General features: G+C 44.1%; 4 protein-coding genes across 5 annotated transcripts; 1 reads left to right on the forward strand and 3 right to left on the reverse strand.

The window, feature by feature from the left end:
- Positions 1-12,081: 12,081 nt before the first annotated feature.
- On the reverse strand, positions 12,082-13,585 carry LOC307236043 (growth arrest and DNA damage-inducible protein GADD45 beta-like). The gene is made up of 4 exons (XM_080008316.1): positions 13,460-13,585; positions 13,247-13,345; positions 12,918-13,143; positions 12,082-12,826 (listed from the first exon to the last, which is right to left on the reverse strand). Exons 1-4 carry the CDS (start codon positions 13,501-13,503, stop codon positions 12,713-12,715), a joined length of 483 nt encoding a protein of 160 aa, XP_079864442.1. The 5' UTR covers positions 13,504-13,585; the 3' UTR covers positions 12,082-12,712.
- Positions 13,586-34,042: 20,457 nt separating this feature from the next.
- Positions 34,043-43,721, reverse strand: LOC307238141 (multiple PDZ domain protein-like). Of its 2 annotated transcripts, none has more exons than XM_080011017.1 (17): positions 43,586-43,721; positions 43,327-43,407; positions 42,690-42,752; positions 42,165-42,200; positions 40,511-40,598; positions 40,253-40,359; positions 40,090-40,173; positions 39,739-39,932; positions 39,428-39,575; positions 38,921-38,995; positions 38,542-38,749; positions 37,277-37,314; positions 37,073-37,195; positions 36,163-36,267; positions 35,345-35,436; positions 35,017-35,140; positions 34,043-34,895 (listed from the first exon to the last, which is right to left on the reverse strand). In XM_080011017.1, exons 1-17 carry the CDS (start codon positions 43,634-43,636, stop codon positions 34,749-34,751), a joined length of 1,764 nt encoding a protein of 587 aa, XP_079867143.1. In that variant the 5' UTR covers positions 43,637-43,721; the 3' UTR covers positions 34,043-34,748. The 2 variants fall into 2 exon arrangements, with proteins under 2 accessions (XP_079867143.1, XP_079867142.1); XM_080011016.1 differs by having other exon boundaries at positions 42,690-42,758.
- A 2,116-nt stretch (positions 43,722-45,837) lies between these two features.
- Positions 45,838-118,344, reverse strand: LOC307247944 (inaD-like protein). The gene is made up of 31 exons (XM_080024102.1): positions 118,328-118,344; positions 117,755-117,814; positions 116,886-116,953; positions 112,518-112,696; positions 108,940-109,122; positions 108,716-108,855; positions 107,031-107,226; positions 92,523-92,651; positions 90,961-91,245; positions 90,613-90,715; positions 90,383-90,471; positions 89,857-89,986; positions 88,565-88,687; positions 84,354-84,427; positions 84,180-84,236; positions 83,738-83,872; positions 83,384-83,524; positions 81,918-81,956; positions 81,497-81,610; positions 78,983-79,192; positions 78,470-78,571; positions 75,696-75,857; positions 73,672-73,747; positions 72,127-72,193; positions 71,332-71,412; positions 71,078-71,149; positions 70,329-70,506; positions 69,853-69,963; positions 67,674-67,767; positions 46,835-47,031; positions 45,838-46,510 (listed from the first exon to the last, which is right to left on the reverse strand). Exons 3-31 carry the CDS (start codon positions 116,905-116,907, stop codon positions 46,415-46,417), a joined length of 3,585 nt encoding a protein of 1,194 aa, XP_079880228.1. The 5' UTR covers positions 116,908-116,953; positions 117,755-117,814; positions 118,328-118,344; the 3' UTR covers positions 45,838-46,414.
- A 444-nt stretch (positions 118,345-118,788) lies between these two features.
- tm2d1 (TM2 domain containing 1) lies at positions 118,789-121,458 on the forward strand. Its single transcript, XM_080001491.1, has 7 exons — positions 118,789-118,918; positions 119,483-119,556; positions 119,714-119,822; positions 120,445-120,536; positions 120,627-120,700; positions 121,119-121,230; positions 121,303-121,458. The coding sequence occupies exons 1-6, from the start codon at positions 118,797-118,799 to the stop codon at positions 121,227-121,229; spliced, it is 582 nt and encodes a 193-aa protein (XP_079857617.1). The 5' UTR covers positions 118,789-118,796; the 3' UTR covers position 121,230; positions 121,303-121,458.
- The last annotated feature ends 9,352 nt before the right edge of the window (positions 121,459-130,810 follow it).

A 130,810-nucleotide genomic window follows, 5' to 3' on the forward strand; every position in this document is an offset into this window, starting at 1 on the left:
CCTCCCAGTGCACCCAGACGTAGTGTTTGAGACATATTTGGTTTATTTGCTCGGAGGGAGTCACTCTGTCTGTCTGTCTTAGTTAACAGTGTTTCAGCGACAGAATAGAACCTTTCAACCGCCGGCGGAGGAAAACACTGTCTGGACTCTCTGTCTGGAGTCTCTCTCTCTCTCCCTGTCTGTCTGAGTGTGTCTCTCTCCCCTCACTCATCCTGTTCAGACTGTCTAGGAACAGTGCTCTCCTGGCAGACAGATCTGGGTTTTACTTAATGACTCAGTCTTACGCCACTCTGCCTCTCTCTCTCTCTGTCTCCATGTCTTGCACTCTTTCCCTGCCCCCCCCCCACCCCACCCCCCACCCCCCCCTCAGTTCTCCACCTCTGCTTGTTGACTGCAGACAGGAAAACAATGTGTGCAGCCACAACGCCAAGTAGGTGACGAAGAAAGAAAGAAAAAGAAAGGAAGACAGGAGTGGAGAGAGACTAAATTCCAGAGTGAGAGATAAAGAAAGAGAGGGAGAGCGAGAGAGTGTTAATTGTTATGCAAATCTATGCAAACGTTATGCAAATTAAGGTGTATCCATCTAGCTTTAGGAGCTTTAAGAGCCACAGTTAGGTGTTTTTGGATTTTCCAGTGGGAATTCAGGGGCATTTATCCATGTGGCAAAATAAGGGCAATTTTTTTGTCGGACCACGAAAATGCTCTGATCAGTTATATGCTCCACTGATCAGAATCCTGATAAGTGGACGTACGGCGAGACCTTGTTACGCGGGGAGAATTGTCCGAGGTCTTTTTTTTTAACCTAATTCTAGTATGTGCAAAAAGCCCAGGCGCACCGAGACAGTATTTGCGTGACAGTGCAGTTAGGGGTGGTTTGGGAATCACACGGTTGCTTTTTGTGTTATTTGCGCAAGTTTAGCATCCGCGAAAGCCGTGCAATTCTTTGTGAATTCGCCCCTCAGTGTCGTTCCTATAAAACAGTTTTCCAGACACGGCGTTCAGACTGATCTCTCGCTCCTGCAGAGCTTTCTGGGTGTTGCAGCGTTGCATTCCTCTGCTGGAATGCAGGGAATGCAGCAGCCATGTGACTGACAGTACAGCCAGCGTTGCTCAGACCTTTCCTCATCCATTGAGTCCATGACCGTCTGCAGCGAGCGCAGTTGATCCTCCAGACCTGACGTTTCTGTCTGCCTGTCTGTCTGTCGGTCCGTCGGTCTGTCTGTCTGTCTGTCTGTCTGTCTGTCTGTCTGTCTCTCTAGCCTGTCTGTCTGTGGCTCTGTGGCTCTGTGTGTCTGTGGTTGTGGCTGAGCAGATTAAACGGAGTGCTGCCTCTCTGGAACCCAAAGGGAGGAGCGCTGCGGACACACCCAGGAACCTGAGCTCTGTCTGGGCCTCGAGCTCCATGGAGCCGCCCAGTACAACCAGTCTGCTTCTGGTGAGACTGGGAGCCTCCTTGAATGATCACTGTTGAGTAGGCAAGATGGGGGGACTGAGGTTGCCAAACAGTCACCACAAAGAACCAGGTCACCCCTCCTCACTACCCCTCACCCTCACCTCACCCCTCCTCACCCACCACCTTAACCTGCCGTGTGCTATGCCTTGTCGGGCTGGGTGAGGAGTTGCAAAGGAACCTCCAACCCTGGTAGCGTCAGCCCGTGATGTTATCTGCCGTCTGTCTGTACAGTCGTCTGTCTATCTCTTTGTGTGCCTGTCTGGGTGCCTGTCTCTGTGCCTGTCTCTGTGCCTGTCTGTGTGCCAATATGTGTGCCTGTCTGTCTGCCTGTCTCTGTGCCTGTCTGTCTTCCAGGCGGTAACATCATGCCACATCCAACTCTATACCCCTCTCCCCCTTGGAGGGCAGGAATGAGGCTCCGTGTGGCTTTTTGGGGCGTCAGGGTAACAACCACAGGGCAGAGGGTGGAGGCAAGTGGAAGTCTGAGGGTCTGGGGGGTCAGGCGTGCCCCCTCCACCACCACCACCACCCTCACACAACCACCAGAGAATGGGAGACCACCATGAAATGTTGTACTTTCATTTCTATAAAGTCATGGAATCTGTCTGTCTGCTTTTCTTTCTGCCTGTCTGTCTGCCTGTCTGTCCCTGTGTCAGTCTGTCTGTCTGTCTGTCTGTCTATTTGTCTGTCTCTCTGTCTGTGCGTCTGTCCATCTGTCCATCTGTCCATCTGTCAGTCAGTCAGTCAGTCTGTCTGTCTATCTGTCTGTCTGTCTGTCTGTGTCCCATTTCAATTTCATACAGTTCAAAGCTTTATTAAAATGATGAGAAACATACGTTTAAGTTGCCAAAACAAATGGAAAAGTATTTAAAAAATGTAACAGAAAAATGTAAATGTTATGGTCCGCCGGCTGTACCGCAGTGCGGAGCTTGAGCGAGCGAGTGGACAGGGAGAGGTTCAGAGAGGCATAGATTGTAGGACAGGTTGAAAATGATCACACTGATTTAATAACTTTGGGTTATTGAGTCCGGGGACGGGGGATTTGTCAGTGGAGGGAACCAAGCCCGTATGGGACGGGGCGGGGGAGACAGGGAGGGAATCGCTGATCAAAAAACAAAACCAAATCTGTTGCCTAGTCTCATGTGATATTAGACACCTCTTGTGTGAGCATTACGTACTGTATCCTTAACAATCACAACAGTCATCTATGTGGGAACAGACTCCACACAGAACTTTTCCATAAAGGAGGCCAATGTTTGAATGACTACCTGCTGCCTTTGCTGGATATTTTTTATCCAGCAACGGATTCCATGTGGGAAAGGGGAGGCGGCATAAGTTCACAGTTTCTCAAACAGGTTTAGTGGAAGATCTGCTGCTGAACTCACTTCAGAAGCAGATCTTCCACTAAACGGGTTAGCCTACATGTAATCTACAAGCAGTGTATAATAATTTATTAATAATAAATCATATACATCCTGGATTCAGGGATGCTGTGGGTCCTCTCAAGGTTTTCACAGTTTTGACACTTTGCATTGTGGGGGTTTGGAAGGAATCTGTGTTGATCTGTATTGTGCATGTTGTGGCGGGGAGGGAGTGGGTCCAGGGGGAGGTTGAGGATCTGGTTTCAGGTGTTCGGGGAGGAGGGGTGAATGCGAAGGGTTTTGGAAGTTAGCGCTTATGCTTAACGGTCACCGTGGCAATATGTTATTATGTAGGCGGCTCCAAATTGTCAGTCAAACCCAGTGTGAGGGGACTCACTTGTCTTGGTAACCGTGAAAGCAGTCTGCAGCTTGTTATCTTAGTCTTGAGTAATAAACTTGAGTAATAAACACAACACACTATACACTACTACACTCTACAGTATGACACACTGTCACACTACACAGCATGTTGTGTTGTGTTTCATAAATTAATTAACTTGTGTTTTTTCCTCCATTAATTTATGTACTACGTTTTACTGGTTGAGTTTGGATTCATACTGTTTGATTGTATTTTTTGGACAGATCTTCAGCTGCAAAACTTCTCTGCAGCTCATTGGAATCTGGAAGCCAATGACTGACTGTTTAACATACAGTATAAAGAGCCTCTGTCCTGCCTATTTCCAGCCTCTGTTCTACCGCAGTGCTGTGTTGAGCCTCCTGCAGAGTCACAGCTCGCTGCAGATTTACAACACAGCAGCATCACAGTCAGCTGCTTAATTACTCTAGTTACACACACACACACACACACACACACACACACACACACACACACACACACACACACACACACACACACAATACAAAAACTTAAATGTGGGACTCTTCTGATGTTACTGGTTCTAATTGAAGAAAGATTGACAGATAGATTTTTTTTAATATTTGCATTGCCTCAGGTAGCATTGCAGCTCCAGATGACCCAGTCAGCCTGCTCCCCGCTGGGCTTTAACCAGAGAATTGGGCGTGCACACTCCTCCCATGCAGCTGAGTGGGACCTTGCAGAGGTCCGCTGTTGTCAGGTGAGCTGTGTTTTCGCAGGCCTGTGGGGCTTCCTGCACTGAGCTCCATTCGGCGCTAATTAGGATCGTAACTCAGCTGGGCACCTCAGATCTGAACCATGGGGAGGTCCGAGCATGACGCCTCCAAGAGGCTCAGGCTGGTCCTGAGCCTCTTGTCAGCTGATCACCTAAGATTACAGCAATTATTTAAACGTTCCACCTTTAAGTAAACAGAGGTCCAAATGGAGAATTATTAATTATTATTCAAGATTTCAAGATGTTTATTCATCACATGCCTACATATATACAGGCATACATATAAGCATTGAAATGATATTGCAACGCATCCAGAGGTTATGCACAAAAAAACCTATAGCTAAGTAATAAAGAAATGAACTAACTAACTAAGCTAACCGAACTAATAAGTAATTAATCGACTGTACTACACTGATTCCTAAAATGTAATTCCGTTTATAAATAGAATAAAATAAGCATTAAAAGGTAATATACTGAACGGGTATGCATAATAGAAATAAGAGGAATAGACTATTACGTATACACAAATATGTACAGCAAAGTGGCATGTGAATAAAGTGAGGTAATGTGTGTTGAGATATACAGTAACAGTACAGTATGCAGTACAATGTGCAACATACATTTCAATAATGCAGTGGGGACTTATGTAGGTGTCTCAGTGAGGACCCCTGGTAAGTTCAGCATTGACAGTCCTTATAGCTTGCGGGAAGAAACTCTGTCTCAGTCTCTATGTCTTCGCTGCGTGACTGCGGAGGCTCTTGCCCGACCGCTGCAGCTGGAACAGTCCGTTGTGGGGGTGGTGAGGATCCTTCATGATCCTGCGGCCTCTGCTACTACACCTCCTGGTGTATAAGTCCTGCAGGGAGGGGAGGGTAGTTCCGGTGGTACATTGGGCCGAACGCACCACCCTCTGCAGAGCCGAGGGTGAGCAGTGCAGTTCCCAAAGCAGGCAGTGATGTTGCCTATCAGGATGCTCTAAGTGTAGAAAGACTTGAGGATCCTCACCAAGACCCTGAATTTCTTCAGCTGCCTGAGGTGGTAAAGACACTGCCTTGCCTTTCTGTGTGGAAAGAATATGTTAAGTCCACCGTGATGTGGACTCCCAGGTACTTCAAGCTGCCCACCCTGTCAACAGAAGTCCCATTATTTACCAGCTGTGCATGCGTCCTCGGTTGTAATCCTCTCCTAAAGTCCACAATCACACTCCTTGGTTTTGCTGACGTTCAGGAGGAGGCTGTTGTCCTGGCACCAGAGTGACAGGGGAGCCACCTCCTCGCGGTAGGCCTTCTCGTCGTCGTCAGTGATCAGGCCCACCACAACGGTGTCGTTAGCAAACCTGATGATGGTGTTGGAGCTGGACCTGGCCATACAGTCATGTGTGTACAGGGAGTACAGTAGGAGGCTGAGGACACTGCCTTGGGGGGATCCTGTATTCCGGGTGAGGGAGCTCTACATGTGCCTGTGAGGAAGTTCATGATCCAGGCACATAGCGGAGTGTTCAGTCCCAGCTCCTGCAGCTTGACAGCCAGTCTGGTGTGCACTATGGTATTGAAAGCTGAACTGTAGTTGATGAACAGCAATCTCACATATCTCCCTTCCGGCCATCAAGGTTTGTGAGCGTGGTATGCAGTACCTGAAAGACCGCGTCATCCGTGGATCTGTTCGGCCGGTACGTGAACTGCAGCGGGTCAATGGTGTGGGGGAAGGAGGCGCTGATGTAATTCTTAAAGGTATTATTATCAATCAAATATTAGGATGCAGCATGACTTGGCTTTGGGAGCGATGGTTCATGTGACCGTCCTGCAGGAGGAAACTTCCCAGAATTCCACAGACAATCAAAAGACTGGAAACAGAAGCAAATCATTACTTAGTCAAGTCAGCAGAAGACAAGCAGACACTGCGAGCTACCCAGTACAACCAGTCTGCCACTGATGGTCAGTGTCATATTGAAAGTGAGGGTAATATAGAGTTTGAGATGGACAAACAGATGGTGCAACATCTGCAGTCATGCAGCACCATCATGGTGAAGAGAGGGCTTATACAAGAGGCAAAGCTTCAATTAACTGCAATCTTCATTTCAGCCTTCACCTGGTCACGAGCATTGAGCATGAGAAGAATGAAGCCGAAAGAATAAGGTACCGGTTGCTCCACCTCCAATAAGGTTCCCACACTGGGTTCCTGAGCCCATCCTTAGAGATAGGGGGAGCTTGCGGTGAGATTGAAGTCAGAAGCCTTAGAGGAAGCGTAAGGAGCCTTATAAATGGGGTGAGGAGCCTTACAGAAGGCGTGAGGAGCCTTATAGATGGGGTGAGGAGCTTGTCAATCTGGGAGGATCGGATGGAGGAGATTGAGGCCAGTTGAGATGGTTCCTCTAGTCAGGAAACCCTTCAGGGCCAACCCAGGACCTGCTGGAGGGATTCTATCTCTGTTACCATTGAAACACCTTAGAATCCCGCAGGAAAAGATGGAGGAAGCTGTGTGAAGCTGCTGTGAGCAGGACATCTGGACACTCTGCTAAGATACTGCCTCCGCGATCCAGACCCGGATAAGCATAAAGAGGATCGATGGGACACTGCTGTGCGACCCCATTCTGCTGAATGTGACACTGTTTGTTGCATGCAAAGAGGGTTGAAATGCTCCTCCTTTGCTTGTGTGATGACCCGCAGCCTCCCCAGGACCTAATAGTAACCCTAACACTAACCCCAGGGCTTACCTGGACGTGTGGATGTGACGCCCTGCAGCTGCGAACAGACAAAGGAGCTCCTTAATAGGCCATCAGCATGTCTCAGGTTCCACTCTTTTCTTTCAGAGACAATTTAACAGCCGCTTGCTGATTGTAACATGCAGATAGAACACAAGCCTCCTCAGACTACTAACGGCTAATGTTATCTGCAGATAACTGACACTTTACCAGACCAGCACAGTAGCGGGACTTCAGACAGTACTAACATAATAGAGGTGGAGTATAATAGAGGCACACTAGAGGTAGAGTAGTGTAATGTAGAGGGAGGTAGAGGATGGGTAGAGTAGAATAGCAGTAGAGTAGATTAGAGATAGAGTACAGGTAGAGCAGTGTAGTGTAGAGGGAGGAGGGAGGTAAGGTAGAGGTAGAGGAAGAGTAGAGGTAGAGTAGAAATATGCTGCTTTCACACATGCACTGCAGCCCTGAAATTCTCCGGAGGAGCTGTATTGGTGAACGCTGGGACATTTGGACCGGACATTGATCGGACTTTACCCAGCTAGCACCCTAGTACAAAGTCTGCGTAATGTCCTATTAAGCGGTATGTTTGAACAGAGCAGGTGATTGTACGGAGAATTCAGAGCGAGCGAGTGGACGTGTCACCAGTTGTTGATGTCTCTATCATGCGGCAGTTATTTACCTTCCTGCAGATCTTTGTGCATGGAGCATAGCTGCTGCTACTCCTTTCTTCTTTCCTTTATATTCCTTTCCATTCTTTCGTTTATATTGCGGATACGTCCAAATACATGGAGTGTCAATGCCAAAAAAGACAAGTCGGAAGCCTCGTTTGCCATCTTGGGTGTGCTAAAACGCTGCAGCATCATTGCGTCATGCATTATTGCAACCCATCCTACCTCCTGCATGCTCTACCTAGGCTCTGTCCCTTGCTTAAACTAAACAGACTATTTCCACTCCGGTTGTGTGCTACATGTGTTAAAGAGGAACAATGTCCAGCAGCTGTGGTATAGAGCTTGTGAGTGGAGGTGGAGGTAGAGTAGAGGTAGAGGCAGGTAGAGGTAGAATAGAGGTAGAGGCAGGTAGAGGTAGAGTAGTGTAGAGGTAGAGTTGAGGTAGAGTAGCAGTGGGGGTTGGGGCGTCCTGGGTGGGGCACATGGTGGAGGGTTCCTGGTGGTGGTGGTTGTGGGGTCCTGCTGGTGCACGTGGTGGCGTCTCATCAGAGTCCGGGGGGCTCTGGATTCAAGATCAAGGGCATTTTGAGGTGGGTGGGGTTGGAGGGTGGGGTGGGGCAGGGTCTATAATTGTGGCCTCCACCACACTATTCTTGTACCCACAATTCATCACTGTGAGGGCACATACACACACACACACACACAGCTTCATTACACTGTGGTGGGGGGCGTTATTATATTTATTTTATTTGTTCTGATGAGCGCCTGCAAAGCGGAGCGGGGGCTGGTTTAAATATAGCTCCAGCACTAAATTTAACCCAGCGGGAGCAAGCTATTTATGGCGGGTAACCATCCCGTCAGTAACACACACACACACACACACACACACACACACACACACACACACACACACACACACACACACGCATGCACGCGCACACACACAAACATACACACAGTCCACAGAACATACTTTCTGCTGCTGTTATTACTCTCTCTCCCTCTCCCTCTCTCTCTCTCTCTCTCTCTCTCTCTCTCTCTCTCTCTCTCTCTCTCTCTCTCTCTCTCTCTCTCCCCTCTCCCTCTCTTTCTCTCTGTGTGTCTCTCTCCCATGAAGCCAGCCAGTGTTCTTTCTTCCAGTTTTTCTTTGTGGCGATTCTATGTTTTTTTTGTTGAAACCTGGTTGGTGGAAACACACAGGGACAGTGTGGAAACACAGAGAGATGGATTGTCTCCATCGCGGCCGCTGTTCCTGATCCAAGACGCTGTTTCAGTTTCCACGTCTGAGTATTTCACAGTCTGATGGGCCTGGGGGTGGAGCTGGGCCTGGTGGTGGAGCTGGGGTTGGTGGTTGAGTAGGAGCTGGTGGTGAAGCTGGGCCTGGGTGTTGAACTGGACCTGATGGTGGAGCTGGGACTGGTGGTGGAGCTGGACCTGGTGGTGGACCTGGGGTTGGGGGTGGAGTAGGAGTTGGCGGTAAAGCTGGGCCTGGGTGTTGAACTGGACCTGGTGTTGAACTGGACCTGGTGGTGGAGCTGGACCTGGTTGTGGAGCTGGGCCTGGTGGTGAAGCTGGAGCTGGTGGTGAAGCTGGGCTAGGGGTGGAGCTGGGCCTGGTGGAGCTGGGGCTGGTGGTGGAGCTGGAGCTGGTGGTGGAGCTGGGCCTGGGTGTTGAACTGGACCTGATGGTGGAGCTGGGGCTGGTGGTGGAGCTGGACCTGGTGGTGGAGCTGGGGTTGGGGGTGGAGTAGGAGCTGGCGGTAAAGCTGGGCCTGGGTGTTGAACTGGACCTGGTGTTGAACTGGACCTGGTGGTGGAGCTGGAGCTGGTGGTGGAGCTGGACCTGGTTGTGGAGCTGGGCCTGGAGGTGAAGCTGGAGCTGGTGGTGAAGCTGGGCTGGGGGTGGAGCTGGGCCTGGTGGTGGAGCTGGGGCTCGTGGTGGAGCTGGAGCTGGTGGTGGAGCTGGACCTGGGAGTGGAGCTGGGCCTGGTGATGGAGCTGGGGCTGGTGGTGGAGCTGGAGCTGGTGGTGGAGCTGGGCCTGGGAGTGGAGCTGGGCCTGGTGATGGAGCTGGGGCTGGTGGTGGAGCTGGGGCTGATTGTGGAGCTGGCCCTGGTGGTGGAGCTGGACCTGGTGGTGGAGCTTGGGCTAGGGAGGGAGATGGGCCTGGTGGTGGAGAATAACCTAGGTCTGCAGGTTGTGTGGAGCTGGGCCCAGTGGTGGAGGAAGAGTTGGTGGTGGAGCCGAGAAGATCATTACCAGGAGCTGATTGAAGGACTGATCTGTCAATCTGTATGATATTGAGTTGGTTTTGGAATAAACCTTTCAGTATTTAGGTATAAACTATTTAGTATTTTGTGGAGATGATACCAAATTTGCCAACATTAAATTACAGAAGTAAATTACACTATTTTAGCAGTCGATTCAGAGATGGATAAAGGTTTCTTGTGTGTGTGCGTGTGTGTATGTGTGTGTGTGTGTGTGTGTGTGTGTGTGTGTGTGTGTGTGTGTGTGTACGTGCATGCGTGCCTGCGTGTTTGCGTGTGTGTGTGTTGTAAATGTAAATAAGGTGTTTGAAAAGAAAAACAATCCCTCCGCATGCTCTAAATTTCAGTGGCACGAAGGGAAATAACTGACTGAGACAGATACTAAACTAGACTAAACTATATTGGACTAAACTAAACTAGACTATTTCAAAATTATGACATAATCTTGAGTAAATTGAAATAATGACATATTAATGTTTTTAATTTTTTTAATAATAGTGTCTCAGCTAGGGTGACCAGATGCCAACAATCCAAATGTGGGACAAAGAGTGGGCCTATGTTAGTGTGGGACAATGTGGGAGACGTTACCAATGCTGAGATGCAGTCAAAACTTTTTGATTTGATGTCCATCTCAACTTAAAAAATAAACTTAGCAGCCGTCCCTGCTTTCTTCACAACTATTGGATAAAAGACATATTTTAGAAAAGCATCTGTCCTGCAGTGGTTTGACTTTTGAAAACTAGAACCACTCAAAATGTGGGACGTGAACTCGAGTATGGGGGTCAAGGTAGGAAACGGTGTGCAGTACAACATGAGGAGGGACGCCTGGTCACCTTCACCCTATTTAGAATGTGTATTACAGTATATATATATATATATATAGTATGTTATCCTATTTCATCTCAGTCATATTTTGTTCTGAACTTGACTCACAGTGACTCAGTCGCTGTCTGATGTTCGAACCTTATTTGGTCAATGACGCTGCCGCAGAACACCCGAACGTCTGCATGTCACCACGCAGGATACTCTTACGTCATTACGTTTCCACGCAGGGTACTCATACGTCCCCACGCACCCCTCAGCAGCGTGCTGTGATTGGTGCAGCCACTGTCCGTTGGAACACCCGGAAGTCGGAGCCGCCAAACGTCCCGGGTCCCGCCATGGAGTACGCTCGTTTCCATGGCGACGTGACGCACGCCGCACTGAGCCGCGCGCGCCGGGGCGGGTTAGAAATAGCTCTCCGCACCGCACGAGGGCGAGGACAAAAAAAATCCCGAGAGCTGGTCCCGATCCGAACAGACACGGAATCTGACCACGTTCTGCTACAGACCACACTGCCTTTATATTAATATTCATGTCGACACCTCATCTTTATCTTCTCACATAGTGCACTCATCCTGCACACCCCCACCCGTTTGACACTGTACACACATCATACACAGCAACGCATATAGTAAGGCACTAACACAGCAGGGTTAGAGGTTCTTGTTCCTCTGTGGCTCATTGGGTGGAGCAAGGCACTAACATTGCATGGCAGGGGGGTTCAATTCCCTACGTGGCTCATTGGGTAGCGCAAGGCGCTAATACTGTACGGTTAGAGGTTATATTCCCTATCTGGCTCATTGGATGGAACATGGGCACTAAAACTGCAGTGTTGGGGGTTCTATTCTCTGTGTAGCTCAATGAGTGGAGTAAGGCACTAACACTGCATGATTGGGGGTTAAATTCTCTATGTGGCTCATTGGGTAGCGCAAGGCACTAATACTGCAGGGTTACATTACATTAAGCAGACACTTTTATCCAAAGCGACTTACAATTGTTCAAACACTGACGGACGCAGCCATCAGGAGCAATTAGGGGTTAAGTGTCTTGCTCAAGGACACTACAGCATGCGCCTGGGATCGAACCAGCAACCTTTGGATCACTAGACCACCAGCTCTACCTCCTTAGCTACCATCCCCTGGGTAGGGTTAGGGGTTCTATTCCCTGTGTGGCTCAGTGGGTGAAGCAAGGCGCTAACAGTGCATGGTTGGGGGTTCTATTCCGTGGGTGGAGCAAGGCACCAACACCGACTGCATGGTTGGGGGGCTGCTAACAGTCAAATTCTCCATAAGTTTCAGAAGCTGATCATCCAAGACCTGAGGTTCTGACCGGATGTGGCGTCAGTGTTTCCTGCTGCCGCCAACCCTGTTTATACAGGGGAGCGGATGTCAACATGAATAATGAACATGTTCATCTCCCAGCATGCACCTCTGCAGGATTCTACTGTACATAAACACGCACACCATGAAGGTTCACAAAAGGCACTAACACTGCAGTGTTTGGGTTCTATTCCCTGTGTAGTGCAGTGGGTGGAGCAAGGCACTAACACTGCAGTTCTGGTGTCACTGTTTCCATATTTCCCCGTCATTATTGAGTGGTACGAACCCCCAGCCCCAGCACCCCGAGCCCCTTTGCATGAATCACTCAAGGATTTCAATACTGTGTTCAATCATTTATTCAAAGTAAATAACTCAACATTGTTATATTACTCCATTCAAATAAATAACGGCACAAATGTTCAGAATCCTGTTCAGGAGCAGGTCACTGTATTGCAATACATTCTGCAACATTTATTGTTTTTCTCCCTGAAAAGGGCTGCAGGTTTGATGGTTTGATATGGTTTCCATGGTCACCAACTCAGCAGCACAACATCAGTCCAGAAGCATCTCACGTTGAGCATGCTCGGAAGTCATTAGGATCCATCCACCAGCATAGCGTCCAACAGGTGACAGTTCACGTTTCACCCCCGCCCCATCATCGTGAAGGAATAGCCGTGGGAACTCGTCCCTGCTCCTCCACCCCGGTGACTCCTCCGCGTTCCGCGGGGGACGGCATCGATCTACCCGAATGCGTCATGGCGCATCGTGACGCCTCCACCTTCAGCAGAAGCGCCGGGACAGACGGCAAACAGGCTCCGGGCAGCCTGCAAACAGGCTCCGGAGAGGCTCCGGGATAGCCGGCAAACAGGCTCCGGACAGCCGGCAATGAGGCTAGCAGACAGGCCGGGCAGGCCCGCTGAAAAGCCGCAGTCCTCTTGCAGGAGGACGCTTCATCTCCACCACTGCGCTCCTCAGCGCTCCTGCAGCGCCACGGTGGGCAGCCACTGGCTCCGGCAGCGGCTCTCCTCGCAGTAGCTGCTGACGTGCTGCAGAGCCGGGCAGCTGAAGGTCCGGACATTTGGGCTCTGCGGGGAGAGGAGACACGTTAGACTCCACACAACACCGGGGAAACACCGGTAAAATTAAATGAGATTAAACTGAAGCAGCGGTACTTACAGTGACCAGGAGGCAGTGCAGGTCCCGGGGCTCGTTGCCGTTGCTGTCCGCGGTACTGGGCTCCCCCAGGACCTGGCCCAGGCGCCACAGGCCCGAGACCCGTAGGATGTCGATGGCGTTGTCGCAACAGAACGCCTGGATAAGGGTGAAGTGGATCTGAAGGGCGATGTCATCTTCGTCCTCCTCGTCCATGGCCAGGACGCACAGAACCACGCTGTCCGGGTCCCTGTGAGGGAGAGGGGAGGGTGAGCTCCACAGACCAGACCGCAGACACGGTGCGCAGTGTACGCGTAGCTGCAGAGTACAGGAGCGCAGAGAGGAGTACTCACACATTCATGAGCTTGGCGGACTCGTACACTCCCACCGTGAGACAGTCTTGTCTCTGAGCCGCGACCAGGAGCTCCTCCAGAGCCTCCACTGTCTCCATCCTGAGGAGACGGAGATCTGTTAGAAACATGGACAACCTCCGACACCTCCACCTGAACACCCCCCACACCTCCACCTGAACACCTCCACCTCCGCGCTGCAGGGTAGGTACTTACTTTTTGTCAGCCATGTTGCATCCAACCATTTCTTCGAGCGTCATGGTAAGGTCAGTTCAGTCTCACGGCAGCTCCCAGGTAAGGATCTTCCAGAGGGTCGGTGCTGTTAGTCCTGCGGTGCAGCTCTGCTTCTGGCTCCTGCTCCGCAGACTGCGCCTTATATGCGCGCCGGGAGGGAGCGGGGCATCGCGCGTGTGCACTTCTCTGATTGGCCCGGAGCCGGGCGCGGAGACCCGCACCGCTGCGCGGATTGGCTGCGATGGGAGAGTTTCAGCCGGGAGCCACGTGGGTGCGTTTCGGAGAAACCCCCTCCGCCCCCCCCCCCCCCCCCCCCCCCCCCCCGCTGGCGCTCTGTTTACTCGGATGGAGTTTCCACTCTGCTGCTGTTGCGTCTTATTTCTTCATGGGAGAAAGTAACTGCAAAACAACATTTTAATAGCAAACATCAGAATATTGACCCCGAACTAGTAAGTAAGCAACTAGACAGACAGACAGACAGACAGACAGACAGACAGACAGACAGACAGACAGACAGACAGACAGACTGACAGTTAGATAAAACGATAGATAGACAGATGGATAGACAGACAGACAGATAGCTAGCTAGATAGATAGATAGACAGACAGATAGATAGACAGACAGTTATATAGACAGACGGACAGAGAGACAGACAGACAGATAGATAGATAGATAGATAGATAGATAGATAGATAGATAGATAGATAGATAGATAGATAGATAGATAGATAGATAGATAGATAGATAGATAGATAGATAGATAGATAGATAGATTGATAGGTGATCGGTAAAGATATTAAATAAATAAATAAATAAATAAACAAACAAATACACAAATAAATACACAAATAAATACACAAATAAATACACAAATAAATAAATAAATAAATAAATAGATAAATAAATAAATATAAATATAGCTGCAGTAAACTAATGTTCCACCAGAAACTTGTGAAATTCAACTGCGTAGTGACGAAGAGTTTTATTTAATATCCAGGATCAAATACATGAAAACATTTAAATTACAAGGGCATGGACAGAAGATATATATTTATAATTACTATTTCTTCATGCGAGAAAGTAACTGCGAAACAACATTTTAATAGCAAACATCAGAATATTGACCCCGAACTAGTAAGTAAGCAACTAGATAGACAGACAGACAGACAGGCAGACAGACAGACAGACAGACAGAAAGACAGACAGACAGACAGACAGACAGACAGACAGACAGTTAGATAAAACGATAGATAGACAGATGGATAGACACACAGACAGATAGCTAGATAGATAGATAGACAGACGGACAGACAGACAGACAGACAGACAGACAGACAGACAGACAGACAGACAGACAGACAGTTAGATAAAACGATAGATAGACAGATGGATAGACACACAGACAGATAGCTAGATAGATAGATAGACAGACGGACAGACAGACAGACAGACAGACAGACAGACAGACAGACAGACAGACAGACAGACAGACAGACAGACAGACAGACAGACAGACAGACAGACAGACAGACAGACAGACAGACAGACAGACAGACAGACAGACAGACAGACAGACAGACAGACAGATAGATAGATAGATAGATAGATAGATAGATAGATAGATAGATAGATAGACAGGCAGTTAGATAGACAGACAGACAGACAGACAGACAGACAGACAGACAGACAGATAGATAAATAGATCCCCAGAGGGAATTGCGAATTCGGAAAAGTTTGGTTTACTGGTTGCAAGTGTCAATAAACTAGAGGTGCATGGTTTGCAAGAGATGCTTTAATAAAGATGAATTTATGAATATAATAAACAATAACAAACTCTTTCTCACAACGTCCTGCTGTAGCAGTTTGCAGAACGCGCAGCCTGATGCAGCAGTTTCACAGTAGGGCTGTGCGTGTTTCGCCACCTAGTGGTTCCAATGTGACACTGCAGCGAAACCGCAGGACATGTTTCAACATGACCCCCCCCCTCCCGCACATACACACACCAGACCTGCTTATCACGTCTTTTAATATGATGAAACTATCTGTCTGTCTGTCTGTCTGTCTGATATATAAATACAAAATAGGATAGACAAATATAAAACGTATATAAATACACATCGGTAAAGATATAGATAGCATTTTATATAACTTGCATTTGCCTCTGATGTTTGGAACTTTAAAGTGGAAATATGTTCTGTGATGAGACGAGACAAGAGAGTACTTTAGTAATGTGCTTCCACCACCTAGCGGAGAAGAGGACTATAGTTTTATATTTTCCATGAATTCTGTTTTATTTCATTTTCATACGTTAAATATAAATGTAGAGAAAACATGTTGCTTGCTGTGAAAATAAGTAATAGTGTAGCAGTAAAGGTCCAGTAGGTGTTAATGTGGATGAGACAACAGTTAATAAGATCAAACTGCTAATCCCTCTCATCGATACTTCAACTAGTAATGACAGCTGAACACATGGTTTTAATCATCGCTCATGTTATAAATGGTAATATGGTGATCTTATCTATAATTCGTCATTGATCACCGTGATGCTCAATAAGGGATTCAAGAATTTCAATTTGATCAAAGTAAAGACTTTACGAGAAACACTTGACACGAAATTCAAACTATTCCCGTGATGATCATAAAAATAAAGTGGCGACACGATGATGCCGTGGACCTTTTAAATATAAGTATTCATCTTAAACAGTGGTATTCTATTAAAGCATGGTAACAATGGTAAATAATGGGTTATTTGAAAATATTAAACCGACAGGAAAGCGAAAATGGAGTTGCACCTTTATACAGGAGGAAGACAAAAACTTATATTGTACTTGTTTCACTTGTTTTGTTTTAAAATGACATTTCCTTACTCAAATGCAAACTTAAATGCAACATTTAACTAAACCACCATATAAGGATCAAATCCCAGACCATATATAAATATATTACCTACCAAGCATATATATATATATATATATATATATATATATATATATATATATATATATATATATATATATATATATATATATATATATATACACACACACACACACACACACACACACACACACACACACACACACACACACACACACACACACACACACACACACACATCAAAAACAGCTATTTTCAATATAGATAGTGAAAATAAATTATTTGAGATCGTGTATGTCACATTTGGATTAAGGAGAAAACAATTTGTGGCTTTTTTTGAATACACTGTAAAAAGATGTAACTTCAATTTCGCTTTCCTGTGGGTGATAGACCTAGACAGAGATAGAAAGAGAGAGAAAAGGAGCCTCCTGACAACTCTGACAAGACGATTTTGGGGCACTGTAAAAAGTTGGTTTCTGGTTCATTGTCAGACGGCTCTGTTCCTCTCTTTTTATCTCTTACAGTGTGTATACAAACAAATCCCCAAACTGGTTGAAATGTTTCCCCCTTGCCCCAAATGTTCCGAAGGCTAAATGATCTCAATTCATTTAGCTTGAGATTCATTTTGAAAATAGCTGTTTTGATTGTATTGAATATTTTGAATAGTTTGTGATTTATAAGAATGCTTGACGGGCAATATATTTATATATTAACTGGGTTAGGGTTAGATCATGGGATCTATGAATGGAATTTATCATAATATGGTGATATAGTTGCCGTGATTATAAAACAATGCTTGGAAAGGAGTTCTTGTCCTAAATAGGGCTGTTATTTGGCCTGATGTTATTCTATTTCACCCAAGTTGTTCAAGTTTAATTCAAGAGATTAATTGTCACATACATATACATACGGTCATACATATGCAGTGGCAACTGATATTCAGATAAAATAAATAAATAAATAATAGTCCGCTCTGCCTTTGCGCTCTCGAGAGCCTGCATTTGGACAGAAAGACGAGAAGCTTAGTAAGACTCAAAGTCGACATCCACAGAAATGTGGTCTGTGATAACAATACCATCATGCTACCAGGTCACCTTGACGAACCACCCTGGTCTCTGGACGCTTTTCAACACATCCTTCGGATGCCACCTTTCAAAAGCTCACTCAGCATCCAATCCTCAGGTCCTCCTTCAGTGGCCTCTCTTTGAACCACCAAGGAGGGTTGATTCCTCTGGTCATCTTGCTGAGTGCTTGGAAAACATTATAAATTGCCCTCTAATGTGCCTTTATGATACAAGACTCTCAGATCTTATACCGCTGTTATAAGTGTCCTCTTATAGATTTTCACCCCTGCCCCTAATGCTCCGTGCACACCACTGCACTAGGTTCATGTCTGGGTTATACTTTTACTTCATTAAAAGGTATACATACTTCTTGCACCACTGATAGATTGATCAATAGACAGACGGACATACAGACAGACAGACAGGCAGGCAGGCAGGCAGGCAGGCAGGCAGGCAGGCAGGCAGCAGGCAGGTAGGCAGACAGACAGACAGACAGACAGACAGACAGACAGACAGACAGACAGACAGACAGACAGACAGACAGATAGATAGATAGATAGATAGATAGATAGATAGATAGATAGATAGATAGATAGATAGATAGATAGATAGATAGATAGATAGATAGATAGATAGATAAATAGATCCCCAGAGGGAAATTGCGGATTTGGAAATGTTTGGTTTACTGGTTGCAAGTGTCAATAAACTAGAGATGCATGGTTTGCAAGAGATGCTTTAATAAAGATGAATTTATGAATATAATAAACAATAACAAACTCTTTCTCACAACGTCCTGCTGTAGCAGTTTGCAGAACGCACAGCCTAATGCAGCAGTTTCACAGTAGGGCTGTGCGTGTTTCGCCACCTAGTGGTTCCAATGTGACACTGCAGCGAAACCGCAGGACATGTTTCAACATGAGCCCTCCTCCCCATCTAGATAGATAGATAGATAGATAGATAGATAGATAGATAGATTGATTGATAGGTGATCGGTATAGATATTAAAAAAAAATAATAATAATAATAAATAAATAAATAAATAAATAAATAAATAAATAAATATATATATATATATATATATATATATATATATATATATATATATATATATATAGCTGCAGTAAACTAATGTTCCACCAGAAACTTGTGAAATTCAACTGCGTAGTGAGGAAGAGTTTTATTTAATATCCAGGATCAAATACATGAAAACATTTAAATTACAAGGGCATGGACAGAAGATATATATTTATAAAAAGACGATAAAAGTTTCCTGGTGTTCCCATTGCACAGTGAACCTGAAAGCAAAACTGAAAATAAAACTGTAAATGTCAATTCTGCAGAATGTTATAAAACAACATAAATAATACTCATCTAACAGTCCAAATGAGTTTATATCATCAGACAGCCCACGCAATGAGCATCTTTCAACTCATCAGTGCAGCATGATTAAAATGCAGTAAACCCATGATTTAATACCAGTTCTGTTTCACTACAGCTCAGGCAGTGGAGGGTTGGAGAGTTTGTCTCTTTTTGGAGATTCGGCACTTTACGAGTTTCAATTCTCTCCGTTTGGTTTGATTCAGTTTCATGGGTCAGAAGATTCAGTTCAGCTGAGTGTGAAAGGATTCTCACAGGAATCACTTAATTCTGTCAAAATGATTTATGGAGGAAGAATGCAAAGTGTCACATTCACAACAGCCACATTCTGTATGAATTATGACAAATGCCTCATGTTCCGTACTCCGAGGTTCCTGAATCTGCGTTCTGCGTTTATTGTCTTAGACTTGCGGCTATTTTTCAGCGTCTGGAACAATAACAAAAAGAAACTTTGCAATTTACTTTGCACAACAATAATAATAAATACATGTTATTTTACAAACATAATTAATAAATGTTAGTTTTAATTAGTACTTCATTGTATTTTTTCTGTTAATAATCTACAATTCGAAAATTCAGTTTAATCGATTACTTGTCTATAATGTAAAGTAGACAACATTTATGGAACTTCGACATTAATTTTGCATTAGAATTATTATGGAAGAACTTGTCAATACTTAACACTCTCTGTCTTTTCATTTAAATCTGCTACGTTTAGCTGTAGGAAACTGTTTATACATGACGTTTCTTAAAAACAACAGTTTACTTTTTGGGGTTTATGTTTTTTTAGTTTTAAACGAAACCTTGTCTTTGTTATAACTTACCTTGTTGTGTAAGTACATGTGCAGTCTCAGTGACGGCAGATGATGTTTGGTCTTGGGTGCGTCAAGTATGACGTATTTACGCAGGTTTACATATTTATGGAGGTTTACAAAGGTAGTCGAACTTGCATAATTGTAATGGTGACTTCCTTCCTTGGATTAAATCTTCAAGAAGTTAAGTTTCCATGAAATACGACAAACTTTGTTGTATTTCTGTGAGTAATAACCATATCACAGCTTCTATTTTTCCAAAGCCTTCCTGGATCTTGAACGCATCACTCACTCATACAGTGAAGTGGACTCGACTCGACGTGGTCACATGTTTTGTGGACCAAAGGGACACAATATCAATCAAACAGATCCACAGACATCTACCAGGGAATAAGATATGTAAACACATACACAACCTAGTTTGTAATCTCTAACCACTACAGAGCGACAGAGTCTACACCGCACACTGGACACGGTGCCAATGTACATTCTGAATCAGAACCTGCACATTCATAATAAATAGTACGATGACATCATAAAGTGCCTTATTGGAAATCTCATCTTGTTCCATTAGTTTTTGAATGTTGGTGTGTCGGTGACAGGTGACCGGCCAGCTACTGTGGGTCAAAATTGGTCGGTTTTTCACCGACCACTAATACCTGCTCCTTATGTGGATCGATTTGGATGAAACTTAACCCACAAAGATGTTTGTGACATACCGGTTCAAACGACACCTCAATTGTGTTCATAACTGTCAGTTGTCATTGTTGTGTTCTAGATAGTTTTAGCCCTGTTGTAGATACTTCGGCATTCGATGACTTACACCGTGTCTGTGATTTTGGTCAAAATTTGGTCGGTTTTTCACAAATTTCTGCCCCATATGAGGATTGATCGTGATGAAAGTTGAACCACGAGATGTTTGTGACATACCTGTTGAAACGAGACGCAACCGTGTTCGTAACTTCTGCCGCTGTTCTGTTTCAAATAATTGTAGCCTGAAAAATTCAGAGAAATTTTCCCAAGCAATTACAATAGGGGACCCCTAAAAAAAATAATAATAATAATAAAGATCGCCATTATGGTATGAAATTATGGACATTTGGTGAACAGAATACAGTAAATCCAGATTTTATGAATTAAACTCTTTTTTGTTTCAGTTTGCCTCCAGATTTCATCGATCGATATATAGAAGAAGGAATGAAGGTGGAGCTTAGGGCTTCGCACGCCACGACAAGCGGCGGAAGCGCAGCGTCGTGCCGTGGGGAAGGGGCGCGCTATGGCCCACAGGAAGGCACGACGCGCTGGAGTTAACACACGCACACACACACACACACACACACACACACACACACACACACACACACACACACACACACACATATATATATATTTTTATACTTTTATATATATATATTTATATATATATTTATATTTATATATATATACACACACATTCGGTCTACAGAGAAAACAAAGATTTTACTTGGAGGTTATTAAAAACCAAACCAAATAAATACTATTTGTAGAGAAGCCAACTAAACCATGTTTTTCCAAGGCCACAGAAAAATGTGTCATGATAAAGAAACAAAATTAAACTTTCTTTCCTCGTTTCTTATCTTTGTGGAAATAGGAATCCTTGTTTCTCTGTTTCCTAACACTCTCCTGGAATCATTCCATAAAAAGTATTGAAATAATTATAGTAATTAAACATTATGATGGTTATTGTTATTACAGTTCACAACGTCCCTTCTAGTTTTACGGACATAAAAGTGTCCATTTTATAAAGAGCTTTTATAACATATTTTATTTTCTGAAACACATTTTAATATTGTGAATTTATGTGGGCTTTTTTAAAATTTGTTGACAAAAAGTCAACAAGTAGCAGAATGAATTTAAGCATTTATATACATTTTTATGCATTTTATTGTATTTTTTGTCATTCTTTATTTATTTGTTTTTACGCAGAATTACTTGCTTTGTCTGTCTCATGTTGCGTTATGCCATGGAGGGGCAATGGTTACCATGGAAACGGCTTCCACCGAGTAGCCGAGCGCCAATTGGTCCGCAGTGTTTTGGGGGCGGGGCCGGGCGGCGCTTTAAAGCGCCGCGGCGTCTTGCAGCACGCGGAACGTGCGCGTCAAGAGTGCAGCTCCGCAACGTCCAGAGACAGATGGTGTGGCGGAGTCCGCCACCAGCAGCCATGGTGTATGAGAACAGGTTATTATCTAATTGAATATGATCTACTTCATGTCGTTAATTTCTAATTGAATATGATCTACTTCATGTCGTTAATTTCTAATTGAATATGATCAACTTCATATTGTTAATTTCTAATTTATTATGATCTACCTCCTGTCATTCATTTTTAATTTAATATCTACTTCATGTTGTTATTATGGGATGTGGACTTAAATATATAAATGTGAGATATGGATAAAGAATCAATGTATTTCCAAGTTCCTGCAGGCTGTTCTGTCTATAGAGGTCCTCATCTTATCTTATCTTATCTTATCTTATCTTACCTTATCTTACCTTATCTTATCTTATCTTATAATATCTTACCTTATTTTCCATTCTCCATCTGTGTTCCTCTGTTCAGGCTCAGGAGACCTGGAGCCCTCGAGCTGGAAACCTTCCATGGTGCGTTCAGCTGCAAAGTGCAAAAATGTATTTTAATGTTCTGAATGAATGTGGGATTTTTTTCATTTATCATTTTAACATTTAGAAACAGAACGTTAGAATTAAGTCTCAGCTGTTTTCCATATGATCAGAGATTATTGTGGAACTTTCAGAGAATTTAGCTCATGGTTTGAAGAAACAGTTTTATTTTCTATGTTTTCTCTGCATCTGCCCCATAATTAGTTCTGTGAGAGATTTTTTACAATAAATGCTGATTATTAGCAGTTGACTTTCAGTACCCAAAGCAACCTCTAGATTCGATTTTTTATTTTTTTTGTTTAAATGACGGTGTTTTCCCCTCCAGCCCCCCAGAAGGTGGTGGGCCGTGTCTACACCGCCACCAGGGAGCGCTGGCGGCAGCACAACGTGAACGGGGCGTTCTCCGCGCTGCGGCGGCTCATCCCCACGCACCCCCCTGACAGGAAGCTGAGCAAGAACGAGATCCTGCGCTTCGCCATGAGGTACATCGACTTCCTGTCCACGCTGAGGAGTGACCAGGAGGCCCGTGGCAGGTTGGGGGGTCTCAGCACGCCGCATGAGGGGTCCAGTCTGCCACAAAGGGGGTCCAGCCCGCCACATCTGGGGCTCAGCTCGTCGCAGTGGTGGTCCAGCCCGCCACAAGAAGGAATCAGCGCAACAGAGTGGGGGTCCAGCCCACCACAGTGGGGGTCCAGCCCACCACAAGGGGGGTGGAGTTACCAGGAAGACCTGTCATCCCGGTCGAGCTGTGGCAGCCTGCCGGAGGGCGACGCCAGCCCGGACCTGCATCGCTGCGGAGCTCACGCAGGGGGACGTTGCTACAGATGATTGGCCATGTTGGCTCCATGGGGGGGGGGTGGATTCATCAAGTCTTATCTTTTCTGTGCCTGCTGCTGTTCTAAGCAGCTGATGTAGCGACGGCCTGCATGTCAGGGCCGTCAGACGTGAAAAACCCTGTAAACAGGAAGTGCGATGCTTCTGCTTCCTACTACGGCAACTGTCCTCTTTAACTCATCCACTGAAATGTGAAGAACAGCTGACAAAATATCAGCTCAGAGTTGGAGTTTGCTTGTTAATGTGATATTCACATACAACAATGTTGTAATAACAATGTAGTAATAACAGTCTATCAATGTAGTAACAATGTAATATGTAGTAATAACAATGTAGTAATAACAATGTATTGTGTAGTAATAATGTAATAATTTTGTAATAGCAATGTAGTAATAACAATGTAATAATAAAATTTCTATGAATATTAGTTCACTGCTCACATCTTCAAAGAAAACTCCAGTTTTTGGAGTTTCTTATCCATGATCTGACCAGAAGGTCGACACCAGTTTCCTCCCAGTGTGTCCAGTACAAGGATAGTGATGGGCTGCATGCTAACTGTGCTAGCTCAATGCATGGCTGCAGATGGGATCAGCTAGCCTAGCTCCTGTGGCTTTAAGATGCTGCACAGATCAGGGAGTGAGTCCTGAAGGTTCAGCAGCTCAGAGGTTCTGTCATTGTGTTGTTGTCTTAATGTTCTTGTTGTAAGATTATCAGGAATCTGAGGATTGGAATTACATTAAAAGATATTTTGTAAAACAAACTGTGATGAATAAATAAATGCATAAGAACTCTGAATTACGCTTCTCCATTTGTTCATCAATCACTAAATTGCACATCATCAACACCAGAAATTGTTTTACACCGTGAAACCACACCGACACACGACCACGGAAAGATTCAACCACAGCTGGTTAGTAGCATATAGGCAAGGCAAGTTTATTTAAATAATACATTTCAACAACAAGGCAATTCAAAGTGCTTTTCATAAAGCATTAAAAGCATTAAGATAAAGTGCAAAAGAAACACATTATAAAAGGACATAGAATGTATAAAGTTAATAAATAGAATCCATAAAATCCATAAAAGTTACAGTGCAGTGCAAGAAATGAATCAAAGAAACCTTGTTTAACTCTTTGTTAACAATTATTTGCCTATTCCCCGAATAACGTTTTTATATATAAATGAATCTTGAGGATATGAGGAGGTGGGATATTTTTTGTTCTTTTTTTTCTGAATGTTCATCCATATGGACAGTTTACTGACGACAATGAGCGAGGCTGAAAAATTCTCTTATTGTGGTGACGGAGCCTGGCACCATCGATGGAAATAAATAGAAGCGCACACGCAGAATGGAAATACATTTTATGACATTTGTGACAGCTAAATGAATGTGGGATGAATATCAGATATGATATATCCTAAATATAATAATTTACAGACTACCACTATAATAAGTGCACCAAAAGATGGATTTTATGCTGCATATCTCATTCCAGAGAGAAATCACTTAACGCCCCTCCAGCTCCCAGGGGGGCTCTGAACCCTGGGACCCCCGCTCTCTAGGGGGCCCTGAACCCTCAGACCCCCATCTCTCCAGTGCCTCGGACCTCAGTGCTGACTCTGTTCCCACCACTCTGATAATAACACTGATCCTATCTGCACCGAGGGGGCGTGGTCATGGGCAGGGCCTGTCAATCTAATAAGCCAATGATGAGTGGCCATTGTGCTGATGACTGATAAGAATCTGAACCAATCAGAGGAGGCGGTCCCTCAGGACCAGTGGGCTGTATGTGTGAGATGCTGGCTCCTCATTTTTCCCAGTGCTGTCCAGCTGTTTATCACTGAGCTACAAGTCACACTGATGATAATAACAATTCATAATAATAATTCAGAATAATAATTAGGATAAAATAACCTTTATTTTATCGCAGCTTTTATACAAAACATAATGTACACCCAAAGTTAATTTATATAAGAAAATAAATAGCAATAATAATAAATATAGCTGCAAGCAACAATACACAGGGCCACGTGTATTTGTTTCAGGGAAGTATTACAGTTTTCTTGATGATTTTGTGCAATGCATCACAATTTATTTAATGTACAAACATCAAAGATCGTGGAGTTATGTGTAGTTACAAACATGGAATCTTTTTTTTTTTTTATTTTGTAACTGACCTTCAGACTGACCTGGACATGTAATCATACAGTAATGTAGTTCAACCCCATTTTATAAATCGAATGGGCAATGTAATCTAATTACATTTTATAAATACATTAAATGTTAGTTTCAGTAAATACTCCATTGTTTTTTCTTGCTGTTAATAATTGACAATTGGAAAATTCAGTTTTATAGATTACTTGTCTATATTGTAATGAAAACAACATTTAAGGAACTTTAACCTTAACTTGGCATGAGAATTATGGAAGAACTTGTCAATACTTACTTTCTGCCTTTCCATTTAAGTTTGCTACTTGTAGCTGTAGGAAACGGTTTGACGTTTCTTTAAAACTGCTGTTTATTTTTTACCTTATACCAAACCTTGTCATTGTTTTAACGTCCGACCCCTCACTGGATCTTGAACCACTGACTCTTACAGTCGAGTGGTTCAAGATCCAGTGAATTGTCGCGAGTTGACCAGTTGGAATTAGCCAGGAGCAGATCGTACATGTCATGACAGGGCTGGAAAAGTGGGGATGGTTGTTTTACCTGCCGCTTGTTGGACCAATCAACGAGCAACAGTTATGTGGCCACTCTGACCCAATCACCAAGATCCAGGTCAGGTGTGGCTGCTCAACCAGACCGTCGCCATACCACAGCGTCTTACTCGAAATCTCATCTCTTTCATTTTCTTCATCCTTCTTTCATTTTTCAGGAGGTAGAGCTGGTGGTCTAGTGATCTAAAGGTTGCTGGTTCGAGCCCAGGCTCCTCCTGCTAGCATGCTGTAGTGTCCTTGAGCAAGACACTTAACCCCTAATTGCTCCTGATGGCTGCGTCCGTCGGTGTTTGAATAATTGTAAGTCGCTTTGGATAAAAGCGTCCGCTAAATGCAAAATGCAATGTAATTTCTGCTCTGTATCAATCGATTTGGAGGAAAGTTGAACAACAAAATTTTTGAGACATACCTGTTCAAACGAAACTTAACTGTGTTCGTAGCTTCTGCCGTTTTTCTGTTTCAAATAGTTTTAACTTGAAAAATTCTGGGAATTTTCCCCAAGTAATTACATAGTCCCTGCGGGCTGGACCCCTCATAATAATAATAATTAAAAAAAAAAAAAAAAAAAAATTATATATATATATATATATATATATATATATATATATAAAAATAATAATAATAATAATAATAATAATAATAATAATAATAAATATAGCTGCAGGCAGAAATGCAAGGGGTCCAGTTTAGTCATGTTAGGTGCGTTTGCAGAACGAGTTACAATTTTCGGAGTTTGCATTGAATGTTACATTGAACGAACAAACGTAAATACTACGTGAAGCAACCAGGTCTACACAGCGCAAATCTCCAAATGCTAATAAGCACCCAGAGACGAAGCCTGGACGTGTATAACATGGGTTCATGATGTCACAAAGCTCCCTGCTCCACAAACGAATCAAGGTGCGCCAACATTCTTCAACTTCCAGTATATTTGCAATGGTTTTTCACTAGTTCCTGCAACAAATGTAGATTGATGTGGATAAAACTGGCACCACAAGATGTTTGAAATACCCTGGTTCCAACTAGACCTCAACCATGCCCGTGGGTTCGACGATTGTCGTGACACCTTTAGCCCGAAAAATGCCAATAAGATTGATAGAAATAGTTAGTATAGCAGGCAGCAATACAGTGGTCAGTGGTCCAGTTTAGTCGTGTTAGGTACGTATTACAGAATTCTGAACACACCATAAATTCATATGGACAGTTTTCAGGATTCTGTGAAACGCAGCACGAGTTACAATTTTCCGAGTGTACATTGAATGCGGCATTGGTTCCTCTAGTCTGCCGTCTGAACAAGCATAAATACTATGCGCGGCAACCGGGTCTACACAGTGAGACTCTCCGAATGCGAACGAGCACCCAGAGGACCGGACTTATATAACATCAGATGATGATGTCACTAAGCGCCCAGCTCCTCAAACTAATCAAGGTGCGCCAATGTTCTTCAACTTCCGGTAAATTTGCAACGGTTTTTCACAAATTTCTGCTCCAAATGTATATCGATATTGGTCAAACTTGAACCACAAGATGTTTGAAATGCCCCAGTTCCAACAAGACCTCAACCATGTGTGTGGGTTTGCTGTTTGGCAATTGCGGGCTAGACCCCTAAAAATAATAACAAAATACAACCAAGGAAAAGGAATTTAATATTTTTTTTGGTTTATTATGATTGATTCAGCTGTTGGTCAAGTTAGACGTTGAAGGATCATAATCATTTATCAGTGAATTATATATTCAAGATTCGAGAGGAGATTCAGTTATTATTTCTTAATCTGAAAAGTCCAAATAATCATCACAATTAAACCAGTTCAGAGCCTGAACTGAACTGGGATGACACACACACACACACACACACACACACACACACACACACACACACACACACACACACACACACACACACACACACACACACACACACACACACAAAAGGAAGCCTCTCACGGGGGACAAATAAATTATTATTTTACTGTGTGTGTGTGTGTGAGAGAGAGAGTATCGTTCAGCTGCAGCTCTCACTGCTCCCTGGGGGCCAAGGTGGGCGTGGCTTCTGGCATTCAGCACTGATTACACCCTGTTCCCACTCCTCTCTCTTTCTCTGCCCCCCTCTTGTCCTATTGGACTTAACACAGTGACAAGACGCAGGTAAGCATCACTGTATTGTAATGTATTAACATTAATACAGTAATGTATTAATACTGTATTAAGTTCTTCCAGCACAAAACCAAGCCCTCTTCATCTTAAACCAAGTAAACAGTAGAGCCCCTGGTGGAACTGCACCTCTTCCTTGTTCTTCACATTAGAATCAGTACTCACTGATCACCCCCGTGATCTTCCATACAACTTGATTTTGATTGTTTTTAAATCTTTTTTTATTTGAGAGGTACTGGTGGTATCGTTTTCAGGCCTGATTTTCAGTCAGTTTCATGATGATTTAGGATAGTTAGAGACAAGGACAGGGTCCGACGCCTTTACTTTATTAACGCCATTAACTTTTGTTTGTCTTTTTGTTCTTTTTTGCGAGGCACTCCAATATCATGGTGTTTGGTTACTGAAGTCAACTACGGGACTCTTGGTTATGGTTAGATTGACAGCCACATGCTGCATCAGCTCTAGATTTCTTCCATGTAAAGGAACAAGTTCCTTGGAGGTGTACTACAACTGGGGTATATAAACCTTGTCAGTCTAAGGATCTTTGGGCTTCTCATCATTTGGCTGGGGATCTTCTGACCGACAGGCTCGTTAAAGATTTGAACTTTAAAGACTTGTTCTCTTTCTTTTCCTCTGTCATTGTTGTTTCCTCTCTTCTCTTTTATGTCTTTTTTTTTTTTGCTTATGTTTAGTTTTCTGTTACTCTTAATTCTTGTGGTTTACATTTTCTTTAGGATTTTCCACTAAGTAATGCTATTTTACACCACCTTACATGTTTTTGCATTGTTTATTTATTCTATCATTTGATAATGCTATTATTGCTATTGCCATTGCTGTTGTAAATGAAAAACTGACGTCAGTATGTATGTCAAGGATCCGTGTATTCGGGGCAGTCCCGACTACTGTCGTCCAAGTTTGATCCAGCTCGGTCCATTATTGTGGAATCATTTCATAAAAAAACATATCTTTTTATCATTGCCACAATGTGCGTGCCGATGTAACTGACATCAGAACTTTATGGATGTTATGGATCCAACAAACCCACATACAATCTGAATAACATTTGTATTTGGGATCCAACATGGAGTAGTTTGACTTTCATCCAGATCGGTTCAGTATTGTGGAAGAAGTTTGTGATCAAAAATCCCAACCTCACCAAGATGGTGCCACACACAGATGTCTGCTGCAACTAAATCTTTGCGCCATACTCAAGTTGATGGGGTACACAGATCACTAAGCACAGATAAAGTCGCGATTGGACTTAAACTAAAGGAATATAAGATACAAACGTAAGCCCTTATCCCTTAACCACACAAGGTTACAAAGTGAAAGGTATTATTTAATTACTGTTAACCTTTATTATGTTCGATTTTTTTTTAGTTCAAGTATTACCAGAAGACATTGTATTAAACAAAGCGCAGTGTATTAAATGTCATAAATATATACGCTTCTGAGGACAACTGACATGCACCAGAGGAAGTTCTCCAAAATAAAAATCTGATAGCATAACTGTCATAATTTATAGACATTCCAGGTGACAAATGACATAATACAAGGAACATGTATTTATTGTATATGTGTTTTGAAAAATGTTCATTCTTTTTCCATTTTGAAGGCAACATACCTTCTGGAAGACAACATTTGCATTAACGTATGATAAAGTGGTGACTGGCTGTATTAGTGTTGACAATTATGACTTAGCATTACGGAATATAGACATTCAAATTGATTAAGCCATTCACAGATCACTGGTAAATCATGACACATGCTTATTAACAATTACTGGCAATACAGTGCAATAAATAATCGTGCTTACAATATCGACTAAAATAATCATGATTATCATTTCAGCCATAATCATGCAGCCCTACTTCAGAAAGATAACCACCGTTAGCTGTGGCGTAGGAAACACACCCTCAGCCGCAAACATCACCTGATCATAGAGCTACACTGTAACCAGGCTGGAACGAATGAACTTCTGCAGTCACCAAACGCACTGGAACAGAGAGCCAACGGTGCCCACGTCCATTGAACTTTAACCAACTTTAACCCTGCACCCCGCTTATTGCTGCCTGCAGCTATATTTTAGGATTTGCTATTATTTCATTTGTGTTCTATAATATTTAATATCTGTTTGTGCATTTGGACTGTGAATTTCATAATTTCATCATGCATATATTCTTGAGTATAATTGGCAATATTAAATATTATTTTTAATCAAGTGTGGTTCAATTCTCCCCATCAATTTCCATGAAAATAAACATATATAACAACAACTTTATAGTTCCGTAAAGAACGATAAAAACATAAAGATATCCAGAAACTCCAGTTTCCTCGTGGTGAGTCAGTTCTTCAGGTTAATGATTATCTGCAGAATCGACCGAGTTCTAGCGTCAACAACGCAGAGCTTCTGCTCACATTCAGTTTCAGACGCTTCAGAACGAGGAGAACGTTTCTCCCCGCGATCACATGTATCGATCGGTTCTGATCATGGAGAAGCTGTATGTGCTGTGCTGCGTCTTCCTGCTCGTCTCAGCGCAGAGAGGTAGGACACGGTGCATGGTGGTGTCACTACTACAGTGGTACTACTACGGTGCTCACACAGTGCCAAAGTAGTACTCACACACTGTGTACTCTGAGGCGTCTGGGCTCCAGCAGAACCTTCCGTCCTGCTTCAGAGCTCCGTTTAAGTTCAGTTCCAGGTGGAGAACTCCAGGTCCAGGAAGCAGAAATCCAGGTTCCAGGTTTTGGCTGCTCCCCACCGATCTCCGGCTTCATGCTTCTTAGTGAACCCACATGGTTGACTCTAAAGACCGACGTGGAGTTTCGCTCTCTGTACCTGGAAGTTTCACCTGGGTCTGCAGGATTCTTCTGTTTTGTCCTGGAAAGTTCGAGTTCCAGTTCCCTCTGACGGAACGTGTAGGATCCAGTTTGTAGGACCACCGTCATCTATCGGTTAATTTGTGTGTGTTCTCCTCCAGACCAGCTGCAGCAGCCCAGCGCTCTGCCTCAGTGGCTCAACGGCCTCATCGCTGTCGCTGTTTTCCTCTTTTTGGCTTTTGTGGCGTTTCTGGTCAACAAGGTTTGGTGTGAGAGTGCACGGTGAGCACACGCAATTTCTTGGCACGTATCAAAATAACTTTTGTACAGGTACATAGCAGTAACATCAGCATTATTATAATAATAATATTAATTATTATAAAATCATGTGCACTAAAAAATTGTTTGATCAATTTTATGTAATGTTTTAAAAGTAAAGCAATTGAAGAATTGCTTTACTTTTAAAACGTTATTTTTGGGATTTTCTCAGTTTAAAATGTGAATCTTCACCTCGACACCTCAAAATATATAGATTTCACCAATTCAAATTTTTTTTTAAAGCCGATCCAATGACATTTCTTTCAGTGTAAATATGATAAGTGAAGATAAACGGGGATTATTACAGATTGTTTAATCCCAAATCTGTGTAACGTTCTGCTCTGGGTTCAGATCCTTGAGGCTCAGCGGCTCAGACCAGAACCACACTGACCGGGTCAGGTGAGGGGACACACACACACACACACACACACTTCCCAGTAAGCGACTGAACCAGTGGAGGTCAGAGGGTTTTACTTAGAGTTCAGAGGTGTCTGCTGGTCATCTCTCCACCCACCTCTCCTCTGTTCATCTCTCCAACTCTCTCTCCATCCGTCCATCTCTCGGCTGTTCATCCCTCCATCCATCTTTGTTGTCTTTAATCGACTCTTCGTTGTGACTGCAGACGAACATCTTTTTAAAATATTAAATATAAATCACATCACAATGAAGAGCAGATTTTCACCTTTCCATAAAATATGTATTTTATTCATCAACAACAGAAAGTGTCCAACCTGCAAATTGTCAGGTAAAGTTAAATTAAAAAATATGACAGAAATGTGTTAAAACCTTTTAGACACCAAACCGTAAAAAAGAAACAAAATGTTTAATTTTTTTCTTTATTCCTGCCCTGCAGCCGTCTGTCCTTTATCAATTCCCATGATGAAGGGATGAGTCCGGTTGGAAGTTAGAATGTTAACGCTGCTTGTTCAATGCTGCTGCACCCACATGGTGATATCGACACAACCTGAAATTGTGTGTGTGTGTGTGTGTGTGTGTGTGTCCAACAGCAGCATGGATCATCAAAACACCAACGAGAGCTTTGCTGTGGACGAGACTGGAGACATTGTCACTGTCATGTGATCACACACACACACACACACACACACACACACACACACACACACACACACACACACACACACACACACACACACACACACACACACACCTATATCATCCTAAATGAATTAATTCAGTAGAAATTGAATAAATTAAATCTTAGATCAACTAAATTATATTGTAGATTACGGCACCACATGCACACTCCTGTACATTCCTCAACATTCCTCTTTATTTATTTAGTTTAATGTTTGATATGGACTTGAGATATTATTTCATTTTGGCCACACCCCATCTGGAATAATGAAAGTTCAGAGTGTGAAACAACTTGTTTCACTAGAAAAGTTTAGAGTAGAGTTCTGAGGTATCATCCTGGAAATGTACATATACAGGCACATGCACGTATATGAATCAAAATAAATCAAAATGTCGAACCATTTCATCTCTCACTGTCCATTGTTGGGAATATAAAAAATTACTTTTAATGCTCTGGAGTCGGTGTGTTTCGTCCTTTTCGTTTTCATTGTTTTGCAATTTAATAACCTAAACAATAAAGACTGAAGCACGGAAGCAAGCATCGCTAAATCTGATTCAGTCGTCACTTAATATCTTCAGTCTGAACTTTTTACCGATTATTTTTCTGATGGTTTTCAAAATACATCTTTCACACAACAACTACACAACCACCATGTTACAACTACACTACCATCACTACTGCACTACCATGGCACAACTTCTACACTACAAGCACACTACAACGACTACTACACTACCACGGCACGACTACTAAACTACAAATACACTACCACTACACTATCACGGCACAACTACTATACTACTTCACTACAATTACACTGCAATGACTTCTACACTACAATGACATTACCGCTGCACTACAAATATCACGACACTACAACTACATCTACACAACCATGACACGACTACCACACTACAATAACACTACCACTACACTACAACTACCATGGCATGACTACTACACTTCAATGACACTACCACTACACTACAACTACCATGGCAGGACTACTACACTTCAATGACACTACCACTACACTACAACGACTACTACACTACCACGCCACAACCACTACATTACAACTACACTACACTACCATGGCATGGCTACTACACTACAACTATGCTCCAATGACACTGCCATTACACTACAACTACACCACCATGACTGCTACACTACCACGGCACGACTACTACACTACAATGACACTACCACTAATCGACCATGACTACTACACTTCCACGGCACGACTACTACGCTACCATGACACTACCATGACACTACCACTACACTACAACTACACTACCACGGCACGATTACAACACTAGAACTACACTACAATGACAACTACACTACCACGGTATGACTAGGACACTACCACTACAACTACCATGACTACTACACTACCACAACACAAGTACTACACTATAACTACACAACAAATGCACTACCACTGCACTACAAATACACTACAACACCACTACCACTGTCGTGTAGTTGTATTGGTAGTGCCACGACACTACCAATACTACTACAACTACACTACCATGAACACAATACCATGACATACTTTTAGTTCAGCTGTTCAGGGGCCATTCATATTGAAACCATAAACCTGTTTTAACGCAGCAGCTACAGTGCTAAAACACCGCCACACATCAATTTGAGGTTCAGCCAAAGCAACAGTCTGATGACCTTTTACCTCCGGGCAAGAAAGAATAACAGAGTTGGATTGTGCTCATTTTAGATTTTAATAAAACACAAATCATCTCAAATCAATCTGCATCTATGAAAACAACTATGAAACTGATCAGGAGCATGTAGCAGACCCCTGTGGCACACATTCACTTTTAAAGAACAGACAGCGACCCACAAAATGGACCAATCAGAAGGCAGAACAAGTGGGAGGAGAGAGAGAGAGAGAGAGAGAGAGAGAGAGAAAAGGAGAGAGAGGGGGGAACAGGAAACAACAGTGGAATGAAAGACAAGACTCAGAGTCAAACTTTGGGGTTATTTGTTTTCTTTTAAAGGGCTTCGAATCAGTGCGAGCAGTGCTAACTGCTGACAGCTAACAACTAGTCAGTGAAACCATTTAGTAGTCATTCTGGCTCCCTGAGGAGTCCCCCAGGCTGTGACATCACTTCCTGTGTCACAGTGACTCGGGTGCGGGGGGGGGGGGGGGGGGGGGTCTCCTGATCATAACATTTACAAACAAAAAATAAATGTATGTTAATCTTCAAGATGATCAGAAATAAATTAATTGACTCAGTTTGTCTACAAACAAAGTGTTGATCGTTAATACTGTGATCAGATAAAGGCTGATTGTTGATCGGAAAGTGATCAGTAGTCAGAATTCACCTGATGACAGGACAACACCACCGTCTCCATGGAGACTAGCTGGTGTGTATGTGTGTGTGTGTGTGTGTGTGTCTGTTTTAGTTCATATTGTATGTGACACATGTTTGTCTCTGTGTGTGTGATAACTGATCTAATCATATATTCAATGCGTTTTAGTGTGTGTCTCAGTGTGTGTCTCAGTGTGTGCGCGCTAGGACAGCACGTGCAGAGCCACGCTGCCTGTCTGTCTCTTGAGCAGAGCTACTGCCTGCTCGTGCGTCACTCCGTCCAGACTCTCTCCGTTCACCGAGACAATCTGATCCCCTCGTTTGAGACGCCCGTCCTCCGCCGCTGCACCCTGGGGGAGAGGGAGGGGGAGGAGGGGGCGGATAGTCATTGATCCATGGATCCGAGCTACAGCGCTTGTTTTCATCCAGGTCCCTCAGCCTCGGCAGGCAGGCAGACAGACAGATAGCTACCTTGCTGAAGACAGTCTTAACGTAGATGGGCAGGTCTCCATGTGGGCTCCCGAACCCCCCCACGATGCTGAAGCCTAACCCCTCAGAGCCTTTCTGCAGGTGGACTAACCTGGGAGCTGGACCCCTAGAGGGGACAACACAGCCAGGGTCCGTCACAAAACAACACATATTACATTTCTAATATTAGGTTATTAATAATACACTATTATTGGGAGGATCTGGGGAGCACCGGGACACAGATCAGTTCTGGTCTGGACTCAGGTCTATGTATGTGTTCAGCGTGATTGGGCTCACTTTGCTCCATCAGTGTGTGTGTGTGCGCACTCACTCCACTCCAGCAGTTTGTGTGTCCGTCTGCAGACTGGGAGACAGATTCTCCACCTGACTGGCAATAGCACTGATGTTGGTGTCTGCAACCACCTAGAGAGAAGCACACACACACACACACACACACACACACACACACACACACACACACACACACACACACACACACACACACACACACACACACACACACACACACACACACACACACAATGGTTTGGGACAAAGTTTAAATAAGGATTTGGATGAATAAATCTGTGTGTGTCTCTATGTGTGTATGTCAGCTGATAAAGGCTCATTAACATAAAGTCCTGTCTATCAAGATCCCAGAATTCACCAGCTGGGCCAGACTGATAACACGCACGCACGCACACGCACACACACAGCTGATGCTACGCTGTGTAAGAATACATATATTATTTATATTAATAACAAATGATGAATAAATATTCATTTTCTAAAGAACATATTTTCATATTTTATGTTAAAATGTCATAATAAATACAAAGTGTAAATATGATTAAAAATAAATAAATATTTATTTTAATTCAAACTGTTTCAGTGTCCTTCCAAATCGTCCGGTGTGTGTTGCATATTATGCGACACAGTGTGTGTTGTACAGTATTGTGTGCGTGTTGTGCAGTGTGATTTACAGTGTGTGTGCTGTACAGTGTGTGTGTGTGTTAGTGTTGTACGGTATTGTGTGCGTGTTGTACAGTGTGTGTGTTGGTGTTGTAGAGTGTGTGTGTTAGTGTTGTACAGTGTGTGTGTTGTACAGTGTCTTTTGGAGTGTGTGTTGCACAGTGTATGTGTGTGTACCTGCAGGGTGATGTCATTGTAGCAGGTCTTCAGGATGTTGACGACGTCAGCGTGAGGCAAACTGTCGACAGAGCGACCATTCACACTGAGCAGCCTGTCGCCCACCTGGACACACACACCCACACACCCAAACACCCACACACACACACACACACACACACACACACACAGTGAAAGGCTACAGCAGTTTTTCCTTTTTTCTGCCACAGCACTTTCTACAATAAAGTAATCCACTATCACCACCATCATGTAAAAACACTACAAACATTGAGAACTGTGCTCACTATTATCTACTAATAGTGATAGCAAACATCTTGTAAATTACTCAATACTCAATAGTTTTGAGAAAAAATAAATGATTCCTGTGAGAATTGCATTCACATCAGAGTGACCGACTCTTGTCGTTCAGGAAGTACTTCCTCCCTCACCGTCGTTTCACCAACTGAACTAAACTGAACAATTCTGATCGCTCTGACTTTCAGAGTGAAACTTGTTCTGATGAATACAGAGCTGCTGTTCTGCAGAAACTCATGATAAGATGACTTGCAATTTTGATCTTACAACGCAAGATCTAGTTTCCATTATTTATTTTGAGTGGAATGTGAGATAGACCACGAAGCAGAGGTCACATGAGTCTCAAGATCCAGAGAATAAAGAATAGAATAAAGCTCCTTATGCAACATGGAGATGTGTTTGTACAAAAGTAAACTATTTGAAGACAAAAATATATAAAGATTAAACACCTTAAAAAAGTACAGTTTGCTCCAAGCTGAGACGACTCCCGGGGGCTTTTCTTAAAATTTGTGGCAAAGAACCGGAAAAATGTATAAAAATGAATAAAACTTTTCAAATGCGATTAATTTTATTACTGTACCACAGACGACACACTCTCCCCCTCCCCCCCTCCCACCTTCAGCTGCTGGCTCTTGGCTGCCACCCCGTTGGCCTGGATCATCGCGATGAAGACAGGCGTGTCTCCGATGGGACTGCCCAGCCCCCCTGCAATGCTGACGCCCAGAGACTCAGAGGGACCCTGAGAGGGGGGGGGGGGTTGTCACTCTGTGTGTGTTCCAGTGAAAACGAGTAAAAACTGCAGCAAATCACATGAACGTACCCTGACAAGCTGCACGGTGCGGACCCCAGCATCTGGACCTACACACACCCACACACACACACACACACACACACACACACACACACACACACACACGTTTGTCCATTGTATCTGTTTGTTTTAATGGAGGACGGCAACTTTAGCCCTTTCCAGGCGGCAGTAATTAGGGTTCCCATCTGAAGGGCGGGAACACTATTGTACTATATTAGTATGGATTTTTATTATTATTCTCCTAGCCATTATCACCGGTCAAGGTGTCACTCAGAAAAAGTTGAACCCGGGACACAATGAATGATAGTTGTATTCGGGGCAGTCCAGACATGCTGTGGTCCAAGTTTGACCCACATCGGACTATATCTGTAGGAGTAGTCCGTAAAAAAAGCACTCCTTGTCCAGGTGCTTGTCAACTCACGACTAGACTACTGCAACGCACTACCGCCTGATCTACCAGCAGATTATTCATAATGCAGCAGTGCGCCTGGTTTTCAACCAGCCAAAGCGTGCACATGTCACACCTCTCTTCATCCCTCTCCACTGGCTCCCTGTAGCTGCCCGCATCAAGTTCAAATCCTAGATGCTGGCCTTCAGGGCAGTTACTGGATCTGCACCCACATACACTGCATCACTTATCAGGCCACACACCCCAACCCGCTCTCTGAGGTCCGCAAATGAGCGGTGGCGGGTGGTGCCTCCACTGCATGGAATGAGTTCTCAATCCAGGCTCTTCTCATGCACGGTGCCCCAGTGGAGGAACAAGCTACCCAGCTTGTTATGCTCTGCAGAGACACTCACAACCTTCAAGAAACACCTGAAGACCCTGCTCTTTCAGCAATGCCTGATCCTCTCTTAGCTATGACTAACAAGAACTATTCTTGTTTCTGTTGAAGTTGACCAACCTTAAGTTGTTATACTGCAAATACACTAACACATGAATTGTTGATGTTGACTAGCTGTTAAGTTGTTATTAGACATAATGCACTAACATGAAAAAAAAAATGCACTGACATAAAAAATATTTTTATTCTGATTACTTACAGCATCTTGCAATTGTATCTGGTTGAATTTAGAAACCAGAGATCATGCAATGAAGTTTGATGTTACTCCAATGGTTGATGCTATGATTGTTTCTAGCCTCCCATCTAAGTCGCTATGGACCAAAGCGTCTGCTAAATGAATAAATGTAAATGTAAATGTAGTAGTAGTAGTAGTAGTATTAGTAGTGTAGTAGCAGCAGTAGTAGTAGAAGTATATCATTTTGATCCTACCTGTATTATTGTTGTTGGAGAAAGTGACATCGCCAGCACTGCTAACACTAACACTGCTAACGCTGGGGTCAGAGGTCAACTCGGGGCCAGAGGTCACCTTGGGGCCGAGGCTGGGAGAGGGGGCGGGGCTAGGAGAGCGGGAGGAGCTGGGGGGTGAGGAGGGGGGAGGAAGGGCCAAGGAACTGGAACCATCAGTCACATTATTCATCTGAGAGAGGGAGGAACAGAAATTGTATTTTAAAAATCCCCTGATTAAAAACACATAAATTCCATGCAGGTGCAGATGAAAACGCTTTATCAGACAAAAGGAAATGACATAAACTCACTGAAATAAAAATAAAATAAAGCGTAAAACATTATCTTGTTGGACTGCACGCACCTGGCCGTCTGGCCTGCAGACCCATGATGCTGGCTTCAGTCGACCCAGCTCCAGCAGCACAGTGCCTCTGGTGCACTGCCAGTACACAGGAAACAACACATCAACACAGTACTATGTACTGAGGTACAAAGTATTAATACAAGCAGCTTTAACTTTACTAATCCCTCCCTGTCAGTGGCTCTGCTGTGGTTTAACTAGTTTCAGTGTTCAGTAGCTTCATTAACTTTAAGCGGTTTAACTGCTCAACACTGAGGCTGAGCAGCCCTGCCGGTTGACAGCGCCCCCTGCTGTTCAGATCAGGCACTACAGTCCTGCTGTGTTACTGAACAGCGTTCCAACACCTTTTCATATTCAAATATTAGATTAAAATACAATATAATAAAATATAAAAATACAATCCCTGAAAATTACATTTCAGAGTTTTCCATAAAATTAAAGCACGGATTGAACCCTTTTCTGAACACACACTGTGTGTAATGTGTGTATAGTGTGTAGTACTTTGTGTACCTTGAGCATGGCGGCCACGTTCTCCTGTGCAGCCTGTCTCACATCCTCCGAGTTGACAGACAGGATCTGGTCTCCCTGCATCAACCTGCCGTCCAGCTCAGCAGCGCCCCCTCTGACCAGCTCAGAGACAAACACCCCGCTGCCGCTCCTGCACACAGTACACTTATATAGTACACAGAGTACACACAGTACATAAAATATACACACACACGCCATTGTTTCAGTACTGATACTTCTGTATCATGACTCTGCGATAGCAATGTATAGTATTACTATGTAGTAGTAATATGTAGTACAACAGTACTGGGTACCTCTTCCCTGCGATGCTGAGACCCAGCCCCCGCCCGCTGCGGCGCTGCAGCTCCACCCTGAACACCTCCAGCTTCTCCTCATCCTCCTCGCTGCCTTCGTCCCTCAGCACCGTCAGACGCACTCTGGACGGAGTGTGACGCAGAGCGCTGATCGCCTCGGCGTGTGTGGCCCCCCGCAGGTCAACGCCATTCACCTGCACACACACACACACACACACACACACACACACACACACACACACACACACACACACTTTTTATTGTGAGTACTTGGCAGTTGCTGTTCTAATGTGGAACACCACCTAAACCTCTTCAGCAGCTACACACCCACACACACACACACTAATTCACCTGCAGGATCTGGTCTCCTGCCCAGAGTCGACCATCTCCAGCAGCAGCTCCTTCTTCATATACTTCATGTATTACTATGGCATCCTGAGAGAGATGGGGGGGGGGGGGTTATCAGTGTGTGAATCTAATATGTTTAGTGTAAACTAATGTGTGTGTGTGTTACCAGCTGGGTGTCTCGCCCCCCCACGATGCTCAGTCCCAGTCCAGATCTTCCTTTATAGATCTCGATCAGAGTGTCCTGACCAGGAATGACTGGGCAGGAGGCGGGGTCTGGGGTCACATGACACCTCTGATCAACAATTATCCAAATTTAATTAAACTTTTCACCAAGTTCCTACGGTGGTTCAAAGGGACAGCCCTAGTACACAGTATGCACTAGGTGTACTGTGTGTACTTTGGGTACAGCATGTACTGTGTGTACCTGTGCTGTGGGACTGGAGGTCAGGGCTGAGTGGGGGTGGCGGTGGAGAGACAGAACCTGCTGTCTGTTTAGTGGACAACCTGGACGACTGACACACACATGAAATAGAACATATACACAACACACACACAATGGGTGACAGCACTGACAGGGCACATTACTGCACCTGGCTTAATTCCATATTTATCACTCTGCTCTGTAGAATGCTGGATTCTGATTGGTCAGTAGCAGCATCCAGTGGTCACTTATTTATGAATAATGACCAATTCCATGACAACCACTTCTCTTGGTTTCACATCCCTCTATCACTCCACCTACATGCTAATGCTATCACTAGCTAGTGGAAATACAGTACATAAGAACTACAATGGAAAGAGAGGCAGGCAGCAATACACTGGGTCCAGTTTAGTCATGTTACATACGTATTACAGGTCCAAGGTTCTGTAATTCGAGGTTCCCGAATCTGCGCTCTGTGATTATATGCGGGGACGTTTTGAGCAGACCACGGGATTCTCTCTGACCGTGTCAGACCAGACATCGAAATACACACAAGACACCGAAAATTGCGGCTTCTTTCCTTAATCGCTTTCGTTTCGCGGGAATGAGGGACGCGCCAGGCTCGGGTTGGGAGGAGGACAAGTTCCAGTCAAAATTGGCATTTAAGGAATACCCGTTGCATCAGCAACGGGGGGCGTCATCACCGCTGCGCGCTGTTGGCCGTAGAGCACCACAGCCGGGGAGAGAGCGGAGGAAGCAATGGCGCACCTAATGTAGGATTGGCTGTTTGTGTCGTGTCTTTGTAGGTAGAGGAAAACGGACACTGTATCAAAAATGAATCTCATAAATTTTTCAGCGTTATCGTGGAAGATTTTATGGTGAATAATTATTGTGATCATTTTATTGCCCAGCCCTAGTTCCTCCATAGGTTCTTAGTACTTCCTGCGGTCCGAAGATGCCTTCTGTGAACGATTACAGTTTTCAGGGTTTTGTAAAATGCAGCACAGGTTACAATTTTCAGAGTTTCCTTTAAACACAGCATTGGCTCAAGTTGTCTGCAAGGTGTTGCACTCGCAACTGGCTGGATGCGAATGAGTTCCGAGAGAGGAAGCTTGGAGTTATATAACTTCGGTTGATGATGTCACAAAGCAGCCTGCTCCTGAAACTCATCAAATCGCCTCAAAATCTCTCCTACTTCAGGTAAAATTACGTGTTTTTCACAATTCTTTTGCCACAAATGTAGATCTATATTGATCAAACACGAAGGACAAGACGTCTGGAAACATCCCAGTTCTAACGAGACCTCAACCATGTCTCTGCGTACTGCCGTTTTCAGATACTTTTAGCCTGAAAAACACCCAATAAAAACACTTCCAACGCGAAAAACACCAAGATTAAATAACCTAGTTCAGTACGTCACCGTGACTCCATGGAAGCTCTTAAACTAGACATTTTTGTTATAAAACTAGTCATAGTAATTATAACTCTAGACATAGTAGTTATTCAATTAGACATACCAGTTATTTAACCTGACATAGTTGTACTACTACTAAATGAGACCTACTAGCTAAAAAAGAATTTTAAATCAGTAAGTAGTGTGTAATAAGCAGAATATGTGCAGCCAGATGGTCATTACCACAATGACATGTTCACTCACCTGTTGTGGCGGTAGAACTTCTACACATTTCTGCTTCTAGAGGATGGATACAGATACACACACACACACACACACACACACACACACACACACACACACACACACACACACACACACACACACACACACACACACACTATTCAGTGCGTCTTCGTATCGGTAGCTCCAATTCCTCACATAAAAATAAATAAATAAATAAAAAATAAATAAATATATATATATATATATATATATAAAATGAAAAAAATATATATTACTAATGACATCTTGCATCGATGACATCTATCTTACACTTGTATCTGGTTGAATTTAGAAACAAATGCTCAGGCACTTTAGTTCCAGGTTGCTCCAATGGTCGATGTAGGCTTTGATTGCTTCTAGCCTTTCATGTACATTAAGTTGCTTTGGCAAAAGCGCCTGATCAATGAATAATTGTACAAAACGGTGAAAAACATGTCAGATATGATATTAATGTGTGCACGTCTGACTGGTTTCCTCCCAGCAGAACTGGTTCTGGTTCTGTACCTTGGACTCTGTCTCACTCTTTGCAGCGCTGGATCTGCTGTTCTGTTGTGCAGCCGGTCCAGCCTGTTCCTTGAAATCAGTTAAACAAAGTTTACACTAGTTCAAACCAGTTTATTCCAGTTCAGTTCAGACCAGTTAACACACTGGAAGCTTATATACTTGATTGTTCTTGTACTGCTGCTGCTGTTCCCACATCTACCACTAGAGGGGGTCAGAGGCTAAGACAGTAGAAGAAGAGCTGTTTGGAGTTCTCCAACACTGCGTCCAATATGTAGTGACTTGTGAGTAGTATGTAATGAGTAATATATAGGGAGTAGTCTGTAGTGTGTAGTACGCAGTGTAGAGTAAGTAGTATGTAACATGCACTGTGTGGTGAGTATTATGTAGTGAGTAGTGTGTAGTACGCAGTGTGTAGTGTTTAATATATATGGTGTAATACCAAGTGCATGAGTGCAGTTGTCTCACCTTATAGTTGCCAACCCTAACCCAATGCATGTTGTCTGACATGATGTGAACTCTATATCCATTACAACAAACAATCTTAGCTGTTTATATTTTAAATGTAATGTGATTGCTCGACTTTGTGTGTGTGAGAATCTATGAGTGTGGGTGTGTGTGGTTGTGAGCGTGCACTGACCTTGATGCTGGACTGGATCTCTTGGTGGAGCAGACTTTCTGGAGCGGGGGGCAACACACTGTCTGGAGATGGAGATCTGGGCTGCGCACACACACACACACACACACACACACACACACACACACACACACACACACACACACACACACACACACACACACACACACACACACACACACACACACACACACACAATTGAAGGACTACATTAATCTGGGTGTGAGTGTGTGTGTGTGTCTGGGTGTGTGTGAGGTCTAACCTCTGGGCTGAGGAGGGGAGGCGGAGGGTTGGGAAACGGACGAACTGCCATCTGGTTTATAGCATCTTCATTTCTATGGAGAGAGAGAGAGAGAGATATTAATGTATCACTTCATCAGAGTGCTCCCTGGTCCTACTGTCCTCAGGTCCACAGAGGCTTTGCAGAGCTCCTCAGTGTCACTCAATGTTTCTAAACCTATTAAGGGAACCAGACACAGCCTCTGACGGCCGCTGGTTCCACCTCCCACTGGTTCCACCTCCCGCTGGTTCCACCTCCCGCTGGTTCCACCTCCCGCTGGTTCCACCTCCCGCTTGTTCCACCTCCCGCTGGTTCCACCTGCTGCTGGTCGCACCTGCCGCTGCTTCTACCTGCTGCTGGTTCCACCTTCAGCTGGTCGCACCTGCTGCTGCTGCTCCTACCTGCTGCTGGTTCCACCTTCAGCTGGTCGCACCTGCTGCTGCTGCTTCTACCTGCTGCTGGTTCAACCTTCTGATGGTTCCATCTTCTGCTGCTTCTACCTGTGGCTGCTTCCACCTGTGGCTGCTTCCACCTGCTGCTGCCACCACCTGCCGCTGGTTTCACCTTCTGCTGGTTCCACTTTCAGCTGCTTCTACCTGATGCTGCTTCTACCAGCTTCTGCCGCTTGGCTGTAGAAGCCCAGAATCCCTTTCACCACCCCCCAACTAAGCTAACGTTAGCTAAAAGCAACAGGCCATGCACCCAAACCCCAGAGACCAACTGCAGAGGGAGCGTGCGCGCGCACACACACACACACACACACACACACACACACACACACACACACACACACACACACACACACACACACACACACACACACACACACACACACACACACTCCATTCTCCTCTCAGCATATCACTAATAGCCTCACCCCCCCATCTAACTGTATGTAGCTCCCTAACTCTCCTCCTTCCTCTCTCTCCTACACCATCTGATGGATGGTGATACAACAAGGCTTCAACCTCAGTGAGTTTACAATGAAAATGATCCAGACCCCGACCCACACCACTGGACTGCTGCACCACCACTGGATTGCACCACCAGTTCCGTGTGTAAATGTAGTTGGATTTTCAATCACATTTAATCTTTAAGCTCTTTCTAAACACAGTTTGGGCCTAAATGCTTTAGTAGAAACATGTGACCTGTTGTGTTTGCCAAAAACTGATTTCTCATGAGAGGATCTTTAACTGACATTGACAAATTACTGTCATCGTCCCTGGAACCTAACCTGTTTCCAATCACCATTAAACCATTAAAGTGCATCTTAAGTCCTTCGTCAAGGTGAAAAAAGCAGGATGCAGCGTAGCTGGGTGGGTGGGGGCTGAGGAGGGAGACCGACACGTGTACTCTCTCACACGTGAGAATGTGTGTGTTGAGCGTGGTGTGAATGCATGTGGAGGTTCAGGCCCCATTGACCACAGAGTGACAGTTAACCTTCGGTGTTTCCATGGTGATGGGCCAAGGGACTTTCATTCATCACCGTGGTGACGGCTGGTAATGTATGTTTCAGGAGTGACCTGTTGGGGTCTCGAGGTCGAGATCTGCTGGAGGCCGATGTAACACGTTGTGAACGCACGCTGAACAGATGCATGATGGGAGAATCAGGCATGGAGCTGCTGCTTCAAATCAGATCAAAATACTCTGATGTCGCCAAATGGCTCCTGCCCGTCGGCCATTTTTGTTTTGGAGAGTTTGATCAAGCTGAGAAACAGAATAAATACCAGAGTGTGCACAGTGACGAGCCCTTCACGTAGTCTCTTCATGTCATGTGAGGTTGCAAACCGTAGGGGGCGTCAGTGTCCACTTGGAAGTGCACTGCAAAGGGAAAGGGGGAGTGTCCATCCCACAGACTGCCCAGAGACAGTTTACCAACGATGCATTGCAAGTTTTATTAATCTTTGTTTAGTTAATTGGAGGATCTACAAACTAAAAGCAGGTGCATAGTGCCAGCCACTGCTTTTATTTGTGTACATCAATGAGAGAGCTAAAGTTAAATCCAGTCCGATTTAGTCACTTTATGCTCCAGTTACAGTCATCCACAGTTTCTTATAGATGCATCATTTGATTCACTCAATGCAGTAGTTTATATTTATGTATATTTCAGATTACAGCAGTCAGCTCTGTATTCACTCACAAATTGCTTAGCTGACAAAAATGTTGTGCATAGCTTCAGCCTCAGAGTACAGTGGTGTAGTCCTGGGTGTTGACCTCTGTCACGCTGAGCTAGACATCACTTGACATCTGACCAGCGAGGTTCAAACCCACTGAACAACTGTTCGATTCAAGCAAAGAGCGGGCACTCCTGAGAAATCGTTCAGCTACTTCAACTTAAATTCAGATTCATACTTTCATTGCTCACCTTGAGAACCATTCAGATGAACGACAGAACCAGATGACAGGATGTGATATACTCGGTGGAGCAGCTTTAATAAGATCATCTAAACAAGCTGTTGGAGCTGACGTCCCACAATGGCGTTGTGATTATGGCCCATCACTCAGACTGATACCCCCCGCCAGATTGCAGCTCAGAGAAGATCTGCTGGATACCAGGACCAGCACCAAAACAGGTTCCAGTACTGGTCCTTCGCTGAAAGAACTGGAGTACTGGAGCATAATCATGAGCTCATAGGGAGGTACATTGTCGGAGAAGATTCACTTTGATTTATCCTCTGCATTTCCACTGCATTTCAACGATGGAGGAAAACCTTTCAGAAACTCTTCTTCCAGATGATGAACTTGTTTCACTCAGAGAAGTAGAAGCGGATGAGGGTGAAGGGAAGGTTTTTACCCAGAATGCTCTCTGTCTCACCTGAGTAGGATGAGCTTGACTTTGGGGGCGGAGCTTTTAATGATGGCTGAGGCATTCTGGTGACTCCGCCCATACAGCACCTGGCTGTTAATCTGACAGAGACAGACAGAAAATTTTAAAATGAAAAGGAAGACATTTTAAGAATGAAGTATTCACAGTGACGATTAAAACATAATGCATGATGCAGCCCCCCACCTCCGCTCCCACACATTGCTGTGCTGGTAGAATTTTCACTCACTGCTGCTCAGTGAGTTAGATGTTACCAATATATGTAAATGTTACATCAATAACTCATTAGCAGGATGCGCACACACCCCCACACCCACAATAAGCTTAAGATGTTAAACTTGAAACAGCGCTTCACCTCCCTCCATCCTGCCCTCCCTCTCTCTCTCTCTCCCTCCATTCCTCCTCACCTCGAGCAGTTCGTCTCCCACCCGGATGCGTCCATCGCGGGCTGCTGCGCCCCCTGGGTGCAGCCCCACCACATAGATGCTGGTCCTAGCCCGGTCCCGGTTCCCCGCCAGGCTCAGACCCAGACCCTGACGCTCCTTCTCCAGCTCCACACTGAGCAGATCCCCACACAGATCCCCATACTGCTGCAGCACCCGCTCTGAGGGGGAGGAGAAAGGGTGGGTGGGGGGGGGGGGGGGGGGGGGGGTTGCATGCTCAGCAGGTGAATTCAACAATCTAAACAGAGAAGCCCAGGGAACCCTATTGTTTTTGTTCAGATTTTCATTATTCTCCGAGCCATTATTGCTGGCCGAAGTGCCTGCCACTCATAAACCATCAAATTAATACAGACACAAATTAATACAGTTTGTATAACGGGCAGTCCACACAAGCTATGGTCCAAGTTTGATCGACATCGGACTATATCTGTAGGAGTTAGTAAAAAAATGTTTTTTTGAAGGAAAGAACCAGAAGTAGCGAGCCGACGTACTGGAAGTGGCAGGGCGAAGGGATCGGACGCGGTGGAGCGGGGTGCTTTGTGATATCATCATCCAACATGGTATATATGTGCAGGGTATGACTCTGAAGGGGCTTTTGCATACGACGCGGTGCACACTGCTCGGGATTGGTGTCATTCTACTGCAAGCCAACTCACTCGTGATCAGATGCTGGATGTGGAGAGAAAGCACTTGGACTCCCTAGTTATCGTCCTCGGGGTATCGGGAACTTTGACAAAGGGAATTTAAGACACTTACTCCCGAAATACAAGCAGTTTTATTAACTGTCCGACCAGAGATGGGAGAACACAGTGGATCACTGCTACACCACCGTCCACAACACACATCACGTCGTTCTCCGCACTGCGCTGGGAAACCCCAACCCCGTCTTGGTCCACCTGATCCCCACATACAGGCATCAAGTCGAACTGTCTAAACCTACTACGAGGAGAACCAAGAAGTGGAGCAGCAAAACAGAGGGGGACCAGCCTGAGTACCTGGACCACACAGACTGGGAGATGTTCAGAACCACCAATCAGTCTGGATGAATACACAGATGCTGTGATGTCATATCAGCTTCTGAGAGGACAGGTTATACAGACATGCACCAGGGTGAGTTATAACAATGACAAGCCCTGGTTAACAGCTAAACTCAGACATTTGAAAAAGTAGAAGGCATTTAAGAGTGTTTGGAACTTGGATAATGTAGCATAGCCTTAATTATGTTTCAAAAGTATTAGGTTCGTTTAACAGGAAATCGGGAAAACTGTAATTAATGTAATTGGTGCAATTGCTGCTACTAACCTGGACCCAGTGCATTGCTGCCTGAAGCTATATTTAGGAGTCTACTATTGTTTTTGTTAAAAAAAAAATTAATGTCACTCTTCACGGAAACGATGAATGAGTTATGTATTCAGGGCAGTTTTGGCACACCGTTGTCCGAGTATGATCCAAATCGGTTCATTTTTGTCAAAATGCTGCGTTTCTCATCTCCGCAATGCTCAGGTGATAGCACTGCAGACTTTTGATTGGTCACAGACCAGTGTGTCATTATGTCACTGGTCATGTGTAATCACTACACGTATGTGCAAGATGGCGGCGTGCAACGACTGCCTGACATTAGACCTGGAATTTGTGAATACCCCAGATACATAATTTCGCCCACTGGACTATTCGATTGGACTTTAACTAAAGGAATATAAGACACAAACTCTGACAGACTGTACATACCCAGAAGCACAGAAACGCAGAGATAACCGCCGTTAAACACAAGGTTGGTGTTGCGTTTGGAACGCGGATAATCTAATATAATCTTTTCACTTTATTACTTATCCGACATGCACCAGGGTGAGTTACAATTATTCACATGCACTTTACTGCAGATATCTGTATATACAAATAACCTATCCCATAAACATAACAATTCCTTTCACTTTTTTTTTTTTTTTTCCATTTTGTACCCCCACTCTATATTATCTTTCGAGTCTTATTTTATTTTTAATTTAATTATATTATTCTATTCGCTAACTGCATTATGTTTTAGGAATCAGTTTCAGTTAGTTAGCTAGGTAGGAATTGGGTTAGCTATTTTGTTCGGTTTACTAACTATTTTGCATAATCTCCGGGTGCTTATTTCACTGCATATATGTATGAACGTATGTATATGTTTGTGACAAATAAACCTCTTGAATCTTGAATAAAAATGTTTTTTTTTTTAAACATTGCCTTCAGGATTTAAAGAAATTCCACAGATCTATATTTTTACAGTCTTCCTGAATTGTAGTCAGTTGTAACAAGAACCATACAAAATTACACAATGACAGGTATAACTTTATAACTATTAACCTTAATTATGTGTGAAAAGAATTAGGTTAAAGTAATACCAGAAGACAATTGGAATAAACAAAGCGCAGCTTATTAGACGTCATAAACATATATGTTTCTGAGGACAACTGACATACGCCAGAGTAAGTTGTACAAAACACCCAAAAACCCAATAACATCACTGTCAGATCTTATAGACAATCCAGAGATCAATGTATTAAATCTTCCTGAATTATCATTACTGGTAACAATAACCATAAGCAATTAAAAAATACAAGGAACGTGTATTTATTTTGTATATGTGTATTGAAATATTTTAATTGTTTTGTGTTCCCTTCCAGATGTCTCATAGAAGCCAAAATTCCAAGGCAGCAAAGAAAGATTTAGAGGTCAGCCAACCTACTCTTCAAAAATAAAAAGATATATTCTTTCTGAAACCTCTGAACAAAACTCTGAACATAACTCTAAAGTAAGGACTACAAACAACTCAGAAAGAACGACTAGAAAACGCCTACAGAAGTTGCTGCAAAATCTCTGACAACATTTAATACAGGTTTAAAGTTCCTTTAAATATACCTGTTGATACTCCACACATCTTGGTGTTAAGAGTCTCATTTCATCAGGGTAATGCACGGTTTGGAGACTCCAGGAACAAGTAATGTGCAGCTATTAGTTTGACAGCAGTACAGACCCAAAATGTTTTGACAACAAGTGACCTAGATGATGTTTTGATAAAAGGAACTAGCCTTTATCAAAACATAAAAACGTCTGCTCAAATAAAAGAAAATATTTTAGTAAGAGATTAATTGCAATATCAGAATAGCCAAGGGAAGATACGTTCTGTAAGACAGTTTTTGCATTAACGTATGCTGAAGGGGTTACTGGCCGCATTGGTATTGAAAACTGTGACTTTGCATTATGGAATATAACCATGCCAATTGTGAAGCCATTCAGAGATCACTGGTAAATAATGACGCATGCTTATTAACAATTACTGGCAATACATGTACAATTATTAAGTAGGGATCATATTATGCAGTTGTAGAGTCACATTCCCACAGCACAGTTGGACATTTGCAGTATGACTCCAGCAGCTTTGCAGAGAGCCAAAGCACACTCGTCTATTGAACTTTAATGAAGGGCCGACTACCCTGGACCCGTGTATTGCTGCCTGCAGCCAAGTTCGATTTTTAAGGGCCCAACCCCTATTGAAATCGCTTGTGAAAATTCTGTGAATTTTTTAGGCTAAAACTATTTGAAAGAGAACAATGGCAGAAATTACGCACACGGTTGACATTTCATTTGAATCAGTATGTCACAAACATCTTGTAGTTCAACTTTCATCCAAATCAGCCCACATAGGGAGAAGAAATGAGCGAAAAACCTACCAAATTTGATCGATATCACAGACGCAATGCATTTCACGCTGAATTATCCAACCCGGCTAAAAGTATCTGGAACACAATAATGACAGAATCTACGAACACCCTTAAGGTGTCGTTTAAACTGGTTTTGTCACAAGGATCTGGTGGTATAAAATTTCATCCAAATCGATCCACATACGGAGCGGATATTAGTGAAAAACAACAACTTTGATCTCAAATATTCAGCTGGGCTTGCTTAACTGACATGGCACTATTCATAAACAAAATGAACAAGATGAGATTTACAGTAAGACGCTTCATGACATCATCATACTATTTAATATAAATGTACAGATTCAGATTGAGAATGTCCATTGCACCCTGTCCAGAGTACAGTGTAGACTCCGTCACTATGTAGTGGTTCGACGTTACCAACTATGTATTCACGTGTGTATTGATGTACCTTCTTACCTGATAGATATCAGTAGATCTGTTTCAATTTATATATTATCGCTTTGGTACCCATTACTTTGCTGGATTAATGAAAATATAAAAAACAGTCCACAAAGACTTGTAACCACTTTGAGATGAATCCACTGAAATATACGACTGAGTGATGCGTTCAAGATCCAGCGAGGCGTCGGAAAAATAGATGCCGTGCAATGGTAATTACTCACAGAAATAGCAAAACATTTTTCGTATATCATGCAATTCATGCATTACAGCCAATTGTACAGAGCAGAGAAACAACATGACACAAACAGCCAAGCGTACAGCAGGAGCGCTGGTGCTACCTTCGCTCGGCAGCACGCAGCGGGGATGAGACCCTCCGGAGCTGATGCAGCGGGTCTTCCTCAAACTACAACTTAAAATTGAACTTGCACCCCCCCCCCCCCCCAACCCGAGCCCAGAGTGGCTCCAGCAATAGATCAATTAAATAAACAATCAGTGATTTTCAGTGACGGTCAGGAGGAGTCCCTCGGCCAGCTTCAAACGTCCCCCCGCATATAATCAGAGCGCAGATTCGACAACTTTTCAGACTGTTCTCAGATGACAATGATGTTTATAATATATATAAAAAATGTGAAAAAAACCACTTATGGAAAGACTTTCATTGTAAGTGTTCCCCATACGTATCGGTGTTAAAAGGCTCATTTCACCAGCATGATTTACAATTTCGAAACTCCAGAAATAAAGAGTGTGCAGCTATGAGTTGAACAGAATAGTTTAGTTCTTCAAAACCAGATTCAGAATGATTGCACATGGACACAAAATTACCAAGATAATGTTTTGATTAAAGTAAATAATCTTTACCAGGATATGAAAAAGCCTGGTAGAATAAATTATAATGTTCCAGGAAGAGAGTATATTTCAATGACAGAAATGGCAAAAAGAACCATGTTTAATACAACATTCCAAATAAGGTTTATACCCGTTTACTGGCTGCATTGGTGTAGATCACTATGACTGTGTTTAATATAGCTAGGCCAATTAATAGAGCACTTAAGAAATCCCTGTCAAATAATAATGATGCATGTATATTAACTATTTTGGGTAATACATGTGCAATTATCAAGCAGGGTTCATGGTATGCATTTGTTGATTCAAACGCAAGGAAAACATAGGGCTAAATGAGTATGACTCACTGAGTAGTTCTGTAGCTTACTACAACAACATTGATTCTGTCAGTCGTCATTTTTGAAAATTGTAATAATTAATTCTGCCAAACTCAACCGATATTTAAAATTGTTGACGTCTGGTTGAAATGGAAATGCTTCATACGAAAAGCCATGAAAGTTTGATTTGTGGAATTACATGGACGTAACTACATTATGTTTATAAGTTCAGTAGATTTTGCTGCATTACACAAAAAAAAAAAAAAAGTAACACATGCCTTAAATAAATAAACTGGACTGCGTGTATTGCTGCCTGCAGCTATATTTATTATTATTATTCTTCTAGCCATCCTCCTGCTGAAAGTGCCTCGTGCTCAGAAACCGTGGAACCCACAGATGTACAGGATCTGCGCTGAGCAAAGTGGTGCCGTGCAAAAGTTGTGTGTTTACAAAAGGTGTGTGCTCTTGCCCACACAGTCAAAAGTTAAGAAAGCACTCCAAGTTTGTCTCGAGTTGAGATGAGACAGCAGGAAGTGATGCTGCGTTCCACGGGAACTCAGAAAACTTCAATTTATGTCAGTCAGAAATTATGCTACATTCCACAGGAACTCGGAAAACTGTAATTGGTGTCGGTAGTCTCGAGGTCTGTTACCTTTGTAAACTCCCCGCCGCCACCCCGGTGAAGCTGTGAAATGTTCAAGAATTTGAGTAGGTGAACATATTATTTGTGGTTAATGGCGGAGGGGTTTCCAGTTAACGTTATGTAGTAGTACATTAGTTATTGTTTATTTCAGTTTTTTGGCTTGTTTTCACATTGGTGTAATTGCTGCAACTAACCTGGACCCTGTGCATTGCTGCCAGCAGCTATATTTACTATTATTAAGGCTCTTATTTTTCTCCTTGGCATTTTGCCGGCTGAAAGTGTCTGGAGCACAGCAACCGCCGAACCCACGGACATAAACGAAGTGTTGGATTCGATGCATTCTAACGATTTTATGGTCCATGTTTGATTCACATTGATCTATATTTGGAGCAGTAATTAGTGAAAAACAGTTGTTGACATACCTGGGTTGGTGGAGCGGGGTGCTTTGTGACATCACAATTCAATTTGTTATATATGTGCAGGGTGTGTCTCTGTGGGGGCTTTTGCATGGGGTGAAGTCTGCCCCATCTAGACTCCATTAGTGTGTATTGGTTGCTTTGCGCAGGATCTGTGCCGGGTCGAGACGAGAGACAGCAGCAGCCGCTTGCATTCAAGTCAAGGCCAGATTTCTTGCCATTATAAAATAAGATTGTATTCCATTACAGAAAATGAATTTGGCTGTATGTCATTTTGAATAGTAGCGATAACATACTTTACATTCTAACATTAATTTTTATATATTCTAGTTAAAGTATTCGTCATTATGTGGAGTCATTACTTTGTCGGGAAATGCCACAGCATATACCATCACAGATGCTGCAACAAAACAATCGCCCTAAAAATTCCAGACATATCCAGATGTGGACAAATTTGTTGGTACCCTTACATTACAGCTCATTGAATCGATGCCTCATTCCTCCTGAAAAGTGATGAAATTAAAAGCCATTTTGTCATGTATACCTGCATCAGACTTTGCTTTTGATTTTTGATTCAACAGAATATTTAACATAATAAAACAAATGAAAATGACGTGGACAAAAATGATCGGACCCTTAACCCTTAATATTTTGTTGCACAACCTTTAGAGGCAGTCACTGCACTCAAGCGATTTCTGTAGCTCTCAATGAGACTTCCGCACCTGTCAACAGGTAGTTTGGCCCACTCTTCCTGAGTGCCTTGTCAAACTGCATGTTTCAGCTCTTTCCATAGATGTTCAACTTCAGAATAGTCCAATGTCCAACAGAGCTTCCCAACACTGGGCAGTACGTTTCGCTCCAGAATGCCTTGATAGTCAAGAGATTTCATTGTGCCCTGCAGATTCAAGGCACCCCATGCCAGATGCAGCAACGCATCCCCAAAACATAACCGAGCCTCCTCCATGTGTCACAGTAGGTATGGTGTTCTTTTCTTTGAAAGCTTCATTTTTTCATCTGTGAACATAGAGCTGATGTGACTTGCCAAAAAGCTCCAGTTTTGACTCATCTGTCCAAAGGACATTCTCCCAGAAGCATTGTGGCTTGTCAATATGCATTTTAGCTAATTCCAGTCTGACTATTTTATGTTTTTCTTTCAAAAGTGGAGTCCTCCTGGGTCTTTTTCCATGGAGCCCACTGTCACTCAAAAAGTGACGGATGGCGTGATCAGACACTGATGTACCTTGACCTTGGAGTTCAGCTTGTACCTCTTTGGAAGTTGTGCTTGGCTCTTTTTCTACCATTCGCACTATGCTTCTGTTCAATCTGGGTTGGTTTTCCCCTTGCAGCCATGTCCAGGGAGGTTGGGTACAGTCCCATTTAACTTCTTAATAATATTTGCAACTGTAGTCACAGAACATCAAGCTGCTTGGAGATGGTCTTATAGCCTTTACCTGTAACATGCTTGTCTATAATTTTCTTTCTGATCTCCTCAGACAACTCTACCCTTTGCTTTCTCTGGTCTTTGTTCAGTGTGGTGCACACGATGATACCAAACAGCAAAGTGACTACTTTTCTCCATTAAAATAGGCTGAATGACTGATTATAGGATTGAAGACATGTGTGATACTAATTAAAGAAAAAGGTTTGATTGAAATATCACTATAATCCAATTATTTATAATCTTTTATAAGGGGTACCAACAAATCTGTCCAGGCCATTTTAGAATATAATTGATCTCTTTTGCAATAATTTATATTTTTTTCACAGTTTCTTTGCTTTACTCTATGACATACCAAAGGCATGCAAGTATACATGACAAAATTAGCTTTTAATTTCATCACTTTTCAGGAGGAATGAAGCATTGCTTCAATGAGCTGTAAGGGTATCAACAAATTTGTCCACATCTGAATATTTCTACAGATACTTATGTCTATAATTTCCTGCATCTCCAGCATATTGTGTTAATCCGTAGACATTAAGTCAAATTCCAAAATGAAAGGTAATCTAATATAAATGTTATACTTCACAGTAAAAAAATCTGATGTTATCATTGTTACCTTAGGGTGTATTCCATTATAGATACTTAATTTGGTAATTTGTCTTCCTGAATTGTAGTGAGTTATACAATTACTAAATTAAACAGTGAAGGTAACATGTATTTATTGTGTCTGTGTTGTGAAATACTTGCATTGTTTGTGTGTTTTCGTGTTCTAGATGCCAAAGAGAAGCCCAAAGTCTAAGACAATAAAGAAGCAGTGGAAGAACATGCACCCTTAGGTCAGTCACTCTCTCTCCTCTTTTAAAGTGAAGACTAAGCAAAACTGAAGAGCACATTGAAAAAAGCTATGAAACAACTGAAAAAAACAAAAAGTAAAAAAAAAGTTGCACCAACATCTCTTACACAAGTTAATGCAGATGAAGTGCCTTTAAATACAACTGTTTATTCCCCATACATATGGGTATTTAGAGGCCCATTTCATCAGGGTGATGCACAGTTTGGAGACTCCAGGAACAAGCAGTGTGCAGCTGTCGGTTTAATGGCAGTACCGAAGAGCAAAATCCAGAATGTTTGCACATTGACAAGAAGTGCCCTAGTTGTTGATGCTTTGGTTAAAATTGATTTACTTACCTTAAATAAGTAATTTGTTAACCTTTGAAAAGACAGCGCTGTTTTTGTAATAAAAATATATTAAATGCCAGGCTTTCTTTATAAACATTAACTTTCTGAAAATGGCCTTAAATATGGTAATAAATACTGGGAAATTTTGTTTTGTCCAAATATTTTGGCAAACTTTTCTATAAAACACTTCTGATGTGTCATAATGTTTTCCACCATTGTGAATCTGCCCTATTTGTGAAACTAACCACTGATCAAAATACCTTCAATTAGTCTACTATTTGGCATTGGTTGAATTAGTTAGAATTTATTTTTCATTGTGTTTCACAAAATGTCAGACAACTTTCGTTTGTGTAATTAGTACAATTGCTACAACTAAACTGAACCCCATGCATTGCTGCCTGCAGCTTTATTAAGGCGTCCAGCCTGGAGTGCTATAACCCATTGTTTTTGCTCAGATTTTATTACTTTGAATCTTTTTGGTGTTTTTCGGGCTAGAAGTATCTGAAACACAGCAACCGCAGTATGCAGAGACATCGTTGAGGTCTCGTTGGAACCGGGACATTTCAGACATGTTGTAGCTTGCGTTTGATCAATATCGACGTACATTTGAAGCAGAAATTTGTGAAAAACTGTTGCAATTTTACCGTAAGGAGAAGAACATTGGCGCGACTTGATTAGTTTGAGGAGCAGGGCGCTTTGTGACATCATCATCTGGACGCAATGACCCAAAAATCTGAAATGGTTTAGTTTTATCCTGGCCCTCAGAGACCAGTGCTTCGGTATCCACCTCCCTGCCCCTCCCGGACGGACTCGGTTCTCTACGCTGACAGAGTGGCGTCAGAGCGCCCCCCCCCCCGGACACAATAACCCTAGCCCAATGATATAAAATCAGTGTGATTATTTTCAACCTGTCCTACACTCTGTGCCTCCCGAGAAGGAATGTTCTCCACCTGTTCTACCTCTCCCTGTCCACCCACTCCCTCTGGCTCCGCACCGCAGTACAACTGGTGGAGACATCGGGCACAAGCGCTTCACTTGCCTGCCGGCTGCAGAACGGAACATTGCCAGTCGATTTACGGCTTTCAGTGCAAGTGGGGCTACAGTATAGTCTGCAGTATTCAAAACTGAACTTCCTATTAGACACAGCAACCTAGAATAGCTTTGCGAGAGTGCATTTATAGAGATCTGTTTCCATGTAGTTATCAATGATCTGTTAACTGAGTGATCAATCACTGATCATCTGGTTTCTACTGGTAATTGTATTATCAATTATTCAAATTTAATTATATTATTACCGTATATGAGTAATAACCTGGAGCCGCACTTTGTCACCGGACCAACCATGTCACATAAGACCACCGTGTCCAAATCCTCCAACAGTCTCTATGCAATTATTAAAGTAAAATTAATTAGTGAAAGTAATTTTTGTTAATGTGGCTGCAGAGATGGGAAAGGTTGAATACCACTGGTGTAGACAGAAAACCTGGACCGATGCTGCATTTAATGGAAACTCAGAAAACTGTAACTCGTGCTGTGTTCCACAAAAACCCGATAACTATAATCGGTCACAGAAGGTGCTTCCGCACCACAGAAAGTCCTAAGAACCTTGAGAGGAACCGTCCCTTTTGTGTCCGCACTGCATGATTCAGGAAAGATTGTTATTGTTAAAACACCGTTCTTGAGGGACATCAGTGATGAAAGTGCATGGTGATTGGTCCAGACATAAGGTGATTGGTCAGACACGAGCTATAGCGGTTTTTGACGGTAACAATAACCGTCAAAAATAAGATGCTTCATTTAAAGTAAACATGTGTTTCTTTATGCACAATTTATTTATTTCCAAGACATTAGATCTACGTTAATAAAACAGCGTCCCTCCGCCCAACGTGTGGACAGGGCAGACTCGGAGTGACACTCAATCACGACAGGTTTTCCTCAGTGCGATGGAACCTCAGAAACCTGTAATATGTACCAAACAAGACTAAATTGGACCAGCAAAATATGTATTCTATTGTCATTGAGGCATGTCATTTTCTTATGTTTAAATTATTTTGTTTATTCTATCATTCACTTATTTCATCTTAAATTCTAATCTCTTTCTACATCATTGTTTGTTTATTCTTAATTTTTTTTCTTATTTTTCTACGCTTTGGTGATATTGTTCTTGTGACTTTCATGGCAAAATAATAATAATGATAAATATAGCTGCAGGCAGCAATAGACAAGCTCCAGTTTAGTCGTGTTAGGTACATATTATAGTTCCGTGTTCTGTGAAATGCAAAGCAAGTTACAATTTTCCGAGTTTACAGTGAATGCCGCATCGGCTCTGGGCTGTCGCCTGAACAAGCATTAACACTACGCAACGCAACCAGGTCTACACAGCGCAATTCTCAACCAGGTCTACACAGTGCAATTCTCTGAATGTGAATGAGCACCCAGAGACGAAGCTTGGACTTATATAACATTGTTTCATGACGTCCCAAAGTGCCCCACTCCACAAACTAATAAAGGTATACCAACATTCTTCAACTTCCAGTAAATCTGGAAAACGTTTTTTCACAAATCCCTGCTACAAATGCAGATCTAAGTGGATAAAACTTGCACCACGAGATGCCTGAAACGCCCCAGTTCCTCAACCATGTCTGTGGGTTTGGCAGTTGTCGGGTTCCGACCAGTTTAACCTGAAAAATGCCATCATACATTAATAACTAATACAATTTAAATATATACATCGATCAGCCACATCATTAAAACCACTGACAGTGAAATTGAGTGAAGTGAACACTGCTCACCTCGTTTTAATGTTACCCGTCAAGGGTTGGGATATATTAGGCAGCAAGTGAACAGTCAGTTCTTGAAGTTAGTGTGTTGGAAGCAGAAAGAACGGGCAAGTGTAAGGATCTGAGCGACTTTGACAAGGGCCAAATTGTGATGGCTGGACGACTGGGTCAGAGCATCTCCAAAACAGCAGGTCTTGTAGGATGTTCCTGGTATGCAGTGGTTAGTACCTACCAAACGTGGTCCAAGGAAGGACAACCATTGAACCGGCGACAGGGTCATGGGCGCCCAAGGCTCATTGATGTGAGTGGGGAGCGGAGGCTAGCCCTTTTTGTCTGATCCCACAGAAGAGCTACTCTAGCACAAATTACTGAAAAAGTTCATGCTGATAGAAAGGTGTCAGAACGACAGTGCTTTACAGCTTGCTGTGTATGGGGCTGTGTAGCCTTAGACCGGTCAGAGTGCCATGCTGACCCCTGTTCACCGCTGAAATCATGTGGATGGCTGGGTGCATGTGCGTCGATAACCTGGGGAAAAGATGGTACCAGGGTGAACTATTGGAAGAAGGCAAGACGATGGAGGCAGTGTGATGCTCTGGGCAATGTTCTGCTGGGAAACCTTGGATCCTGGCAATAATGTGGATGTTACTTTGACACGTACCACGTGTTTACTACCTAAACATTGTTGCAGACCAAGTACAACCTTCGCAACGCTATTGCCTGATGGCAGTGGCAGGATTTCAGCAGGATAATGCGCTCTGTAACACTGCAAAAAATGTTCAGCAATGGTTTGAGGAACATGACCTTGGCTTCTAAATTCCCCAGATCTCAATCTGATAGAACATCTGCGGGACGTGCTGGAACAACAAGGCTGATCCACGGGGACTCACAACTCGCAACTTACAGGCTTCAAAGGACCCGCTGTTAACGTCTTGGTGCAAGATACCACAGGACACCTTCAGAGGTCTTGTAGAGTCCATGCCTTGATGGGTCAGAGCTGTTTTGGCTGCACAAGGGGGGCATACACAATATTTGGCAGGTGGTTTCAATGTTGTGGCTGATCGGTGTATATAATAATATTAAATATATTTTGAATTAACTCGCACCAGTGGAAAACAAACAATATCTCAGTTCCGTTGCTGCGCAATCCATTCTGCTGTGATCCCACTGAGACAGTGCCACCTACAGGTGAAATACTGCTTGGTGCGGCTGGTGCGTCAGAAGAAATGTTTGAGGAACAGGCAGCGTTACTATGGCAACTTAGGCGACGACGGTTATTATGAGGTTATTGAATTATTAACTTGGTTATGAATAACAGAGTCTAACTCTGGTAAGAACGTGAAACAAAGAGTCCTACACATGTAGAGTGAGAGAGCGAGAACTGAATCTCCCAGTGAATAATGTACAGATTGTGTGTATTTATGGTGTTGCTATTTTATGTTGTTGGTGTTTTTCTTATTTTTGCATTTTTGGCTGCAGTGTTTTGTTAAATAGATTTAACTTTGGTTTTGTCTGGCTTACCCTCATCGGTAAGATAAAAAAAAAAAAAAATCATAAAGTACAAATACGAAGAAACTTCTGGGATGTATTTTGACAGGACGCAATGCTCACTATGCTAACGATGCAAACTATGCTAACGATGCTAACTTGAACACCTGGAAAGTGGACGCTTTGTTACATTACGTCATGATCGGATTTTGTCCAAAGCGACTTCCAATCATCTGTAACAGAAGACTGTTGACTATAAAGGGGACACGCTTCCTTCCTACCTTTCGTCTGAACTCTTGTGAGGTCGCAGGACATTAAGACAACAGACGTCAAAGATCAAGACATTTACCAGGCGACGCAGAGAAAAGATAGGAGCAGACAAAATCAACTCTTCTTTGTTCACTGTTGCGGAACAGCAGGAATCTGCAAATGGCCGGCTCATTGACTAAGGGCCATTTGCACAAGAAGGCTCTCATTCTGACAGTGTTTCCCTAAGAACAAGATTGGACTGAACTAAATGTAAAAATGTTTTCCCTGAGGTAATTTTGTGAAGAACGATACTATTTTCGACTTTGAGTGAGCTGGACTCCCCCTAGCATCCACAGACAGGACCTGTCCAACCTGTTTTTATAATGTGTGTTATTGCCCGGGACTCAGAAAATTACATTATGTATCACCCGTTTCCATTCCATTCAGCAGCCCTTTGCATGTTATACCCGCATATCATCTTCACTCCAGTAAGAATAATCCACATGCTGTTTAACGCCTATGGAGTCCACCAATTGCTCCAATATGAAATGAATGCTGTGGGCGCTTGATAACATGACATGGACTTCCTTCCATTATGTCAAGATTTATTTTTGTTGGTTTTCTCTTCTTTTATTTCAAGATTTATTTGACCAACACAAATGTACTACTGGTATTAAATGACTGAACGAGGCAGATTGCAAGATTCATATTAGAGATAAGGATTTGAACGCATCAACATAAAAGAGGAATGCCTTCCCTCGACAACATTCCTCGTTGTAGAGGGAAGCTCTCGATAACTCCTCGACCAATGGCCGTCGAAGGTGGTCACTTCCGGTTCCGCCCCCTTGAGGGACAAAACATTGAGACGCCATTGTCTCCCCAGTCCTTTCCTCCCAGGAGACGGCACTCTCTCACAACCACCCTTTTTACTTTACGGCGCGTGCCATGCAGCCTTTCTTTGTCTTTGTACTTTTTAAAAAGCACGTTTTTCGCACTGTGACTATGCAGAGTCAGAGAGATCCTTGGGTACACTTTCATATCTTTAAAACCTCCCGCCTTCTCACTCAACCGGTGCTGAGCAGTCCGCACCACGGACCTTCCGTTAAGCCTTCCTGATAAACCCCTAGCTTTTAATAATACCTCTTTTTGGCGTGTGGCCGGTAATAGAAATATTTTTGGACGAGCCCCTAACCCTGTGTTTGAACGAGCGCGCAGGATTCTCTGAAGCTGCGGATGAGTCATCAACCTACCACATGCCGAGCACCGGAAGAAACTCAGTCGAACAGCCATCACAGCTTCTCACCGTCACGGACCCAATCGTACGTGGGGATCCACAATATTATTCAGCGCCCAAGACAAAACTACACCCATCGGGAACCAAAATAACGGTGACCCAGGGAACCGCGATTCAATAAGCTTGGGCTCCGGTAAGCGCATGGCGAAGTGATGTTGGTGTGGGCATGGCGATTTCTTTATTTTTATTATTCAGTTTAGAGTGAGTTAGCTGCGTCCTTTGTGTGCATTCAAATGCAATTCCTCCAAGCTACAGTTAACACTCACCACTCCCAAACACAACCTCTTCACTTCCCCTTGCTTAAATTCCTTGCTTGAATATTATCAAATAATTTTATTACAAATAAACATTAATTCTCTGATTAATAAGTAGTTGGGTAGTTATCTGATAGTCCATGTGAGAACTTCTGAACGAAGAAAACATGACCCTGAAGAGTAAGGACCTCTATTGCCACCGTGCGGCCATAAACTGACTTGAATTTATTATAAAATTGGTGGCAACCAACTAAACTAAACTATAAATATTAATTATAGGTCCTCATCAGGCTACACATCATATCGCATGATCATGATCACAGTATCAAACCACTAATATTCATAACAATTAATAAAATGTCAGTCACAACCAAACCTCTATTAATAAGAAGCACTAGTTGAGGTTTTTAATCAGGGAAGTATGTCAGAAAGTAAAGTATTAGTAGTGTCCAGCTTCGTGGAAAGACAGACCTGAAGGTCTTCATCATCATCATCACAGTAACACAGATGAACTGCAGGTCACTGATTTACAGTAGATCCAGGATCCCAGAGGGTAGAGGAGAGAAGGAGAGGAGGAGGAGGAGGAGAGATGGGGAGGAGAGGGAAGAAGAGAGGAGGAAAAGGAGGGGTAGACAGGAGAGGAGGAAAAGGGGGGGAGGAGAGGAAAAGAGAGCAGGAGTGGCAAAGGAGAAGAGGAGAGGGGTCGTGCAAAGAGGAGGAGAGGTCAGCGTTGAAGCTGTTTGTGTGTGTGCGCGTGGGTGTTTAAATGGACGGCTGGAGGTAATAAAAGTTAATCATCAATGTCAAGGACACTGGACACACATACGCACACAATGAATTATTAGTTAATTGACATTTTAAGAGTAATTCAGAGTAAATGTCTCTCTCTTCACCTCTTCCTCAATCCATCATTGTAGCCATCATTATCAGTCTCCTCCATTCAACAGACACACACACACGCACACAAGTGTCTGCTAATTAATGGAAAGGGGCGGAGCTACCTGCTGAGCCAAGGTGAGCCAAGGAGAACCCTAATGAAGCCACACGCACGCACACACACACACACACACACACACACACACACACACACACACCAGCTGTTTCCAGTTGCGCTTCTGACCACCAGTCTGCAGTCTGTGGAAGAAACCACACCACTGCAAAGAGATGCAGGAGATGGATTGTGGTTGTGTCCAAATTAACTTCTTGGTCACAACCAAAGAAGGTGAGCAAACAGGTAAAGCAACTGCAGAGAAGAAGCAGGGGGTTTACCCATGATACTTCGGGGTTGTGTAAAAGGAAGGGATTCCATCAAATAAAGAGAATATAGAGGACAAGCATGTTGTAGTCTGAAGGCGAACAGAGGTTGGGTTTTCCATCTATCTGTCTACTATCTATCTACCTATCCATCGACCTACCTACCTGGTTCTGGAATCCCCAATTTCCCCAAATCATCCTGCAGGTGGCATTGGACCCCCCTACGTCCTGAATCTGGCCCCCCTGGTCTAATGTCTTCACAGCCGCCATGTTGGATCATTGTGCTGTGTGTGTGTGCACGTTACAAGCAGCAATGATGCTTATTTGTTTGTTAGGTAAAGCTGAAGGGCACAAGCAACTTTACCCTGTGTGTTAACAGAACAACTAGAGCAGCATTATTCATATAGAACATTCTACAAGGCTCTAGAGAGCAGGGGGGCGGGGGGGGTGTTGCTGCTGCAGAGCCACTGGGTCGCTGCAATACAACAGTAACACACACACACACACACTGGTGTGTGGACTGAAACCTGGGTGAAACTGGATTGGAGCCAATGTGAAACTAGACCGGAGTCAGCATTATACTCGACCAGTCAAGAGTTATAATGGACCAGAACCAGCATGAAACTGGATTGGAACCAGAGTGAAACTAGAGCAGAACTAGTGTGAAACAGGACCAGAATCAAGGTTAAACTGGATTGGAGCCAATGTGAAACTGGGCCGGAACCAGCATTAAACTGGACTTTTCTGCTGTTTCGAAGTGATATTCTTAAAACTCCATAACTACTGCTATCAGACAGACAGACAGACAGACACACAGACAGAGAGAGAGGCGGGTGACCTCTGCTTTGACTGAATAGATTGATGACATGGATATTATACTGACTGCATTGCACGCACGCACACACACGCACGCGCACCCACACACACACACACACACACACACACACACACACACACACACACACACTGACCTGACAACATAGTCCATTCTTCAGTCTCCACCAAACAGAAATCCACGTGCACTGCTTCCTTGCGCAGCGAGCATTCACATGTGTGGGTGTACGCGTCTTCTTGCCGTCAAGGCTTACAGTAATGCTCGGTGTGTATTTCCAGAAAGAGATTTACAGCAAATGAGAGAACAGACGAAATACGAAGCGAGTAAGAGAGAGGGAGAGAATGGAAAGGAACAGAGGGAGAGAGAGTGAGGTAGAGAGAGATGCATCTGTCTCTGAGCCGCTGTGCTTCTGAAGAACAGCAACGTCTCTCTTTGCCCCGATTATTTCTCCTCCCCTCTCTTCCCCCGCCCCCGTCTCTCTCTCTCTCCCCCACCCCCCATCTCTCTCCCCCCAGTTATCTCTACCCTACATGGGAAGAGGAGGCTAGGCAGTACGACGAGTCTGCTACTGGTGGCACGGGGATAAACCGAAGGATGACACCTCGTGAAGGACAACATATGTAGGTTGCACCAGAGGGTGAGAGTGTGTGTGTGTGTGTGTGTGTGTGTGTGTGTGTGTGTGTGTGTGTGTGTGTAAATTAAAAGACATGCTGGTCAGTTCCATTTCTTGTGACACAGTCCTCTACCTGACCTGGTTCCCTGCTGGTGCGCGCACACACACACACACACACACACACACACACACACCATACACACACATCATGTGGTCTCTAAAAAGCAGAGTATTCTCCGTATTAGAGTCTATTTGAAAGATGCACGAGTGAACAGTGTTTATTTTAATCTAACTGTGCAGTCTGCACCACACTGCCCCCTGGTGGATAGGTATTGCCTCACACATTAAACATGGGTATGGGATGTAAATAAATCCAAAATCTTTCCTTCTCTTCTGTATGTCTGCGTGCCTGTCTCGGTCTGTCTCTCTCTCTGCTGGTCAGAGTGGCTAACTGGTCTGGGATCTGTTGTCAGGTCTTGAAGCTGTTTCCTGTTGCACAGTGCTGCTCCCTACAGTCTGTCCGCTGTGATGCAAGCTGGCTATTTCTGGTTACTCAGTCACTGCTCACTACAACAGGAAACTAAGTAGGAAGAACGACAGAACAGAAAAAAATCAGAACTGTGACCTAAACACGCTTTCAACTTGAATTTTATATTTGCAGTTGGCATTGACACAATGATCTGTTTTGATTTATTTTGTAAATGAAACATACTTGTTATTATTATTAGTGGTATAAGTTATTGCTGGGATTTTCTTATTTATTATTTTATGATTTTCTGACTAAAAGTATCTGGAACGCGACAATTGCAGTATGCAGAGACATGGTTGAGGTGGCGTTAGAACTCGGATGTTTCAGACGTCTTGTCGTTCGAGATTGATCAATATCTTGCAGAAATTTGGAGCAGAAATTAAAGAAAAACTGTTGCAATTTTACTGGAAGTAAAATAATGTTGAGACGATTTGATAAGTTTTAGGAGCAGACCGCTTTGTGACATCATAATCCAATGTAATGTAAGTCTGGTTTCCGTCTCTGGGTGCTAATTTGCATTCGGAGGGTTGGGCTGTGTGTACCACATAGTGGTTGCTCCGCGAGACAAGCAACTTAGAGATGACAGACCAGGGAAGGTACCTAACACGACTAAACTGGACCCGTGTATTGCAGCTTTATTTATTATTATTATTATTATTATTATTATTATTATTATTATTATTATACGGGAGCAGCCAAAAGAAGAAGAAGATGATTATTATTGTTATTATTATTATATTTTTTTGACATTATAATTACATACAAAGATTGCTATCATTTAACTTAAATGATAGCAATCTTTGAGGAAAATTTCACATTTTAGTTCTTTTAATAAATGACAAAACAAATAATCACACAATGGTAATAAAGTTATTTTAATAAACATACATGAAAGAGTCAAATGACACGTCAGAGTGTGTCTGACTGACACAGTGACAGTGGAATTGTGGGTAAAATCTGCATGAATTAAATGATAATGTGTGAAGTTAAACTTGTCCGATCAATTGTGTACAGAAGGTTATTTCTTAACCATTATTATATGATATTATGTCATATAGTCCATTTGTCTTAATAGATATTAATTTAATTTCTAAACTTTCGTATAAACTAAATGTTAAAACCAAGCTTAATTTGTTGCATCATAAAGTTAGTGACTAATATTATCTCCAGATACCTGCAGAAAATAACAAAATAACGAGTTTCACTAAAGAAAAGAAAGAAAAGAAAGACTAAAGAAAACTCCACGAAAACACCCCGACCAAGAGAGAGAGGGGGGGTGGGGGGCAGGGAAGAAGGGATAGAGAGGTATAGTCCTGTACCTCAGGCCAGCGGATCACACACACGGAGAGAGGAGAGGGGGGAGCAGGCAGGGGGAGACAGACCAGGATAACAAGTGAAGAAAGAGGAGAAATCAGCTGAATGTGCACACACGCACATGCACGCACTCACGCACGCACGCACACACACACTCTAATCAAATCTATTGCAATCTTCAATGTATTTTAACCTAAATATTAAAATGCCAGAGTTCAAAACCCAGAACCAGAACCAGCAGACAGACCAGGTACGACCAGTAGCACCTCATCATCCCAGTTTAGACTAAACCACTAACAGCAGACAGCGCCATCTAGCGGCAGACTACTGCCACACCCAGCGCACCAGAGAGAGACAGCCCACACTGGAGGAGGTACCGGGGGACTAGTAATAGTACTACCTCTAGTAATACCAGTTGAACTACTAGTAGTAAAACAGAACAAAATGGCCACCAACAAGCCGACAGACGGACACACAGCTGTCCTCCTACGGGGGGCACTACATCTCTGGGTCAAACTAGAAGTCAGGCCACAGCCCCTGGAACACAGAGACATACACACATTAAACACACACTCATGTTAAACACAAACACACACTACAAATCCACTATTGAAACATTCTGATACCTCATTCCAAAGACCAGATATAGTCAGTCAGACAGACATTGTTCCAGTCTAAACTGACGACGCGTCGCTGCGGGAGTGAAAGTTTAATGCGCTACGTTTCAAAACACTGTCCCATAATTTTAGGGTTTCAGGATTTATACATATTTATTTTTATATATTTTTGAATCAAAGAGTGGATCTATCAAACTGCTGATCTAGGATTGATTGCTGATTGATTGTTGATTCATTAGGTCCGTGTTCTTTATTAAAATTACACAGTTTGACTTCATCTGTTCCGTTTTATTGTAAATTCTAATCAGGATCTGCAGGAACAAGGGTCAGTCCTTTATGAAGTACGGACTAAGGACTGTTATATCAGGGCACTGGGTAGACACACAAACACACACACTATTATCCAGGAAACAATAAACAGAGCATATTTAAACCCAAGTAGATACATGTTTTATCTAGTTTGCACTGTGTGTGTCGAGCATGCGTGCGTGCGTGCATGTGGTGAAAATTTGGCTTGTGTTTCACTGTTAGTGTACACGCACACACACAAATGAGTCAACATGCTAGATTCTAAATAGTATGTGTGTGTGCTGCTAACCTCGGGCTTGCTGCAGGTCTGGATCAGAGTCCTGCTCTGATTGGCTGGGGGGCCGGTATGGGGGTGGCAGCCTCACTGGGGTCAGGGCTGCTTTCTGGGGATCAAATCAATCAATCACTGAATCAGTAAATCAAAGCCATGTTGCTTTGTAAATGGAAAACAAACACTTTTATTTCTGTGCTCTGCCATCAGGGGGTGCTGTACTTCCTGCTGGGCCAGCGGCTCTAGGATTAGGTCAGTTTAGGGTCAGGGCTAATCTGGGTTAGTCTCTGTTGGTCAGTCAGACCCACCACCCAGTCTGTCACTCCCAGACAGACCAGTGCCCCCAGTCAGACCAGTGCTCTCAGACCAGTTGACTTACCGGCATGATGCTCCGCTTTGCCCTGTGTTTGCTGTAACTGGGTGCCATTACTGACAGAGGCTGAGAGACCAACACACATGCACACACACATGCGCAAGGACAAACAAGGACACACACACACACACACACACACACACACACACACACACAGGGAATGAAACTGAACATTTTACTCAGAGAAAGAAACGGGGCCTACAGCAAAGAGACGATCCACAGTTCTTAAACAGGATATGACATCACCCCATCACCCCCTGCTACTGTCTACCCCTTCCTGCATCTGCTGAAGACAGACAGACAGCTGCAATGTATAGTCAGAAGTCACTTGGATCAAATACTGTATGAGACACTGTGTGTGTGTGTGTGTGTGTGTGTGTGTGTGTGTGTGTGTGTACATGCAGTGTGTGTTTGTATGGGTTCATAAGGACTCGACTGGACACCACCATAACACCAACAGGCAGAACTGTAGAACTACACTCATCGCTGCAGAGCTTCTAGATGAGGGGTCAGCAGGGAGGAAGGTGGATCCTTCTGGAGGAAGCTTCCAGGAGGCAGCACATGCCGGGAGTGGGCCTGGCAATAAAACACTGCCTCTCCAAACCTCACAGAAACACCAACCTGGATAAGTCCCTTCACCAAGCCCCCAAGAAGGAAAGAACTCTGCTGAGGGATTTCCATGCAGGTCTAGGGTGGGGTCACTGGAAAGCATGGTGTTAGAGATGTTGATGCAAATGGTCTGAGGCGGAGCAGTCACCATTAGAAAGACAAGGTTAAAATAAAATAAAAAAATCAGAGGATCCTGGATGCATCCACAGTCTAAACACTGACACATGACAGTGATGAGCTGTGGTTTCAACTGGAGTACGTCAACCTTCGCCTGGATGTGGGAGGGACCTCACTATGCACATCACTCTCAGGAGGAAATCTGTCTGACTTAACAAAACACACCAGGCTCAGAAAGCCACACCAGTAATCTAAACTCTGAATCGCTCAAGCAGACATTAAAAATGTCACCTGCAGAATGAGACATCTCAGTCCTGGAAGAGCTTCCCATCCTGCCACTGAGCAGGATCTGGATCTGCCACCAACCTTCTGAGATCCATTCTGTCATCAGATCCCTGAAAAGCAATAAAATTCCCAGACCTTATCCATAGCTACAGAGATCTTTAAACAGGGGGGTCCACCTGAGCACTACAGTTGTCCATCTGTTCATGTGGAGGTAGAGAGCCTCCCTCAACAGTGGAGAGATGCAAACGTCATCACCCTCTATAAATACCAGGGTGATAGGTCCATCTGTGGAGCAGCAGGGGCAGAGCTCTCTTTACAGAGCCTCAGTGTGACTTATGGAAAAACAGATGCAGTAAACCATAGACTTCTTTGGAACGTCTTCCTGCAGGATGGCTGCCCAAGGCTGAACTTCCTGGGTCAATTTCAACAGGAGACGACGGCCAAGGTCACTGTATGGCAGAAGGACGTCCCAACACTCCTGCATAAAGCCATGGAGGGAGAGGGTGGAGGGACCCTGGACTTCAGGCTTGATGGGAATGGCTTGAAGAGCTGCAGTTTGCTGATGACTGCGTTCTTGTGGAACAAAACCCAGAGACTCTGCAAGCCCCGCGCACAGCAGAATAGGACTGGCTGTGAAACATATCCAAGCCAGAGAGAACTGCCACTGCATCGGGCTGTTCAGTGATCAAACTCACAAGCAGTAGAGGACATCAGCCAATGGACAACATTAAACAAATGTGTATGCCTACGTGTGTGTGTGTGCCCATGTGTGTGCGCGTGTGTGTGTGTGTGTGTGTGTGTGTGTGTGTCTACCCTGGGAGCAGCAGACAGGCTCTGCACAGTGAAGATCACTGGACTTGAAGCAGACTTTATGGCCTCAACCGCTTCTTCATGACTGGCGCTCTGCAGGTCCACCCCCGAAACCTACGGACACACACACACACACACACACACACACACACACACACACACACACACACACACACACACACACACACACACACACACACACACACACATATACACACACATATACACACAATATATGTCATGCAAAAGCATAGAAAATCTGTATAACACAAATGCAAAGAAAGAAAAATAGATCCTGGTGTTGCAGCAGCAAAGTTTACAGAACAGTGCAAGTCACAATAGAGATAACATTTTAATAAGAAGAAGAAGAAGAAGAATTAAATAAACTCCATGTACACATGTAAAGAGAAGCTGGCTAGTTAGCACTTAGGGTACCCCCCCTCCTGGTACCCCCCCACAACAGCAGGATCTCCCCCCACCTGCAAGATCTTGTCCCCGGGGTGCAGCTCCTTGCTCCTGGCTGCAGGACTTGCTGCTAGAACTTGTTTGATGAAGATCCCTCGCAGCTCTTCTCCATTCCGCAGCCGCTTGATGACGTGCTGCCCCCCCACGATGCTGATCCCCAGGGACTGCCCCGCCCCCAGCAGCACTTCCACCCTGAGAGAAGGTGAGATAAGGTAAGACTTCACAAACCCCTGGACTCAGTAAATTACTACATTATTAGGGGACTTTTCCTTTGAAAAAAAAAAATAGATTTTCCTGTATACATTTGAAAAGGGCCACTTTTATTTTTTAGGTTATATTTTGTTGTTTATCATTAGGTTTATTGTATATTTCCAAAATATTCCATATATTAGCATTTTCATTTTTATTCCATTTCTTTATTATTAATATTTTTTGACATGAGCTTCTCCCTCCGGGAATGGTTAAAGTATCTATTTATCTATAAGTGTACAAATAAAATGTATTATAACTGTCGTTATTAGAAGTGGTAATATAGTAGTAGTAGCATTACAGCAATACATCTAGCAGCAAAGCCCTTGTCTGATATTATTAGCTTTGCTCAACAACAATTTATTATAATAAACAAAAAAATATAATTTACATTAATGATGTTTCTCAGTAACAGTATGTCATACTCTACACAAATATACTTCAAACAAAACACAGTACATTAGTACTAGTGTGTATATTGTAAACAGTATACTGCAGTATATTAGCACCGTACCGTCTGGGAGGCCCCCAGTGGCTGAAGACCGGAGCCTCCTCCCCCTCTGCCTGCTCCCGCTCTGGGAGGTCCCTGCGTGCGCGCGCACACACACACACACACACACACACACACACACACACACACACACACACACACACACACACACACACACACACACACACACACACACACACACACACACACACACACACTCTTATTACTGTGAGCCTGCGTCCCATTGGCTGCTGTTTCAGGGGCCGTTGCATCCTCACCCGCGGCCTCTTCTGATTAGCGGAGCTGAGCCCCCCTGGCCCCGCCTCCTCCTCCGCAGAACATCCACCTTCCGGACGGACCTACAAGTTAAACAAACTGTATAAGTATATACTACTTCCTGTTAGCCCCTTCCTGTTATCTACTTCCTCTTTAGACTCTTTATCTGAATATCTCTGTCCACTGGAGGAAGTTTAAGGTAAAGAGATCTGATTTCTTTCACCCTCTGAACAGAAGGTACGTTACCCATGTCAGCCAGCAGAGGGAGACACAGACCACTACAACAGTGGGAGGCACAATTCAATACAGCGTGGAGGTGAAAGGCAGCCTCAGTCCCAAGTAGGACATCATTTTTAATATGAAATTATATTAAGATGTTATTAAATTCTCATAATGCGTCTTTCATTAAGATCGTCTGGTCGTTGAAAAAAAAAGAAGTTTAGTTTCCCAATTCTTTGCTGGGTTCTGTGATAAGATTTAGAGTAAAGATGCATGTCATTTTAATATTACCTTTGATTTTTTTCAATGACATTTAACATTTAATTAACACAAATTTGCGAGTAGAAAGTACAAAATCCGAAAATAAGTTTCTAAAATACAGAACATAACACCTAAACTGAACTGAACTAAACTGAAGAACGAGAATGTGGAAAATGGGCTTCTGTAAATGTGTTGATTGTTTACGTGTGGGAAGGGTCTCAGTAAAGTGGGAGGGTGTTGTAAAAGTGGTTATGGAAAACTGGCAGTGGTTACGCTGACATGGGAGGGGTCATTTTGAAGTGGGAGGAGTTACTGACTCGGTGTCTGTGTCCGTCAGAGTGAGTTCTGAATCTGCTTCACTGTCTCTGGAAAGCAGCGACACACCTGAAACACATCAAACACCTGGACATCAGATAATACTATAATAAAAAAAAGAATAATGCGATTATAATACGATAAATATAGCTTCAGGCAGCAATAAACAGGGTCCAGTATCGACACCAATTAAAAATTTTTGAGTTCCCATGGAACGTAGCATCAGTTCTTGCTGTAGCTTGTCTTTACATCAGCATTACTACTAAAACCAGTTAACATTTTCTGAGTTTTCGTTGAACGCAGCATCGGCTAATGTAATGACGCAAGTTTTCCGACTCCTGGCGACACGCTGAATTACTACTACAAGACGATACACTTGTTGCGTGTTATTATTTTATCATAAAAATTAGAAGGTGACTGTCTTCTACCTGTAGTCCACAGAGTCCTGCCTCACGGTGGAAGGAAATCCCTCCGCATGGAAGTTTACAACAACACGGTTCCATTCAAACAGACTGAATACTGCATGTCCCTCAGAAAATGTCCCTTCAAAAAACTTTTGGGACTAAAATAAAATGGACACGCTTCAGACCTACCGCTCTGCAGCTGCAGGCTAACTCAATGTGTGAGGACACAAACACGGAATATGTCTTCCACTGTTATCGACTCCTATAGTTTGTGTGTTACAACTGGCTCGAATGCCGCAAAATAAGGAGGGACATGGCACCGGGTTAAATACGAACAGAACGCGTTTATTTACAAAAAGGGCAAAAGAGATAAAACACCGCACACCCACCCACGCACGCACGCGGTTTGCAACCACTACAGAGTGATGCAGTCTACACCACGCAGCTCGCACAATGCAAATGAGCGTCGGGAACCACAACCTGCACATACATAGCGATTTGGATGATGATGTCACAAAGCGTCCTACTCAACAAATTTGTCTTGCTCCACCACCTGACCAGAAGTTTTAGAACAATGGTATATCGGCGATGCACGATGAACGTTTTGCCATTTGCGGTAAAATTTAATCGGTTTTTCACAAATTCCTGTAGATATATGTAGATCGATATATATGAAACTTGAACCATGAGATGTCTGAGACATCCTGGTTCTAACGAGACCTCAACCATGTCCGTTAGTCCAGCAGTTGTCGTGGGCCAGATACTTTTAGCCCGAAAAATGCCAAGGAGAATAATAATAAAAATCTGAACAATAACAATATTGCGCCCCAATCGCTCCCTCTCCAAGCATAATGCGTAATTTGTGCCCCTGTCTCCCTCTTCATTTTTCCGGTGGGTGGTCGGGCCCAGAGGCACCCATGGGATCGGTGCCTATGGGTGTAATGAGGGGGCAGCTTTTCATCAGTTTCAGGCTCAAAGCAGCCATTTTTCTGCTGCTATCATATACTGTGTGTGTGTGTGTGTGTGTGTGTATATAGATATATATATATCATAAAACTGAGTGATCTGTCCTGAGTGAACGACGTGTGAGTTTCTATATCAAAACTATATTACACACTGTACAAATAATACACACATACTGACCTTGAGCCAGCTGTCCCACATGCAGCGTCTCTTCCGGCTGAACCGCTTGTTTCTTCATCACCTGCTGCTCCTCTCCCTCCATGCCGCACGTGCGCAAACACACACGTACACACACACACACACACACACACACACACACACACACACACACACACACACACACACACACACACACACACACACACACACACACACACACACACACACACACACACACACACACACACACACGTCTGTTTCAGCTCTATTCAGCTCGGACTGATTAAATTAGCATCGCTAACCCTCAACACTTTGATTCTTCAATTCCAAATGAATAATACAATTATAGAAAATAATAAAGGAGTTAATAGAATTAATAGATAGAAAGAATTAAACTCATCAGGGGACTGACATTGATGACACATTGACTGACATGATTTATTCTTTATCTATTTATGTACAGTATATATATATATATATATATATACACACATACACACACTACTCACAAAAAGTTAGGGATATTCGGCTTTCCGGTGAAATTTCAGGATGAACCTAAAATGCACTATAACCTTTACAGGTGAACTTAATTTGACCTTCTCTAAACTTTTGAATGCACATGTCCAACTGTTCAATGTTTCAGTTCTTTTTGTACAACTTGCTGTTCTCTAACAAGGAGCTGAACGGCAAAATTCACAACAGGTGTTTGATCCATGAATCAACAAATACATTTCCTGGTTCAATTAGAGTTGGTATTTAAACAGTTCTCTTCATCATGCTGTTCACATTTTGACATCATGAGACAAAGACGACACCTAACAACTGATCAACAGTACCTCGCCATTGTGAGGCTTCAAACAGGATGTTCTCAGAGGGAAGTGGCCACTGAGCTTAGAGTGTCACAGAGTGTCATCAGCAGGTTGCAACACAGATACAGAGACACTGGAAGAGTCACAGAAAGGCATAGAAGTGGACGTCCTTTGGCCACATCCCACACTGATGACGCTTCATTGTGAACAGTGCCCTGCGGAACCGGATGATGAATGCAATTCAACTCCAGGCACATTTAAGGGAGGTGAGAGGCAAACAAGTGTCATATCAGACCATTCAAAACCGTTTCCATCAGCGTGGTCTGCGTGCTAGACGACCTGCAAGGATACCTGACCACACCACCAGGCACAGGCATCAGCGTCTTGCACGGGCCAGGGAGCATATACGCTGGACAAGGGACCAGTGGCCTCAGTGCTGTTCTCTGATGAAAGTTGATTCACGTTGAGCAGAAATGATGGCCGCCAATGATGTTGGACACGTCAAGGAGAGCGCTATGCATCAGCCACTGTTGTCACCAGACGAGCCTTTGGTGGTGGTGGTGTTACAGTGTGGGCAGGTGTGTCTAGTCAATACAGAACTGCCCTACACTTTGTGAATGGTATAGTGACAAGCCCATACTACCTGAATAACATCATTAATCCAGTCATTGTGCCCCTGCATGAACAACACAGGCCTAATTTCATCTTCATGGAGGACAATGCTCCAGCTCCTCAAGGTCGCATCATTAGGGAACGGCTGCTGGAGACTGGGGTACCTCAAATGGAGTGGCCTGCACTTTCTCCAGACCTGAATCCCATAGAAAACCTATGGGATGAGCTGAGTCGCCGATGAAGAGGCTCGTAACTCTGTACCCCAGAACCTCAATGACCTGAGGGCCGCCCTTCAAGAAGAGTGGGGGGCCATGCCTCAGCAGACAATAAGTCGACTTGTGAACAGCATGAGACGTCGTTATCAATCTGTAATTGATACTCAAGGGCACATGACAAGTTATTGAGACATTGACATTTTTTGTTGTGGTAAACCCACCACTGTTGTTGCCTTTTGTTTCAATAAATTGTTTGAGATGAGGAAATCACCATTGCATGCTTCTACTTAAATGCTCTACTTTCATGATATAATATCACTGTAGCGTGAACCTTTTACATTTTCCATAAATTTCACCCTAACTTTTTGTGAGTAGTGTATATATATGTATAAAATCCCCCCCCCCTTACCTCATCTATGGGGGGGGTGAGACAAAGCCCCTCCCTCTCCTCCTCATCCACCGCCATCTCTCTCTCTTGCCGCTCGGCGCTCCAAGGCGGGGCGTAGCGAGGTAAACCCCCATCCAGGATTAGTTCCTGCTCTTCATCATCCTCCTCCTCCTCACCGCCGCCCTGACGACGCCCCCCCCCACACACACACACACACACACACACACACACACACACAGTTTTGTTTTATTAATGTCATCTCTACAGTTCATCGATGAGCTTCAGATGTATTCTACAGGCTGGTCTACAGTTGTACGCCAGTTGGCCGCCAGTTCAGCGGGCTGACACTTTTGCAGCCCACAGCGTGCACAACCCGCCAGCAATCCGTGTCAGGGTGCCCTCTACTGGCCTGGTGCTTCTTTAACACTTTCAAACTGCTCAAACTTGTGTCGTCCACTGCACTTCACTCTTCTCTTCAACCTTTTACAGCTGCGGCAGGAAGATAACTTTTTTTTTAACTTTAACACTTACACTGTAATTTATGGCCACACTTAGGTTAATTTCTCTGGCCGCGGCCCTCATCGGGCCCCGCGTGGGGTTTAATTTGGAGCTGGGAGAGAGCCCAGTGCAGCGATAATGAGGCTGCGCCGCAGACGGCAGCAGAGTGCTCATAACACCGGGTCGCCCTCAGCACAGCCTCATATTCCTGAGATATGAGACAGCTGACATCATCTCATAACCACCATTAGAGGATGAGGACACAGAGAGCTTCTGGAGGTCTGCTGCCTCCTTCCGCTGCCTCTGTCCGCTGCACGGGAGCAAACCCTGGGAAAGTTTCATCAGCTAACCTGAACCAGCATGCCTGCTGCCCAGACTCTGGACACTGTTTAGAATTAGGGTTTAGACCAGTGGTTCTCAATATGGAGTGCAGGGTTCCAGCCGACCATCAACGTGAGTTCCAGTGACCCCCGGGGGTCCTTCCGGAGATTCCAGCCGGTCTGTGGTCTGATGAGGATCAAACTGAGGGTCCGTGATATGGAAAAGGCTGAGAATCACTTGTTTAAATAAATGGAAAATGGAGAGATGGAGAAGAAGCAAAATAACAGTGAAGACGGTTTTCCTAACAGGTCGTTTTGGTCCCATCAGCCTGGGCCTGTTGGGACTCTCTGCACCAGTTGCAAAGCAAAGTGAAACCTGGTAAAACAAGAAAGACCAAACTAATCTATCCTAGAGTCACTGCTTATAGTTTTGATGCAATAAGAGGCCAGTTTAGTAAACTGACGGTCGGACTCGGGCCTCTGTACGACCTCTGAAGATTAATGAGGAATGGATCTGTGTGGGGGCATCCTGCTCTTTATGGGGGGCCATTGGAGCCTCGTGAGCTGTGAAGAACTATCCAAACCAAATGGTCCAGAGGCTGCATTAAACAGCGACCCAAAGAAGAGGACAGTACAGTACACAGTTCAACATGGTACTGACAGTACAGTACAGTCTACACAATACAAACTAATATAAGTGTTAAATATTTTTTCTTTGTCTAAAATGATAAAACTTAAGTTCTACACAATGTACTGTATATACGGTATGTTGTTCTATGCTGTGAAAATTAGGAGGATGGACGCAGTTAGAGGTTCCATTCTCCCTCTGTCTAAAGGGTTTAGCAAGGTGGTATGGGGGGGGCAGCTCCTTCAGTGTCCTTACAGACCCCGACCTCCCACCCCCGCCCCCCTCGGATACACTTAAGAGAGCTGAGAGGGCACTTTATCCAATCATACTGCTGACTCAGCAAGTCAGCACTGAGAGAGAGAAAGAGAGAAAGAGAGAGAGAGAGACAGAGACACTACCTTCTGGTGAAAGATGTCCGGCAGGGTGAAGCTTAATGGTCCAGTCAGTGTGGTTCTGGTTCTGGTAGATTTACTGCTGAGCCTCATCTCAGTTCAGAACCAGAACATTCTGTTCCACCCACAAGCTCCAATCTGACCATCTGAACCCAGACCAACAACACGGAAAAGACGAGGCCACTCTCCAAAACTCTGAACAACTGAACTATGGGGGGGGTGTCTCCAAGGCCTACAGTCTGCTGGGCATCAGCGCTGCTCACAGGAAGAAGCCATCAGATCAATCTACGTTCTCTAATTATGTGGATCCAGAGAACGACCCATGGACCACAGGTAGGGCTGGATGATATGGCCAAAATTTTAATTATGATACGTTTTTTTAATATTGATCGATGGCAATAATTATCACTATATAGGTAATAATAATGCTCAATTTACACTTTTAAGTGTATTGTCGTGGCTTATGTCAAACACTGAATAAATAAAATAATAAATATGCAAACAAATAAAGGGATAAATAAACGGGGGAGATAGAGCGGAGGAAGCCCCGGCGCACCTGGACCCCAACACTGGTCAGATGATTGTCACATCTGGCTGTTCGTGTCACATTGTGTTTCCAGTGTACGATTGGTTGTTTGTGTCATGTCTTTGTTGGAAGAGGGAAATGGACTCAAAAAACGATCTCATAAATGTATCATTGTTATCGTGTACGATTTTATCGTGAACATTTTCAAGATTGTTTTATTGTCCAGCCCAAACCACAACTGCTACTTAGGCACAAGTTGGTACCTGTTCCACCCCAGTTGGGTCTTTGGGCAGGAAGAACCCAATGACCCCAGGTCACATGAAGAGATGGATTTATCTGACATTTAATGTAAACAATATCACAATTTCAGCCTTAGATGAATTGTTCATACGTTACTTCCTGTACAGTCTGTCAGAGTGTGAGTGTGTTACCTGGGGAGACAGTGGTGTACTGGTGAGATGGACAGGCAGTTTGTCATTGCCATCCTCTGTCAGTATGTCTGTCTGGTTTCTGTAGCCCTCTGCTTCTGTACCCTGCACACACACACACACACACACACACACACACACACACACACACACACACACACACACACACACACACACACACACACACACACACACACACACACACACACACACACACACACACAGTGTGTACGCTGTATCGCTGTATTTAGTATTAGATGGACAATCAAATAAGCCAAGCCATTTATCTATTCAATATCAGACTGACCCCTTAGAACCAGGCTGACCTCCTGAGAAGCAGACTGATCTGAGAACTCCTTATAACTAGACTGACCAGAGTTCTCTGGTCCTCCTCCTTAAACCAGACTGACCTGAGAACCAGATTGACCTCCTTCAAACTAGACTGACCATTGAACCAGACTACTACTCTAGATCCAGACTGACCCTAGAACCAGACTATTACTAGGACGGGCCTACCACCAGCGGTTTGCGGACCCCCAGGCAGATGGTCCCGGACGGGGCAGCCTTCAGGACCTGCACAGCCTGGTCCAGTGTCAGGCCGTCCAGCTGGGCCTGGTTCACAGAGACCAGCTGGTCTCCAGGAAGAAGTCCACCATGACGCTCTGCTGGTCCACCAGGAACCAGGGAGCGGATGACCATCACACAGCGAGATGGATCCAGGGGGTCCTTGGAGGGAGGAGGGGGGACATGCAGGGGGAGACAGAGACCAGGATAACAAGTCGAGAAAAGAAGAGATATCAGCTAAATGTGCGCACACACACACACACACACACACACACACACACACACACACACACACACACACACACACACACACACACACACACACACACACACACACACACACACACACCAAGAGATATCACGAACAGCATTTTAAGAGTAACCAAAGAGTTCAGAGATAGATTCTGAGAGATGCACCCCCCACACACCACACACACACACACACACACACACACACACACACACACACACACACACACACACACACAATAAGGAGATCTGCAAATCTTTCCCACAGTCAATTGGGTTAGGTTGTTGTGGAAACAAACTCATTAAACAACACCGCTAATAGACAGGAAATGCATGACTCTACTAGAATAGTATTACTCCATGAGAAAATTACTCTTTTGGAATATTGCTCTATTGGAATATTACTCAATAAAACATTACTCTATTAGGTTATTACTCTATTGAATATTACTTTATTATAATATTACTTTATTAGAATATTACTATATTTAATCTTTATCGTGGCTGCAGTTTGGCGTCCTACATCATGTGACACTCAGGAAACAGGAACCCCAAAACACAAATTCATGAATTAAAGTAGTATTTGTCAAATTTCTTTAAACATCGTAGAGCAAACAGTAAATCTCCCATGAAGGACCAAAACGTCCTGACCATGTGACGTTGCGTGGCTTAAAACAGGAAGCTGCTCTGAAATCAAAGGAAGCTGATTGGCTCCCAGCATGCAGATACAAAGGCATTGCAACGTCCCCAGAGCCGCCGGGTGCAACCACAACCGGTTTTAACTGGCCTGACGGGGATTCAGCTCGCCTCCCGTGTCTATTTTTTGAAGGTCAGGACTCCAACGCTGCTACAATTCCAGGAACTAAAAGATTGCTGTGTATTTTTAGACTACGAGAGGAGTCAAAGCTCTCCACCTCCACTCTCAAACCCTCCTGGAGGAAGATCAACCTGTGACTACAACACTGCCGTAGCTTGGAGAGATGAGCCAAAAAACAGGTTTTCTCACAAGGAGCAGCTCCTGTTTGGTGTTGGAGGCACTACAGTAGAGTTTCACTGAGGAGCTCAAGTACAGGACCCAGGACCCACAGACACAGGACCCAGGACACAGAACCCAGGACCTAGAACACAGGCCCTAGAATGCCAGGCCCTATAACCCAGGACCCAGATCACGTGACCAAAGATGCAAAACCCAGAACCCAGGACCCACAGCCTAGAACGCAGAACCCAGGATCAAGGACCCACAACCCAGGACCTGCTAAGGACATCTTTTCTCCATAACTGAGACTGAAAGATTAACTCTATTATTTCTATGAACTCATTTTCAGGACAGTACAATACATTTTTGGGTATTGTTCACTTTGATTAAAAGTGTGTGTGTATTAGGATCCTGATTGGCCTTCACTTCACATTTGATGTGTAAATCAACATGCTCCTGCTCTGGGAGGTCCGCACGCACACGCACACACACACACACACACACACACACACACACACACACACACACACACACACGATTGACAGTTACTGTGTCTTCATCAGACTGTGATGAAGGCGACAGTTGCCCCACCAGCTGGGTGTGGCAATGTGAAGTAGCAGTGTATAAGTGCTGTAGTAGTAGTGTAGTACTTGCACCCTAAACACTGGAGTCCCTTAGGGTTCAGTCCTAGGGCCTCTACTGTTCTGCTTGTTCTAAATCGCGTGGTGAGGTGATCTGCTCCCATGGCTTCTCCTACCACTGCTCTGCTGATGACACTCAGCTCTACCTCCCCTTTCCCTTGGATATCGAGAGGAGCATCTCTGCATGTCTTCAAGACATTGACGCATGGATGTCTGGGCACCACCTGAAGGTCAACCTGGAAAAAAACTGCCCTCGATACTGTGACAAAATGTACTTATGTAAGTCGCTTTGGACAAAAGCATCTGAGCTTTGATTCATATGAATAGAAAAGCATTATATAAATACACCCTGTGACAGAAAAGGGGGCGTGGTCAAGCCATGCCACAGTCAGCGCCTGAGTGGTGTTAATTCAGCCGATTCGGGACAGCAGTGCGGCCATGGGAAGGAAGCTAAGCTGCCGTCTGTAGCCACAAACCCTGATCCGCCACACACCCCATTTACCATTTAGTAGTACTAGAAGTAGTGTAGTAGTAATGTAGTCCAGGATGCTCAAGCCCAGGCCTTTAAGTAGTCGTAGCAGTATAGTATAAATGTAGTACCTGGTAGTCCAGGATGCTGAAGCCCAGGCCTTTCCCCGTCTCTTTGTGAAGTTCTAGTGTCCGAACGTCTGCAGACCACAGAGCAAGCTCCTCCTCCTCCTCCTCTTCTTCCTCCTCCTCCTCTTCCTTATACGCACACACAAACACACACACACACCTTGGATGAGCATGCCATTTCTATGTGGAAAGTATGTTAACACAAAGAGTGCACGCTCCCAGTGGGCAACGTGCACGTTCCAGTGTACACCGTGCACGCTCCCAATGGACCCTGTGCATGCTCCTAGTGGGCAGTCTGATCAAAGTTTGTTCAGCATTTAGACTCTGTAGTTACACTGAATTTATTGTTTATTATTCTTTAAAGTTAGGTTATATAAGGGAAGACAAGATGATAGTTTATCCCTGTGAAAGACAGACAGGTTACCTGTTGTTGCTCCCTGCTGGCGGTGTCTTCAACACCCACCTTAATGGGCAGTAAAGACAACTTCAGCTCAATCTAAGCCGCGCGCACACACACACACACACACACACACACACACACACACACACACACACACACACACACACACACACACACACACACACACACACACACACACACACACCTCGAGTTGATGCAACACGTGTTGCAGTTCAGTACGTTGGCGTATAAATAGACAGGAATATCCATGTATCATTCCATCATTTCATATGGTTTAGAATGCGAAGTGAAAATCAGAAGTTATTGGCTTTTTTCCGCATGGGGGACCAAGAAATGTTTTGAGTGTGGGGTTCGCACCGTGGGGACCACAGCGGAGAATTCCCACATGGGTGCACACCTGCATCATGGATACTCCATGCTGCTTCTATTGTAGTGTAGGGTCGTTCATGAACGCTCCGATTCTTTTGAACGGCTTAAAAAAAAAACTTTTTTTACCCATGTTTTACAGTTTTATATTGTTGCTTGTTTTAGTTGCTGTCCACTCTACTGTTTTGTTCCCAAGTACACTGGCACCATGACACGTCCCTTTTTCCAATGTGTTCGTGACATTGAACATGACACACCAGAAAAAAACGGCATTTCTCCTGGCAATGGGAAAGGTGTCAATCGCCTATTTTTAGCGAGTCAACCCGCTTATTTTGGTGTGAAAACGGTGTGTGTATATTACTATGCGTGTGTATGTGTCTGTATGCGTGTGCACGTGTGTGTGCACATGTTTGTGTCTGTGTCCTTGTATATCTACAGTATGTGTGTGTGTGTGTGTGTGGACATCTTCCCGCCCGCCTTCTCGCGGCCCAGTGGCAAATGCCCCGTGGACCGACAGCGGTCCGCGGCCCGGCGGTTGGGAATCTCTGAATTGAGGAAAATAGTGACCATAAATGTAAAAAAACAAAGTCGCTTGTCAGATTTTCATAACAAGCAACCATATTTTTTCACAACCCACGACCAAACCCAAGCCTCGTAGGGGGACTTCCTCTGCCCCCACCCGCCCACTTTGCACAGGTGTGGTTGCATGGAGAGGGAGAGAGCGGCACAAATTTACGGAGGAAACAGGTTATGTATTCTGCGGGTTACAGAATGTTGGGTTACGCAACATCAAACTATATCGAAATAAACGCTATTGTCTCATCCTATATTTTGTTTGAAAATATACCAATATAAAGTAAAAGTCTGTATACCACCCAGCCCTACTGAGGAACTCTTTTGATTATTTTTCATACCGGAGGTTAACGACATTGACAGGCCGATATCTGATATCTAATAAAAATAAATATCGACTTGATATATTGGAAATCCATATATTGGTATAACCCTAGTGTGCACACTTGTGTTTTTTTGTCTCTGTGTGCCCGAGTGTCTCTGTGTGTGTGTCTCTACTTGTGTGGTTGTGTGTCTGTGTGTGTCCTCACCTCCTCCACAGCCGATCCAGTCCAGGGTTCTGGCTCCAGGTTCCGGTGTCTGCAGCAGACCAGGATGAAGGGGGGCGGGACTTCCTTCAGGAAGGACACGGCCTCGCGCCGAGACTTCCCATAGAGCTGCACCCCGTTCACCTGGACACAGAAGGTTAGTAGATTATATCTTAATGTTTCAATAGCAGAGAGAATGACTGCATTGTATTGGATGTTTGTCTCTTATCTGATGTTTTACTGACAGTGATATTGGTTGAATTGTGTGATTTTGATTGAATTATTAATCATTAACATGTAGTAATACCAGGCTCTCGAATATCATTTGAAAACAAAGATGTGTGTGTGTGTGTATACCTCTAGCAATTCATCCTCTGGGTAGAGGCGGCCATCTTTGCTGACAGGGCCCCCAGGGGCCACAGAGCAGATGTAGTGATGACCATCAAAAGAGTCCAACTCCACTCCCAGGCGCACAGTGTGGATCGGTAGCAGCTGCACAACAGATTACAAGGTCGGTGTAGGACAGAGGGGTAGTATATGATGCAGAGGGTAGAATGTGGGGTGTGGGAGATAGGTTTTTTTGGATGTGTGGCAGACAGGATGCAAGAGGTAGTAGGGAAGGGTGTGGGCAGTAAGAGATAGGGTGTAGGAGAAACAGTGTAGGGGGGATGTTTAAGTAGGGTGCAGAAGGTAGGATATAGGACACAGGATGTGGGACACATTTCCTCCACCAATGATCTGTGAGTTGATTTAGTATAGTTTGTAGTATTTCAATGTGTACTTTGATGTTATTTATCACCTTGGAGTATTTCTGAAGTTCTGCATCATCTTCAATCACAGGATCCAACTCTACAACCTGGTGCGTGGACACACACACACACACACACACACACACACACAAAGTGGATATTGTGTTGTAATAGTTATGGAATGAATCCTGAGAAAGGTGTCTGTGTGTGTATTACTGTATCACCATCACTGTGTATTGCGGTCCCAGCGCCTGCTCCCACTTAGATCTTAACTGTTGCTCAGAGAGAGAGGATTCCACTGCGTGTGCGCACGTGAGAGCGCGCACACACACACACACACACACACACACACACACACACACACACACACACACACACACACACACACACACACACACACACACACACACACACACACACACACACACACACACACACACAGTTATGAGGTATATCAGTGCTTCCCATACATTGATTTATTTGTGGTGGCCCACAATATCAACATTGACCACCACATGCAAATTTTCATTTTTTTTTTATGATTTCAATTCGTAAAATCCTAATTTGTTGTGGAGCTACGCACAGTGCATTGATTCGCTCAGCCTCTTTTTGCCCCGCTCTCACTGTCACAAAAACACAATGACAACAGACTCATCTGTGAATAGTCCCTCATCTCCTTGCACACTCAGGATCAAAACATGATCATGCCCGGGATGCTTGATGAATAGCCCCGATCAAATTTTTTTTTTTACAAAAATAAGAATAATAAAGAAAAAATATTAATCTGTCAACTTGATCATGTATTAAAGCCCTCTCCATTTACAGCCCATGAAAATTCATTTTTGGTCTCTGAGGGAGCAGTCGGAGGGCAATCTGCGCCCCAGTCTCCCTTGGCATGGGTAATGGAGACAATGGAGAGGCAGGTGTTCCCCTAAATAAGGAAAATAAAAAAACTGTGTTTCTATCTCAGATGTATTTTATTTTACTCAATTCCCTTATTGAACAAAAAAAAAAAAAAAAAAAGCACCGTGGACGGGGACTCTCTCTCAGTCACTCTTACACCCCCCCCCCAAGGATTGTATATAGGATGTAATGTTGGACAAAAAATATTTTGTAAGACATGGGATATCTGACAAAATGTTGGATGTAGGACATAATGTACAACCTAGGACACATGATATAGGCCCATCTAAAATCACATACCCATCATTACTGTTAATTACCACTTCACAAGGGCAAAAATTTGTGAGTGAAGTGTACTAAAGCATTACATCTGAATTATTATTAAATCCAATTAATTTTTTACTGAACACAATAAACTGCGTTGTGTAATGTGCAACCAATCAGCAGAGTGGAACCAGACTACTTCCTGGAAACACAACAGACTACAGGACACACTCATTTCAGATTCATACCACTGTCCGGCGTCCACACACACACACACACACACACACACACACACACACACACACACACACACACACACACACACACACACACACACACACACACACACACACACACACACACGTCTGTTTCAGCTCTATTCAGCTCGGACTGATTAAATTAGCATTGCTAACCCCGACGCTCAGAGAACAATTCATCTCAGACGCTGGTGTGAATAAACAGAGTAATACATCGCTGAGGCCTGACACACACACACACACACACACACACACACACACACACACACACACACACACACACACACACACACACACACACACACACACACACACACACACACACACACACACACACACACACTCCTGGTAGAAAACAAACCAGAAAACTAATGGACTAGACAATAGAGATATGTTGTCAATAAATCTATTATTATTATTATTGGTGTCCAGCCCAAAGGGCTGGAACCCTATTGTTATCGTTCAGAGAAAAAAATTCAGAATTTTTAAATCTAAAACAAAAATTCAGAATTTTTAAATCTAAAACTATCTGGAACACAAACTTCAGGAGAACCTACGAACACGGTTGACGTGTTGTTTGAACGGCTATGTCACTAACACCTTGTGGTTGAAGTTTCATTCAAATTGATCCACATTAGCGAAAAACCGACCAAATTTGATCAATATCACAGACACAGTCCATGCATTTCACGACGAAATATGTCCAACCTGGCTAACACCATCTGGAACACAAACTTCAGCAGAACCTAGGAACACGGTTAAGGTGTCGTTCAAACTGGTATGTCACAAGGATCTTGTGGTTTAAATGTAATGCAAATTGATCCACAAACATAGCAGATGAAAGTGAAAAACTGAACATCTTTGAGCTGAACCATTTACCTGTTCTTGTTTAACTGACATGCCACTATTCGTAAATAAAGTGAACAAGATGAGATTTATAGTAAGACCGCTTATGACGTCATCATACTATACTATAAATGTACAGATTCAGATTGAGACTATCCAGTCGGACCGTGTCCAGTGTGCAGCTTAGACTGTCACACGGTACTTGTTCGACGTTACCAAATTATCGATTTACGCGTGTATTTATAAAGCTTCCTTTCTTGTAGATGTCAGTCTATCTGTTCGACTGATATTTTATCTCGGTGGTCCCCATCACTTTGCCTAATTAATGAAAAATACAATAAAAAGTACGTCGACTACAAGCCACTGGAATGTGGGACCGAGTGATGCATTCAAGATCCAGCGAGGCGTCAGAAAAATAGAAGCCATGCAATGGTAATTACTCACAAAAAATACCACAATGTTTTAAGTATTTCATGGAAACGTAACTTACTGAAAATGCAATCCAAGAAAAAAAGTCAACAAATAAATTACCTATATTCTTGTTCATGTAGATGTACCTCCATAAACAAGGTAAGTTATAACAATGAAAATATTTACTTGAAAAAAAATAAACACTTTTTTTGAATAAACGTCATGTATTGAAAAATTTCCGACACCTAAACTAAAAAAATTTAATGACAAAGCCGAAAGTGTTTGAAGTATTGACAAATTCTTCCATATTAATTCTAATGCCAAATTAATGTTAAAGTTCCTTAAATGTTGTCTGCATTACAATATAGACAAGTAATCTAATAAACTGAATTTTCCAATTGTACATTAACAGAAAAAATACGATAAAGAAGTAATTACAACTAACATGTATTTATATATTTCTAAAAGGAAATCAATGTATTGCTACTCCTACGAAAACAAATTATAAAAGTTGTGTTTGTTATTGTTCCAGATGCTGAAAAATAGCCAAAAAAAACCTAAAACAATAAAGAAACCATTCCCAAAAATCCAGTCGTCAAGGTCAGTCACAATATTAAAAAAAAAAGTACTGAAGAAAAATACTGTGAAAAAACAGTAATGGAAAAACCTTCAATGTAAGTTTATTCATTAATATTTTTCCATTTTTGTCAATGGTTGACGTCTGGTTGCAATGGAAATGCTTCATATGTGATGCCATGAATGTTGGATTTGTGAAATGACATGGACTTAACTACATTGTTTATAAGTTTAGTATATTTCGCTGCTTTACACAAAAAATTTAACACATGCCCAAAACAAATAAACTGGACCCTGTGTATTGATTCTTTTGTCCAGCTGTTTTGGACAACTGTTTAATTAAACAATTATCTGACTTGTCTTGTCATTTCTTGTCCACATTTCCAAATTACTCTACTTCAAACTTACAAAAAAATTAGGACTGTTAGCTCAGCTATTTAGAACTGTTATTTAGAATTGACCTATCTCATATGACACAAATTATGTCACTTTAGAAATTTAAATACATAAATACGAAATGTCATGAGAGTTTGATTCGCAGAATTACATGAACGTAACTACATGATGTTTGTTAGTTCAGTAAATTTTGATGCATTTCACAAAAACCAAAACATTGTAACACATACCTAAAACAAATAAACTGGACCCTGTACATTCCTGCCTGCAGCTATATTTATTATTATTATTGTCAGTCTTCACTTAATTAGACAAAACCATATGCTGTATTTACACATTACTTTATATCATCTTAATCACCTTTCAGTGTCGTCATGAAATTACTCCAGAAAATTAATGATTTAATGACCCGACCTTACGGTACAAGGGGGAGCCGTGTAACCTGGACTACGTCCTGGTTCTGATGCTGCGTTCCATTGTAACTTGGAAACATGAACACATGCAGTAAATATGCTTGTTTGGCAGCGTGTAACACAGTAATTTAGATCCAAGTTACAGTGTTTTCTAAGAAAAATCAACACACTAGTAACGTGTGAGCTGTCAGCCAAAAGTTTTACTGAAAAAGGAACAATAGCAACTTGGAATTCCAGCTAAAATGCAACGCTCCTTTGTACTTTTCCAAGTAGGATGTCATATGTTTGAGTTCTGACGACGCAGATTTCTTCATAAGATCAGGAAGATTTTTTGGAAACTGTTTTTAGTGTGTGTGTGTAGCAATGCACCTGTGTCTGTTGGTTGTTCAGTCTGAACCGTTGAGGACTGCACTGAGGACCTCTTCAGGTCCGCAGACCGAGCTTTGACATCCACCGATCTCTTCAAAGAGACATGAGATAGTTCTCTCTCCACTAACACACACACACACACACACACACACACACACACACACACACACACACACACACACACACACACACACACACACACACACACACACACACACACACACACACACACAACAAATTGTAAGTATTAATCATAAAACTGGATGAAGACAAACAGACAGGAAGACAGACAGGCAGGCCCTGTCTCACGCTCCGAACTGTCCTGTTCGGACATGAAGACCAGAACTATTAAAGTACTATGATGTTCCCACTGCTCCTAAACATGGAGAATGGCCCAGATTTCTCAAAATGCATTTCACCACAAGGCTAAGAAACAGGGAATCTAGACAGGAAGGAGGAACCTTCCAGAAACGTGGTCCATAATCAGAACTGGGTGTTCATCAACAACATTTTTGCTACTTCCTGTTGGAGCTCTATGACAGCTGCGGACCCTCATTTGAGAACCACGAGCTCATAGACCAGTTAACTGTTAGCGTTTAGATGCTACAGTACAGCAGCAATGAGCCTGCTCCCTCTCATCCACCGTCTCTCTCTCTCTCCGTCTCTCCCTCTCTTGTATAGGAAAAGGAGACAATGTCGGGAAGAGATAAGTTCTCTCTGGCCAAATTCATCTTTGTGCTCTCAGGCTTCAGAGAAGCGAGCGTTTGGGAAATTACATCGACTTCTAAACAGATTTATCTGCTGCAGAGCAGGAAGCAGGTGGTGGAGCTTCAGTAACTACTCCCTACGCCCATAACTCCATGTCAATTCCACCCGCACTCTACGTCCTCTGCTGGGAGGACAGGCTTTAACCATAATGCATAAAAAAAAAACATTAAATGCATAATGTGTTGATTTTCTTTAGAACTTTGTCCCAAAACTGTTTTTTGTTACTCCTGCAAAATTAGTCCAATATCTAGCAACCTTATATCTGGAATTATAGTAATCATAGTTCATCAAATGATATTTTGCTTTGTTGCTGAAAAGCATGCTGGGGTATTGGGCACAGTCCAGATGCACCCTCCATATTTAGGTGCAACATCTAGAATTCTCTCTCTCTCTCTCTCTCTCTCTCTCTCTCTCTTCTCTCTCTCTCTCTCTCTCTCTCTCTCTCTCTCTCCTCTCTCTCTCTCTCTCTCTCTCTCTCTCTCTCTCTCTCTCTCTCTCTCTCTCTCTCTCTCTCTCTCTCACACCTCTGTCCAGAGACCGCTCCATCCCCCTAGTCTTCCTGCGGAGCAGCGTGAGGTGGACGGTCGGTCCCGTCTGCTTCATCACCTCCAAAACCTCTTGGTTGGTGAATCCCTGAACGCTCACGCCATCCAACTGGACAGGAAGGGACACAAAGTGGCAGGACAGACAGGAAATGAAAAGGTGAGATGTTAGGGATGTACTGATGTCCTCAACCACGTATGATGGCCGATGTTTTATGATTAACTAAGTACATGACTAGGAAGTAAACTGTGAATTACAAAACCACAATGCTGTAATTCCAAGACGATCCGTGATAAAAATGGAATTATTGTTATTGAAAACCCTTTTCAGAACCAGATGACGTGATACAAATGATGAAGCAATTTTTTCTGTACACATTTATTTTGTTTTAAAGAATTGCATTCAGAGTGTGAATTGCATTCCTTTTTGTATTTCAAAAATCGCACTAGCCTTCAGAATTCATAAAGTTTTAACATACTGTCTTCTATTGCACTGTACTGTACTCACTGCTATCAGTCGGTCGTGCACACAGATGTTCCCACTCTGATCCGCTGCACTGTCCGGAACCACATGTTTAACAAACACACCAACGGCCTCTGGGGGGGGGGTTCACATCTGGCATTAAATTGGGTTTTGACTGATCTGATCAATGTTTAGCTATTCATCCAGAACATAAAGTGTTCTCGTACTGCCATATATAAGTGCAGTTTTTGTCTTGGGTGTATTCTGGCTCCTACCCTGGCTGGTGAGCGCGTTGTATCCGATGATGGAGATTCCCAGACTCTGACCGTCTCTCCTGGTCAGAGAAACCTCGTGGATCTCGTAGCCCTCCAGGTTGGGCTGCGGCCAAAGACACAAACACACAAACACACTCAGATCATGTGAGATCAGATCATCTGGGATCGGAGCATCTGGGACCAGATCTCCTCTTCCCACTGTTTCCACGACAGAGATCCCCAGGTTTCTTAAGTCCACACGCCAGAGCTGACAGAAATTCAAAATATCCCAAATAAGTAGAAAATACTAAATATCAATTGTGCAGTTGTAGTGTTTGCACCTCTAAAGTTCTCTCAACGACCACCTACCGTTCTGCCTCCTCTGTGTTGGGTTAGGGAGGACAGGAGAGGTGGTTGGGGGGTCAGGGATGACATGGGAGGTGGCTGAAGGGTTAGAGAGGTGATGGGGGCGGAGGCGGGAGGTGGAGGAGGCGGGGGAGCACTGAGGTCCGGACCCTGCGGCTCCCTGGCGATAAGCATGCTCACTCTGCTACCACAGGCCTGAAGCACCTGCACCACCTGGTCGCTGGACAGACCGCTGGTCGGAGTGGAGCCGATACGCAGGATGTGGTCACCTGTACGCAGGCGGCCATCCTGGGGGGGGGGGGGGGGGGGGGTGTTGAGGGTGGATGAGAGAGAGAGAGAGCGAGCAAGAGAGGGGATTCACCCTTTCCCCGTCATATTTCATATTTCACCACTGGTTAAATAGTGTCACCTGTGCCCTTTAGCAACACACCTTTTACCTCCCTGTGGCGGTGCAGGAGAGGGAAAGATTATCCATATACGGATGACAACATAGGAGGTTGATTTAACGGTTTCCAAAGCTGTGGTTCCAGAGTAGGTTCCAGTGTTACTCATCACAAGCAGATGCTGCTAGAGGTTCCCTCTGCTGCCCCCGTAGGCCATCAAGGACAACGTCCCTCAGTGCACCGCCAGTGAAGCAGAATGAAGCCAAAGCACAGCCAGATGGCACAGGGGGGCGGAGCTTAAAGAGACGTTTGATGTAGGAACTGGTGGGGAAGGGGGGTGGGCTTATCCGGATGCAGCCATTATAGTTAGAATGGGAGGTTGGGGGGGTTGAGAGTGAAACACTACACAACGACTCCACTGTCTGAGAGAGAGGGAGGACGGGAGGGAGGGAGGAATAGAGAGCGGGGAGGGGGGGTGTTAGAGCCCCCCATCACTCCCCAGGGCAGAAGACCAGAGTCCGTCTGTCTGTCTGCCTATCCATCAGCCTGTCTGTCTGCATATCTGATTGTACATCTGGATATGGAGTGTCTGTGTGCTGGAAAGTACACTGGCAGGAAGCTATACTGCTGCAGAGGAAGTTATTCCTGAAATCCCACCCAGAAATTTTTAAAGTGAGATCTTTTATGAATATAATATAATATAACAAGATCACAACATGCTAACTGTGTTCAGGTGCTTTGCAGTGAACTTTACTTCAACTAGCCAAGTCAACCCACTGAAGCCGCTTTTCCACCTCATGGTACGGCTCAACTCCACTAGACTCTACTCGCCTTTTTTGGTTTTCCGTCAGGCAAAGCTTGTGGATAGTACCTGGTACTTATTTTGGTATCACCTCCGTCGAGGTTCGAGGCAAGCTGAGGCGATACCAAAAGGTGGCGTGAAAACACTGAATACAACTGATTGGTCAGAGAGAATCGTCACTAGAATCATCACTGCATCGTTGCGCGACATGGGACATCCTGCTCTGATGTAGGATTTCCCAAACACTCCTGTTTTTTCAGCAGTCTTTTGTCTTGATGCATTCAGCCTCTTCTGAAACAAAATTAGTCTCCTTGCTGTCACAAACAGCCACATACAGAGGATCAAGAACACCATCCCTTCCATATCATATTTGGTCTCACCTGGTCTGCGATGCTATTTGGCACCAGTGTTCGAACAACCACGCCCCTGGACCGCCCCCCGACGATACCAAAGCCCAGACCAGAACCATTGTTCAACAGTTCGATCTCCTCCAGGTGACCCCACTGCTCCTACACACACACACACACACACACACACACACACACACACACACACACACACACACACACACACACACACACACACACACACACACACACACACACACACACCTTTTTTAACATAACGAAGACAAACAAAACAGTGGTTCCTAACCTGTGTTCAGGGTTCAGATCACAGGTTGGGCATGAGTCATCATCCATCATCATAAATTCATGAAACATGTTGTACAATATTTTAATAACGTCTGTGTATTAATCAATTCAAAATCGACCTCAAATCTTGACGATTACTTGTCATGCAAATAATTGTGATGAACAATTTATTTATTGTTAGTTCATTTCATGCCACTATACATACTGAAACTACACCACAATAATGGTGTAATAATACACAACCACCTTATGATGAAGAGACATTTATTCACATTGAACAATGGAATATAAAAACATTGGATATAGTTAATCCTCCTCAACACAACTGACATCAAATTCACTGTATTTGTTGCGATTTGATGTATTTCTCACATTGGCTGCGAATCACAATTGAATTTGGATTAAAAGTGATGGAAACAAATCACAATCATGTGAAATAATGCGAAGAGTTGATGACGTAAAAGGATGTATTTTTAAGGTGCAGGATTGAAGAAGAAGAATCTTTAATTATCACACAACACACCACACTACACTACAACACATGCACACACACACATGCTTTGGATGGTGGCCGGTGAAATGAGGCCTCTGCATTTAACCCATCCTGGCTTGTCCTTCCTCTGGGAGGGCAGCCAGGAGCAGTGGGCAGCATTTGTCGACGTGCCCAGGGCCTGGTAACGAGTGTCCATCGCTGTTCAGACGATGATGTGTCCATGTTTTTGGTGGGGGTCCTTACTGGCGTTAGATGGAGGAAACCCCATGTGAGCAAGGGGAGAACATGCAAACTCCACACAGAAAGGCTCCTATTTTGGAGATAACCTGCCCGGAGCACGGTGCCAAAAGCGCCCCAGGCGGGAATCGAACCCAGGACCTTCTTGCTGTGAGGTAGCAGTGCAATGCACTGAGCATTAGCAATAGAAGAGCTCCCACCCACCATTGCCATCACAAAGACACTCCTGTTGTCAATTAGCAACAGACAACAGCATAATGCACTGTCAGTGTCAACCTGTTCTGATAACGAGAGCAGGGAACTCTGGGCAATGTCGTTCACACATACTGGACCAGAGGTGAAGGTTGTTAAGGAAACCTTAGCCTGCAATTACACTCAGGAAGCACAACACACACACACACACACACACACACACACACACACACACACACACACACACACACACACACACACACACACACACACACACACACACACACGTCTGACCAGGTGGGATCAGATAGCCACCTCCCTCTAATAAAGCCTCTCCTCTCGGCAGCGTGATAAGAGCTGCACCGTTTATCAGAGGAACAGAGCAAGTTGTGGAAAGTTCCTGCAAACAGTCAGCTCTCCCTGCGCTGCGGCACCACTGGTGAAATGATCCCAATATATGGGTCAGTCCAGATTCACCGTCCTTGTTTAGGGTTCGGTGAGAACACCCTGATACTTTAGTAGTTCTTTTTGAGAACTAATTGAAAGTCGATTGATCAAAGAGTCTGCGAAATGATGATATAAAGATGTATAGAAATTCAAATTGGAACAGAACTTGGAGTCGTCTGTGGCAGACCAAGGGGTGTGGTTAATTCCTCCCTCGGCCGTACAACTATCCCGAATTGGCTGAATTAGGGCCTGAGTGGCGCTGATTGGCCCAATTTGGGACAGGAAGCTTTCTTAATTTTTTCTCGTCTTTCTGTCTTGCAGCGAGGGATTGGTGCACGCACGGAGCTTGTAAGCTGATTAGGCCAGGGAAGCGTCATTCCTCCTGCACTACCACTGATTGTTGTTATGCCTAACAGCTCTATTGTTATTGTTCGGAAAAAAATTCTCTATTCTCGAATAAACTATGTGGAACCCCAACTTTGGCATAATACATGAACACAGTTTAGAATCTTGTTTGAATTGGTGTTACATTGACAACAGTCACTTTGTGACATCATGAACCAAGGCTATATAAATTCACGGTTCGGCTCAGAGTGGTCATAAAAATCGAAATATTGATGGGTTAGGGTTAGTACATACTAACATGTACATGTAATACATACTGTATCTAGTACGACTAAACCAGACCCTTTGTAATGCTGCCTGCAGCTATATTTATAATTATAACTGTTTAATATTTACCGTTTTGGCCGGCGAGCTTTTCTGTTCTATCTGTAATTAAATCTCACGCCACTAAACCAAACCCTCCCTAAACACTAACTGGTGGGTAGAGACTACCACAAGTGGCACTTGTACAGGGACTCAGGAGGGGAAGGTCTCCGCATGAAAGGCTGTGGTTGCGCAACGTTGAGCTAGAGGACAAGCACGACTTCCTCCGCTGCCACCTGGAGCGTGCCATTACTGCTGTGAGCTCCTGTGATGTCGGGGAGGCCTCGGTGGCCAGAAAAGCTCTCAGCCCCTGGCGCGGGGTTTCCCTCTCCTTCGTCTCTTGGGAGGACCGGATCAGTCCTCACCCTGGCTCGCCCACAGGGGCCCGGCGCCCCGAGGCGCCATGAGGAGGAGGAGGTGCCCAAGCATGCCGCGACCAACAGCTGGCCCGCCACCGCCAACCGGGAGCTGGCCGGAGGACCAGCCCCGCGTCTGGCCCCAGGATCTACACGGGCTTCGCCAGGTCCCCAGCCTGAAGGCTGTGATTAGTTACCGTCTGTCGCATGCCCTGATTTTGGGTACGGATTTGCCAGGGTTTAACCCATTGATGAGAGAGGCTCAGGAGAGTGTGCTCACAGTCAGTAGGGAGATGTGAGTGTTGCATAGTGCAGTGGGGTGGGCGGTGGCCGCAATGGATCTGGGAGGCGGGAATCCCAAGTGGGATCTTTCCCGGTCCCATTGGCCCTTCCATTGGGCTATTTTTCGCTGGAGCAGTCGTGAGACAATGTCCTGTGCGTGGCCTTTGAGCGGGTAGGTAAAATCAAAGCGACGTTGGTGCACCCAGACACCACGCTTACCCACCCATACTTTTTGGTCATTAGGGTCAGGTTGTAGAGAATGAGCCATGACACGCAGTCAGGGGAGGAAATCACTCAATTGTTGGTTCGGAAGATCCGTCAGGAAATGCTCTTCCAGGCCCATCAGACCCGAGAAAAGACTACAGAGGATAATGGCTTACTTCTATTGGCCAGGCATTTAGGCATATATGAAACTGCCCGGTGGCGGTATGTGGTGGACGAGGGGCGTGGTCAAGCCGCGACTGCAGCAGCGCTTTCTTCCCGCGGCCGCACAGCTGTCTTGAATCAGCCGAATTAGTGGCCGAGCAATGCTGATTGTGGCATCCGTTTCGGGACAGGAAGCTTTCTTAATGTTTGTCTGTCTTGCAGAGGGGGATTGGCGCACGGAGCTCGTCAGCCGACCAGGAGCCAGGAAAGTGTCATTCCTCCTGCACCACCACTGATTGTTGTGATTATTATTATTATTATTATTATTATTATTAATACTGTTTATTACTATTGTTTTGGCCAGTGGGCCTTTCTGTTCTATCTCTGTGATGAAGTCTCACACCATGTCGGCGTCCCAGTGCCAGAAAGGCTCCCTCCCTAAAGCCCTACCGGTGGGTAGAGACTCGCACATGTAATTTTGTGGTTTGAAATATCAAACCAATAAATTACCGGATGCCAAAATTCGACAATAAATATTGTGTTGTCAAAAAAAGGATTTGTGAGAACTGAATAAGAATCAGTATCATTCTCACAAAGTGGAAATACATGTACATTTATTTTAAGTACTTTGCAATGTCATGTCCTCTGTAGCGCCACTATAATACTGAACATATCTATATAATATACACATATATAATACAAAAAACCTGTTCTTTTATTCTGTTCATTCTCATTATAAGCTCATTATCTCATCTCTCTTTTGAAATAACCTGAAAAGAAACAGTGCACCGAGCAGGCTTCACGGAAACTTGAACAAACACTTAACAGGGAGTTCTGGAAACTGACAATTACGTGCCGAGGTTCCGGTTCTGGAGGTTCTGCGCAGACGAGAAAATGGGTCCTGAATATTTTCAAGCAGCAATGTAACATGACTATAATCAGAATTCTGCGATGAGTAAAAGGAAATTTAAAAACATGGATTTTTCTGTGACAAGCAACAAAATAAATGTGACTGATTGAGTTGAACTTCATGTTTGATTCTCATTATTTTCGGTTTCTTATAATTATGTACATGGAATAGGATGTAATACCAATACTAAAACACACACACACACACACACACACACACACACACACACACACACACACACACAGTCAGGGCAGGATCTCATACTAATCGAAGTCCTAAGTAGCAGCAGAACCAACCGACCCAACCCATATCTCATTACAGGAGATAAAGTGGTCTTAATGTAAGGTGTATACACCTGCGTGTCGTCCATCTTCCAGGTCCCTTATCTCCACTGAACACTACCTGAATAAAAACTACACAGAGCGGCTTCTGGCTCATATCTAGGAAGTTCTAACACCACAATCCAGTGCACGCAGAAAGATAAATAAGAAACTGATGAACGACTGGAACACGGGTCACCAAGTGGAGGAACTCAAGCAGGAGCCCTCCCCCCCTATGGTCCAGCTCAGAGGACCAGGTCCAGTTCAGGGTGGACCAGGTCCAGTTCAGGGTGGACCCGGTCCAGTTCAGAAAGGACAAGGTCTAGTTATGGGAGGATTAGGTCCAGTTCAAAGGACCGGATCCAGTTCAGAGATGACCCAATGGGTCTGAGCAGCGTCTGGTCGGCTTGTTTCCATATTTACATACTCTTATTCTGTTAATTCAGGCGTCTGCATTTAAAGTAAGATAAATACGCAGACATAGCGTTTTAATCTAGAAATCAATAGTAACAGGCTACACATCTGGAGCTTACAACGTGTATCTGCTGCTGCCATTTGGATCGATAATAAATTCACATTTTATACATATTGAGAATTGCTGCAGACTTTTCAGTTTCACCATCTGTGATACATTTCAACAATATTTAATTGAAAATATTCAGTCTACAAATTAATGAAGACATTATATATTTCAATTAATTTGTGACTCAGATCATAATATGAACATAATAAGTTTAGTTTAAGATGGTTATAGAACTTTCAAACAAAGTATCAATATTGCATATTAATAATAAAAAAAATATTCAGAAATGTAAACAATTGAATTGAATCCTATCAGAGTTAAACCCAGCTCCATCATCCATAAATCCAATACTGTGATAGACAATCAATGCGTTATTGGTATTGAATCGAACATATTGATGGGTGGAGTCAGCCCCCATCCAACTTGGAGAGGAGAGAAGAGGGGGAGAGAGGTGGAAAAGAGGAGGAAGAGAGGAGGTGAAGACAGGGTTGTCCTTCTCCCGTGGTCAGTGCTAATTAATGTGAAGTATCTCAGTAGGAGTGAAATTAGACTGAGACTCTGGTTTTCATAAAACAGTTTTATGAATTGATTGCAGGTCATATTTAATTAAGAAAAAAAACCAATCAATTCCACTGAAAGAAGATAAAAAAAACTTATATATATATATATATATATATATATATATATATATATATATATATATATATATATATACAGTGGGGCAAAAAAGTATTTAGTCAGCCACCAATTGTGCAAGTTCTCCCACTTAAAAAGATGAGAGAGGCCTGTAATTTTCATCATAGGTACACTTCGACATAGAGAGACAGAATGGGGAGAAAGAATCCAGGAAATCACATTGTAGGATTTTTAATGAATTAATTGGTAAATTCCTTGGTAAAATAAGTATTTGGTCACCTACAAACAAGCAAGATTTCTGGCTTTCACAGACCTGTAACTTTTTCTTTAAGAGGCTCCTCTGTCCTCCACTCGTTACCTGTATTAATGGCACCTGTTTGAACTCGTTATCAGTCTAAAAGACACCTGTCCACAACCTCAAACAGTCACACTCCAAACTCCACTATGGCCAAGACCAAAGAGCTGTCAAAGGACACCAGAAACAAAATTGTAGACCTGCACCAGGCTGGGAAGACTCAATCTGCAATAGGTAAGCAGCTTGTTGTGAAGAAATTAACTGTGGGAGCAATTATTAGAAAATGGAAGACATACAAGACCACTGATAATCTCCCTCGATCTGGGGCTCCACGCAAGATCTCCCCTCGTGGGGTCAAAATGATCACAAGAACGGTGAGCAAACAACCCAGAACCACACGGGGGGACCTAGTGAATGACCTGCAGAGAGCTGGGACCAAAGTAACAAAGGCTACCATCAGTAACACACTACGCCGCCAGGGACTCAAATCCTGCAGTGCCAGACGTGTCCCCCTTCTTAAGCCAGTACATGTCCAGGCCCGTCTGAAGTTTGCTAGAGAGCATTTGGATGATCCAGAAGAGGATTGGGAGAATGTCATATGGTCAGATGAAACCAAAATAGAACTTTTTGGTAAAAACTCAACTTGTCGTGTTTGGAGGAGAAAGAAAGCTGAGTTGCATCCAAAGAACACCATACCTACTGTGAAGCATGGGGGTGGAAACATCATGCTTTGGGGCTGTTTTTCTGCAAAGGGACCAGGACGACTGATCCGTGTAAAGGAAAGAATGAATGGGGCCATGTATCGTGAGATTTTGAGTGAAAACCTCCTTCCATCAGCAAGGGCATTGAAGATGAAACGTGGCTGGGTCTTTCAGCATGACAATGATCCCAAACACACCGCCCGGCCAACGAAGGAGTGGCTTCGTAAGAAGCATTTCAAGGACCTGGAGTGGCCTAGCCAGTCTCCAGATCTCAACCCCATAGAAAATCTTTGGAGGGAGTTGAAAGTCTGTGTTGCCCAGCGACAGCCCCAAAACATCACTGCTCCAGAGGAGATCTGCATGAAGGAATGGACCAAAATACCAGCAACAGTGTGTGAAAATCTTGTGAAGACTTACAGAAAACGTTTGACCTCTGTCATTGCAAACAAAGGGTATATAACAAAGTATTGAGATGAACTTTTGTTATTGACCAAATACTTATTTTCCACCATAATTTGCAAATAAATTATTTAAAAATCAGACAATGTGATTTTCTGGATTTTTTTTCTCATTTTGTCTCTCATAGTTGAGGTGAACCTATGATGAAAATAACAGGCCTCTCTCATCTTTTTAAGTGGGAGAACTTGCACAATTGGTGGCTGACTAAATACTTTTTTTCCCCACTGTATATACATACATACACACACACACACCTCAAAAAGTTAGGGATATTTGACTTTCGGGTGAAATTTATGGAAAATGTAAAAATTTCACGCTACAGTGATATTATATCATGAAAGTAGGGCATTTAAGTAGAAGCATGCAATGGTGATTTCCTCATCTCAAACAATTTATTGAAACAAAAGCCAACAACAGCGCTGGGTATACCACAACAAAGAATGTCAATGTCTCAATAACTTGTCATGTGGCCTTGGCATCAATTACAGCTTGAAAACCACGTCTCATGCTGTTCACAAGTCCACTTATTGTCTGCTGAGGCATGGCATCCCACTCAGCTGATCCCATAGGTTTTCTATGGGATTCAGGTCTGGAGAAAGTGCAGGCCACTCCATTTGAGGTACCCCAGTCTCCAGCCGTTCCCTAATGATGCCACCTCCATGAGCTGGAGCATTGTCGTCCATGAAGATGAAATGAGGCCTGTGTTGTTCATGCAGGGCCACAATGACTGGATTAATGATGTTATTCAGGTAGTATGGGCTTGTCACTATACCATTCACAAAGTGTAGGGCAGTTCTGTATTGACGAGACACACCTGCCCACACTGTAACACCACCACCACCAAAGGCTTGTCTGGTGACAACAGTGGCTGATGCATAGCGCTCTCCTTGACGTATCCAACATCATTGGCGGCCATCATTTCTGCTCAACGTGAATCAACTTTCATCAGAGAACAGCACTGAGGCCCACTGGTCCCTCGTCCAGCGTAAATGCTCCCTGGCCGGTGCAAGACGATGATGGCTGTGCCTGGTGGTGTGGTCAGGTACCCTTGCAGGTCATCTAGCACGCAGACCATGCTGATGGAAACAGTTTCGAATGGCCTGACTTGACACTTGGATGCCTCTCACCTCCCTTAAATGTGCCTGGAGTTGAGTGGCATTCATCATCCGGTTCAGCAGGGCACTGTTCACCATGGACGTCCACTCCTATGCCTTTCTGTGACTCTTCCAGTCTCTCTGTATCTCTGTTAAAGAAGGCACAGCAGCGCATCTACTTCCTTCACCGGATGAGGAGAGCTGACCTCCCCCCTTCTGCCCTCACCACCTTCTACAGGGGTGCTATTGAGAGCATTCTCACCAGCAGCCTCTCAGTCTGGTATGGCAGCTGCTCTGCTGCTGACCAGAAAGCCCTACAAAGAGTGGTGAGGACAGCAGAGAAGATCACCAAAACAGCACAACCATCCATCCAGGAACTGTACCCATTTTGCTGCCGCAAAAGAGCCACTAATATCATCAAGGACCACACCCACCCAGCACACAAACTGTTCACCCTCCTACCTTCTGGCAAGCATGCGGCGCAATACCACCAGATTTAGGAACAGCTTTTTTCCAAAAGGCCATCAGACTACTAAACTCACCAAACCAGCCATGAACACGACACCCACAAAGACCAACTGACTGCACAATATTTACATTTTTACAATACATATGTATCCCCTTGGTATACATATGTATCCTCTTACTGCTAGCTTTGTACTGCACCTTATTACCTTAACATACCTCATTTGACATCTTGAGTATACTAAGACTATCCTTAGTCTTGTTGTGTTGTTGTGTCTATTGTTGTTGTCTTTTTGCACTTTCATGTTATATGTTGTGTTGCAAATATTACTTGCACATTTGGAGTAAGGGGAAACGCAATTTTGATCCTCTGTGTAATTACATGTTGCATGGTACGATTGACAATAAAGTACACTTTGAACTTTGTTGCAACCTGCTGATGACACTCTGTGACACGAAGCTCAGTGGCCACTTCCCTCTGAGAACATCCTGTTTGAAGCCTCACAATGGCGAGGTGCTGTTGATCAGTTGTTAGGTGTCGTCTTGTCTCATGATGTCAAAATGTGAACAGCGTGATGAAGAGGACTGTTTAAAATACCAATTCTAATTGAACCAGGAAATGTATTGGTTGATTCATGGATCAAACACCTGTTGTGAATTTTGCCGCTCAGCTCCTTGTTAGAGAACAGCAAGTTGTGCAAAAAGTACTGAAACATTGAACAGTTGGACATGTGCATTCAAAAGTTTAGAGGTCAAATAAAGTTCACCTGTAAAGGTTATAGTGCATTTTAGGTTCATCCTGAAATTTCGCCCGAAAGCCGAATATCCCTAACCTTTTGTGAGTAGTGTGTGTGTGTGTGTGTGTGTGTGTGTGTGTGTGTGTGTGTGTGTGTGTGTGTGTGTGTGTGTGTATGTATGTATGTATGTATATATATATATATATATATATATATATAACAACAACAAATATTGTAATAATATTGTCTTCGGCCATGAAACAGCATCACAGTAAGCAAGATATACACCTCTCAATTTCAACACAAACCTTTCCTCATCTATCCCTCTCTCCCCCTCTCTCCCTTCAGTCTTAAATTCATATTGTCAGCTCTGTCCTGCAGCTGAAGCACTAAGTTGATTTTTCTAAATTAATCAGCTCAATGTCACCAGAGCGAGCATTACACTGTATACGCAGAGTGCTAATCAGAAGGGGCGGAGCCTCAGAGGAAGGGGCAGGGCCTCTGAGTGACCTCCATGTATGACTGACATCTGACTGACAGCCATGCTGCTGAGTCATGCAAAACGGGGTGTGTGTGTGTGTGTGTGTGTGTACTACTCCATCTTCAATCAATCATCAGGTTTCAAACTTCACCTCCTTTCCTCCACCTCTGCAGGTTGCCCATACTGTAGATCATCCATGTACTACACCCCACCACCACCCAGACTATTCCTCCATCTGGAATCCTCCTCCTCTACCTGGACTTTTCCACCCCCTCCTGCTCGACTCCTCCCCTTCGGACTGGAAACCCCCCCCCGCCCTCCCCACTGACTCATTGTTTAAAATTATTTAGACAAGCATCTGCTTTGCACAATGGGCGTACAAGCGCCTACAACGGGCACGTGAGCATCAGAACTGGATACTAGAGCAATGGAAGAAGGTGGCCTGGTCTAATCAATCACATTTTCTTCTACATCATGTGGATGGCTGGGTGCGTGCGTCGTTTACCTGGGGAGGATAGCACCAGGATGCACTATGGAAAGAGGGCAAGCCGGCGCAAACACTTTGATGCTCCGGGCAATGTTCTGCTGGAAAACCTTGGGTCCTGGCATTCATGTGGATGTTACTTTGACACGTACCACATACCTAAAAATTCCTGCAGACCAAGTACGCCCCTTTATGGCAACAGTATTTCCTGATGACAGTGGCCTCTCTCAGCAGGATAATGCGCCCTGCCACACTGCAAAAATTGTTCAAGAATGGTTTGAGGAACATGACAAAAAATGACGAGTACAAGATGTTGACTTGGCCTTTAAATTCCCCAGACCCCAATCTTATTGAGCAACTGTAAGATGTGCTGGAACAACAAGTCCGATCCATGGAGACCCCACCGCACAACTTACAGTGCATCGCAGCTTGCTATGTATGGGACTGTGTATCCGCAGAGTGGTCAGAGTGCCCATGCTGACCCCTGTCGAAAGCGCCTACAATGGGCATGTGAGGGTCAGAACTGGATCATGGAACAAGGTGGCCTGGTCTGATGAATCATGTTTTCTTCTACATCATGTGGATGGCGATGTAAGGGTCCGATCCAATCGAGCATCTGTGGGATGTGCTGGAACAACAAGCCCGATCCATGGGGGACAAACCTCGCAACTTATAGGACTTGCTAACTTCTTTGTGCCAGATACCACAGAACACCTTCAGAGGTCTTGTGGAGTCCATACCCTGACGGGCCTCACCAGGTAAGTGGTGGTTTTAATGTTGTGGCTGATTGATAAATCGCCACTTGGTCTGCCATATATACACTACTCACAAAAAGTTAGGGATATTCGGCTTTCGGGTGAAATTTCAGGATGAACCTAAAATGCACTATAACCTTTACAGTTGAACTTAATTTGACCTTCTCTAAACTTTTGAATGCACATGTCCAACTGTTCAATGTTTCAGTACTTTTTGTACAACTTGCTGTTCTCTAACAAGGAGCTGGACAGCAAAATTCAGGTGTTTGATCCATGAATTGACCAAAACATTTCCTGGTTCAATTAGAGTTGGTATTTAAACAGTTCTCTTCATCATGCTGTTCACATTTTCATATCATGAGACCAAGACGACACCACCTCGGCCGACCTCATCAGGCCGTTTTGTGTTAGTCCTAGTGGGTTATGCAATCAGACACCCCGAGGCGGTGCCATTCATATCACAGCCAAAAATGTGGTGCAGGCGCTGTTTCAGGTCATCTCCCGAGTCGGGATTCCGAAGGATGTCACGTACACTTCGGGAACTTCACGAGGTACTGGGCGTCTGCTCAATTCGGACCAACGTTTACCATCCCCAGACCAATGGTCTGGTGGAGCGCTTTAATAAAACGCTGAAAAACATGATCGCGGGGGGTGCGAGATCTAATTATAGAAAACTGGGAGGAAGGTCCCTTGCACCAGTGAGAACGAAATATAGTATGAAATATAGTATGTTATGGACCTGAGACCAAAGATACACGCGCTGATACAACCGTTATCATGGGAGAATTTGCTCCTGGCTCAGGAATGTCAGCGCCTTTTATACGACCCGGGGGCTCAGCTCAGACAATTCACATCGGGAGACAAGGTGTTAGTGTTGCTCTCTACATCCAGCTCTAAATTGCGTCCGAAGTGGCAAGGGCCTTTTGTGGTCACACGGCGGGTTGGAGAGGTCAATGATGAGGTCGATTGGTCTGACAGGCAGGGGGCGACACAGATTTATCACCTGAACCTCTTAAAAGAATGGAGGGAGGGAGCGGCCGTGGCTCTGGTAACGCTGGTCACTGAGCGGGATGAGTTGGGGCCGGAGGTTCAAAAAGCAGCCGAGCACACAGCAGCCCTGTTAAGTAACCATCTCTTTCTGTTGCAGAGGGCGCATGTGGCTGCACTTGAGCACCGCTTCGCTGATGTTTTTCCTCCCTGCCAGGCCTCACATACCACCATGCGGAGACAACCCCGGGGTTGAAGGAGTGCTCTCGGCCGTATCGCCTGCCCGAACATTGATGCAAGATTGTGCAGGCGGAATTAGAGGCCATGCTGGACATGGGCATGATAGAAGAGTCCACGAGTGACTGGTCTAGTCCCATTGTGCTGTTGGTTAAGTCTGATGGGTCGGTCCAGTTCTACGTAAACTACCGAAGGGTGAACGCAGTGTCAAAGTTAGAAACCTACCCGATGTCCCAGGTCGATGAACTAGTTGACCCGTTAGGTACAGCTTTTTTTTTTTTTTTTCACGACACTGGATTAAACCATGGGTTACTAGCAGATTTCCTTGTCTCAGGAATCCAAGGTAAAATCTGCGTTTTTTTCCACACTGATCAGTCCAACCCAGGGCAGGCAGCTTTGTTAATGTTTGTCTATCTTGCAGAGAGAGGGGCTCGGCGCACAGGCTTGTCAGACGACCAGGAGATAGGGGCGGAGCGCCATTCCTCCTGCGCCTGAAATTTTTATCATCATTATCCTTTATACTTGTGGCCAGTCAGCCTTCAACGTCATAATAAAAACTCTCACTATGTTGGCAAATCACGGCCAGAAAGACCCCCTCTCCCTCCCTGAACCCCTACCCCTCCCACTAATAAATAAATAAATATATATATATTACACACACACACACACACACACACACACACACTTTTTTCATAGCGGCCTTATATTATGTTTGCTCAAATTGATCTTTTTACACACTACATTAATAATGCACATACAAAGTTAAAACATGTAATATTGACACATAGGTTACATTCATATTTCCTTAATAGGATTTAAGTTTTTTGCTCCTGCTGGAAAGAACAAGAACTCCACAGCTGCAGGGTTTAAAGCGCTGTGGAGGAGTCCATTCAATTCAACCTCATGGGGGGGATGGTTTATTTTCCATTTACAATAATCTCTTTATATAGATGAACATTCTGTATGTATTTTGCACTTCAAAAACATGCACTTGTTTTATTTAGTCCCATGTTTAATAATATTTAGAGTTAAATAATTTCTGTTTCTGATATTTCTTTCACCCCTGTTGTGTCTTTTTGGTTTGGCCATGTCCCTATTTATGTTCCCTCCTGTTTTATTTGGTCAGGTCCGTTTGGTGTGTCTAGTTGTCTTTATGTTGTGTTGGACTTTGTTAACCCCTGTTTGTCATTTTGAGCTCATTTTTTGTTTTTCATCATACTTAAATTAATTTGTGAAAGTTTCCCCCTGTACTTGTTTTGCAACCACCCTAAGTTGATTATATGTTTTGGTCAATAAATCCAAATTTTTGCCCCAATCTACCTGCCACTTCTGTGTCTGACAGCTTGGTCACTCACAACATGTAAAGTTAGAGGCAACAATTGAGTGATTCAATGCAGTTTATGTGCATGGAGCGCAGTGTCATCACTCGTTGGTGTGGAGGGTGCAGTGTTTCAGCAGAATGTTTTTTTTTTTACATTTTTTTTAATGTTGTGGGCATACATCCACATGCATCGTTTTTGTGCACAAGTGAACAAGTGAACAAGCTTTGTCCTTGCGCTGCTCCATGCGCTCTGTTGCTCCGTCCGTTGCCCTCCAGCGTCTGTCTCAGCACCTCCAATGTGACGCCACTGGTCCGAGACGATGAGTGTTGAGCTCCATAGCACTGAGTAGACTTCTGCTATTTGGTGAAGTTGTATTGTTTAAACTACTTTATATTTACACACATTTTTTTTACAAATCCTAGCTTCAAAAGTAAGTTTCATGTATATGAGGTTTCCATTCTGCTTTAATCTACTTTTTTTAACTATTTGTTCGTGCTCCCAAGCGCGGTTTTGTGAAATGTGGGTTTGTGAAACCCTTTGAGACTATTGTGATCAAGGGCTTTATACTGTAAATAAACTTGACTTAATTGATGGAGAAAAAACATCCAGAAAAAAATAAAAAAAGAACACCCAAACGACAACAAACCCATTCCGATTAATGGCCAGTCAACAGGTGCATCTCTAATATATATATCTATATATATATACACACACACGAGTGAGTAAACAGTAAAACGTGTGTTCTTACATCGTGGACGCTGGAGGCTGGAGGAAGAGGAGGCGGAGGAGGAGGAACGCTGGGTGCAGGCTCCCTGGCCACCACCAGCTCCACCCTGGGTCTAGGCTCCTGCAGCAGGGCCAGTGCCTCTTGCTGGCTAATCCCGGCTTCCAGGGGATGGCTGTTAATCACCAGGATCTGGTCCTTCTCCTGCAGGCGGCCATCCCTGCAGGCGGATGCAAGATGAACAACATCAACACATCAACACCAACAAGGAGAGGACACCGCCAAGCGGACCTTTCATAAGCACCAGTAACTCCTCCAATAATATCCTTCTTTCAATTTGCTATAATCACTAATTCACTAACAGTCTGTCTGTAATCCCTCCCTCCCTCTAGGACATCGTAACTTTTTAACTGCCATAATGAATGCAAATTCAACCCGCCCTCTGTCCTGTGGTCCGCATGCTCGGCGGCCGGGGGCTGGCCGGGGGCTGGCCGGGGGCTGGCCGGGGGCTGACCAGGAGGCTGATGGGGGCGCAGAGCTGCCTGGCATGGCGGAGGCGCATGGCGGCCTGCGATGCGCCTTGGCTGGTTGCTGTAGGTTGGGTGCCTCCAAGTATGGGATGTGGCCGTGCTATGGCGTGGTCGTGCTGAATGTGCTGCTGCCTTCCGGGGCCCCTGGGGGGCTGCTTATGCTCCTCAAGGCCAGCCGTGGGGGTTGCGCTGCGGGCTTCCGGCTTCTCCGGGGGCCCGGGGGTCTTCTGTGGCTGTGGGGGGAATGCCCGGATCTTTCCTACAGCCATGGGGTGTCCATGCGGCTGCGGAGCTTCGGGGCCTTTTCCTCTGCTTGAAGGCGCCACGACATAAAACCAACCTTATACACCAGAACCAATTGGGATTAGTCCTATACACTCACCGGTGGACACCACACGCACGCACTGATTAACTCTGTTTTTCAATACATGTCATCCGATGTTTATGTTTTCCGTGTTTTATTGTCTCACCTGTGGTGAATCTCCCCCTCTTGGAGTAGCTATTAGTTGTTTATAGACCCAAACATGGTAAAATAGTTCTCCAAAGAGGGGGATTGGTGGCCGCTCTGTATAAAAAAAAATAAAACTCTTTTCATCCTACAGGTCGTCCACAGGACAGAGTTATTGCAACAGTTCTTGACTATTTAAGAATTAATAAAAAGTTGCCTTGCAGATTGAGAAGTTGAACTCCACTTGCAGACTAACTCTGTCCTATATGCTATAGCATACAAATACTCTGTTTTGTATGCCTAGCATGCTGACAGCACAGGTAAAAAAATAAATAAAATCCAATTCAACCAATCTACACAATATTTTTTAATATAGATGTTTTTGCGTTAAACATCCAAATCTACAGACCTTAAACTTGTTCCTGAGAAGACAGAGCCCATGCCACCGGCAGCATCAGCCCTTTATTATTTTGAATTTGAGGTTTATTTCATAAACCAAAAAAAAAAAAAAAAGCAGTTTGAGCCCATGGTTCTTAATGTTCTGAAAATAAAATTGATTACTTAAAGAGCACTAAAATATTCCAGTTGATTCTGTGATCAACATTGCAAGAATGTGCATTATCAAATGTTGTTTTAGTATTGATATCTATGCAAATTAGAAGTGTATAAGTAGTGCTAGTCGTACTATGAGTAGTGGCTGTGGTAGTGGTAGTAGTAGCACTAGCAATGACCTGTGTGCGATGCCTCCATGCTGGATGTGTCTTATGTAGAAACCCTGACTGGCGGTGACCTCTGACCTCAGAGCAGCGACACTGAAGCCCATACCTCCAGATGGAGGCCGGTTCAGGAGGACTGCCTCTGTACGCCGACCCTGGACAGTACACAGTACACAGCTCAGTACACAGCTGAGTACAGTTAACTATGCAGTGTATATGTGTTTGTGAGTGTGTGCCACCTTGGCGGCAGAGTGGATCCATCTCTCCAGTTGGTCGGGGGTGAGCGGTGCACTCCCATTGGCGGGCTCAGAGCTTTCAGTGGGAGGAGTCAGGCTGCTGACTGCACGGCTGGCACTCACTGTGAGCTGAGCCTTCCTGGAGAAATTGAACTCACTGCAGTCATCAGGAGGAAGGGTGGACAACTGGAGAGAGAGATTTGAATTAAGGTTACCTTCTTAAAGATCCACCAATTGAGGATGCCATTAGAGCGTGAGTAAACTCTGCTCCAGGACCTAGCTACAAGAATTGCCCTTAACTCATGTTGTACCTGTGGAAGATCCTGTGAGTCATCTGGAGAAGGGTTAGGAGTCAGAACAGTAGAAAGTTGCTCAAGGCATTTGGATCCCAAAGGAGGTGCGCTCCAAGCAGATAGATCAATTCCGCATCACCCTTTTGTGTGTTCAATTGATCTATCATTCTCAGTGTTGTTTCCAACTGGCTGTACACTCTCTTTGCATGAAACAACTAAATTGACACCTCGGTCCAGAAGGGCAGCATTTTTTAATGACAGGATGCTTGGAGCACACAGGAGCGGGCATGCAGCTCATCAGAGACCAGAAAGAACTAGGGAAATTGGTCAGTGTTGAGGCTCAAACTTGCAAATGCATACGGCTCAGTAACACACAAACTGGTGCAGCTCACACCGACAAAACATCCAGCAAAAGGAGAGACTTTATCGCTGACGACTACAGCAGCTTCTGGATAAGGTGGTCGACAAGTTCCAGTCAAGCATCGCAGGCACAACCATCACCAAGAAGAAGGTACTAAAAGGAGCTTGGGAAGGGTGTTTGACAGCACCCTAAGCACGTCCATCCAGTCTAACTTATGGACCAGCCTGGTCTACCAGGGAAGTTTAATACACAGCCGTACTAGCCATGATTTGTTAATTAATAGAACCATTTGGCAAGTGGATGTCCTAAAGCTGACCTTTCACCGCAAGCCAATTACATTTGTCGATAAAAGCCACGCCCCTGCCTTGTGGGTAGGGTGCACTTGTAAACATCCCGCAGCGGAGACAGAGCGGCAGCGTGCAGAATGAGCAACTCGGAGGAGGAGAAAGATGATGTATCATTGACAAATGAGGGCCACATACATTGATAGTTTGGTGTTTTTTGGATATCGAACTTCTGACCCAAAACAGATTGTAAAATATGTCGACTAGATGTGCTGATGAAGATGGGCAACATCACAAACTGTATAATTAATTTAGATTTTTTGTATTTATTTTGTTATAGCTTTTATCTAAATATTATTTAAGTGACATAAGTTTTTTTACATGTTAATTAAAGAAGCTACACTTGTTACTTCTTGGTCACTTCTTATGAGTGCTGCGCATATAACAATTATGTTTAGCATTTTATCTTTGGATTTTTCCCCCATCTTTTACTTGGATAATTATTTTGTTTTAAATAAAAAAAGAGGACGCTAAATGTTGCTCAGTTTTGTTGGAACATTTGTTTTTTACAACACAGATTAAGACTAGTTATTTCGGATAATTCCACTAATAAATGTGTTTTTAAACAGAAATTGTGATATATATATATATATATATATATATATATATATATATATCGTGATAAATATCGTTATCAAATGGTATGGAATATTTTATTGTGATAACATTTTTGGCCATATGGCCCAGCACTAATTCAAGGCACACTTAATTAATAACCTTAGTGGGACCATCATTTGTTTGCCAACAGGACAATGACCCAAAAGACACCTCCAGGCTGTGGAAGGGCTATTTTACCAAGAAGGAGAGTGATGGAGTGCTGCATCAGATGACCTGACAACTTAAGCCTAACTGAGATGGTTTGGAATGAGTTGGACAATTATGTGCTCAGCATATGTGGGAACTCCTTCAAGATGTTGGAAAAGAATTACAAGTGACCACCTCGTGAAGCTGCTTGAGGGAAGCCACACACACACACACACACACACTTTTACATGATATATGAAAATATTATTAAAAAAAAAAAACAAGCTGGTGCTCATAATTATACAATTTAGTACCACTGTCTCCATAATTGGTCGCAGAGTGCGACTAAATGGTCACAGTCTGGAGCCCTGATATTGTTTCAAGATGTTCAGTACAGGTACTACTCACTTAACGACCTACCTGTTTAACGACCGTTCGGACTTACGACCAGTCGGTATTGTGAGCTGCGTACAATACCGCGGCGTGCTTAGTCTCGTTCCAGCAACCTGTCAGTATTCACTGTGTTCGCAATGGCCACGCCCCCTTACCATGAAATAACATGGGTCCTCGCTTATCCACCAAATCGCTTAACGACCTGGTCCTAGGAACAGAACTCGGTCTTAAGTGATTCATCCTGTGTGTATTCATCCTCCATTGATTCAGAGATAAACATATTTAAAATCAAAACCTTCCACTAAAAGCAATATTATACAACCAAATCCAGGTAAAAGGTAATTTTTTGATAATAACTAATATTGATGCATTTCAATGCAGTACCGAATGCATGCACACACACCAGCGCACGAACACACACACACCCAACAGACACACACACACCCACACCCTGCATGCAGGGACACGGTCTGCAAAGTAAAAAGATGTGGATAAAAAATGAAGCAAAGAGGCAGAGAAGAAGAAAATCAATACATTACTCTGCAGCCACTCTCCCCCATATCTCCCTGTCTCACTCTCTCACTCACTCCCTCTGTCCCCTCCCCCCTGTTTCCATCCTTCCCTCTTACCCCTCTCTGTCTGTCTCTCTCCCTCTTCCCCTCTCACTGTGCTTCCCTCACCCCTCTGTCTCTCTCTCCCTCTTCTCTCTCTGTGCTTCCCTCACCCCTCTGTCTCTCCCCCTCTCTGTCACGATTTCTCCCTCCGTCCTTCCCCCTCACCCTCTCTCTGTAATGTATTAATGACCTTTACTCTCACATTGTGGAAACTTATCAGTCTGTTGCTTATTTTGTCGGGGCTGACGGAGCAGGATCTGCAGCATCTCATCAATACGCCCGACAAGGCCGTTACTCACAGCCAGACACCAGATATTAAAGCTTGATAGATCCCATACGGGGGGGGGGGGGGGGGGGGTTAGCTCAGCCCGGCCTCCCCCTGCTTCATGGACCCTCCTCTGCGTTCTTCATAGACACTGTGCGACCTTCTCAGCACTCAGAATGTGAGAGCCTGCTTCGGTTATTGTCATTATCTTAATTCAGCCGCTGGATAGTTTATTGGAGAGCGGCGTCAATAGGATCTGCTGCTGAATACTGATGGAGCTGCAGGGGGCGGAGCCTAAGAGACCATCAGAGACACGCTGTTTGGTAGGACAGTGTTTTTCCAATCACTCGGCGGCCGCACACACGTACCGTGAAAGAAATCACACAATAAATAAATAATAACTAGCTCTGTGTTGCAAGATTAAAATTGCACTAATTCATCTCATTCATCAGTTCCAGCAGGGGGGGCAGCTCTGTGTAGTGTTACATAGTGTGTTTCTGAACTGTTTGGTAGAATGTTTCAGGTTGTTTCTGACCTGTTTGGTGCAGTGTTACGTGGTGTACTCACCTGGTCTCGGAGCTGCTTGATGGACTGCTGCAGGGTGAGGATGTGGCCTAGCAGGGGGCTCTGCAGTGTGGCCCTCAGGGCCCCCAATGTGTCGCTGTGTGCCCACTCCTCCTTCTGCTCCAGCCGGGCCTGAAGACGCTCCAGGGCCCCCAGGACCTGCTGGCGCTCCCCAGTGGACACTTGAAGGGACATACACAAACAATACAACACATATAGTATACACACTGTAAAACACGCACACGCCATAACACATACACACTGGAAACACACAATAACACAAATACACACTGTAAAACATACAACATGACATACAAATATACACACCGTAAAACACACACACCATCACACACATATACCCACTGTAAAACACTCTACAAAACACAACACACATTGGCCCTTTCTGGACAGTATCAGTGTCACATGTCTAGGGCACTAATGTGATCTTAACTCTTCGCATCAGTAATTTCGGGTTAATTTTCAGACAATATAAAACTTTGGTGGATTTACTAGGGTAGGTAGATGTATTCAGTGTATTGGTTACTATGACAACGACACGTCACACTCATCACAAACAACAGAACGTGATATTCATCCTGAAAAACATCTCTTTCCAACACCAACAGGAAAGGGGAAAACAATTAAAAAATTAAGAACTTGGACGAAGGAGAAACTGTAGCTGCTTGCACACATGCACTCCAGACCTGATTATCCAGACAATTTTTGTATTTACTCTTTCACAAATGTAGCAAGAAACAGGAGATTTTCCGTGTCAGACAAGTTTACACTACCTGGAAAAACTCCACTTGGTCTGGACAAGGGGCGGAGCCTGGGCAGAGCATGCAGGAGGCAGGACGGAATGACGCTGCAGAGTTTTACAGAACACCCAAGATGGTGGATGAGGCGACAGACTTATTGGTAGTTTGGCTTTTTTTGCCTTGATACTCCATGTATACTGGCATATCCGCAATATAAACGAAAGAGTGGAAAGTAATATAAAGGAAAGCAGAAAGGAGTACGCAGCAGCTATCCTCCGTGCACAAGATCTGCACAAAGGTAAATAAGTGCGGCATGGTAGAGACGTCATCGACACACAACACGCTCAGTTGCTCGCTGTGAATGATCCGGACAATCACCTGCTCTGTTCACACATACTGCTTAATCGGATACTTTGTACTAGCGTGCTGACTGGGTAAAGTCTGGTTAATGTCCGGGTCAAATGATTCGGACATTTGCGTTCACACATACGGCTTATCCAGGTAATGTCCAGATAATTTCAGGTTTACAGTGCATGTGTGAAAGCAGCTTATGAGTCTTATATCAAACGCCTGTAGTGTAATACCATAAAACTCTACTAGGTCATTCTCGAAGCATTTACACGATCAACAGACAGAATTTGTTGAAACAGGCTTTTGGTGTGGAAATATTCAGAACCAGTGGGACCAGACAGCAGGCTGGATGCTACTACTTCTACTATTGCCATCCAGAAAGGGCTCACCACAAAAACAACACACACATCACACAACTAGGCTTGGGCAGATTTACAATTAAATCGTCAATCTGCAATCGAATCCATCGATCGCGATTGACATTGATGACAGGTGTTTGTTAATTTTTTTTTTTATCCGCTAGGAAAAGTCCAAGCATTGAAACGGTGTAAGTGCAGTTTACCATGTTCCTAAACTGGAGCAGAAAAGGAGAGAGGGGAAGCGGGAGAGCCAGGAAGAGGCTCTCGCCCTCTTCGCTCAGAGCTGTCGAGTAACCACTTGTGATCGGATCTCACTTCTCCACTCTACATGCAAATCTTGTGATTATAATATAGCAATATATAATATAATCTCATAGAGAAAGATTTAGACTTATTTTATATCTTAGTTCCTTACTTGTATGTAAAATGAAAAATGTAAACTTAACTCAGAGAATTGGAGTGGAGTTGTAATTTGTTTCTCCTCCAGACAGCGGTGCGCACCGGCTCCCGTGCCTGTCTTTTTGTTTTAGATCTATTTTTATTTTATTTTGATTTTGCCGTCAGCATGCCGGGCATACAAACACAGAGAATTTGTATGCTATTGCAGTGCAAGTGGAGCTCTCAACCTGCAATGCAACTCTTTATTAATTCTTAAACCGTCAAGAACTGCTGCAATAACTCTGTCCTGTGGATGAAGAACAGAACTACCACCAATCCCCCTCTTTTGTGAACTATTTTACCATGTTTGGGTCTATAAAGAACTAATCACTACTCCAAGAGCGGGAGAATCACAAATCACAAACATAGAACCAAACAACATGTATATGGGAAAACATAAACATAGAAACAAACTACAACATGTACACAGAAAAACAAACATCAGACTACAACATGTATCGAAAAAACAGTTAATTAGGTCCAGGTAAACTGGAACAGCAGTAAGACACGTGGCCTCTTCCTGTCATAGTTATGGCAGTAAATGAGGAAGAAAGGGAGAGGTATGCAACTAGGAGGGTGCTTAAGTGCGTGCATGTGTGCGTGCGTGTACAGCCACCCGACTGGTGGCTGTACACCCAGCAGCAGAAAGGGCCCCGAAGCCACCCCTGAGTCCCACAGCCGCATAGACACCCCATGCTGCTCATGGCTTTAGGAAAGCCATGAGCACCTTGCCCTGCAGCCACAGAAGACCCCCAGAGCAGCTGGTACCCTGCGGAGCAACCCCCACATCCGGCCCCAAGGAGTATAACCCAGTCCCAGGGAGCATGAGAAGACCCCGCACCCAGGAGTGCAAACATTCAACCCACCCCCAAGTGCAGGCATAAGACGCAGCCGCAGGCACAGACCACAGGCCCCGAACCAAGTCCCGGAGCGAGTTTTGGCACTGGGAGAGATAGGCGAAGTGCAATCAGATCAACGCAGGGGCACAGCAGGCCATGGAGTGGCCACGCTGACCCCCCCCACCAGACCCAATCAGGCCATAGCACGCCCACCTCTCGCACCTGGAGGCACCCAACCTACAGCCACCAGCCATGGGCGCAGAGCGGCCCACCATGCGCCTCCACCAAGCCGGGCAGCTTCGTGCCCCCATCAGGGTTCTGGTCAGCCACCGGCTATCGCTTATGCGGACCACAAAACAGAGGGCAGCCGACGACTTTCGCACACACACAGCCCCCCACAGCAACGAGAGCCCTGCGCACCAAGACCTCCAGAGGACAGGCACGCCACTGCCACTACTGCCACGACAGTAGTCCACCCCTCACTGAAGGAGACCACATGGGGAGCCCTGAGCCGAGCACACCCGGCCAGGCTTAGGTCCCCGTCTGAGTCACAGGACCAGACGGATCGTCAAACCTGAACCCGGCACGACGGGCCACCTACCCCCACCGGACGCAGAGGACACGCAAGCCCGACCACCGCGCCCACGTGCAGGTGACCCCAGTGGCACACCGACCCACTGACCACGGGGCCAAGACCTCAACCCGCAACCCCCGCCCCAAACCCACAACCAAGCCTCAAACCAACACAGGGACGCCAGCCTCAGGCACCCCCCAGGAGCACCGCCCCCCTCACCTACGGAGACGGGCCAGCTTAACCCGGGGATGGGCACCACACCCGGTGGCCCCAACACCCCCGTGGGGCCCCGGGACGACCACAGGATAAAGCGCCATGAATGTCCCCACAGCTGCCGGGCATCCACCCAACCGTAGAGCCCCAGTGAGAGCAGGGGGACCCCCACTTGCCCCCAAACACCACAAAATTTCCCCGACTTAGGAAGACTCAAGTATTAATGGATTGAGTTATGTCAGTGATAAAAGTAGCCCATATTTTATGAAATGAATCTCCCTTGTTTTTGGATATTGCCAATAGTTTTTCCATTGAGATGTATTCTATTAATAATTTTTTTTAATAGTAATAATATTTTAGATCTATTTATTTTTGTTTGTTTCTTACATGTATTAAATGAAATCTTAAACCACAACTGAGTTAAGGGACCGTCCCTTTCTGTCCCCTTCCAAAAAAGCCTAGGGGATTATGGGACTTAATTTTCGTAAAAACTGGATGTTCTTTTGAAAATACTTTACTTGTGAATAATAAATCTTGCACTTCTGTAATGGGGAGACCGCATTTGCCACATTACATTAGGTTCTATGACCCCTTCCCCCTCCCGATAAAATCTTAAATTCCTCTCTTCAATCTGCAATCGCCCATTGGAATTTTGCATGGCCGCCCAAGCCTACACACAACACAATGCACACACCATGAAACACACAACACATTTCACACGCAAACAGCACAACCAGTACACCACACACACACACACACACACACACACACACACACACACACACACCCTCTGTGTCTGTAACTAAATGGAGATGTGAGAAGAGAGGGAGTCACCCTACCTGTGGGGATGTTTTCATACATGGCTGCCTTGCTCACCCTCTCTCTCTGTTGTTCTGTTGCTCAACCTCTACAGAGAATAGAACAAACACAGACATACGATAAATACAGTTTTTTACATTTTTGAATATCCCTGTGTATGTATTTATATATTTAACACAAACTAGTCCATTTAACACTCTTATTTATCAATGTAATTTATTAAAGTCAATCCATCAGATGGTCTATATTGGTGGATTTCGCCACAAATATAAAAACTTTCATTGTTTTTCAACATCAAGGTTTCCCCTCATCTTCACTCTCAGACATCATTTTCTTTTCTTCAAAGTTTGTCTTTTTCCTGATCGATCACTTCGAACCTTCATCTATATCAACAGTTTACCGACCACAACTAGGTACGCTGCTTTAGCATATTCTCCACTGCTGTGGCGAACCACGCCACTGACAATGGAAACAGCATATAGAGGAGCAGATGCATAACGCCGATACACTGAATGTCATATTGAGAAGTGACAGCTGAATAAACTATCAAAGATTACCACTTTAACCAACTGTGAGTAACCACTGAAACCGTGAAGGTTAGGATAAACACCGCAAATAGACATATTCACGTACTTATGCACTTTGGAGGCAGAGCAACAACTTTTGTTTCCTAGTTTTTGGCGAAAAGCGATCAAACAGGTCGGGCAGTTTGTTCTGCGTCAGACAACAGCAGCGGGGTCTTGTTAATATTTTGTTTAGTTAAACATTAGTTTAGTTTAAACACAGAGAGCAGCAGCAGGCCCACAGGTAAGAAACAAAATACAGCAGAAATAACACACATGAAGACACTCCAAACCCCACAGACCTTTCTTCTGACCTGAGAACTCACCACAAAGCAGTGATTTCTGCAGACACACCTCACCTGCACCTGCGGACCGGAAGTCCTCACCTGAAACAGGAAGTGAAACCAAACACCTGAAATGGGGAGTTGGTCTCATTTTACTGTACAAATAAAACCTGGGTAAAACAGTATGACTAAACCTGGATAAAGCACGACTAGAAGACTAGACTCCAGTGAAACACATTTAAACTACTTCTCGAACAGAAAGCAGCTCATTTACATGCAGCAGGTGCACTGCTCAAAGTTTGAAACCAGTCAGAGTTCGCTCAGAATAATACCTTTTAACCAAACATATGAGGAATAAAACACAGAGGGTCAGTTATTATATATGTTCTGTGTATATAAATATAGTTTTTCTGAAGAGTAAAACTCCAGATACTGAACCTGAGTCACTTTCTTCGGCTAGCGGCTAACTACTGCTAACTTGCTTCAAATATCCCTGTCCGTGTGTTTAGTGTGGATTATGTGTTAGTAAACAATAACAGATAAGAGTCATGGGTTTATATGAAATAAAACTAAGTACAACTGGAGAAATGTGAATAAAACCTGAATGAAACTCACATGAGTCCAGATTGCTTCCAGCGTCGGTTTTATGCTGCATTCAAGATCCGTGGGGTGAGATGGGAGCTTCGAACTCAAGAGAGTAAAAGTGTCCATTTGCGTCTGCAGTTCTTTGTGTTCCATTGGAATATAAAACACGTGTAATAGAGAGAAAGTGAACATAACACGCTAATAATCTGAACAAAACCATTAAACAATATAAACAAAATCAATTATTTATTTATAAACAAAAAAAATCTATCATTTAATATTTTTTCAAGATTTCGGAAACTGGGACCGGACATTTAAATGATTGAATATAGAATACATCTTCCTACATTTAGATGACTGGCTACAGATATAAGCTGAAAGAATATTACATGGTGAACACCAAGTTGTTACGAGCAGCGAACCGTGCTCGCCGTAATTCCGACGTGACACAAAGGCAGCGTGAGACCAGTGTGAAGTCACGTGACCGGAGGGCTCCAACATGGCGCCGGTGAGGAGGCTCCGAGCCGCCGTGTGGAGCTTCTTGTTCTACCTCGTACACGGTCACATCAGCCTCGTCCTGGCGGAGGAGGCGGAGAGCTGCGAATACCTGCGGCTCGGACAATATCCTTCCAACCCGGCTCGCCGCGGTCCGGGTTAGATACGTATTAACGCCGCTCGCCACAGCTAGTAGGCTATAAAAGAGTGTTTACTAAGGACAAGCCGCACTTTGTGTGCCCCAGTACTGCGGTTTATCCGATGAACCTTTCATTTGACATGTACAATATGTTGACAAGGTTATTTTGACAACATTAGCAACAGCTGAAGTGGACGCTTTAAAGTGGTAATCCGTACGATTACTTTGTAAATAAAATATGTTTACACAAAAAAATGGTGTAAATAAAACCTGTGTTTTAGCTGGTATTTTATACAAAACAGGCATTCAATGTCTTTGTGTTGTGCATGCGTTTATATTACTGTTGATTTGGAGGAACATTGACCAAAGAGAACAGAAAATATCCCCATCAAAACAAATCAATGGATCAGAAGCGAAACACTCCCTCCAACTGACCAGTTTCATTTCTAGTTTCTTGTTATTAAACTACTTGTACTGTATACATGTATTGTGTTTTTATATTAAGCTCAGGCTTTCTAACGTTCATCAGTTGAATCCTGAACCCTGTGCATATATGTGTGTAATGAACCAAAGATTGATGAAGCTACACAGGAGCCAGAAAACTGCAAGGACATGATCGCATGGGGTGAGTGGAACGCAGTGTTTATATTCCGTATCACACATGATATCCATGTCTGTCCTGTCACTCTGGAGTCAGATCTGGGGAAAGGACCCTATTCAGTGCTGTGGCTCTGGGGTCAGGAGGTGTGTGTGTGTGTGTGTGCGTGTGTGCGTGTTTGCAGTGGACTGTCTCCCCGCTCCCAGCGTCCGCTGCCGTCTGGCCAACGGCTCCGAGTTCCAGTTCAGCGGCGAAGAGGTCGGATTTAACAAGAGCATCTCCTGCAGGAACGTGTGAGTCTGGCAGTCCTCAGAAACACAACAGGAAGCTGAGTTAAAACCCGACAGGGAGCTGAGCTAAACACGGCAGGAAGCAGAGTTAAAACATGACAGGAAGCTGGAATGAAGTGTCTGTTCTTCCTTAACGTGTCCTCTGAGTTGAGATGGAAGTAGTGTTCCTCAGTGGGACGTTCAGCTCAGAGTCTTTAAAATGTGTTCAACTGTAAAAACACAGAGCCCCGTCCCTGGACGCAATAACCCTAACCCAATGTAATTAAATCAGTATGATCATTCACAGCCCTAGCAGCATTTCCCTGGAAATCATACAAGGTCGAGAGTAGGGAAATTTACAGATCAACTTTTACGGAACAACGACACCAGCTCCTTTTCCCACATGAAGTCAATACGGAACGTTGACAGTAGATTTACGGCTTTCAGTGCAAGTGTGAAAGGGGTTTGAGTATATGACCTCTAGATAAATATGAATCTACTCCCATTAAGGGATTTTAAGGTCTTCACATTGTGTGTGTGTGTGTGTGTGTGTGTGTGTGTGTGTGTGTGTGTGTGTGTGTGTGTGTGTGTGTGTGTGTGTGTGTGTGCGTGCGTGCGTGCGTGCGTGCGTGCGTGCGTGTTCTAGGAGTGGATATTCCTACAAGGTGGCCGTGGCCCTGTCTCTGTTCCTGGGCTGGTTGGGAGCGGACCGCTTCTACCTGGGATACCCTGCTTTGGGTACACAAATAATGTCTCACACACACACACACACACACACACACACACACACACACACACACTAAACCCCGCCTCCTCCGTCACCTCCAGGTCTGCTGAAGTTCTGTACAGTCGGATTCTGTGGCATCGGGAGTCTGGTCGATTTCATGCTCATTGCCATGCAGGTAACACAGTACTGACACAGTGCAATCGTACTGCGTCAGTACCACAGTGCTGCCAAAGTACCATAGTAGTGACACAGTACGACCATAATACTATGGTACTAACACATTACTGTCTGTGAAGGAGTTGTTGTGGTTCATTATTAACCTCCACCCGTCGTGCAGGATGGATCGTGTTTCTAGATTCTTCTAATGGAGTGAGGGAGCAGAGGTGGAGGAGGGGAGATGGATGGAGTGGAGGGACAGGGGTCTGGGGGGGGGCATCATTCTGCGGTGGGGCACATCACTCTTTGGGGGTGGGGGGGGGGGGGGCAGATGATTGGGGTGTGGTCGCTCAATCTGAAGCTGCGTGAGATGGAAATGTTCCATCGCTCCAGCACGGAATAAAATGGAATATAACAAAAATGTTTGTGTGTGTCAGATGGTGGGCCCCTCAGATGGCTCAGACTACATTGTGGATTACTACGGAGCCAGACTCAGCCGACTGAGCATCACCAACGAGACATACAGGAAGACACAGCTGTCCACCTGAGGTACACACAAACACACAAACACACGAGTCAGGAGTACTTCCAAACATGTTGACCTCTCTCTCTCGCTCTCAGGTGTGACTGAGGACGTTTTTGGTTCCCCTGTCGGCCATCGAACACTAATGTTGTACAGCGTTCAGTTATTGTTTTGACTGTTATTTGTCTTGTTATTGTTTAAGTTATGTCAATTTGTCTGAACTGTCTTTTTTAATAAAGTTTTATTGTGTGAAACTACATGTCATTATTATAGAAAATAAATAACATTTCTGTTGGTTTGACTGCTTTTTATATAAATGTGAATGTAATGCCTTAAAAAGTCAAATCCATCTCAAGAGAGACAGACAACGTCCACCTCTAAACACTTATGTCCCAATTCTGCTCCACTTTGACAAATTCATCCATCCCTCTCTCCATCAAGGCCTTTTGACAACATTCTATTTATTCCAGTTCCATTGTTGTCACAGCTTTTTGTTGTCACGGTAACAGTCTTGTTGCCGTTGTGGAACCAGGAAGGGATTTTCCTGTGAAACTTCAAGAACAGAGGTGATTTAATCTTGGGTCTCAGTGCTCCCATCATCACACCAACAGCTTTCCACTTACAACTCACACACATCTCTGAAGAAACGGTGTTCTTTAGCTCCATAAGGAAGGAGAAGTACCACCACAATGGCAGCAGCGTGTTGGTGGGACTCTAACCTGCGCAGGAAACTAAACCACTCAGAGGAGAAACCCTCCATGTTTCCATGGAAACATGTCCAGTGGTTCTGTTGGTTAGGATATACAAGTGCTAACATAGATTAGAATAGAAACCAATAGAATACAGTACAACAGAAAATCAGACATTTTGTAACAGGTTTGTGTAAAACCAATACAGGTTAAATCCTGACTGATTCCTCCAAATCATCTCTCATCATTAAATGAATGGACTGACTGTTCTTCAACATCAATTTCATATACATCAACTCGAGTGGCTTGATCAGGAATCATGTGCTATTACTGTGTGGAAGGCTTCGACCAACAGTTTTTGCGTCAGTGGCACAGAGCTAAAATACAGTTTCCATGCTGAAATTTCAACCAATGTTTTGGGGTCAGTAGATACCCGTATCAGTCAGTATTACAATACTCTAATTCCAGAAATGTCAGATATTTAAGAAAAGTCACCTAATTTCCTCAGTCCAACCTGGTGATCAAAAATTATATAAATTTCTCTCTCTCTCTCTCTCTCTCTCTCTCTCTCTATATATATATATATATACTGTATATATATATTTTATTATTATTATATATTTTTCTAAACTGTGTGTGCGCGTGCACGTGTGCATGCATGTAGGTATGTGTGTGTGTTCGGTATGTGTGAACACGGAGAGCATGAAATTACAGTGGTGTCAGTTGGAACCGAACACAGGATCAAGTGAATTCTCCGATAAGGAATCCCAGAATCCTTTTCTCTCTACAGCGCTCGCTCTCTCTCACTCTCTCTCTCTCTCTCTCTCTCTCTCTCTCTCTCCTCTTGTGTTTTTTATTAATATGTTTATATTGTTTATACTGTATCTGTTATTTCATGTTAACTTTATTGATATTCAATATTAATTATATCCCTCTCACACACACACACACACACACACACACACACACACACTCAAACATTGTGTAATATGTAATGTAAATAAAATTTGCCCTGTCTTGTGCCCTCTCTCTCTCTCTCTCTCTCTCTCTTAATCCCTCTGTTAATTCTACCACCCAGGGCTCGAGTCCACCCAGATAAGGTGGTTCAATATTCACACTTGGCCTGGCACAGCACGGCCTGGCTCGGTTCCATGTGGCTCTACACTTGACTGAGAGGGTCTTCCTTTGTGTGCACATGTGTGAGCACGTGTGTCATAAGTTTTGTGCGTTTTACAGGAAGTGACAGCAACAGATCTTTTCAAGTTGTACCCCTGTACATCCTTCCATCTATCTATCCATCATCAGCTTCCTCCATCTTTTTCCAGGGAGAATCTGAGGAGTAACATAGATAGAATCCCTCCAGAGCCTAATGGGTCGTCCCCTGGGTCTCCACCCAGTCGGCCTGTTACACCACAAGGTTTAGAGGGGCCGCCAAGGGATGTCCTGACCATGTGAACCACCTCAACTGGCTCATCTCAATGTGGAGGAAACCTCCCAGAATCCACTGGGGGGAAGGAAACCTTGAGAAGCGACAGTAGGAGGAATCCCCCTTCCAGAATGGCCAGGCTGCAGTGGAGGCTGAGTGGGCACCATTAATAACATAATATGACAAATCATAGGTTATGTACTTATACACTATGCAGAGTCTCATCCCCTCTGCATCCTCATCTGTCACTCGGCCTCAAACCGTCAGAGTGCATGCTGGAAGATCATTCTCATGAGGGGAAGAGGATGACATCATCTGTGAAAAGCAGAACTGGTCCAGGACCAGGACCAGGACAGAACCTGTATTGTTCCCCTTGGATCTGAGGTTCCACTATGGTCCAGATTCTCGTTTCCAGCAGCAAGGCAAAGGCTTTCTCTGCAGGGAGCAGTGTGATCCCCTCATAGTTTGAACTAACTGTCTGTCTGTCTGTCTGTCTGTCTGTCTGTCTTCCTTCAATAAGAACCTCTCTCTCTTTACTCTCTCTCTCTCTCTCTCTCTCTCTCTCTCTCCCTCCGTCCCAGGACATTCTCTCATGCTGCGACAGCAATACTCTAAAAAGAAATGAATTACTCTCCCCTCCTCCCTCCCCCCTGTCTGGGTGGGACACCAGCAGAATGGTAAAGCAGCAAGCAGACCTGTGGACCTCAACAAGCCACTGGTCAGTGTCAGCAAGACAAATTAGGAAATGGACTTAATGTATTCACATCTCTGTACTGCTTACGAGGCAGGTTCCTGAAAGAGGGAGGGAGAGAGGGAGAGGGATAAAGAGAGAGAGGGAGAGAAAGACAAAAGCCTGTCTTTGTCCTGGCTGTGATGTGAGATGATGATGAAGATGAAGATGTTGAAGCAGAAGAGAATTAGAGACCCTGTGATGCACCGTGCAGACAGGCAGACAGGATGGGGAATAGAGCAGGACCTACATTCAGAATATTTGTCTGTCTGTCTGTCTGTCTTCCAGCCTATAGGGGGCAGCATTTCCTCATTGATCAAATCCGTCCCAAATGGCTTCTACACACACACACACACACACACACACACACACACACACGCACACACACACACACACACACACACACACACACACACACACCTATAATTCTAACCCCATCTCACCAGTGTTGAGTCAGTGACCTTGTTATCTATGGACTGCCCCCCCCCCCTCTCTCTCTCTCTCTCTCTCTCATCAGATGATCATCAAAGCCACGCCCCTTGGACATATCCTGATCAACTTTCCTGAAGGTGTGATTTCCTTGGACCAGTTTGGCTCCAGGTACTGCTGCTCTGTTTCCTCTTTTATTCAGAATGAGGAGCGGCTGCTTTGACCTACTGTTGAAATAAACACAGAACAAAACAAAATATGCAGAGCACACTTTGCCTTTAAAATTTTAATTAAGATATTTAAAAGTAAATTATTTTCATGAGATTCATTTGTATTTTTGCAGAAACAAAATTTTAGAAAAATAAAATTAAACCAGAATGAACATCAACATTAAAACTAAGTTAAAAATAATAATTTGCTGAATCAGGATCAGCCACATGGCACAGAGCTGAAACCGTTTTTTATTTAATAAAGACTTTTTATTAAAGAGTTTTCCTATCTATAATTCTATGTAATACTGTATCGATTTAAAAGATCAGAAATAAGTTAAAAAAAAAAGTGAAAGCATTTGTTTTGGCACTAAAAAACAATGTCTTCCTGTAGGAGGTGTTCCAACTGAAATTCATTTAAAACCTAGATCTCCTAATGTACCAGGATATTCCCACTGCTCCTAAACATGGAGGATGGCCCAGATCTCCCAGCATGCACCACTTAGGCGACAACGGTTAAAGTTGCATTGGCTGATTGGTCGACAACACGCCAAACCTTCACACTGAACATGATGATGTCACATCTCACTGACACCGCAAGGACACCACACACACTCACACACACACACACACACACACACACACACACACACACACACACGCACACGCACACACGCACGCACGCACGCACGCACGCACACACACACACACACACACACACATACACACTCACAAAGTAAGTGAGTCAGCAAGCTATAAATCAAAGTGGAAACATATTGCAGAGAAGATAGAAGAGGGGAGAGGAGCAGAGGAGGAGAGGAGGGGAGGAGAGGAGCAGAGGAGATGAGGAGAGGAGGAGGAGAGGAGTAGAGGGAGAGGACAGGAGAAGAGAGGAGGAGGGGAGGAGAAGAGAGGAGAGGCAATGACCTGGCAGTGTAAATGTCTGATGTGGAGGATCCTTCTTGTTTTAATTGTAGATGTTTGAAGAAGCAGAAGGAGCAGGAGCTGCATGAAGGAGGTTCATTAGTGAAGCCCCAGGGAACCATCAGGTCCTGGCTTCTGAACCACGTCCTGTACAATGTCCTGGTCAAGTTAGGGACCTGGTCCAGTTCAGCTTCAGGACCTTCAGTCATCCTTCAGAAGTGCTTCTCGTCCGTCGTGGGGTGCTTCTCGTCTGTCCTGAAATTTTTATCACACTCATATTAGCCTAGAACACATAGACTCGAACACAAATCCTACTCCAAACAACACTCCACCAGACCAGGGTCTGTGGGGCAGGACTGGTCCGAGTGATTCGGGTTTGACTTGCCACCCCGCAATTTTAACTGCAATTGCCAACAGCATACATTGAGCACTGGAGTTTTATGGGGTGGCAGAGCACTGGTGGGTTGGTGTGGGGGCGTGGTTGGAGGGGGGCGGCTGGGTGGGACCCCTGTCGGCTTGCGCCTGGAGGCTTGCGTCTGGTTGTTTCTGATTTGCTGCGACCTGGCGGGGCTGCGGAGAGCAGTGCTGGGTGCCTTCCTTTGCCCCTGGGGAGGCCCTTGCCATTGTGGGTGTGGGTTGGGGTTTGGGGGGCGGTTGTTGGCCTTTTCTCCCGTTGTGTGGCTTCTCTGCGGCAGGTGCGGCTGGTGCCCGAGTGCCTCGAGTGGTGGAGGGCCCATATATCTGGCGGCCTGCTGGTATCGGCAGGGGAGGGGGCCTTACATCTGGGTGCCCTGCGCTGTGCACACTTGGCTACGTGGATGGGCACTCGTGGGCTCGCAGCCAGGTGGTGCGTCTGGTTGGCTGCAGTGGGGCAGGCCTCACTCTTGCGTGGGCACGGATGGGCATGGGGGTCTCGCTGGCTCGCCTGCGGGGTGGGTGGTTTGGGTGGGGTGTCGGTCTGTCAGTGTGGGACCTGGCTCCGGATCTGCAGTCTGTGCATGGCGCCCGCGGCCGAAGTTCTGCGTCTTGTGCCTGCACATAGTGGTGGGTTGTATATGTGCTCCTCAGGGATGCGGGTTCTCGTCGTGCTCCCTGGGACTGGTTTATGCTCCTCGGGGCTGGGCATGGGGGTTGCTCCTCAGGCTTCCAGCTTCTCTAAGGGCCTGGGGGTCTTCTGCGGCTGCAGGGCAGGGTGCTTGGGGCTTTCCTGCAGTCATGGGGCTGCAAGACTCGGGGGTGGCTTGGGGGCCCTTTCCGCTGCTTGGAGGCGCCACGACATAATACCGACCTTATACACCAGAACCAATTGGGAAAAGACCTGTACACTCACCGGTGGACACTTCACACACACACACACACACACACACACACACACACACACACACACACACACACACACACACATACAGGCGGTCTCATCCCAGTCGCGCTCACGCAACTGACACCAGCTTTGATCGCACCCCAGCACCCTCCTGGTTGCATTCCTCTCCTTTTCTTCCTCATTTATATATAACTATGACAGGAATAGGCCACATGCGCAATTGCTGTTCCAGTTTTCCTGGACCCTAATTAACTCTGTTTTGTCGACATGTCGTCCGATGTTTATGATGATTAATGGTTTATGATGATTTAGTAGTTGAACTCCACTTGCAGACTAACTCTGTCCAAGATGCAATAGCATACAAATGCTCAGTGTTGTATGCCTAGCATGCTGACAACATAGGTTAAAAAAAAAAGACATCCTTCAGAAGTTCAGATCCAAATGTTTTGTGCAAATTCTCAAGAGAATTTAATTTCTGTCTGACTGTCTATCGACAGCAAATCGACCAAAATCAATGAAAAATGTGTCTCGTAAATTCTGCAGAACACCTCTGCAGTGCCCTTTACTGACCTCCAATAACCTCTACTGATCTCTACTGACCTCCACAGTCCTACAGTCCTATACAGAGCTCTACTGACCTCCAATGACCTCAACTGACCTCCACTGGCCTCTACAGACCTCCAATAACCACTATTGACCTCTACAATACTATACAGTCCTCTAATGACCTCTTATGACATCTCAAGTTCTCTACTGACCTCTACTGTTCTTGACCAGTGGTAGTACCTTCACCTTCTCTACCTCAAGATTCAAGATTCAAGAGGTTTATTCGTCACATACATATACATACTTTCATACATATATGCAGTGAAATGTCAATGCAACGCACCCGGTGATTACACACAATATGTTGTAGACTGAACACAGTAGCTACCTCATCCATCTCATAAGGATCTCCATCCCTCTTTCTTCTTCTCTACTGCATCTCATCAAGATCTCATCCCTCGTTTTTCTTCTCTACCTCCAACTTATAAGGGTCTCCACCCCCTTTCCACTTCTCTACCTCCATCTCATGAGGATCTCTATCCCTCTTTCTTCTTCTCTACCTCTACTAGTGCTACTTAATCCTATAGAAAGTTTAATGTGACTGTGATATACAGTTGATACTAAATTGGAAGTACTGATTGAATTTGCTTTGGACAAAAGTGACTGATCAATAATGTGATGTAACATAATGTAAGTGAATGAAATGTAGTAACAAAAAAAAACAGTGAGTGTTTGTCACGAGGAGGAAGGTTCCGTATTTTGATCTGAACCATAAGCTTCTTTGCTCGTGTTGCTGCAGACCGATCAATCAGGTTTTGAAAACGATCAATTACAAAACATCACGCTGCGTTGGAGAGCAGGACACACCAGGACACACTGCCTCAGCCCACCCCAACACACACACAGACTTGGATTAATGCTAATGTGTGTACAGATGCGTAGCGGCTTAATCCTCTGCTCTGATTTGTCGTTAGTCAAGTTGGGGCTGGGTCACTGACCGTCCGTCACTGTGGTTACTGTGGTTACACGGTCAATAGACTGGAGATGTGGGCGGGGCTTCAGGAAGTACTTTTTATATTTAATTATAACTGAACCCAATGAGTGAACTTAATGTCTTCATGCTCGTTGTGCTTTGTCTATTTTTTTTTTAATTATTTTTCTTATTATTTGGCATTTTCGGCATTAAACATTTATCATATCTAAATGTCATAATATTTAATTAAGCTGCAGGAAGGTAAAAGACAAGTGGTCGGACTTAACTTTGTCATTTTTTCCTTGACAGAAAGTCCCCTCATCGCACCCCTCAGGAATCGAAAGGACTCTGATTCTAAGTCAGCCTCAAATAAATCGCAGAAGTGGTAGTAGTGGTAATAGTAAGAGTAGTTCTTGTAGTAATAGCTGTAGTAGCAGCAGCAGTTGTAGTAGTAGTAGTAATGGTATTAGTAGTAATAGAACCAGTAGTAATAGTAGTTGCAGTAGTAATACTAGTAGTAATAGTAGAAGTAGTAATGGTAGTATCAGTAGTAATACTAGTAGTAATAGTAGAAGTAGTAATGGTAGTAGTAGTAATAGAAGTAATGCTAGTAGTAGTAATAGTGCTTGTAGTGATAGCACTAGTAGTCATGGTAGTAGTAGTAATAGAAGTAGTAGTAGTAGTAGTAACAGTAGTACATGTAGGAGTACTAGTTGTAATAGTAGTAGTAGTAATAGAAGTAATGGAAGTAGTAGTAATAGTAGTAGTAGTCAAAGTAGTAGTAGTAATAGTAGAAGCAGTAGAACTACCAATAAAAATAGTACTAGCAGTAGTAGTAGTTGCAGTAGTAGTTATCATAGACATAGGTCCTCCAGGTTCACTAGGTTCTTCAGGTTCTTCAGGTTCTTCAGGTTCTTCAGGTTCTGCAGGTTCTCCAGGTTCGTAGCTTCTCTAAGTTCACTAGGTTCTCAAGGTTCACCAGGTCCTCCAGGTTCACTAGGTTCTCCAGGTCCAGCAGGTTCTCCAGGTTCACTAGGTTCTTCAGGTCCTCCAGGTTTACATGGTTCCTCAGGTTTTCCAGGTTCACTAGGTTTTCCAGGTTCTCCAGGTTCTCTGGTTCTTCAGGTTCTACAGGTTCCCTAGGGTTACTAGGTTCTTAAGGTACTCCAGCAGGGAGTACTGGGCTTGTTAATCAAAAAAAGTAATTTATCACTTGTTACTCTTTTCAAAAGTAATATTATAACTTTATTATGACGTTTCAAGTTCAAGTTCAAGAGATTATTTGTCGCAGTGCGACAATTACGAAAATGAATCAACAAATGTTGAGTTTTGTTTTTTTTGAGGAGGAGGGGGGGTAACTGTAATATTATTACTTACATTTTATAAGTAATTCATTACACTACTCATTACTGAGGACGTAACTTGTAACATTACTAGTACTAGCGTTACTACTAGTAATGCGTTACTGCGCAACACTGTTCTCTAGATTCTTCAGGTTCTCAAGGTTCAGCCGGTGTACAGGTTCCTCTGCTCTCCAGGTGTTTGAACCAATCAGTTTCTTCTCAGGGTGACTCCTGCAGGTGCAGGTGCAGGTGCAGGTGCAGGTGCAGGTGCAGGTGCAGGTGCAGGTGCAGGTGCAGGTGCAGGTGGAGAATGAGGCTCCACACCTTCACCTGTCCCCCTCTCCATTTCCCCCCCAGAAACGCCCAAACGCTCTCCCTTTTTCCTCTCTGGTCCCGCCCCTCCCCTTGCTTAAAGGGACAGAACACTCAGTTTCCTGGTTGCACAGCCATACACAAGCAGCACTTAACTTATTTTTCTCTACTTTACTTTTGTAGCGTCCAATGTGACAATGTGTCGTTTTATGACTTATTTGAAATCTTTTCCTCAGTAAAATACTTGGAGGCTTTACTTACCATCACTTTCTTGGTTTAGTGAATATGCTTTGACTGAATCACTCGTCTTTTCATGTTTCCTCAACAGATTGAAATAGATCATCACATCAACATTAAAAATGACCTTTGATCGTGCATTTCAGTTTTTCTTCTAATCACTAATTTTAGCCTCTGATTAGAAAGAGCAACAACTCTCTTTCTCACTGGAAATTCAATAGGATTTATGAGGAACATTTGAAACAATAATTTCATTTTTTCTTAAAAATAAATCATCTCTTTTCATAATTCCATCAGTGTCTTGGTTACTCATCCTCCTCTGTTAAAATACATCTGACATTTATACATCACGTATTTGGTAATTTAATAATAATGTAGTAATAATTTACATGAATCAGATGATTTACCTTGCTTGCTTGAAATGTTCTGTTCTTTCGTTCAGTGAAATGTAAAAACCATCATGTCAA

Source organism: Zeus faber (assembly GCF_960531495.2).
Source record: "Zeus faber genome assembly, chromosome: 1".
NCBI classification, from domain to species: Eukaryota; Metazoa; Chordata; class Actinopteri; order Zeiformes; family Zeidae; genus Zeus; species Zeus faber.

Excerpts from the sequence above, each read along its gene's own strand:
- LOC307236043 (XM_080008316.1), bottom strand. The coding sequence starts at position 13,503 with ATGACGCTCGAAGAAATGGTTGGATGCAACATGGCTGACAAAAA. Across the intron at positions 13,144-13,246 it reads TCCGCCAAGCTCATGAATGT|GGACCCGGACAGCGTGGTTC; the intron begins GTGAGTACTCCT and ends TCTCCCTCACAG. Across the intron at positions 12,827-12,917 it reads TGCACTGCCTCCTGGTCACT|AGCCCAAATGTCCGGACCTT; the intron begins GTAAGTACCGCT and ends CTCTCCCCGCAG.
- LOC307238141 (XM_080011016.1), bottom strand. The coding sequence starts at position 43,636 with ATGGCAGTTCGTCCGTTTCCCAACCCTCCGCCTCCCCTCCTCAGCCCA. Across the intron at positions 40,599-42,164 it reads AAGTTCTACCGCCACAACAG|TCGTCCAGGTTGTCCACTAA; the intron begins GTGAGTGAACAT and ends TGTGTGTGTCAG. Across the intron at positions 35,141-35,344 it reads ACACAAACTGCTGGAGTGGA|GGGTCCAGCTCCCAGGTTAG; the intron begins GTGAGTGCGCAC and ends TGTCCCCTCTAG.
- tm2d1 (XM_080001491.1), top strand. The coding sequence starts at position 118,797 with ATGGCGCCGGTGAGGAGGCTCCGAGCCGCCGTGTGGAGCTTCTTGTTC. Across the intron at positions 120,537-120,626 it reads CCTGGGATACCCTGCTTTGG|GTCTGCTGAAGTTCTGTACA; the intron begins GTACACAAATAA and ends CGTCACCTCCAG. Across the intron at positions 120,701-121,118 it reads TCATGCTCATTGCCATGCAG|ATGGTGGGCCCCTCAGATGG; the intron begins GTAACACAGTAC and ends TGTGTGTGTCAG.
- LOC307247944 (XM_080024102.1), bottom strand. The coding sequence starts at position 116,907 with ATGTATGAAAACATCCCCACAG. Across the intron at positions 84,428-88,564 it reads TGAACAACCAACAGACACAG|TGGAATCCTCTCTCTCTGAG; the intron begins GTGCATTGCTAC and ends GCGCACACGCAG. Across the intron at positions 79,193-81,496 it reads TCAGCATCCTGGACTACCAG|GACCCCCTGGATCCATCTCG; the intron begins GTACTACATTTA and ends CCTCCCTCCAAG.